The sequence below is a fragment of the Lepidochelys kempii genome, chromosome 2 (genome assembly GCF_965140265.1).
Source record: "Lepidochelys kempii isolate rLepKem1 chromosome 2, rLepKem1.hap2, whole genome shotgun sequence".
NCBI classification, from domain to species: Eukaryota; Metazoa; Chordata; order Testudines; family Cheloniidae; genus Lepidochelys; species Lepidochelys kempii.
In genome coordinates, this window is record NC_133257.1 from 158,606,140 (window position 1) to 158,750,318 (window position 144,179).

The window sequence follows — 144,179 nt, forward strand, 5'->3', positions numbered from 1 at the left end:
TGGGCAGCTATGGTCTCATTCTAGGCGTGGTGGGTGTGCCTATGCAAATGAGATCGGCCCCTGAAGTTCTTTTGCACAACTTGCCACACCTCACCACCAGATGTCAGGGTGGAGCTCATCCTGACACTGCTTACATCCTCCCCCCAGCCGAGACTTTGTCGTCCCGACAAATCACACTCCCTTTATACCAACTCATTGGTTTCCTCCAAAGGGCCTCAGGAAGCCCACTTTAGCTTCCACAAGCCTGTGTGCTAAATGTATTGGCTCCTCACTAGTCACCCCAGGTGCATCATAAGTTAACCGTTTCACTGGTCTTATCACCCTGTCTCGTCTATTGAGAATCTCTGTTGCCGAAGTAAGGGGAACATCCTCTTGAGTGACGGATGGAGAGGCTTCCCTGGAGGGTCCCTCGGCTACTGGCGTAGGCCCCTGCACTCCTAGTTCTAACGCTGGTGGGTCCAAGGTGCCCAGGACATCCTCTACCTGTCTGTCCCCATTGTCCAATAACCTGTGTGTGTCATCACAGGGGGGTCTCATCAGCAGCACCGGGGTATCAGAAAGGGGCCTAAATAGTTCCGCCATTGGGTTTAGGGCGGAAGAGGGAAAACTCTCGTTTGGTTCAGCTGATCGAGACTGAAATCTTGTCTCCATCCCAGGATACACCAGGGTTGTGTCTTCCTCCTCAGACTCACTCTCAGATGTGCAGAATAGGGGTAAGTTAGCTGCAGGGGGCCCACTGTCTGTGTTGGATGGCGGCTTTGGTCTAGCACCTCTGTTCTGCCCGGCGGCCCTGCCGTGGCCCATCTCACAAGGGGTGCTTACCAATTCCCCCACAGGGAGCAAAAGGTTTCTATGCACCGTCTTTATTTGCCCTGGACCGTCTTCAGGTTTGATCTTGTAGACCGGCAGATCTCCCAGCTTTTCCATCACCAGGTAAGGTATTGCCTTCCATCTGTCAGCTATCTTGTGTTTGCCAGCAATACCCAAATTTCGCAGCAGGACTCTGTCCCCCAGCTGGAGCTCCTGCGAACGCACTCTAGCATCATATCGATGTTTGTTGCGGTCTGCGTTCTTCCGAGCCGCAGCGGTAGCTAAGCGATAAGCATCCCGCAGCTTTTCTCTTAGTCGGGATACATATTGCTGATGAGTTTCATAGCTGTCTCCATCCTCTGATACACCAAAGCACAAGTCTATGGGTAATCTTGGTTCTCGCCCAAACATCAAGAGATATGGGGTGACTCCCGTAGCATCGTTCTTTGTGGCATTGTAGGCATGCACCAGAAATGCGACATGCTGGCTCCAGGTTGCCTTCTGCTCTGGTTGCAAAGTTCCCAACATATCTAATAGGGTTCGATTGAACCTCTCTGGCTGAGGATCACCTTGGGGGTGATAAGGCGTTGTCCTAGACTTTTTAATTCCTGCTATCCTCAGCACTTCCTTCAGAAGGTGACTCTCAAAATCCCGCCCCTGATCAGAGTGTATCCGAGCCGGGAATCCATAGACTGAGAAATATTTGTCCCACAATACTCGAGCAACGGTGGTGGCCCTCTGATCACGTGTGGGATATGCTTGTGCATACCGTGTAAAATGGTCAGTCACTACTAGAATGTTTCCAACATTCCTCTTGTCTACCTCTACAGACAAGAAATCAATGCATACCAACTCCAAAGGTTTGTTGCTGGTGATGTTCTTGAGATATGCAGCCCTCGTGGGCAGAGTTTTCCTTTGAACACATCGAGCGCAAGTCTCACATTTCCTGCGAACATCTTCAGCCATTCGGGGCCAATAGAACCTACTACGAATAAGTTCCAGGGTCCTCTCCATCCCTAAATGCCCAAAGTCATCATGCAGGGCCCTCATGGCCAGGGCTCTGTACTTTTTTTGGCAGTACTAGTTGTGCTCGTTGTTTTTGTAAAGGGTCAGTGGTCATTCGGTGTAGCACTCCCTGAATCAGTTTTAGTTTGGTCCATTCTCTCAATAGTAGTTTACCCTCCGGGTTAGGTGGGACAACCGCAGTTGGGCTTCGCCCCTCCCTTTTGGCAAGTAGTGTATCACGAATGTCAATATCTTGCCGCTGGGCTTCTTGCCAGTCAGCCGCATTGAGCATGGGCAAAGGAGATTGGTCTAATGCAATATAGTTCACCGAAGCAGAAGGCATGCATTCAGGGGGCAGGCCCAAAGCTTCTGCAACACATCCCTGAAAGTCTTCACGGGCCTCTGGCTCTCGGCGACTCACACTGCAAATAGCTCTCACTCCATCTGTGGGTATCACAGCAACTTCTGGAGCCTGCGGACGCCTGGACAATGCATCTGCATCTACATTGCTTCTCCCTGATCGGTACTGAATGCTGAACTCATAGCTAGCCAAGGCGGCCACCCATCTCTGCCCTGTAGCATCCAGCTTAGCACTTGTTAACACATAAGTCAGTGGATTGTTGTCTGTCCACACCTGGAACTGAGCACCATACAAGTAGTCTCGAAATTTCTCAGTGATGGCCCATTTCAAGGCCAAAAACTCCAGCTTGTGGGTGGGATAGCGAGTTTCACTATCAGACAATCCTCGGCTGGCAAAGGCTACAGGTTTACATTTGCCTTCCACTTCCTGGTACAGGACTGCTCCCAGACCCTCCAAACTGGCATCAGTATGCAGGATAAATGGTTTGCTTGGGTCAGCAAAAACTAGGACTGGAGCATGAGTTAGGCAAGTAATGATTTCTTGAAAAGCCCTTTCACATCTCTCATCCCACCGTGGCCCAAATGGTGCAAAGGGGCCATTGTGTCTCTGCACAGGAGGCTTTGGGGACCTCCCCTTATTCTTGGACTTAGATTTGTTCTTGCTGGACTGATGTCCCCTGGTAAGATCATTCAGAGGCTTTACAATCGTAGCATAGTTTTTCACAAATCTGCGGTAGTAGCCACTAAATCCAAGGAAGGTCTTGAGTTCTCTGTAGTTACTTGGACGTGGCCATGTAGTGAGTGCTTCTATTTTATCAGGATCAGTACTCACACCTTCTTGGGACACAATGTGACCCACATACTTCACTGAGGTTCTGCAGAACTGGCATTTGTCAATTGAAAGCTTCAGACCATAATCCTCCAACCTATCAAGCACTTTAAGAAGTCTTTCTTCATGCTCCTCTAAGGTTCTTCCAAACACAATCAGGTCATCCAAATAAACTAACACTTGCAGTAAATTCATGTCTCCCACAACTTTCTCCATGAGACGTTGAAAGGTGGCAGGTGCTCCAGAAATCCCTTGGGGCATGCGTTCGAACTGATAAAACCCTAATGGGCAGATGAAGGCTGTCTTCTCCTTATCTTCTTCTCCCAGAGGGATCTGGTAGTATCCACTTCGAAGATCCAACACAGAGAACCACTGGCTTCCCAGCAAACAGTCTAAGGCGTCTTGCACTCGAGGCATAGTGTACTGGTCGACCACCGTACGGCTGTTTAGGGTGCGGTAGTCAATACACATCCGGATTTTCCCATTCTTTTTGCGGACTACCACAATGGGTGAGGCGTATGGGCTGTGGGACTCTGTAATGATGCCATTCGCAGCCAGCTCCTGAAGATGATGTCGCACATCTTCCATCTCAGAGAGAGCAATCTTCCTAGATCTCTCCCTGAAAGGTCGAGAGTCATGTAGTCTGATATTGTGCTCTACTCCTTTTGCACATCCCACATCCCACTCATGCAGTGAGAACACCTTGGATCTTTCACAAAGTTTCTTCCTCAGGCGATCTTTCCAGTCCTCGGACACTGGTGAATCTCCAAAGTCAAACTTTGCTGGGTCTATTGCCGGAACTGGAGTTTCATACTGGGGTTTTACAATCGACTCAGGCTCAAAGAGGTCTGCTATCTTTTGTCCTTGCTTCACAAAAATATCACGACTCGTTTCATTAACAATCAGTATAGTCACCCTTTCCTGGGCTTCAGCAGGTAGGGTTATGACTCCACTGGGGACCAGCACTCCTTCAGGGAGCTCTCCTCCCATCGGCTGCTCTATCATTGCTAACGTCCCTTTACTGCCTTTCAGACAGGTACTCATGACAAGCACTTCTTGCTCCGTCCTTGCAGGCACTACTAAGGGGGTTGTGCCCGCGTACTTCAGTGCCCCAAGCGGTAGCTCAGATGTGTCCCTTTTAGCGCTCTCAATTTTCCTATAGGCTTCAGCACAAAGCGTATGGATCATCAGGGTATTCAGGTACTGGTCCCCAGCCCGCCTTCTGCAGTAATCCGCGAGTACCTTGAAGAGACTGGAGTTGGTCCCTATCAGCACAGACACATCAGAAGTCCCTTTAGGGTCAGGGCATATTAAGGCAGCTGTGTCTACCTCTTCTCTTACCCCAGCAACCTCCTCTGGGAATTCCAGGTGCACTATGACATACCCTTGATAGGGGTATTCATCCATGCTGAGGCCACATAGGCCAAGGCCAGTCAGTGGCTGTATAGGCAGGTGCCTAAGCATCTGTTGGTAGAATGACTGAAATATAATAGTCACTTGAGATCCAGTGTCAAGCACTGCTTTACACTCCACCCCTTCGATCCTCACCATGACCTCTGCTCGAGGCCCTATCAGTCCTGCAGGGATCCCAGCTGGACAGTCTTTTCTGGGGGAATCTTCAAATCCTGCAGACCTGGGGGGTCCCCGTCCCCAGACCCTCTGGCAGCTACCGGATCTCTCCCAACTGATCCTCAGCTTTCCATACACTAAGGAGGGGTTTTCTTCATTACGGCACTTGGCAGCACTGTGTCCATCCTGACCACATCGGTAGCAGAAGAATTGACCTTTCCCCCTTCGCCTGGGGGGGATGGTGGCTCTAAGTGCGGGCTTCTCAATCGCCACAGTTTGAGGCTTCTTATTCCTAGAAGTCTTAACTCGGTCAACGGTACTTTGCAGCTCAGCTATCCGTTCCGTCAGGACCTGCATTTGTTGGGCAAGTTCCTCTCTGGTGCTCACCATCAGTACACTGGCCATTTGCAGTGGTGTTGTGCTGGCTGGCTCCGATGTTTGGGCTTCCCAAAACTCACTGGCAGCCTGCCTTTCTTCCTCCTCTCGGACCTCTTTTATCAGCTGGGAGTAACTTGGGGGATGTTCCCGTCGTTCTCTTAGCCGGAGATGAAGTAGAATCGGGTTCTGATACTGAGTTCCTCTTACAATTTGAGCCAGTCTGGTCTGATCCATCTGCTCAGCAGTCACTGCTCCCCTCATGACAGCTCTCTGAAGCAGTCTCTCCAGTCTCTGTATGTAGGCTGAAGCCTTCTCGCCCTTTTGTTGTCGGGAATTAAGGAACTTACAGTAGCTGTCTTCAGGGCCTTCTACGCTCCCAAAGTTGTGTTCAAGGGCCTCTAGGCAGTCCTTCACACTGACCCCAGGGTCAATGAGCTTCAGGGTGCGAATCACATCTAATGCTGGGCCGCCAAGGCTCTCTATAAGGCATCTTCGCTTTTCTGCATCTGGTACGGCCCACTCTTGCAGCATTTCAGTGGTATGCTCTAACCAGGGTTCAAACTCCTCCTCCCCAGCAAATAATCTTAACTTACGACAAGAGTCTGGCTCAGCATGGGGCAGCACAACCTTTTCCAATATTTGCCCCAGAGCTTTTGTCCAATCATCAGCCGAGGCTGCAGCCTCCGAGCTAGAAGCTGCTGAGCCAGGGCCCAACAAACCTGACATATTAGCCATTATACAAACAGTAATTTCCTCAAAATATAAGCACAAACAAAAAAAATATAAATTGTTTCCCAATGTAGTGGATCACTCAACAGGTGCTTGCGAGGGGTACTGACCCAGGCAAATCCCGGACGAGCCCCCAAAAATGTAACCCTTCTGCCCGTCAGAGTTGGCAGCAACAAGGGCCGGGTTCAATATCTAGGGGATCCATTCCAATAACACAATGCAAACCGGCTCGAGCCCCCACCCAGTGACCTGGGACAAATATATACCACCCCCGCTGGGCGCCTCCAAGAGGCAATACTTCCCCTCTCGCAAGCACATAGTCTGAGTGTAGCAAAAGTCTTTTAATAACAGAGAGAAACAATGTGGCATTATGTTGGGGAAACACCACCAACCGGATTCATAACACAACCCATGAGCAAAAACAACCCCACCCCAGGCAAATTGGGGCATGCCCTTTTCCCTTTGGTTCTTGAGTCCAGCAACCCCAAAAGTCCAATGCCCCAAAAGTCTCTGTCCCTGGTCAGGGCAGCCCCAGAGTTCGAAAGTTTATCGGCGGAGCTTTACCTCCCAACCTGGGTGGAAATGGGACAGGGGTAAGAGGCACCTTACGTGATCTGAAGCTGACCGCCCCATAGCTCCATAGCGGCGCTCTGCTCCGCCAGCCGCCCCACAAAACTCCTTCGCGCAGCTGCACTCCGCTCCACCAGCCGCCCCACGAACTCCTTCGCTCAGCTGCGCTCCGCTCCGCCAGCCGCCCCACGAACTCCTTCGCTCAGCTGCGCCCCGCTCCGCCAGCCGCCCCACGAACTCCTTCACTCAGCTCCACGGCCCACAAGCAGCTCCTGCCATCCACACACTGCTCCATGTCGAACTGCTTCACCAGCCGTCCCGCAAACTGCTCCACAATATATCTTCAGGCTCCTCCACTACTTAACACAACACTCAGTGATTTCAGCTCTTAGGTGAATTCAGCTTATAGTAGGGGAGCCCCAGTGCTGGTGCACTGTCAGCCCAAAGTGAGCTCAGCAGCCTATAACTAGACTTCTAATGAAATCAAAATTAGCTCTGATATTTCACAGTGGAGAGAGGAGGAAGTGCAATCAGCATGTAAGACCCTCACCAAGGGGCCCATGCCACCAAGTATTAATACTTGTCCCCAGCCTCTCTCCCTTCACACAGTTTTGGAACCCATGACCCTTGCCTAGCGAGTGCTACTTAGATGATGGTGAAGCCCTCCATCGTAACAAAAGGCCACGTACAGTTCCAAGCACAGTTCCCATAATCAGGGTAATAACAATTTATTCTTCCTGCCCCAATAACAGAGACACTGGGGATCCCACAGCAGCCAAAGTGACCATTTGGGCAGCTATGGTCTCATTCTAGGCGTGGTGGGTGTGCCTATGCAAATGAGATCGGCCCCTGAAGTTCTTTTGCACAACTTGCCACACCTCACCACCAGATGTCAGGGTGGAGCTCATCCTGACACTGCTTACACTTACTTTTACCAGCTTAGGTTAAAACTTCCCCAAGGTACAAATTATTTTACCCTTTGCCCTTGGATTTCCACTGCCACCACCAAACTTTATCTGGGTTCCTAAGAAAACATAGTTTGGACACGTCTTTCCCCCCAAAATCCTCCCGACCCTTGCACCCCACTTCCTGGGGAAGGTTTGGTAAAAATCCTCACCAATTTGCATAGGTGACCACAGACCCAAACCCTTGGATCTTAGAACAATGAAAAAGCATTCAGTTTTCTTACAAGAAGACTTTTAATAGAAGTAAAAAGAAATCAGCTCTGTAAAATCAGGATGGTAGATACCTTACAGGGTAATTAGATTCAAACATAGAGAATCCCTCTAGGCAAAACCTTAAGTTACAAAAAAGACACACAGACAGGAATATTCATTCTATTCAGCACAGCTATTTTCTCAGCCATTTAAAGAAATCATAATCTAACACATACCTAGCTAGATTACTTACTAAGTTCTAAGACTCCATTCCTGTTCTGTCTCCGGCAAAAGCATCATACAGACAGACACAGACCCTTTGTTTTTCTCCCTCCTCCCAGCTTTTGAAAGTATCTTGTCTCCTCATTAGTCATTTTGGTCAGGTGCCAGCGAGGTTACCTTTAGCTTCTTAACCCTTTACAGGTGAGAGGATTTTTCCTCTGGCCAGGAGGGATTTTAAAGGGGTTTACCCTTCCCTTTATATTTATGACAAATCCCTAAATGTATGACCTTACACTTCTCACTATTACATTTCATCCTATTACTATTACTCCAGTTTACAAGATCATCCAGATCCTCCTGTATGATATCCTGGTCTCTCTCTAAATTGGCAATACCTCCCAGCTTTGTATCATCCGCAAACTTTATTAGCATACTCCCACTTTTTGTGCCGAGGTCAGTAATAAAAAGATTAAATAAGATTGGTCCCAAAACCGATCCCTGAGGAACTCCACTGGTAACCTCCCTCCAGCCTGACAGTTCACCTTTCAGTAGGACCCACTGTAGTCTCCCTGTTAACCAATTCCTTATGCACTTTTCAATTTTCATATTGATCCCCTTCTTTTCCAATTTAACTAATAATTCCCCATGTGGCACCGTATCAAATGCCTTACTGAAATCTAGGTAAATTAGATCCACTGTGTTTCCTTTGTCTAAAAAGTCTGTTACTTTCTCAAAGAAGGAGATTAGGTTGGTTTGGCACGATCTACTTTTTGTAAAACCATGTTGTATTTTGTCCCATTTACCATTGACCTCAATGTCCTCAGCTACTTTCTCCTTCAAAATTTTTTCCAAGACCTTGCATACTACAGATGTCAAACTAACAGGCCTGTAGTTACCCGGATCACTTTTTTTCCTTTCTTAAAAAATAGGAACTATGTTAGCAAGTCTCCAGTCATACAGTACAACTCCTGAGTTTACAGATTAATTAAAAATTCTTGCTAATGGGCTTGCAATTTCATGTGCCAATTCCTTTAATATTCTTGGATGAAGATTATCTGGGCCCCCCAATTTAGTCCCATTAAGCTGTTCGAGTTTCGCTTCTACCTCAGATATGGTAATATCTACCTACATATCCTCTTTCCCATTTGTCATGCTACCATTATCCCTAAGATCCTCATTAGCCTTATTAAAGACTGAGGCAAAGTATTTGTTTAGATACTGGGCCATGCCTAGATTATCCTTGACCTCCACTCCATCCTCAGTGTTTAGCGGTCCCACTTCTTTCTTTGTTTTCTTCTTATTTATATGGCTATAGAACCTTTTACTATCGGTTTTAATTCCCTTTGCAAGGTCCAACTCGACTTGACTTTTAGCATTTCTCACTTTATCCCTCCATCTTCTGACCTCAATAAGATAGCTTTCTTTGCTGATCCCGCCCATCTTCCACTCCCTATATGCTTTCTGCTTTTTCTTAATCACCTCTCTGAGATGCTTGCTCATCCAGCTTGGTCTACAACTGCTGCCTATGAATTTTTTCCCCTTTCTTGCAAGCTTCTGCAGCTTTGACTTAAAGTAATCCCAGGCCTCCTCTGCCTTTAAATGCATAAATTCTTCAGTCCAATCCACTTTCCTAACTAATTTCCTTAATTTTTGAAAGTCAGCGCTTTTGAAATCAAAAAACCCTAGTCACAGATTTACTTTTGTTTGTTCTTCCGTTCAGTTTGAACTGAATTAGCTCATGATCACTTGAACTAAGATTGTCCCTTACAATCACTTCTTCTATGAGGTCCTCACTACTCACCAAAACCAAACCTAAAATGGCATCCCCTCTAGTCGGTTCAGCAACTACTTGATGAAGGAATCCATCAGTTATCGCATCTAGGAAAATCAGAGCCCTATTACTATTACTAGTACTCGTCCTCCAGTCTATATCTGGAAAGTTAAAGTCTCCCATGATCACACAATTCCCATTATTATTTACTTCATTAAAAACATGAAAGAGGGCTCTATCCGTATCCAAATTAGATCCCGGCGGTCTACAGCACACCCCAAGCACTATCCCAGGGGAGGCTCTAATAGTTTTCTTCCCCAATGTGATTTTTGCCCAGACGGACTCTGTCTTATCCATTCCATCGCTTCTTATTTCTTTAAACTCTACCTCATCCTTGATATACAATGCTACTCCACCACCTTTGCCTCTATTTCGGTCTTTCCTAAACAGCACATACCCTTCCATACCTGTAGCCCAGTCATGACGACTATCCCACCATGTCTCTGTTATCCCTGTAATATCTGGTTTCACTTCCTGCACCAGTAGCTCTAGTTCCTCCATTTTGTTACCTAGGCTCCTCGCATTAGGGTACAAACATCTTAATTTTTGCTGTTTGGCCTCGTTCACATTCTGTACCCGATTAGGCACGGCCATTCTACAGCCAGTGTGACCTATTAGACACAAGATCACATTTTTTTAGCATGTCCTAAATCCCATATTGGGTCACCAAATTGTTACATAACCTGATTTAGCTCCAGCAAAATTTAAGCTATATGTAAACATACTTTTTCAACATAGTGGACAGCCCTGTATGTAGAAGGCCAGAAATGGCAGAGGTGTCAAATCTTCTATCCCTTGCTATTTGGCCGCTCAGTCCAGCTTATTGGCAGAAGCTCCTAAACCAACTATTTGCTATTGCAGACAAGGAGTGTTTTTTCTGCCGTTATCAAATTATTCACAAATAACTAAGCTGCAGGAAATTCTGCCTGATTTTATTAGTTCATGTCTTACTGAGAGAGCATTCCATGTTCCTTCAAAGTGTGCGCAATGGGAAACCAACCCATTAACGGTGTCTTGCATACGCAATAGAGCCGGAGGGACAGAGATGATTTCCATGAGATAACCACACGTTAGGACTGTTAAAAATATGGAACACAACCTTACATGTAGACACCGCTATGGTCTGTACTGTCAGCGTTTAGTTTGCAACTGAGCATGGCCATTGCTAAAAGACCATGATATGTCTCTTTCAAACATTCTCTGCATTTCTGTGTATTTTATTTCAGTTTTAAGGGAAAGCAAAGTTGTGTGCCTGCAGGATATTTATTTGTACAGGATATAATTATTGATGACGTCCTAGAGACAGATCATGTCTTGCCATTTATGAGTGTGCAAGCGTGCAAGGACTGCTCAGAGTTAGTGCCTACAGGACACTTGACCATGACCTTGCCCCCCAGCCCCTGGCCAACAGAGCTGGCTCCATATGGTTGGGAACTCAAACTACACTTTAAAAGGGTGCAGAGCACTGTTCTGGCTCCCCCTACTCCCTCCCAGAGGCATTGTTTCTACTGTCCGTCGGGCACTGTACCTCAGGAGCTCCCATTGAGCCCGTGTATCTCACTTCCTCCCCGTGCTGCTGAGCTGTGCCTTGAAGGCAGGTTCCAGCCATTAAAGCTTGGAAAGGGTTTCAAAGTGGCTTACTTACTGTGTGGGTGGGTTCTTAGTTTGATTTACCAGATTAAATGAATAGCTGTTCTCTGGAATTTGTGGGGGCTATCTTTTTACCTCCCCAAAAACATAACTGAATATGAGACCGCAGCTTAGAATACAAGATATTAACAAAAACAATGAGGAGTCTTTGTGGCACCTGAGAGACTAACAAATTTCCTCCTTGTTTTTGCTGATACGGACTAACATGGCTACTACTCCGAACGATATTAACAAAACATAGTCTCAGCTCATATTGGCATTGAGTCCATTTGTACTGCTGTAGGGCACTAACGTTCTAATCAGTTTCAGCCTCATTTTCACTGTAAAATTACTCTGATATAATCACTGCTTTTCTTCTCTTGCTGTTATTTTGGTTCCAAAAAAGATAAAAGTTCTGTAGCTTTCATTTTTAATAGTAGCTCTGACCTGGCCTGGCTTCCTAGGACTGAAGTGTGTCCTGACAAACCAGATTGTTGAAGTTAATTATTAAAAAGGATACTGTCAAGCTATTTTGCTGACTTTAAGAATCCATTTTCTCATACTTGGTTATTATAACCTCTTGGAAACCTGAGATTGTTTATTTCCCTTCATTGTGGGTAGGCTTGCTAATGGGTTAGGTTCGTAATGTCATGTGGGTATGTATTCCAGATAGCTATGCTGCAGCCCGTAGCCTTTGAAACTTCATGGTGACAGCAGAATGGAACTAAGATCCTTCCAACCTCCTAAAGAGGAATCTGTCAGCTGGTGAATCAGCATACAAAAGCAATCACACATTTGCACTGCTACTGCCCAGTAGAGGGCAGCAGTACACATACACATTAGTTCATTTCTATTTTATGGCGAATCAATGTCATTCCTTAGCTGAGGTGCTATAACTTCTTCTGGTAAGCGTAGATCCCGATCCTGCACATAAGGACATGCTTAGCTTTACAACTGTGAGTAGCCCTGTTGATTTCAGTGTGGTAGAAAGGTTAAGCATGTGCCTGAGTGTTTGCAGGATCTAGGGGTTTTAAAGTTATGGTGTTTTCAAAAAGTCCCTGCAGGATTATTTTGAAAAATACCTTATGTTTTGGGATTCACTGTCTCTCCACAACATCTTGGCCTACAAACTCAAGCTTATTATGTTGGCCTTGCTGAGAAGGGCCTTTTCATTTTTTTTTTTTACACGGGGAGTGTAATGGGAGATTACAAAGATGTATAATATAAAGATCTCATGGTGGGGTATAACATACTCCATGCTAAGGCTGGCACAGAAGGGACTAACTAGGGACTTACTAGAGAAATGATATAAGGGAAGTCAGGGAAGAGTCCCTAAGGGGAAGAGAAAACTCCAGTTGACTGCCCAGCCAAAAAGCAAAATCAGGAAGCATCCAGGGCAGGATTAGAAGCAGGTGTAGTTGGGCATTGATCACCTTGCTTACACTGAAACTACACCCATTAATTGCCTTTGTAAATTAAGGGCTGTTTGTTTTTCCCATGGCTAAAGAAAGTCATTGTTCATTTGCTGTTTGCTCCTTTTTCTGGCCAAGCTGAAGAACACACTGGGCCTGACTTCTTATACATTGAGCCAGTGTGGCAAGATGCCTCCACAGAACTGTGTGACCTTTAAGTGACAAGTTCAAGTATTTATTTTCTCCTGTGTTTGCAATTTTATTCTGAAACTCGTGGCTTTGGGTTCAGCCACACGCCTGCACCGCTCTTTCATATGCAGCAACACTTAAATTTAATTTTTAAACTGTTATAAATCTAAACTGACTTGCTGTTGTCTCCAGGCTGTGCCGCTGCTGTTAACCTGAGCCAGATACAGCGGGGGAGCATGGGAGGGGGCAGGAGCCTGTGGGGAAAGGCAGAAAGGTAGGCGTTTGGCCGGGGTATGCAGGGAGGCATAGGAGGATGTGGAGGACTGGAATGAAGATGAAATGAGGGGGGTAAATGGAAGAGTGGCTGCGGCAAATGTTTGTCCCCAGTGATCTCAGATTGGGAGGGGACCTGGGGAAGGCAAGAGGAGCAGGAATATAAATCACAGGAGACTTGTAGGACATAAAGAGGGACTGAGGGGATGCAGAAAATGTGCAAAGATAGAGGAGTGGCATGGAAGGGGATGCCAGGAACGGGGGGAGAGTGAAATGTGCTATAGGTGACCTGGGGAGGGAAAGTGGAGGATGCAGGGTTTCGTAGAACATGTACCGGAGGGCAGGGAAGACAGGAGAGATACTTAGACTGTAAGCTCTTTGGGGCAGAGACCATCTTTTTGTGCTGTGTTTGTACAGCACCTAGCACAATGGGGTCCTGGAACACGACTGGGGCTCTACAATACCACCACTACCAGTAATAATAATGTGGATGGGAGGTTAGGTAAAGATGAATCCTTGATGCACAGGAACACTTTGTAAATCCGTATTTTTTTTTTAATATAAAACTTGAAGCACTTAAAGAATTTGGTGTCAACAACAGCCTCCCTTCCTTCTTCCACATGCCCTTGATACTTCACGTGTATAATTCCTTCTGTAGGAGGGGAATCCCCAGTAGGGAGGCTCATATGGTAAGTCAGAGCAGCCCTCCACCAGCCTGACTTAAATTTTTGTTGTTCATTTACAAAAAAATCAAACAAAACGCTGTACGGAAATGACCAACCACAAAACCTTTTGATTTGTCAAGAAAGGGTAAAGGTTAGAAGTGTGTTTCAGTGGAGTCCAGCTAAAACTCCCCCACAGCTTTCTTTTAAAAAACGATCAATGTCTTGAAATGTACCAGTATGGAATCCAGTCAGTTTCCCACTGCTATATCCTCCTTCTCCCACTATCTCCCCACTTGACTCTCACCACTCACTCAATCTTAATTTTGCTCTCTAAACCTGGCAGAAATATATAGCAAAGGTCAAAATAACGCACTACTAGATTATAAAATTCCATTTTCATTTAAGGAAGTCATTTCTGATGTTACAGTAGAGCAACAGCTCTGCTATAATTAAGGTTCTGTACCATTAACATACCACCACATTACTCATTGCAAACAAACTGTGTCAAATTCTCTGCAAGTGGAAACTGGTGCAACCAATGTGACAGTGTACATCTGCAGAGATTTTAGCACATCAGGTTTATATCGTTGTGCAATATAACTTGAACTGCATGCTCTGTATTCACTTCTATATATCTATCCCACACTAATGTTTCAGAACATCAAACAAGTCATTCCAATTCTATTCTTCTAAGCCACTACATATAATATCATAAGAACTTCGACATAACTTAGTGTTCTCTAGAACTATGTTTCTTTTGAATTTTTTACTGTGTATTTGATAAGCATTATATAAAATCTCTGTATTTCCATTACAGTACAAAATAGGAGCGTAACTTTAAGGCTGAGTGTAAAGTGCAAGTTGTGGGTGGTAATGGTGAGTGATGAAGGCTTATATTGCTGCTGGAGTCTTTAATAGTTCATTTCTAAACTCTTTAAAGTGTGGGAGCTTTTGTTTTTTGTTTTTAATTTGGAGCATTGTCTGGACTCCAAGGCACGAAGGGGTGCACACCTGGGCCCTTATGGGGCACTGCCCACGGGACCGCCACAGAGATGTTTGGATTCGCAGGATTGAGCCAGATGTGGAAATTTCACCACACAGTGCCTGGTGTGACACCATCAGCCGTGGTTACTCTGGCTGGCACAATGGTCCTCAGTAGACTGAGAATTTGATTATGATGATTGGGACTCCACTGAAACACACTTTTAACCTTAACTCATCTTAAAGTTTATTTGGGAATATAAATATAAAATGTTATTAATTGCAATTTCTCTCTCTGAGGCCTGAGCAATTTTCCAGCTCTTGTTTCTAGTCTTGCAGACTCCTTAAATATCAGATCTTGTGTGGTAAGTTATTTTATGGCAAAGATGTTACTGAAATGCATGTTACTAATTACTGAGAACGAAGCATATTACATGAAACTAGCCGGAGAGAGCCTTGCCCAAAGGGTCCCACAGGGATACATGTGCAAGGTTAACGCTGATATTTCATGACTTACTTGTTTAACCATGCAACATTAATGGTCTCTTTATGTGTTTCGTATCGATGTATATTGTGTACTTGTGTGCACACGAGACATATACATTGAAACACTGATTTAGCAGGTTTACATGTGCAGTAGGTACCGATGCTCATCAGGGTAATTCCTCTACCCTGCCTGCTCCATTCTGGCTGGCAAGTATGGTAATGAAGAGCACAAGAATCCTGCACTTCGTTCACTTCAGAGAGCAGAAATATTTTATATTTTAATATCCCTCAGCTTAGAAGAATAGTTACAGTGATGGTACAACTCTATCACAAACACACCTAGCCCCTGCCCTTTGTGTTGTCAGCTATTGTGTTGTGTAAGCATTTTAACAATGCTGTAAACCTTGTTTTGTGAATCTTTCATGAGCTGGCAATTAAAGAATAAAAAACAAAACGGTAACTCTATGAACTCCTTCACTTTACACCAAGGAGTTCAAAGACCCTGACAAATTCTAATTCTCACAACACCCCTTTAAGATAGCTAAGTACTATACCCCTTTTATAAACAGATAAACATGGGCCCTGGCTACAGGACAGGAATATTTCAAATAGTTTTCCCGGCCGCTAACACTGTTTCAGCTCCACCAGTGTTAACCCCACTGGGACCCTGCCTGTGGATTGCCCAGTGTCTGCTGCCACTGTTTGAAGTACCATGTTATCTAATGCTGCTCACAGCAAGCCAGGATGCTTAAAACAATGGTGGCAGGTTTTTTAGTCTATGTTTATGCTACAGTGGCACAGCTGTGCCACCATAGCTCAGACACTCGCTACAGTGATGCAAGGGATTTTTCTGTCACTGTAGTTATCCACCCCTCTGAGCAGTAGTTTAGGTGATGGAATAATTCATCTATTGACCTTGTGCTGTCTACGCTGGGACTCAGGTTGGCTTAATGATGTCCCTCAGAGATGAGCGATGTAGCTAGGGCAACCTAACTTTTAGGCGTAGACGTTGCTAATACTGGTAATGGTGAACTGATGTTAGCAACTGGGAAAGCTCTGAAAAAATTTGCTTCGGCCAGGTCTACACTAAAAAGTTAAGTCAACGCAGATAGGTGATTCAGGAATGTGAAAACTCCACACCCTGGAGCAACGTAGGTAAGCCGACCTAAGCCCTTGTGTAGAGGACATTAGGTGGATGGAAGAATTCTTCTGTCAACTTAGCTGCAAGCTCTCGGGGAGATGGATTAATTACAGTAATGGGAGACTCCCTCCCATTGCTGCAGTGAGTGGCTACACTGAAGTGCTACAGTGGGGCAACTGTACCAGTGTAGCAGTTTAAATGTAAACATAGCCTGGGTATAGACAAGGTTTTGATGTTGTGACATTCCCAAAGTCACACAGTGAGTCAATGCCAGTACTGTGCTCTAAGTCGGTGGTTTTCAACTTTTTTTCTGGTGACCCAGTTTAAAAAATATTGTTGGTGCCCGTGACCCAGCGGAGCTGGGAATGAGGAGTTTAGGGTGTGAGAGGGGCTCAGGGCTGGGGTGAGGGCTGCGGGGTGGGGCCAGGAATGAGGGGTTCAGGGTATGGGAGGGGGCTCTGGGCTGGGGCAGAGGTGTGGGAGGGGGTCACGGCTCTGGGCTGGGGGTGCAGCAGGGATGCTAAGGCAGGCTTCCTGCCTGTCCTGGCACTGTGGACCATGCTACGCCCCGGAAGTGGCCAGCAAGTCCAGCTCCTAGGCAGAGGTGTGCAATTGGCTCCGCGTGGCTCTCGCCCACAGGCACTGCGCCCCCAGCTCCAATTGGCCGGTTCCCGGCCAATGGGAGTGTGGAGCCAGTGCTCAGTGCGTGGACAGCACGTGGAGCCCTGTTCTCTCCTCCCCTCCTTCCTCCTCGCCCCCCCTCCCCCGGAACCAGACCTACTGCTGGCCCCTTCCAGGGTGCAGTGCGGTATCAGAACAGGTAGGGACTAGCCTGTCTTAGCCGGGTAGCACCACCAACTGGACTATTAATGGCTCAGTCAGCAGTGCTGACCAGAGCCGCCATGAACCAGTGCCTTACATTCCACAACCCAATAATGGGTCACGACCCGTAGTTTGAAAACCACTGCTCTAAGTATGTAAACAGCCCTTTCCTTTTGTTACAAAGGCCACTGTCTAATTGACAAGGAAAATTCCTAGTGTGGGTGCATTTTATAGAGTCAGAAAGTATTTTTGCAAACAATACTTGTGCCACACCCCTTTACCATGGAATACATGTCCCAGAATGGAAGGTTCTAATCTGCATTATACTTATACTCAAATGAAATATCTATCTGCTAATGAGATTACACATATCCTGTACAGATACTGACTTCCAGCTGTATGGTTACCTCTCAAACATCCCATAGCACAAAAATATCCCTGTGCTCTGACTGGCTGGGGCCATTCAGAGCAACTCCCTGCTGGACTCGGTCTAAAAAACATCTCTCGGAGAACATTTTGAAGTTGCTGCTGGCTACATCTTCCACTAGCACATCCTTGAGCAGAGGCACATCATATAAGCTTCAGCCTTAGACTATGTCTACACTGTACTTTCGTCGGTAAAACTTTTGTCGGTCAGGGGTGTGAAAAAAACACCCCCGGCCAACAAAAGTTTTACCGAAGAAAAGCGCCAGTGTGAACAGTGCTATGTCAGTGGGAGACGCTTTCCCACCAACAAAGCCCTCCCACCCATCCGCAGGAGAGCTCTCTCCTGCCGACAAAGAGCAGCTACCTTGTACCTTACAACGGCACTGCTGTAGCGGCACAGCTGTGACGCTGTAAGGGGCGCAGTGTAGACACGGTCGTACTCTCATTTGCAGCTTCAGAATGGTCCAGCTGTGGAGAATCCTGCATAGCTACCTCACTCAGCTATTTAATGGAGAGGTGAGGAGAAATTTGTACGACTACATTTAATACAAAATGAAATTTCTCGTTTGGGGTGAGGCCCTGGGCAGCAAAAAGGTGGAAGAGCAACTTCTGCCATAATGCTAATCTGAGTGTGCCTGCTGTTTGAGGAAATACAGGCTAAATCAACCTTAGTGGCCTTTGGTCTCCAAGTTCCATAGCTCAAAATGAGATTATTATACCATAAAGAGGAGACACCCTTAAGTTATCAGCGAACTAAAAAAGCACAACTTGTACTTGCACATTTATGATTTTAAATACTCAATGCATTGATTTACAGAGCATCTTGCTGGGTTTTTCCTTATTCTCCTCAATGCCCCAGTTGAACCTTGGGTTTTTTTAAGCCTTTTGAATCATCTCACGTCTTATCTCCTGGGCATTTCCTCCCTGCTGTTTATCAGGCTAGTGTTGACCTGCTGCACGTGCATCCCATTAAGGAAATGAACTTGCAGTATTTTTCCACCCCATGCCATAAAGCTAGCGCCCTGCCCATGTTGCATCCAAATATTTCAATTGCTTCACAGTGCACCTGAAAGCCAGGAGCGGCTGGGCGGCGCGGCCGGAGCGTGGGGAGGTGGTGCACAGAGAGCCGTTTGCCCGGAACACACGCTGCTTTGGTTGCAATCCCTTTGCCAGCAGCGTGATGGTTATCCTGGCTCCGGCTGCCCAACACAGTACGCACAGTCCGGGCCCTGCAATGCAACCGAGGGAGGCACTCAAGCAAAGGTTATCGGGGGGGGGGGGGCCCAAAGGGCGCTTCACCTTGTAACCATAAAAAAAGTACAGGGAAGAAAGCAGCCAGGAGAGTTAAACAAAACCCCGCGCCCCGGACAGATCCAGGCCGACAGCCCGGTCCGGCCTGTGTGTGCTGGGGAGAGCCGCGCAAGGCTGCTCTGGGACGCTGCAGGTTTTAATGAGCCAGGCTGTAGCCCCGCGGAGTCGGGGTGTCACTGAGCGAAGCCAGAGGGGCCGCCCCCCGGCAGTCTGTGGGGGGAGGGTACGGGAGGGGGTCTCTGAGGGCTGTGACTGGCCTTTGGGGAACGATCCCTCCCCCGCCCCCAAGCTCTTCAGGGGACAAGATTATGTCCCCGGAGCGCGGGGGCTCCCTGGTCTCTTGCCCGCCCCCGCTGCTCCGGCTCCAAGTTCCAGTCACTCCAGCCCACCCAGGACCCAGTGCCCGCATCCCTGGCGCGCAGCTGCCGCCAGCCCCCAGGCTCAGGCCCGACGTGCTCAGTGCTGCCCAGAGTCCCGGCTCGGCAGAGATCCCCGGCAGCAGCCCGGCTCCGCCGTCCGCAGCAGCCTCCTCCGCGGGCTCGTAGCTCCGCCTCTGGCGGCTCGGGGACAGCCCCATAAAGGCAGCCGCCGGCGGGCAGCGGGACCCGAGCTGCAGCATCTGCCCGGGTGCACCGCGCGCGGCGCCTGGCCCGTCCCGACCCCTGCCGGCCCCCAGCGGGGAGGCAGCAGCTGCCCCGCGTGGGCAGGGGGATCGCGGCGCCTGCAGGCGCTGAGCCAGGGGCAGGGACCGCGGGGCACAGGCATTGCCGAGCGCCTGGCGCTCCCAGCCTGGGCAGTTCGGGGCGCTGGGCGGATGAGCTTGGAGATGAGACAGGTGCCCTTAGCCGAGGGGCTTCTGGCTCTTCCCGCAGCCCGGGCACAGGAGAAGAGCTCGGGGGACCACACAGCTGTCAGCGGACCTCAGTCCTTTCAGATCGTCGCTTTCAAATGGGGGCATGTGCAGGAGCCCTACATCATCGCGCTCTGGATACTTGTGGCCAGTCTGGCCAAAATCGGTGAGTCCAGAGCCCTGTGTCCATCTGCCCTGGCTGATCTCCCCCACTTTAAGTAAAAGAGGCTCGTTATCGCCTGCACTGTTCCCTTTTCTATACACGGGGGGGCTGTTTTACTGGATTCTTTGCCAGCTTCGTTTCTGAAGCGTGCCGTCCCCAGCGTTCAGCAGTGGGGTTTTGGCTATACCCGTGGATGACTCACGAGTGCATTCTCATTGGCTGGGACCATAGCGTTTGTATCTGATGCTTTATGAACGCACTCTTATTGTCATTGGTCCCGGGGAAAGTGTTATAAAACTAAACCAAGTGCGGAACAGGAAATCAAATTTGGTTGTCTATAAAACGACTGCACTTGCTTCTGATATACCTTCCACCCCTTATAACTGGCAGCAATGTTATATTAATGAAACTTCAAACAAATACTGCCAACCCACTTATCTGGAGCATTAGTATCCTCTGCTCTTGTTATTCAGTATGGTGTTACCTGCAGGAGAATGCAAAAGTTTAACCGTTTAGCCTATGTGAAATATGGGTCAATTTGTATGTTTTAACTAACCAAGAGCTATTGTTTTTCTGATCCATGTGACATTTCTAAAAGTGCAAGAGTTTCTCTTTCCATATTATTATTACTAAGGTCCAAGCAATTTTATGTTTGTTTGCTAGTGGGGTTTTTTTTGTTTGTTTTCAAGTGGTTTTTTGTTTGTTTTGTTTGGTTTTGTTTGCTTACTGGTTAGCCGAAATTGATGTTAATAGGTTGATGCTATTATCTGTGAAGGCCAATGTACCACAAACTGGATCTGGAATTTTGCTGCAATGTTAAACATCTTACATGGGTGATTCACCTCCAAAAAGAAACCGAATGCAAGTGCTATTGGCCGACTGAAGGGCCATCACATTTCACAGATGAATTTCCTTACTTGTGTTGTTAATAGTAATAATTAATAATACTTTAGATTATTAAAATTTAAAGATGTTTACTAATTTAATTCATTGTTCACTTTCAATGTAGTTTGCAGGTCGCTCAGATTGGAAATTGTAAACAGACGAGTCTCTTTCACTTTTTGGTTGGCGATACATTCTCACAATGCAGCAGTGTTTGGGTTGTAAACAGTATTTAAATCCAAACAAAATTGTTTCCATTAATATTTTAAAAATGAATGAAGGATATGAATGCCAGTTTCAGTATAACTTTTTAAAACAAAACTTAAGTTTGGGGCTTCATCTTCCTGAAAACGTATACGTAAACTTAAGATCTCTGTGAGAATAAAGTTATGAAACCTATCAAGAAAATGTACTTTGAAAGTGTAATCTCTTGATGAACAAGATACCTAAATTACCTGTAAAACGTAGAGTTTTGATTTGGTTGACTTTCATTGACAAGTTATATCAATTTGAAGAGACATAAAAACTGCGCAGTGACTGTTATTCAGTAGCCTTGGATACTTTTTTACTCTGAAAAAACAAAATCGGTGATTGGAGAAAGAGGTATAGGCAAAAGAGTAGCGCTATTGTCAGCAGATAAATTCAGAAATTACAAAAATACACCTGTTGCCAATTTGAGCCTCCTTTTCGGGGTACTCTCCTAGTAAAGTATTTTAGGGTTTGTGGTTTGTGTTGTTATGAACTGGCTTCTGTGTATGTGTACCGCTGCTCTCTACTGAATGGAATCAGTGCTGTACAGCTCTGTGTCATAAGCACTATACAGCTAACAGCTAGTGGGGATTCTCCTTTACTTTTGAAGCATGATGAGTTCTATTTCAGCCTTCACCCTGAAGTCCTGAGTAGATGGTGTTGTGCTGCATAATGGTGTCCACTAAGTCTTTGGTGTCCTTGGATTTTTTCCAGTATCATTTTAAGGCAGAGGCAAATAATTCAGGAACTGCATCTGGCTCAGTTTTTAAATGATTGGAGCTCTCTTCATTGCTACACAGATTCAGTGACCATTGGTGGTGGACAGTGACCCCAGATACTTCCCTTCTCCTCTCTGCTCGTTTTTGTAACTGTGTTTCACTTGAGGCGGTCTCTGGAGGGGCACTGAGCAATAACTGCATACTGTAAAGCACAAGTAGCACGTCTTGAGCTGGCTTAGCTGCTCCCACCAGCCACCAATCAGATGAATGAAATGCAGACGTGACCACTGCTGACTGGTGCAGACAGAGCCAGGGTGTCTGATCTGCAGACAGGAGTAAGTTTTTTTTTCAGAGAGACAAAGTGGGTGAGGTAATATCTTTTATTGGCCCAATTTCTGCTGGTGAGAGAGACAAGCGTTGGAGCCACACAGAGCTCTCCTTCAGGTCTGGAAAAGGTACTCAAGAGTGTGACAGCTAAACGCAGTGTGGAACAGATTGTTTAGCATAAGCAGTTAGCCCATATTCTAACAGACCATTCAAGGTGAAGTTTGTTTCAGTCAGATCAGCTGCAGCGCTGACTAAATGGGATGCTGGAAAAAGGGAGGTAAAAAGGAAATGAATGTTGTTGAGCAGGATTTAAGGAGGGGAATGGAAGAAAAAGACTAAGGGGGAACTCCCGTGGGTAGGCCATAGAAAGAAAGAAGACGAAATGCAAGCGGCAGACTTTCTGTCTTGCTCTGCTTCTTTTGTAGTGCCAAGGTAGCAGTGAGATTAACCTCAGCATCCTGGCTAAGGATACCGCCGAATGGTGGATTCTTGAGCAGACATGGAGCTGGCTCTTATACCTCCCTCCCTGTGGCCCCTGGTGCAGTGCCCATGGCAGAAGATGGGAGAGGCATTTTGGGGGTGAGTAGAAGTGGCTGGAGTAAAATGTGCTCCAGCAATCCCTAGATGGCGGATGGTCCCTAGGAGCTGCTCTAACCACACACCACACAACAGAACCACTAACCCAGGAACCTATCCTTGCAACAAATCCTGTTGCCAACTGTGTCCACATATCTATTCAGGGGACACCATTATAGGGCCTAATTACATCAGCCACACTATCAGAGGCTCGTTCACCTGCACATCTACCAATGTGATATATGCCATCATGTGCCAGCAATGCCCCTCTGCCATGTACGTTGGTCAAACTGGACAGTCTCTACGTAAAAGAATAAATGGACACAAATCAAACATCAAGAATTATAACATTCAAAAACCAGTTGGAGAACACTTCAATCTCTTTGGTCACTCGATTACAGACCTAAAAGTTGCAGTTCTTCAACAAAAAAACTTCAAAAACAGACTCCAAGGAGAGACTGATGCATTGGAATTAATTTGCAAACTGGATACAATTAACTTAGGCTTGAATAGAGACTGGGAATGGATGGGTCATTCCACAAAGTAAAACTATTTCCCCATGTTTATTCCCCTGCTCCACCCCCACTGTTTCTCAGACATTCTTGTCAACTGCTGGAAATGGCCCACCTTGATTATCACTACAAAAGGTTCCCCCCTCACCCCGCACCCCGCTCTCCTGCTGGTAATAGCTCACCTTAAGTGATCACTCTTGTTACAGTGTGTATGGTAACACCCATTGTTTCATGTTCTCTGTGTATATAAAATCTCCCCACTGTATTTTCCACTGAATGCATCCAATGAAGTGAGCTGTAGCTCACGAAAGCTGATGCTCAAAGAAATTGGTTAGTCTCTAAGGTGCCACAAGTCCTCCTTTTCTTTTTGCGAATACAGACTAACACGGCTGCTACTCTGAAATCTAACCAGTTTGGGGCTGGGGCTGGGCAGAGCAAGGGGGATCCTTAACAGTCCCATCTGCTGTACCCAGTAGAAAGCACAGCAGAGAATCTGTCCCATAAAATATTTTTTAAATTGCTTGATCAACTATCTGATGCCAAAATATTGCTCTAAAATATGCACCAATACGTTTGATTTTATTAAGGTGCTGCTAGTGACTCCATAGTTACTCTTCTGATGAGATCTGCAGGTATGGTGAGGATTAAATCCTTTTGTATCTATATATAAATATAATCAAATGACATGATTTTGTAGGATGAGGATTATTGGAAGTTAATGAATGGAAGGTGGGCAAGTAAGCTAAGTCTCTCTTCGCAGGTGGAAGTAACCATCAGTTTTATTTTCCCCACCAGTAGTGACACTGGCTTTATATGTATTTTGTGCATCTAATGGGCAAGCATGTGAGTGCATTTAGGACCTGGCCATTGTGATTCATATTTGTTTGCAGAACATAATGTGCCACTGACACGTTACTCTAGTGAAGAACTTTCAGAGTATTACCAAGTAAGCTTACATATATAATTGATTACAGTTTTTCTATCTGAAATGGGGTACTCTTCAAAAATGCAGAAAATTGCATGTGGTATTGCAGTTTTCTGGGAAGGATCCACTTTCCCATTTTCTTTTCTTTTCTTTTCTTTTTTTCTGCATCAGGGATACTTCTCCCTCCTGCCCAAGTTGGTACGATGGCAGGTATGGGGACAGTGTCAGCACTTGTCTGGCCTCCTTCACTGTTTCCCACGCTGCACACATTTTTCCTTGGATTGGTAGTGGCTGGGGACAGTCAGGTGGGAACAATGTGACGCAGCTGAGTGTGCTATCTCATATATCAAACTTAATGAGATTGGGTTCTATTCCTTTAAAAGGTTCCTGTTACCTGTTCTAGGATACACAGTGTTATCCTTTGGCCTATGGGATTTATTTCTTCTCATGAAAGGCTCCCTTATCAATATCCTTCGGCAGGGAGGCCAATAAACTCTTTATATGTGAGAAGTGAAACACATGAGTAGGACCATGTCTAGCCTAGAAAGGTTTCAGAGTAGCAGCCGTGTTAGCCTGTATCCGCAAAAAGAACAGGAGGACTTGTGGCACCTTAGAGACTAACAAATTTATTAGAGCATAAGCTTTCGTGAGCTACAGCTCACTTCATCGGATGCATTCAGTGGGAAATATAGTGGGGAGATTTTATATACTAGACTAGAAAGGGTTTGCTGTTATAGCTATGCTGGCAAGCCCTCCTAATGGTGATGCAGCTTATCTCAGCGAAAGGACTTCTTAGTCTGCATAACAGCTTCTACATTAGGATTCCTGAGTTATGCTGAGTAGGTGTGTGATTTTTTTCATACCCTTAATTGACATAGTTTTGTCTGAAAAATGTTTAAGTGTAGGCCAGGCTTAAAGTGAAAGACAAGAATGGACACTCACTGTGGGTTTTTTTTTTAAACACACCTTCCAGGTCTCTTTGATATCATAAAGAAACAAAATAAAGCACACAATCTTCTCCACCCCTTTAAAGGGTAGGGAATGAGAACAGAAGACACACAATGGGAGAAAAGAATATTACAAAAAAGCCAGAAGTAGGAAAGAGACCAAAAACTCATCCAAGGGAGTGAGTACAGGGAAGAGACAATAAGCTCCGGAGAAAAATGGAAGCAAATTTCTTTGTTTCAATGCAGAGATTGTATTGCCAATTTCTTTTCTGCTGCCTCTCTAACAGAGACTGTTATGTCATCACCACCAAAGAAAGGTATGTTTTTACTGCAGGATAACTAACGTGCATTAGCGAACTTGCAGTAAAATCCTAGTGGAGACAAGGTTTGGTAGTTTTTACCATGCTAGATGAGGTCAATTCTATTCTCCCGCCCATGGTTTACTTCAAGGTAAAAACTACAATGCCTCATCTTCACTAGAATTTGACAGTGGGATCACTAATGTACGTTAGTTATCCTGCAGTAAAAATCCCATAGTAAAAATCCCCTTACCTTTTTTGCGATGAAGACATAGCCAATGACAATGCAGTTGATTGCATGGTTTACCTTAACCACAAACAAGACAAGTTACCACTTTCACCTCTGCAATCTTGCACACTGATGTTCCAATTTGCAGGCCTTCTCAGGCCAGGTCTACACGAGAAAAGGTTTGCCAGTATTGCTATATCGGCAAACCCTCCCAGCATCAATGCATCTTATACCAGCAAAAAAGTGCTTTTGCTGGTATACTTATACTGGTTCCCTGAGCAAAATAAGCTACTGACCAGTGAGAGCACTCTTATGCCAGTGTAACCACGTCTACACTAAGGCTTTTGCTGGTATAGAAATGTTGCCCAAAAATCATATCCCTAACAGACATTTCTATACCAGCAAAAATTTTCTAGTGTAGAGCTGACCTCAGTCTCGCCCAATGGCAACAGGCGCAGAGCGGGAGAAAACTCACCACCACATTCCCTTCCCCAGCACCTTGGGGCTTTGCTTTCAGCTAGTGCTCTGGATGGTTTGGTGCCTAAGTGAAATTCAGAAAAAATACTTTGCTTCCAACATTTTTGAATCACTGTCATTTGAAAGAGTTTGGTAGCTCACTGTAGAGGGAAAAAATTCCATTAAAGCAAGCTCCCTCTGGGGACAAGATACAGCATTAGCCATCGTCACAGTCATAGTCGACCTGCTGTCTGAGCCTGGGACATTCCGCATCTATCAGCCGAGGAGGAGTAAGGAAAAGAGGTGTCTTTGTGAGGGGAGCATGGGTTCTTCATCATTATTTCACTGTACTAAAGTAACACCAGTGTTTTAAAGATGTCTTTTCTGAGACCCTACAAAGAGTTGTGGGGAGCTGCGGGGAAGCAGAGGTTTATACCTCTGGTCAAGCTTCACTCTTGTCCCTATAGGAGCATCACATCATCTACATGCTATTTTAACTCTATATTAGAAACTTAATTCATCCCAGAATATGCAAAAGTTCATTCACAGAGGTAGCTACATCCAAGATGTAGATTCACCTCCTGGCCTACACAGCCCTCCCTTGGGGATTCATTCATAGGAGCCCACTGGAGAAGGCTGCCTGGGTGATGTGTTGTCAAATCAATGCATCTCTCAGATGCTCTGCTCCCATGCCCTTCCCAACTGGCTGCGTCCAATTTTTTGGATGTGTCAGCCAACTCTATCTCCAGCAGAGCTTGAGCTGTGGGTATAACTGTAACTTTGTTTCAGGCAAATTTCCACTAGGGCCCTGTAGTCTGAATTCAACCAGCTTCTGCCAATGGAACCCATTTTACCTTAAACTACATCTTTAATTATTATGCATGTAAAAAAATTCCAAGTTAACTTGGAGTCTAGAATTCTGTTAAAAATAGGGAGGGGAACTTATGAAGGAAATCTTTATCAAGTTTGATTACCCCATCTTCTTAGCTTCCCTACTTAATGCCCCAGTCCTGTAAACACTTAGGTCCTGTCTACATGGGGGAGTTTAGAGAGATCTCCCACTGTGTTGCAGCTCTTCCAGTACTAGCAAAATGGACCAACCACTGATGTTTTTACTATCATGTTGTCTAGATCTACCGTGAGTGGTGGGAAAAATGCAGAGGAAGGTATTCTTAGACAGAGCAGTTAAAACTGTTAACACCTGTGTTCCTGTGGAGAATTTCAAATATGTCAAGAGGTGGGTTAGGGAAGAAGCTGTAAAATGCAAGAGTCCAACAGCTCTAACTCCAGTTTAACGCCCCAAGGCAATTTCTTGGTCACAGGAGACATTACTCCCCCCATCAATGTAAACAGTCAAAACAAAAAAACTTTTTACTCCAAGTTTCTCTTCTTGGCATTGTGGCATAGAGACTATTAGTTTTAGTGACACTAGTGAATTAGTTAACTCAAGTGATTTAGTAAATTATAAAAAAAACAAACCAAAACAAACAAATACAAGAGAATAACTGTGATGGCCATTCTCTTCCTTCTCTGTGAAGTGTTCTCATCAGGAAGAAATGCTGAAAAATAAAAAAGGAGGACATGTTAGCAGAACCATTTTATTGTTTGGGGTGTGTAGGTTAAAAAGGAGGAGAGAGACTCCTGTGAAGAGGATACTGCCAGAGGCTGCAAGGGGGAAAGATACAGTATAGCCATTGTCACAGCCATGTCAGTCCAGAGGTTGATTCATTTGGTAAAGCACTCTCTGTGAAAGTGCTAAGAAGGAATATGGTTTGCATTGTAGCAGGTAGGGTGTGACTTTGTTCCCCGTGGGCTGAATTTTTCCATCTCCCAACCAACACTAAAATCTGGGAAGAGGCTAAAGAGGAACAAATCTGGTGGTCTATTGGTCCCTCCAAAAGTGATAAGTCCCAGCAGCTCCCATTAACCTTAACAAGACCTGGGGTTGCTCATCTCTGCTGTAAATGAGGCCATAAGTGAGGTTTCGCTCAGGCAGGTTCCTCCATATCATCTCTCTAACAATAGCCACGTGGTTATCTAGAAATACTTAAACTTGGGATTTTTTTTCTTCAGTTTGGTAAGTCACTGCTAGTTTCACACGGTTTATTGTACTATTTTATCATTGTACACAGTAATAATTATTTGCATTGATATTTAGAGTAGTTGGTTTGGCCTACATGTAATAAACCTTTGGCATTTAAAGAATTATCTTTGGACATGACATGTTCTGTATTTGAACCAAACTTTCTGAACCCAAGAGTAAGTCAGTGTCAGTGTAGGTCAGTGTTTTCAGTTTGAAGAACTGTGTACACAAGACCTGTGTTAAATTTACATTCTGTAAATGGATGCCCATGATCACATTTTGTTTCTATCTGACTAATTTAATACATTCAGGAGGATGCACTAAAACAATTCTCCTTCCTTTCCCCCACTTTCCTCCTCCCTCTGTACACACCAGCCTTGCAAATTGCAAGTCTTAATTATTTACAGTGAGGAGCAGGATATCAAGGCAGTGTAGCTCTACAAGATTCAGATTACATCCAACAGATAACACAGCAAATGCACAATAGTAATTTGTGTGAATTACATAAGGAAACAATGGCATTTAAAGGAGTGCTCTGAACTGAATTCAATTCAAGCATGCGTACCTAAGACAGAATCTCTGCCATGAGTTACTTTCCAGTTCCAGTATATAAAGTGAGTTGTGTCCTTTGTGGAACAATGGAATCCTTTTTTTAATACTGTAGTTTTGGGATTACTGGAACCATAAATTTACCATCTTCAGAGCTGATGCCATTTATTATTTAGAGTAATCTGCAGGTCTTGACCACAGGTCTCTGGCACAGTAGTGCTGCAAACCACAGAACTTTGGTAACTTTTCTTCAGGTATCACTTTGGTAGCCTTGCTTTTGAGAAGTGGAGTTACAGGAATCCATGGGTTTTTTCTTTCATGGGTTCATCTACTGATTTATGTTTGAGATTTGTTTAGTAGTGGAAGCGGGTATTTGCGTTTCTAGCTTCTGTTCCTTGGATCTGATGCTTTAGACTCACGTCACCAAAACGGCAAAGGAACCAAGAATGAAAAAAGCCAGTGGGTTTCACTATAAAAAGTTATTTAATTGAATGGTCTGGATTCAAATTAACATTCTTTACTCCTATTTCTACCATAGTTTCACCTGCACTGAAATAGGAGCTGCTGATGCCTTGGTAAATGATTGCCTCGCTTTTCTGTAATCTCTGGAAATTCCTTTCTATCCTATGCTGAAGTGCTAGGCTTTAGTTTCTCAGAGGAATATTCTTTGAGTATTGAATATTCCTTTACCTCTTTCAGAACTGTGGACTTTTCCCCATCTCTTTGCTGTTGTGAAAGCAAACCAGTGTACCAAAAGACTGTGCTACATCAGGACTCTCTTTCTTTCTAGAGATACCAAGAGGCTCTGTATTTAAAGGAGACTCAGTAAAAATGATCTTCACAAATAGCAAAGTCATGGTTATCTATTAAACTGTTTCTTTACTATTTCAGATCACTTTGTAGTCCTACTTGTAAAATGTTCATCCCAGTGAAAGCTGTGACTTGATACTACAGTTGTCTGTAAGGTAAAAGCATTGTAAAGTCATAAATACTGAGACTGTGATCTCTCAAGGAGGAGCCAAGATGGAATGCAAGACATCAAGTGGAAACATGTTTAATTAAGGCCCGAATATTTAGAAAACACTCAAGGAGAAGGACAACTGGATAACTTTTTGAAGGGCAAATGCCATCAGCCAGGTTTGAAGTAGGTGGGTCTAACAGTTGAAGTGCCCACACTGCTTTCCTCCAGGGTTGTGTTGTGGTTGCCACACCTACTGATGCTATCCAATTTTTATTCACTGCTGCCATTATAAGCTGAGGCCATGTGGACAAGAGCGGGTTGGTTACACTATGATGATTATAAACAAGGCCTGAAAAATCCACTGGCCCAGAAATATTTCCTTGAGTGAGTGCCACCAAATTCCATGTTCATTTACCAAAGGAAAAAAACACCTAGTCATTATGCAGTATTCCAACCCCAAGTGTTCAAAAATCATGAGTCAGGCCTCAAAACCATAATTAAAACAATGTTTTTGAAGGGGTGGATTGTTCTTTTTGGCTGCTAGCTTCTGAGCCTTTAGGTTGTACTTTGGTCATGTTTTTTCTGCACTTTCAGAGTTGTACACATTTTAAAAATGAAAGGAGAGATTCTTGTGTAATCACTTGACTCTGGAAGCTGGGGCTTTGAGAAACCACCCATGGAAAAGAAGCCCTTGAGGAATTCCACCATGATTTCAACAATTTCCATCCCATCATCAACCTCAGCCTGGACCAGTCCACACAAGAGATCCACTTCCTGGACACTATGGTGCTAATAAGCGATGGTCACATAAACACCACCCTATACCAGAAACCTACTGACCGCTATTCCTACCTACATGCCTCCAGCTTTCATCCACACCACACGATCCATTGTCTACAGCCAAGCTCTACGATACAACCGCATTTGCTCCAACCCCTCAGACCGAGACAAACACCTACAAGATCTCTATCAAGCATTCTTACAACTACAGTACCCACCTGCTGAAGTGAAGAAACAGATTGACAGAGCCAGAAGAGTACCCAGAAGTCCCCTACTACAGGACAGGCCCAACAAAGAAAATAACAGAACGCCACTAGCCATCACCCTCAGCCCCCAACTAAAACCTCTCCAACGCATCATCAAGAATCTACAACCTATCCTGAAGGACAACCCATCACTCTCACAGATCTTGGGAGATAGGCCAGTCCTTGCTTACAGACAGCCCCCCAACCTGAAGCAAATACTTACCAGCAACCACACACCACACAACAAAACCACTAACCCAGGAACCTATCCTTGCAACAAATCCTGTTGCCAACTGTGTCCACATATCTATTCAGGGGACACCATTATAGGGCCTAATTACATCAGCCACACTATCAGAGGCTCGTTCACCTGCACATCTACCAATGTGATATATGCCATCATGTGCCAGCAATGCCCCTCTGCCATGTACGTTGGTCAAACTGGACAGTCTCTACGTAAAAGAATAAATGGACACAAATCAGACGTCAAGAATTATAACATTCAAAAACCAGTTGGAGAACACTTCAATCTCTTTGGTCACTCGATTACAGACCTAAAAGTGGCAATTCTTCAACAAAAAAACTTCAGAAACAGACTCCAAGGAGAGACTGCTGAATTGGAATTAATTTGCAAACTGGATACAATTAACTTAGGCTTGAATAGAGACTGGGAGTGGATGGGTCATTCCACAAAGTAAAACTATTTCCCCATGTTTATTCCCCTGCTCCATCCCCCACTGTTCCTCAGACATTCTTGTCAACTGTTGGAAATGGCCCACCTTGATCATCACTACAAAAGGTTCCCCGCCCCCGCATCCCGCTCTCCTGCTGGTAATAGCTCACCTTAAGTGATCACTCTTGTTACAGTGTGTATGGTAACACCCATTGTTTCATGTTCTCTATGTATATAAATCTCCCCACTGTATTTTCCACTGAATGCATCCGATGAAGTGAGCTGTAGCTCACGAAAGCTGATGCTCAAATAAATTTGTTTGTCTCTAAGGTGTCACAAGTACTCCTTTTCTTTTTGGGAATACAGACTAACACGGCTGCTACTCTGAAACCAAGCATCATGAGACTCACATAAAATCTCAGGAGTTGGCCACGCTGCATTGGTTGGGAAGAAAATCTTCCAAATGTAAACCAGCTGTAAACCAATGCAGTGCTGTCTTCCTTAGGCCTTGTTTTAGCAGAAAAGTTGTCTCACTTTAACTGTACCAATGTAGTTAAAATAGTACAGTGACAGTCCCTAGTTTGGACACAGTTAGATGGTATAAAGGTGCTTTGTATCAGTCTGGCTATTCCCATATGGGAAGGGGATCAGTGGCGTAGCCAGGTGGAGAAAACAGGGGGAGAGGAGATTTAAAAAAAGGTGCCACCGGCTTGTACTCACCCGGCGGCACTCCGGGTCTTCGGCAGCACTTCGGCGTCGAGTCCTTCACTTGCTCCGGTCTTCGGCAGCACTGAAGGACAACCACCTCCCGTCGCCACTGCAATGACGCCAAAGACCGGAGCGAGTGAAGGACCCGACACCGAAGTGCTGCAGAAGGCCCGGAGCGCCTCCTGACCCGCCGCCGAAGACGCGGAGCACCGCCGGGTGAGTAAAAATTTAAAAGGCGCCAAAGAATTAGAAAGGCGCCACTTCTGCTCGGTGGGGGAGCAGCCGCTGCTTCGCTCCCCGCCAGCTACGCGACTGAAGGGGAATAAGCTGCACTGATACTCCTGGTTTAACTGCACCCGCAGCAATATTATACTGGTACAGCTGCATCCACACTGGTGTAACTATATCATTAAAAAAATCATACCCTTTAAACGAAATACTTAAAATTCTGTGACCAGACCTAAGTCAGCAGAGCGACTGCTCCAGTGTCATCTCCGAGGCTGATGGGTGGGAGGAAGGAGCTGTCTGTCGCTGTTGGATTGAAGGCCATACAAGCCATATTGGAATGGCATGTAGGGCTCGACACATGAGGCTCTCTTCTGGGATGGCAGGGTGGCCTCCCCCAACACAGCTGCCTTGTCAGCGAGCTTGTGTTTATTTGGGTCTCCCATACAAAGGGGCCTGCTGCCACTGGTCTTCAGGCTGGCTTAGTCTGTAGGTCCCTTCCAGCAGGAGGGAAACCTCAGCACCACTTTACTGTAGCAGAGACTGTGTGAGAGAGGGCCCTCCTATCACTTCAGTGGAGGACTCCTTCTGGGGGGATGGGAGGGGCAACATACATTGATTTATTGAGCGGGAAGCTGCCCACACTTATTTACTGTGTGGAGGGAAGTATAAATTGTCTTGTTGGTAGGATGGCCCAGTATCAGGGGTTAAAGTAAGGGGAAATTGGGGGGGAACAGAGCTCCCCCTACTGTGTTAAAGCAGAAGAATCCCACCTGCTCTCCCTGGCTTGAGTAAGCTGCACTTCTTCTCCTCCTTGGCTAGTTCAGTGCAAGCTCCATCCCTTGTTTCAATCTACTTAAACCACTGCCCAGCATTACCCGATGTGTTGGGGATGGCAGGAATTGACTGGAGTGCGTAGTAAGAGGGACATTAACTGGGGGGCTCAGAATTCATGCCCAAGTGATGGATACCTGAGGAGTAGAGGCATGTGTGGTTCTGGAAGGAGTGTTGGGTAAATTTCTTAGGCCTTAGTTATGAGAAGTTAGCGGAGTGGTAAATCAAGGGACTGGGAGTCAGGAGAGCTGGGTGTAAGCTCCAACTCTCCCATTGACTTGACGAATGACTCGGCACGCCATCCCTCTGTCTCAGTTTCCCCATTTGTAATATCATTTCATCAAAAAATGGTTGTTTAAAAGCAATTTGGGGTTATTTGGATGAACGCCCCACCAGTACAGTTATGGTGACCCTTGCAGCCACTGGCCGTGGTTTCATCTTCTCATTACCTCACCTCCTTTCCTCCCTCCACTTTGCAACAGAACATACAACTTTTAACGCTGTCCAGGTGGAGCAATTGGAAATGGATGTTTCCAGCTGCTGAATTGCTATTGTGTTGAAGTAGATGGTTGGTGAGTATGGGATAGACTTTTAGTCAATGGTTATCTGTTTAAATTGACTATGCTAGATGATTATTAGTGACGGATGGATTTTTGTAAAAGTGGGACTAGTTTGTAGCACTCTTTCTTATTGTGGCAAGTTATTGCTTGTAATGCTCTGTGCACAGCCAGCCTGTGCTCCCTTGGAAAGAGGGTCATTAAGGTGTGTTTATTTCAATGTACATTTATGCAGTGCTTCATTACTACCATGACAGGTGTTATAAAAAAAACTCACCAATCGATTTATAGACTGACATGACTGTTTAAGTGACATGCACCATCTTTCAAATTCTGGGTGTCCAGATGCATAAAATATTGCACAGTCAAATAAAACCAGTTGCATTCATTTGGATGTATTGATCAACAGGAAAGAAGGTAGGGGTTGGGGAGGAGGGGGTAGAGGGAAAGAAGGGTTATATGAAAGGACGTGTTCTCTTGTCAGTGTAATGAAACATATACACTGCAATAAAAACATTGTGGTATTGGTATATCAGAGAGAAGGAAAAGAGAGGGGAGAGCAGTATTTCAATCCTAACTTCCTTAAACTCAGGATCCTTGAAAATACGTCATTTTTTTCACTAAAAGACATATTTCTTAATTTGTGCTCTTAATTTGCTAATAGAGAAGAGGTACATGTTGGCCTCAGTCATTAACATATCTATAGGTCACTAAAGGGACCTTATCATAAATCTCTGTGTGACATCTGTAAATACAGCTATGAATTCTGAACTAGTAGCATGCAGCAGCATTGCAGGATTTCTACCTTTGACTCTGTAGGGCATTAAGAAGGCAAGCCAGTTTCTACGCCCACTTGCACACCCTGGCCTCAGAGGGGCATGGACAGTACCCAAGCTTCTATGTGGTACTATGATACATGTGCTAACCAGGAGTGCTTGCTGCTACTTTTTGAAAGGAGCAGGAAAGTGTGCCTGGCATTTTGCCTCTGCCTGCAGTGGGCTATTCTCCCCTGCAGCAGCAGCAGCAGGATGGTCCCTGGACCACACAAGCAGTCAACATCTATCATTTCCTCTAATGCTATGCTCAGGATCGTTTCAAATCAGGAAGCTGCTTTCCCCAACCGTCACCTGCAGCCTTATTTTAGTTTGATATTTTTAAGGGATTATACTACTCATTGCTTTTCGTACAGTTTTGTGAACATGCAGGATCACATCACCAAGAGCAACTTTGAAGTAGCTCCTTGTTTGCCAGGAGCTGAGTTTGCAATGGGTTATTTGTTTTCATTTCTTCTGTGTATTCTGTCAAAAAGCTTTTAATGCAGATTTTAATTCTTCAGTCTTTCCTTCAGAATACACTGTGCGGTTTCCCTCTCTCAAAAGCATTGTCTTCAGGTGTGTTCTCATTCTTAATGCTTTCTGGAGTGCCATCATGAGGTCTTTCTATTTTGGACTATGATTATTTCCAAGTTTTTCAGAACTCATTTTGGCATTTACCTGTGTGTGAAACCGCTACAGCACTGAATTGAGAACTAAGACCAATTCTAAACTTTTCAGACCTGTCTTCTTCTCACTCCTGATTTCCCTTGGTGTAAGTTAGTCAGCTGTCTTTAGCAGAGTAATGCTATTTATACACCGGTGCAAGGAAAGGGAGAATCAGCCCCTTTCTGTAATAGAACTTCTGCAATTAAAAGCCTAAGGGCTGGTCTACCCTGAAAAGTTACATCGGCATAGCTGCGTCTCTCGGAGATGAGAAAAACCCATACCCCTGAGAGACCTACCCCCATGTAGACCGCTCTAAGTTGATGGTAAAACTCTTCTGTTGAACTAGCTACTGCCTCTTGGGGAGGTGGATTTACTACAGTGATGGGAGAACTCCTCCTGTCGCTGTAGTTAAGTGTCTACATGGCAGCACTGCACCTGTGCCCAGTAGCATTTAAGTACAGGCATAGCCTTATGTAACCCCAGACTTTTCAAGACAACAAGTATGAGAGATTTCCTATACAACTAGAAAGGTGCCAGCTAGCCACCCCAGTTGTCTTTGTAGTCATGGGATACACTGCCACGTAACGGATCCTAGTTCTTGTTCCCTGGTGTGCAGGAAGCTCTATTGGTGACAGGGTATAAAAGGCTGGTAGGAGAGAGTATTGATCACACTGCTTTCCTGTACTTGGAATAATAGCGACACCTGGAGAAAGGCCTACAATCCTTGCAATACTTTATTAAAAATAATTAAAATAACATGGCAAACTCCAAAACAGGCTAGTGGACATCGAAATGAACTTGACAATAGATAAATATCTGCTACCTACAGTTAAAGTGAATCATCTTTCAACCATGCTATACTTCTGTGTTCAGATGGGTACACTGTGGCCTGCTGGAAGAGGGTGTTACTTTTCAGTTCTTGCATGTATTTGTCCTAGAAAAGGGCTGCCCACATTTGCCATATCTCTTGGTTTTCATTACTACACAATAAATGAACCCTATTCGCAACCGTTGTGTTCCCAAGCCTTTCAGAAATATAAGTACACCTTGTTTTCATACCAGGAATTTTTGTACTGTAGAAAAAGGTAATTAAGTGAAAAGCTATAGCTTTCTTTCTGAGCCAAAGCTGTTCATTTTGAGCACATAAGAGCCAAGTTAAGCCATTTTAATTCTTCAGTCTTTCCTTCAGAATACACTGTGCGGTTTCCCTCTCTCAAAAGCATTGTCTTCAGGTGTGTTCTCATTCTTAATGCTTTCTGGAGTGCCATCATGAGGTCTTTCTATTTTGGACTATGATTATTTCCAAGTTTTTCAGAACTCATTTTGGCATTTACCTGTGTGTGAAACTGCTACAGCACTGAATTGAGAACTAAGACCAATTCTAAACTTTTCAGACCTGTCTTCTTCTCACTCCTGATTTCCCTTGGTGTAAGTTAGTCAGCTGTCTTTAGCAGAGTAATGCTATTTATACACCGGTGCAAGGAAAGGGAGAATCAGCCCCTTTCTGTAATAGAACTTCTGCAAATTCAAGTTGTCGTTTGTAGTAGAAGCATCATACCAAATCCTTACTACTACAAACTAAAAAAATCCTTTATCTTAATTTTTATAAGTTAAAATGAAATCCCTATATTTCCCTGAAATAGGCTGAACACACAATTCCTCTGTTTTAAGGGATGTGCCTAATATCCCTCATCCCATATCAATACAGAATCCAATTTTCCTATATTTCAGCAAAGTATGATAATGTTCTAATATTGTACGACTTTGTACTGCGTAATGATTTTTGTACTACGCATAAAGCATTGTGGGGTGCTGTCCCTTAATTAAGATAAGATGTGTCTTTCATTTCACTGAAACAGATGGTTACCCTACTCTGAATTCTATTTAGATATTTCTTTCTTGAAACTAGCCTGAGCTAGGGGGGTTGAGTTGTAAGCAGCTTCAAATCCAGCTTTAGTCAGTTTTTCTTTTTTTCTTCATGCTGGCAGATAAAACTTAAGTTTTATCTCCTTGTCTACTTCCTATTGTGTACTTTGCAAAGTTAACCGTTCTCATCTCCCAGATATATACACTAGGAAATTATAAGTACCAGAGCTCCAAGACTGTGTCTACACTACAGAGATTATACCTGCATATATATATATGTCAGAGTAGCCTGTAGTGTAGATGCAGCCAACACTGAGAGAAACGGTTTTTCCATAGGGGTAAGATTACCACTCCTCAAGTGACGGTAGCAAGGTCAATGGAAGTATTATTCCGTTGACATAACTGTGTCTGCACTGGGGATTAGATCAGCATAGCTATGTCAGAAGGGGTGTGTCAAGGTTCCTTGCACACTCTGAACTCTAGGGTACAGATGTGGGGACCTGCATGAAAACCCCCTAAGCTTATTTTTACCAGCTTAGGTTAAAACTTCCCCAAGATACGAACTATTTTACCTTTTGCCCTTGGACTTTATTGCTTCCACCACCAAGCGTCTAACAAATATATAACAGGGAAAGAGCCTGCTTGGAAACGTCTTTCCCCCCAAAATCCTCCCCAAACCCTATACCCCCTTTCCTGGGGAAGGCTTGATAAAAATCCTCACCAATTTGCATAGGTGAACACAGACCCAAACCCTTGGATCTTAAGAACAATGAAAAAGCAATCAGGTTCTTAAAAGAAGAATTTTAATTGAAGAAAAAAAATAAAAGAATCACCTCTGTAAAATCAGGACGGTAAATACCTTACAGGGTAATTAGATTCAAAACATAGAGAATCCCTCTAGGCAAAACCTTAAGTTACAAAAAGACACAAAAACAGGAATATACATTCCATTCAGCACAGCTTTTTTTATCAGCAATTTAAACAAAACAGAATCTAACGCATATCTAGCTAGATTACTTACTAAGTTCTAAGACTCCATTCCTTTTCTGTTCCCGGCAAAAGCATCACACAGACAGAGAGAGCCTTTGTTTCTCCCCCCCCTCCAGCTTTGAAAGTATCTTGTCTCCTCATTGGTCATTTTGGTCAGGTGCCAGTGAGGTTATCCTAGCTTCTTAACCCTTTACAGGTGAAAGGGTTTTTCCTCTGGCCAGGAGGGATTTTAAAGGTGTTTACCCTTTGCTTTATATTTAGGACAGGGTGTGGTTTGAAATAGCTATGGCAATCTAACTTTGAAGTGTAGACCAAACCAAAGTAAATAGCCACCTTCTGACCCCATGGCTATTTTCTATGGAGTGTACCAAATTTTGCAACATAATGCCATTGCATAATTTACTGTTCTTCCTGTTATTGTCTCTATGTTCTTCACCTTTCTGTGTAAGACAATGAAGGAGATATAAGAGTTAAGTTAATAAATTACCTCATAAGAATAGCCATAAGTAAGTAACAACAATGTTCAAGGGCGTTCAAGAATAGCATCGTCTCAGACATATGTGGAACAAGAAATTAGAAGGGCAATGTTAAGTGGGCCACACACTGCCCTGCTTCAGCCTGCAGGAAAGTAAAACATGCAACTAGATCTCTGAGTGAGAATGTGCAGCGTTCAAGCGGCATCTCTTCTTCAAGAGGGAGGATACAGCCAGTCAGAGCAGCAGATCTTCAGGGTATGCAGAGACTAGCTCCATGCTTTCCAGGTCATTGCTGCATATCATCCTCTCCTTTGCTCAGCTGCTGGCCTGCTCCCTCCTCCCTTGCATTGCAGCTGCTAAGGGAGCTATGCTGCTAGTAAGAAATGCCCTTCTCCCATATGCCTGTGCTCTGTCCCCTCCAAGAGGGGATGATATAAGGCATAGTGGGTGGATAACCGAACTGTCCACCAGCATTAACTACAAGGAGGATTTCTACCCATCCTAATAAGGCCTGTTCCCCATCTCCTGACAGAGCTGTGAACTACCAGCCTTTGCATGGAGCAACTTCCATGGTCCCTGGAGCCATGTAGGAGTGGCCTACAAAGAGTTGCGCCTCCTGTGTTTGGGGGTATTTTGTTTGTCACTCTGCACAGCATGTGGTAGAGGAAAGTGTGGGGCTTAAAACAGTTTTTAACATGATGAGATAGTTTCATCTCAACCATCAAAAGCAGATCAGTTGCACACCGTGTGTGAACACCAGCTTAGGTTTCTGAAATGGTCATTTGAAAACCTGTTCATCTGATTAAAATCAGGCCTTCTCCATGTCAGGCAACACCTTCATTATAATGGTCTCTCAGTGTTTTGAAGGCTTGTAACGTGCTTGCTAGCACTCACTTTAAGTAGAAACTAGGCACACAAGTTTTCTTTAAATCTCTTATATTAGAGTAAGCAAAATAATTTGAGTCTTAGAGCTAATGATAGGTGAGTTAGAGGGTTGGCTTGAAAGAGCATGCAAACGTTTACATGCTTATCGGAACTGTAGCTACACTTTTCAAACCTCTTGTATCTGCAAAACTGAGTTGGCTATCTCATGAGAGCAGGCTTTCTTGCAGTATTTTCTTCTTCTGCTTGGGTCAGAAATACCACGGGAACAACTGCTCTTGCAGTGTCTGCTTCACGTCAGATCTAGGATGTGTGAAAATAAAAGAATAACTGTGGGGAAAGTTATCTGAACTCTTTTAAAAACGCACAGGTTTGTTTTTAATTTTGAGCAATAGCCACTTGATGTTGGTTGGTTTCTTGTGCTCCCCCAGCTAAACTTGATAAGCCCGATGCTGATTTCACCGTCAAGGCTGTAAATCAGGCATAACTCCATTGTAGTCAATGGAATTAAACTGTTGTAAAACTGGTATTTGAATTTGGCTCATGGTTTAGAAGGCAGTTTTCTCTTATTGGTATTATGCTTTCCATGCCTTCATATGAATTACTGTGCAGGTCCTTGAGCTCTTTTGCCAGGAGTTGAGGTGATTTATAAACTAAAGTACTGTTAATATTATTAAACAACTTAATCTTTAATTATCACACGTTACCCTAGTAATCTTGGCTGACCAAATCTTCCCCAGCACCAACCAGAGGAGCTGGGTTTATCTCCGGAGCATTACACTGAGGCTGGAGTATGTAGAAATGCTGCCCCATCCCATGCCTTGGAGGAGCCTTAAGGTCAGCTGGTGACGGCTCCTGCAGCCCCTTAGACTTCTGTAGCCCCAGCTGCTCCTGCACCCTCACTCACTGTGGGCAGTGGACCTGAATAGCAGCAGATACTCACGGTCTGAGGAAGAACAGGGAGGTTCCGCACAGAGTTGTAAGATGCGGTATGCCCAGGGTGGAGGATTTTCTGCACTGTGCAGTAGGGTTTTGGGATTCTTTATTAGATTATACAACTTGTCTTTACATTAGAAAAGCTGCTTCTGTACTTGACCTAGTAACTGGTTTCCATGCAATTCCTTATTTCAATGAACAAAGCAAGGACATTTCTAAGTTAAAGCATATGTGGCGTGGGACGTCAGACACCTTTCTAAAATGTATGCAGAATGGAGTGGGTTAACTAGAATTTCTTTGCATTTCTTTATTTTAATTGGCCCCTGTAATATTATTTAAATGTAGCTGAATGTGTTTATTAAAAATAAAGCTAAACATTTGCTATTAAAAGTGATTCAGCTCAGTGTGCAATTTAGTTCTAACGATAATTTAAAGCCAAAGGGGTTGCTACGTATAACTTTAACAGAGAATAAATTCCATTTTGTCTTAATGTTCCTGAATGCCATTTTAATTTGTATTGTAAGATCAGCTGATGCATTTTTATGGAGACCTCAGGCAATCGTTTTAGTTTAAAACAGACTTGCTGCTGATGCTATTACCACTAATAATGCATAGTTACTGCAGACCTTTTAACATTAATTAGAAAGGTTTGTAATAAAATCAAAGGCTTTTGTTATCCTCTGGCACCACAAAGGAGCTGTAGCACATAATGTTATTTAGCTTTAGTTTTTTTAGTTTAGGATCTTCCTGAATACATTAAGCTTATATTAACTCTCTGGTTGTTGCTTAAACACTATTGTGAAGGACAAATATTATATATTGAGCAAAAAGATTTGGCTACATTCCTAACACCTTTGTTTTGGAACTTAAAACTGGTTGCTAATTTTTTTCCATCCTATAACCCATCCTCTGCCACCTTTCAAGGGGTTTCTAATGTGTGTTTTGCTTTTATTTCCAAACTTCTTGCTTTCTTTATTTCTTGAACACCTCTGGTCTGCTCCATGATGGCCAGATTCTGCTATACTCCAGCCTGGTCTACACTTAAAAATTAGATTGACCTAGCTATATCGCTCAGGGCTGTGAAAAATTCTGTGCCCATAGTGCCTTGATTAGGTCAGTCTAAGCCCTAGTGTAGCCGTGGTGACGTTGACGGAAGAATTCTTCCATCACCTCTAGCTATCACCTCTTTGAGAGGTGGATTACTCACATCAACAGAAAAACCCCTTCTGCAAATGCAGGCAGCATCTACACTACAGCACCATAGCAGCACAGCTGCATCACCGTTGCCATGCTGGTGTAGCGACTGTTGTGTAGACATGCCTTTACTCTGGTATATCATTACAACAGGACAACTCATTCAGTGAAGAACTACTCACTTAACAGTAACAGAATCTGTCCCAGACTGCTTAAACCTCATTATAACCTTGAACATTCATAGGGGTAATGGTTGCCTGGTCACACAATCCATTGGCATTTGACTTCGGGGTAAAATGCACACATGGCCTTCAAGACCTATCAAATGGGGACCTTGACCTGCTGATCCTAAAATGTTTGGTCACATTTTTAATTGCTAATGTATTTTGTTAATTTGTTCACCCACAGAGAAGAGTGACCCAAATCTTCAATGTAATGAGCTCATTACAATGCAGTGTGCATTTTAAATCATGATCAAAAGCGTGTGGCAAGGAATAAAGCCCTGATAAGCTGGATAAAACCAAACTCTAACCAGCTCATAGAAATGAGTCTACTGCAAAGGACTTCATGTCTAAATGCCCTAAACCCCGTGAGTGCTAAGGTAGAGGTGCTCAAGGTTGAACACTGATAGTATTACTATTTATTGTCATTTATATTATGGTAGTATCCAATGGCCAAAATCAAAAGTAGGATCCCATTGCATTGGCTGCTAGAGAAAAACATAAGGCGGCTCAATTTCTTTCCCAAAGAGACTCGAATCTAAACTTTCCATTTTTTATTACTTTTAGTAAAAGTGTAACCTATTGATTGATGCAGGAGTTTAGCTGGTACTTAAATACTATTGATTAGGATGAATGAGCAACATGATTTTTCTTCACGGATATTGGCTAAAAGCATACAGGAAGGTCAGATTAGTTCATAGAGGTGGGGAAGTAGCAACAAAAGATCGCATGGAATCTAAATGAAAAAGAATTTGAATTGAGAGGACTATAGAGTAAAATCTGTACAGATTCAGTTCATAGAAATTCATAAGATAGAAGTTATAAGAATCCAAAGAGACCAGCAGGATTATACTACCAGCCTCCTGATCAGGAAAAATGATATTGAGTGCACAATGCTGAGAAAGATTAAAGAGGCAACTAAATCTAATAAAGTAGTAATAATGGGTAACTTCAGTTACCCACATATAAATTGCTCGAATGTCTCCTGGGGACACAATGTATAGAAGCAGTTTCTCAAGACCTTAAATCTTTGCTTCTTTGAAACAGCTACTTCTAAGGCACACAAGAGGAAAAGCTGTTCTTGACTTAGTCCTAAGTATACCGCATATAAGTTGGTTCAAGGCATAACTACAGTTGAGCTATAAGAGTGAGCACAACAGAATTAAATTGGACATCCCTGGGGGAGAGACTGCACCAAACCCTAGCACTGTGACATTAAGCTACAGAAGAAAGGATTTTTAAATAATGAAGGAGCTAGTCAGAAAGGTCCTAATGTCAAAAGTGCAGAAATTAAAATCCTGCGATCCATAGGAATGTAAGACATGGTACTGAAGGAACGTTGTGGGCACTGATTCTAGTCCCCTGTTACGGCAGACAGCCCCATCTTGCAATCCCGTTCATAAACTTGTCAAACACCATCTTAAAACTAGTTAGCTTGTTTGCCCTCACTGCTGCTATTGGAAGGCTGTTCCAGAACCTCACTCCTCTGATGGTTATAACCTTCTAATTTCCAGCCTAAAATTTATTCCTGGCCATTTTATACCTATTTGTTCTTGTGCCAACACTGCCTGTTAGCTTAAATAGCTGTTCCCCTCCCTTTTGTTTACCTTCTTGGTATATTTATAGAAAGCAATCATATCTGCTCTAAGGCGTGGTCTACACTGCAAAATTAGGTCATCATAAACCGCCTTGCGTTGCCCTAGTTGTGCATATGTCTCCCAGTAATGTAAGTGCCCTGTTACAGCAACACAGTAATACCACTTCCCCAGAGACACTGAACCATGGTCTACATACTGAGGTCAGTACAGCACGAGTGTGGATACTGAGTTCCTGACGTTGACTCTCACAGTCCTCCGGCAGCTGTCCCACAATGCCCGACACTGATCGTTCTGGTCACAATTGTGAATTCCACTGCCCGGAGGTCATGGAGACTGGAAACCCGCGCCATTAAAGCCCCACAAATTTTTGAAATGTTTTTTCCTGATTCTCCAGTTTAGTGAGCACACCTAGCAGCTCTCCATTGTTGTGTGTAGCTGCCCACACTGGCTACACACTCCAGACGTGCTCCAGCTTGAAGTAGACAGATATTGGATCTCCTGGCTCCGTGGGGAGAAGAGGCTGTGCAAACACAGCTACTGACCAGCCATAGAAGCAAGGTCATCTAAAGCAGATTGCATGGGGGATGCATGAGAAGGGGCATGACAGGGACCAGCAGCAGTGTCATATGAGAGCAAAAGAACTGCATCAAGCATATCAGATGGGCAGGGAGGCCAACAGCTGATCTGGTGCTAAACCACAGACTTACCACTGTTACAAAGAGCTACGTGCCATACTTGGCGGAGACCCTACTACCAACCCGCAGATCACTGTGGATACCTCTGGGTATCCCAGGCTGAAGTATGGCTAAATAGGAAAGTGCATTCCTTCAAGACAAACAGATAATCTTCAAAAACTGGAGATCCATCCCAACTGAAGTCAATAGAAGGGATGCAACACTTTGCATGTAGGGTGGAAAATGAGACGAGCCAAGAGGGATTTAGGAAAGCAAATGGCCCAGAAGATAAAAAAAAACAAATAGGAAATTATTTAAGTATGGCAGAAGAAGGAAGCCTGTGAGAGAATCATTGGATCTGCTGGGCTACTAGGGAATAAAGGGAGCCAGGAAGAATAACAGTACTGTAGAGAAGCTGCATCAATCTTCACCAAAAAGAAAGTTAAGTAGGTACCTTCTTTTTTTCTAGGTAATTAAAATAAGGCACAATCAGAGTTTGAGATGTCAGAAGAGTTAGTGCTGGAACAAACTGATAAACTAAATAGCAGCTGATGCCTAGAACCAAATGATAAACATCTACAACTTCTAAAGGCATTTAATATTGAAGCTACGAAGCTGCTAACAAAATTACCAATTAAAACTGACTACTATACCGAAGGATTGGAGGGCAGCCAATATTAGACCCATGTAAAACAGGTGCTAAGGGGTGATTCTGGGAACTACCCAAAAAGCCTTACTTCAGTACCAAGTAAACTATTTGAAATGCGGATAAAAAAAGAGAGAGAATACGACAGAGACAGACCAGCACGGCTTCTGTAAAGGAAAACCACATCTACTATAATTCTATGACCATGTCAACAGAAGAGTGGATAAAGAAGCGCTGGCTGATATAAATGTGTTTGGACTTTCAAAAAGTCCTTCATAAGAGGTTATTAAAGAAGTTTATTAGCCACAGGATGAGATGTAAAATCCATGCATGGATTTGAAATTTTATGAGACACAGAAATCTGTGTGTGGGAGTAAATGGGTAACTTTCAATGTGGCACAGGTGAATGGTGGGTTTCTCCAAATGTTTGATACTAGATTCATTGCTGTTTAGTAAATACTCATTAATAATCTGAACAAGGGGGTGAGCAGGAAACTACAAAATTTGCAGATGACACACAATTATTTAGGTTGTTCAAGACTCGAGAAGACTGTAAGGAACTCCAAAGGGACCTAATAAAGCTAGGTGAATGGGCAGCATGCTGGCATATGAAATTCAGTGTTGACAAATGAAAAGTTTGAAGACATAATCTGAAAGGCTCATTGCTAAAATTAATCTTAGAGACTCAGGGAAAAGTAACCTATGTTGACAGCTCAATGAAAATATCTGGTCAGTGAACAGTGGCAGGTAAAAAAAAGCAAACAAAAGAGTTAGCGTGTAAAATGCTGGACAGATGTAGAAAAGAGAGGACTTGTCCCGAAGGGTATACAATTCAAAGAATATGACATGCATCCTGAAGAGAGTGCGAGGGGGAAGAATTTCTTTCAGTACTTTTTTTTTAAAGATGCTATAAAGGGTGTGAAATGGCAATATTTTGACATATGTATTTTGGCAGTGAGGAAATCTTGTTACAGTTATTTTTAGGAGAGAAAAAAGGAGAAACATCACTTTCTGTTTTTATACACAGAAAAATCTTACTTCGATCAATAAAACTTTCCAACTTGTATACAATGGATATAAGATAACAGTTTATGCACTGTTGAGCTGTATTAGGGGATTTCGTACAAGACTTCCTGATCAATGCCTTAACAGGAAAGCAAAAGATGCTATCTGAAGCAAAGCATAATCTCAGACTATTTAGGGCTTGATCCTGCACCCAGTGAAATTAATGGAAGCTTTGCCCGTGGTGTCAGCCAGAATCAATAGATATAATTATAGAACCAAATTATAGAACCAAGTCATCCAAACTTTTTTGTTTAATGAATGAAAACTATGGTATTCATTAAATACAGCTGTTAGATAAAGAGGTTATTTATGAATGAAAACCTACATTGGGAAGGTTATCCTTAAATAAACTTTTATTTGTATGTTAAGGAAGAATAATGATTGAAATGGGCAGGAGTTGCATATCAGCTCCTCTTTAGCTATTTTGTCAGGTAACTTAGTCCTCTGAGATATAATTAACCCAAAGAAAAGTGTTAACATTTTCAATTTTCATTTTAGTCAGTGAATGGAAAGAATCAAAAAATCTGTCTGTTGCATGATTTGCTGCAAAACTGTTGCAAACTATCTTAGTGAGCAGTGAACAGCTTGTTAAATGTTAAGTTCCTTTACAAGTTTCCATGTGTATAATGCATTCTTAAAGTATGCTTAAAAATAACTAGCCAAATTATCCTTAAGAACTTCTTTCTCAAATTATTTTACTTTCCTTTATGAGCCTGGAGAAGCTGGACCCACCTAGAACTTGTCGCTGTTTGTCTGATTTTTGCCAACTAATTTAAATTTCACAGTCCCTTTCCTCGGATCCCAAAGGAGGTGTAGGGAAAGCAATAACTCTACATTTACTTTGTGAGATGGTCTGTAGACTTTTCTTTCTAAAAGGCCCCTTCTTCTCTGATGCTCAACATGCACAGAAGTACAGTTTAAACACTAGCCGGTCAAACCCTGTCTAAGCTGACTTAGCCCATACTGGTTGAAAAGTGGATGTTTAACTAGTTCAGCAAATACCATTCCCAGGCAAATGTGGATAGGGCCTAAATTATCAACATTAAAATTCTAGGAAGTCTTACGAGTTCCATGTGTACTGTGGTGTCTACCAGGCAAGGGACCTGGCTACAATATTGTAGTTCTTGAGCCCCTTCTCCTGCACTCTTAAAATACGAGGGGCATAGTTCGGTGCCAGGTTTCACCATGTAAAGGCACTGCCATAGTGGACCTGGGGGTATTTTTACATTATGGGTGCTAAGGGGACACTGCCACTTTACTGCTGTAGCACCATAGTGTCGAACGCACAGGGATGAAAGGGAGTTTTCCATTGATGTGGGTAGTCTGCTTCCCTGAGCGGCAGCAGCAGCTAGGTCAACGGAAGAATTCTTTTGTTGACCTAGCAGCATTACAGCAGGGACTAGGTTGGCTTAACTGTGGCACTCAGAGAGGTGGATTTTTCACACCCCGGAGTGCTGTATCTATGTCAACCTAATTTTAAAGTGTAGATCAGGCATGGGTTCCCCAGTGTGGCAGAAGTTACGATGTAAAGGAGGCCTAAGAATGATCAGTGCTTTGAGAGGGGGAAGAAAGAGAATCAAACCTGACACGGTTCTGCAATTGCTGAAAGACAGAGAACAGAAATAGGTAGAGCAATGAGGCAGTGTAGCTTGCTAAAGCCAGGTTAGACAAATCAGTTTTCCACAAAATCATAGGTCAATGCTAGCATTTAAAGCAGTACTTCAAAACAGTTGGCTTTCATTTATGATGTTCTGCCAGTGACTTTAAATCAAATTTCTTTTTCTAATTTCTTACTAAGATTAAGGAGGTGTTATTCATTCTTCTTTAAAAATCATAAGGGTATACGTGAAAAGCAGTGCATAGGATATTAGCTTTATTGTGAATCTCATGGCTAAAGATCCATGCAACATTTTGAATATTTGCTAACTAGCGTTTACTATTTTTGTTTCTTTCACCAGAGAGTGACCTTTCTAATTTGTACAGTATACTGGAAACTAGGACTTGTTTTAAGCAGTCTTTATACAACATTATCTGTACAGAAGATTATAATTTGTGTTAATAATAAAAAGTGAAGATACTATAAAAGTAACTTTTCATCAGTTTTGGGTGACTGAGGCCTGGTTTACTCTAACAAGTTTTGTTAGCATAGTTGTCAGTTGGGAGTGTGAAAAAATCCCACCCGTAACCAATTTAGCAATTCTGGCAAAAGCCTTAGTGTAGACAGTAATATCTATAAAAGTGTTTTTTCTGGTATACCTTATTCTATTTGGGGAAACTGTATAAGCTATACCAGTATAGCTTACTGGCAAACCTTTCCAAGTGTAAACAAGGCCAGAGTTAAAGGGTCCATGAAAGTGACAGAACACAGAGGTTAACACTAAACACAAGCTAACCTACAGAGATTTGTCGATGCATCACAGTACTTGACTTTAACACAATTGTTGACCTACTGCTGAGTGTCTATGCAGAGTTTGCTTTGTGCATGAACTGAATTGTGTGTGAAGGGTTTCTGTGTACTGAAGACTTAGGCCTGGTCTACCCTAGGTTATAGTCCAAGACATGATTATTATCAGACAAAACAAAACTGCATTCTAACACAATGTGACACTGCCCCGGGATAACATACTGCCATGCAACAACTTAAGCAGGTTGTGCTTCACAGCCTCTCAAAATGGAGCTGAGCATGGTTGGGTGGAGGATGGAGAAAGAAGAGGAAAGAGGGAAGTGCCTCTGGCAGAAATCCCCCTCAACTCAGAGCAGCACCAACCCATTGTGTCTTCCTTTGACCCAAATCCCACAATTCTCGGTTGCTGCAAAGGATTGTGGGACATGTGGATTGCAGGTCATTTTTTGGTCCAAGAATACAAAGGGATTGAGAACCTCCACAGCAGACCAGAGTATGGTGAAATAATGGTGTTAACACAATTTGTAGACAGAGACAGCAGTGCTGGGGGTATTGGGATAAGCTAGCTACTGTTATTTTTACCACCATGTTGTCCAGCCTTCTCTGAAAAGTCTTGGACTGGCAAAAACACTGGAGGCCATGTACTGAAATCACCAGGCTAATTCAGATTTATACCCAGGAGTGCAGAGGTGAAAAAAATAACCTACTGTGCTACCTAGTTGTCCCCAGCCACCTGTGTACAGAATAGCTACAACAGGTGCATCATTAGAATAAGCAGAAATTATTTCACTATTAATTCCTTACAGAGTTATTTGTCTGTGTGGAACTGCACCCCATCCTCCTTGGCACCTGCAGAACTGCTGTAATTCCATCCTACCTGTAGCTTCAAATGCAAACTATTGTCCGGAATTGTTGGCTGGGAGTTCACCATTTAGGTGAATGAAAGGCAGCTTACAAAAGCTAGTTGTCAGAGCATATGGATCTCTAATTCAGTTTAAGAGCTAGATGCTGATACCTTTACTCATGGTGAATAGCACCTGATTCAGTGAGTGTTCCCATTGACTTCAGTGGAATACTTCTGGAGTAAGATGCTACTCAGTGTGAGTAAAGCTGTCAGACTGGCCCTATGAAAGGAGTGTATTCCCATTAACACAAGTTGCAGTAGATCCAGATGCATTGTTAGGGGGACATATTTCAGGATAGTGAGCTATTAAAATGGTATGACGTTTCTTGATTAAACTTTAGAGGGAGATGTGAGGCATGAGGACAACTCCGTTTTTCTAATCATCTGAAAAATGCAATATTTGTCCAGAAAGGCATAGCTTGAAGTGTGGTGTTCTCGTGACGTGGAATTTGCACCCTTGGCCAGGGAAAAAAGGCTGAGGCCTTATAGGTGTGAGTATGAGCTCAGACTTTGCAGCTAAGTTCCAGTTGTAAAGTCTAAAACCATTGCATGATATTGGAATACTCATGGCATTTTCCTCTTGCGCATTGAGACTCTCATAGAGGTTTTGACTTGACTCTGTCTGTCTTATTCATACTGAACAGTATCTTTCTATGGAAACAGTCTATGGGGTTTCTTGTGTAGTAAAGTGCTACTCTACAGGAATAAGTGTAGTACAATCTGGCCCCTTGATGGTTAAGGATTAGATTTTCTCTTGGGCTGCATGCCAGTTCAGGAAAGTAAAGGGGAGTAAGGCACTTCCCTTGCCTCTCCTTTACACCTTTGCTTTGGATAGGCAGCCCTTGGTTCTAGACGCACAATAACAAGTGGCCTGTGTGATCACTTACTTCCCACCCTCACAGATCAGGTGGAGGGGAAAGGATGAATCCTTGACTCTACCGCTTACTGTGCCATCCAGCACCGCTGAGGCAATGGGGAGGGGGTAAAAATCTACTGCTGGCATAAACCAGGTCTGGTATAGGCTAGCAGTTAATCACTATTTTAAGAGCCTGGAGGGAAATGTGGCTCTGTGAGCCTGATTCCTTCACTGCCGTGCTTTTGGGGCACTGCAGCAATGTACCACCAGGACTCACCTTTAGAGAGGGGTCAATGTTCATAGCAAAAACAGCGTGCAATTGGAGATAAACTTTTCCAAGTGCAAAGGAAAGTTTCAGCTGATATAAAATATTCTGTTCACTGGGGGGAAACTGTTCCTTTATTATATCTATCAGAATTCTATAGAATAGTGAGGATTTAGCAGGAAGTCCAGTGGCTATTTCACAATATCAGGTTTTCAGATGTCTTCAAAATTCTTGTTCCATACTTTTAATTCAGGGCATTTCTCAGTCATGTCTCTGTCTGAAAACATAGCAAAAGGGAATCCTGACCCAAGTAAGTCTGGCTCAGCAAAATTTATTTTCAGGGATAAAGAATGTAATCCTTTCTCCTTAATGTAATAAATTGATTGATAATTTACTGACTGGAGATGCAAGGAATGGAGGGAATGACCACCACCAAAAAAAAAAAATCCTTTGAAAACCTGAATGCCATGATTTGTAAACATAGAGCAATGGTTTTCAGGGACTCTCAACAATCTGTGAGGCAGTGCAGCCTTCATAACAAAGAGAAGATGCTAACTGGGAGGGACACTGGTTTTCTTTATTGGATTACTCAGGTTGTGGAAGCTACGTTCCAGCTGTTGAATTAATGGCCCAGATGCTCCTCAAAACTGACTGTTTCAGCATGTTTATTGAGCACAGTTTGCCTCCTTCTCCCAGTGTTGTCACCTTAATCCAGTTTTAACCTGGTTTGGGGTCATCCACATAGGCAGGAGCAAAATGTTTACAACTTGGTCTATTTCACAGGTCTTGTCTACCCTGGAAACTTTAGGGACCTCTGCCATTGTTACACTCATCCTGGTGCATCTACACTGGCGCTAGCCGTGGTGTGAGCACTGGTATAGGCTGGCTGCTGTCACTGTTACAATCATGTCACCAATCGTTGCATACCTCTGCAAGGTGATGGGGGAAGATTTTTCAATACATCTTAAAACATGGAGTCCTGACTGTTTTTTGTACTAATTTTCAGCAAACTTGGGCCCAGTTGTGTGCTAGTTGAGCAGAGTTATAGGTTGATATTAACACCATGAGAAACTCCGTGGTTTTGATTGAGTTTCAGATGAAAGTGAAAAGCTATATATGAGCTCAGCTGTATTCAGCATGGGTTAGGATCACAAGTAGTCCTTGAATCAGGGGTGCACATCTACCGTTAAGCCAAACTGAAGCAAAGGTTCACATCAACTCCTCCAAAATTGATTTGCTGAGATTCCCTCAACAGTACTTCATTGCCAAACATCTCTAGTACCTCCCATTTATCTTGCTCCATCCTAGCTCAGAGATCTGGTCTCATTCTCCTCTCCTCTGTTCCTTTCTTATCTAGAACCAGCCCTACTAACAACAGCTGAAATATCAATCAAATTATGTTTGCATTTTGATTCTTTCACATTTTTTCTCTTTCTTTGCAGTTTTCCACTTGTCCCACAAAGTCACCCGCGTGGTTCCAGAGAGTGCTCTGCTGATTGTCCTTGGCCTCTTCCTGGGCGGTATCGTGTGGGCTGCAGACCACATTGCCTCCTTCACCCTTACACCAAATGTATTTTTCTTCTACCTGCTGCCACCCATTGTCTTAGATGCTGGATACTTCATGCCAAACAAATTGTTTTTTGGAAACCTTGGTACCATCCTTCTGTATGCTGTAATCGGGACTGTGTGGAATGCCGCCACAACAGGCTTGTCTCTCTATGGTGTCTACCTGAGCGGAATAATGGGTAAGCCTGATTCTCAAAAGAGTCACTGCTAATTAAAATGGGTGCTGGCTGGTACATTAGTGGTGCATTATAGATAACAACTCTTTCCCGCAGAAAAACACCAAGTATTAACTTGGACCATTTTCAGGTAAATGAAACTTCAGAGTGGACAGAGTAGGTACTTGAACTTGGGTCTCCAACTTTGCAGGAGACACACACCACCCTACTTACCTACACATGTCCCTGGACTAAAGAGCTAGGGTTTCAAGCCAAAAAAAACACATGTTTTGACACAATCCCATGTTAAAAAAAATATTCCAAAAGGATTTTTTTTGTTCCAGTGCAGAACGAATCTCAAAAGTTGCTGCAAAACAGAAAATTGTCCTCCACTCAGATCTAGTATTAATTAAACAAGGGCCCTCTAAGTGTATTCATATAATAGGTCATTGTTTCAACATTTAAAGCTAGAAACCACCCTGCTAGGGTAAGATTGAAGACCTGTAATACCAAGTGGCATTTGCAAGGGGCATTTTGCCCATGTAGTACTGATGAATGTGTAACGTCTCTGAGGTGATATGAGAAGTATACATAGCAACAGCTGTTACATCTTTTTGTGGAGGTGTAGTAGCACCAGGTTTGGACCACTAGCAACTCAACACCAGCAAATCAGAAGACCACAAGGGGGAGTGGAGATGTGGCTGCACTGCTGTTCAGATGTGTCTCCTCCAGGGTGTGTAGCACATCTACCTGTTAGTACCTCTTACTCATGGAGCTCAGGCACCATGAATCTGGAAGCTTTCTGCTCAGGTGCAGAAGGGGTGGTGCAGGAGGTTTCCTAATGCACCCACAGAGGAGCAAACAGAGGTAGTCTGACCCAATATTGTTACTCCACTAAATAACTTCTAAAGTGAACTCTGATTCTATAGAGGGGAAAATGTACCACGAAGGAGCACGATTAAACATAAAGGGTCAGAAATAGCCTCAAAGGTTGTTCCCACCATCCATGACAGATGAAATAACAGAATTTTTGGGTTCAGATTTTGAAAGTAGTGCCTGGGATTTAGCTACTTATTTTCCATTAAATGTGACGGAAAACATGTGGCTTCATTCCCTGCATTGCTTTGAAAACTCTATCTAGAGGTCTAACAGAGTAGAACCACAAATTATGTAGCTAGATGTTTCTTTCTTTTTTTTTTTTTTACGTTTATAGGCACAATTGATTAAATCAACAATTTTGCACCAGCAAAATTTGAGATTTTGGTTGTTTTTTTAATTTCGCTCAGATATAATTTGCCTTACCATTTTTAATCAAATATAAAATCTGTGTACCTTTCAAGGCTTTTGAAGTTGGTCAGGATCTGTTTTGTCTAATTTCTCTGTACTTTATTTAATCTAGTGTGTCTCTGGTGCGTATCACTATGGTGTCTGAGTGCCAAAAGTGATAGATTTCTGCAGCAAGAACGTCCTTCTATAAGAACAGGTTCATAGTTTTAATTGTTTGTTTGGAAGAATGTACTTTTGCTCACCCCAGTGCCTTAACTTTGTAAAGCAGAGATAAGCAGAGGGCAAACGAACACAAGAAAACTTCCATTGTCTTAGCTACAAGAAAGAAAAATGCGAAAGCAGTTCCACATGATGCATGCCTGTATGGTGATCTGGCAACCTCTGCGAAAAAAATATTCCTTGCAAAGGAGAGCTGGAAGGAAGGAAGGAATTTGTTGCCTCTAAGGATCTGATTCCATGTATTTATCGAAAACTTGGATTAGCATTCTGACAGGTTTACACTGGCTTCTGAGGTTACAGCAAAGCTAGGCAGCCATGTTGCTAGGATTGTAAGCCTGATGGCCATTTCTCACTTGCCTACTATTGTTCTGGGTGTTTGTGCTAGGGTTTAATGCTGCTGCTTAAAAAAAAGGCATTATTGTGAAGTTAAATGGATGAGATTGCCTTACCTTGTTTTGCAGTAGACCTACACTCCCATGTAAACAAAATTGGTTTATTTTTTGCACCTGAAGATAGCTGTGGGGGTGGCTGTAACATACTGGCTAGCATGTGAGATACCTTATACCTGTACTGGATAGAATGTGACTTGATCACATCCTGTAATTATTTGTGATAGGATTACCCTTTAGGGGCTGGAGGCCTACAAATAGAATATATATCAAGCAGTGTTGTCAGACCTCTGGCCCATAGATCAGATCTGGCCCACTTAATGTATTTGTGTGTCTCATATGTCCTATGTTCACATGCTAAAGAATCATAGCTTATTTTTCTCTTTTTCAAGAATAGAAAGTTTCTAAACCCTCGTGATTGTGCTTGATTCCAACGTGAACAGAGCATCACCCAGGCAGTGTTGTCTTTCTGAGTTTGAAACAATGATCAAGAGCTGTGAACTGCCCTGTTTCTCTCCATTAGCCTCAATGAGGTGTAACTATCTATAAAACGTAATGACGATACTTTAAATGTCATAATTAATTTTTTAATTGATGCTCATTATAGGTGCTGGGATGGTGAAAGGGTTGGGATTTAAGTCCACACCAAGATGGGAATGGGGAACTGCTTCAGGGAAGGAAATGCGGAGGGAAGAACAGAAGAGACACCCAAAGACAGTAGAGGGAGAAAAAAAAGCAAAAGAAGGATGGGAAAGGAAGTGAAAAAATGGGCAGAAATGGTTGTAGTCTTACTTATCAGAATATTTTCCCAGTGAGTGATGCTGAATGGCACAATAAGATGATGACTAAATAAAAATACGATTGATAACTAGAACATGTAATTTTTTACAAATCATCAAAACATTTTGAAATTTCAAAATTGTTTCCATTTTGCAGGGCTTGTAACAGACCAGTTAAAAGGAGTTCTGACATTTTTAATCAAAATTTGTCTTGAAAATGTCATAAAAATGACTTTGTTAATGAAAAATTCGGGTAAATGTTCTGCAAATGCAATTAAAAATATGGAGAATTTTGGGGAAAAGGAAACACTTAAGACAAAAGTTTGTTTTAAATAAAAGGCCATTTTCAGCACCCTTCCTCCCCCACTCCCCCCAAAAAAGAAGTGTTCAAAAATTTTAACTAGCTACAATAACTGAAACTGAGTTACAATATAAAGGCCATATTTCCCCCTTTATCTTTGTGCAAACTCTCATTGACATCAATGGGAATTCCACTGTGGACTGAGGGTAGGTTGTATAGTCATAAATGTCTTCCACATTTAAATCACAACTTAAATCACAGTTAAAAATGGGACTCAGCTCTTTCTATTGAATAGGTTTGACACTCCTACAGCCTGCAACAGCATAAGCATCACAGTCATCTGTAAACGGATGGGCCTGATTGTTTAAACCATTTAAAATGAGACTGCACAAAGAACTAGATAATATACTGTATGCACCATATTTAACTGACAGGATGATGTATTATGACCTATAGATCTTTTTTCGGTTCTAATCTCAATTATGGAAAAGGCCAGAGAAGCCTGTCCCTGAGTCAAACTATGTCACTCGCAAATAGAGATAAGTAGGACTTGAATAGCTTACGTGAAACCAGCTAACCGAAGGATTAAACCTAATAGCCACATGCTGATATATAAGAAGGGAGAGAAGTCTGGGTATGGTACCTGCAGAGAAACCCAGCTCTCCCACTCCAGCTGCTGGGGAAGGAAGGGTACTGGGATTCTTCTTAGTTCTTGGAGCTAGTTTGTGGATTTTACTTCTCATGTTATCCTCTGTAGAGTAAGTGCCTGGGAGTATTTTGGGGTTGTTATTTTTTTTTGTTTGTTTTTACTTCAAATATTATTATTCAGGCAAACAAAGGTGAAAGTTTAATATCACTGAATGTATGGATGTATATCCATTGAAAACATAGTTTTGATAAAAGCAACAACAGAAAACAGATTATATGTTTCTTCCAACTCCCTTGACAGATGGAACTAGTAATTGATTAACTCTGATCTATTCCCCAATATGAGAGCATTTCACCTAAACTGGATTACACAGATTTCAATTTAAATGAGTGGAAACACCTGTTAAATATGATATTCAGTGTCCTTAGTTAGAACTTGTACTATGTGCAGAAGACAAGTACAGAACAGGCAAGAAGATCAAAACAACAATGAAAAGGAAATGCTACTTTAAAAGTACATTTGGAAGAAATATAACTTAAATGTTAAACTAGTGCCCACTGTCACCCTTGCACATTCACATGAAGGAAAAAAGGAAAACCAATCGCAAGTCATGCTGACTGTTTCCCCCCCAATCATAAAACCAGCACTCACACTGTTGCTATTACTGGTGGAACTACATGGACAGTGAATTCCCACTTAATGAATTCTAATTATGAAGTTTAGCAATGTAGACAAGGTCTTAGTTTCCTGGTGACTTCCAGAGTGAAAATTGTTCTATAATTCTTTAGTGACAGTGCATTGAATTAGAGGGGATGGGTGGTAGGTTTGGTAGCCTAAGTAAAACTCAGGTTTAGCAATCCCACCTCTCTTGACACTATTTTGTAATAGTTACAGATGTGCCCTAACCTTCCCATCAGTATTTGCTCACTAGCTTTTGGAAGTTCTTAAAGAATGTAGTAGCAATCAGAATTGGTAACATATAAAACAGATAAGAGATGTAGGTGAGCCAATTCATTGTAAAGGCATTTGTTTTACAGTGTCCTAATATCCATAGTTATTGCCATTGAGCTATCTCTTCCTTAACCACAGCAAGCAGGGTAAGAATGTTACTGAATCTTTATTTGGAGTCAGGTGCAGGGCCAGCTTCAGAATTTTCTGCCAGGCCTGAAAGTATTTTGCCACTGACACCACCCTGCTACCCAATCACACAAGCCCCTCCCCCCCACCTCAAAAAAAAAAAAAAACCAGACTGTGACCCGCCCCTGCTCACTGCCAGTCTGTATAAATGTGAATGAAGACAACTGTCTCCATTTTATAAATAAATAGAATAACTATGTGCTTCTGAAAACCAGGCAGGTCTCCGTTCCCGTAATCCTTGTCAGCTTTACAGAAAATGATATTTTCCTGCTTCTTGGTGATGGGATAGAGAGATGGTGTCTATTCCTTTCCCATCTTCTTTGCTGCTGCCAGTGGGGGGTGGGTTGTGTCTGGTACTCTACCCAGCCTCCAATTTTGGGTCCTCCTCCTGGGTGAATAGCTCCATGCATTTTGTAACAAACAATCGAAAGTCAGTTTCTCATTCACTTACCTGCCAGTCCCTAAATACTCTGGACTTGAAGACACATGCTCACCAGAAGGAGAGACCCTGTGAGCCTGGGTGAAGTGTGCCCACACTGCCATGCTACAAGCAATACCACAGCAAAGCCACAGCTCTTCAATGTTCATTACCAAATTGTTACTCCCAAACTAATACGTCAGTTCTGTCCCCCTCGCCCCAAAGCAAACAACTTCTGGTGCACATGTACACCAATTACTAAAATGGGCCTCTGCACCATCCCTTTCAATAAATGGATTCTGGGCTCTGCCATGCTTCCCCCACCCTTCTTGAATTTTGGACTCCCTGCAGTTAATAAATACACCCCCACCCCGACTCCCATTAATTAATTCAGGTGCCTTCCTCTGCCCATTAATGAATTCTGAGCCCCAGATAAATGAATGAGACTCCATACCCATTTGTACAACTTCTCTGGAGCTGCATGGTTCTAGGATGTGCCAGGAGACCCTTATCAGGAATGTCAGCTTCTCTGCATCTCTCCCTTCCTCTTTAAGGAAAAGTGCGAGTGCCACACTTTTTTCTTGCTCCTCTCCTGCCATTTGCAAAGAGCAGAGGTTGGCTCTGCCATGCCACACTCTGCCTCTCCCTCCCCTCCTGAGGCTCTTCAGGAGGCTCCTCTGCTTCCTGGCCACCCCCTTACCTCCTATGAAGGACCAGGGTTGCTCTGCTCCTTTGGTCTTCCCTGCAGAGCAACCAATTGCTTGTCAGTCCACTTGCCTGGGCAACATTTCCAGTCTCTCTAGGCTAGCAGGTGACTTGGCTTTTTAAACACCGAGTCATCAAACACAACAGATTAGGGACTTGGCTGGCTCCCTGCATGGATGAGGTGCTAGTGACATTAACAATAAAACTCTGGCCTCACAGTTTGGCAAGTAAGTGAAGGAGGAAATTGTTTTTAAATATTTCATTTTAAAATGCATTTATTTGTAATTTCTAAGGATCTTCTATATTCTGCTGACCTTCCAGTTTGAGATGCTTGCATTACTGTTCCCTGTCCTACGGATACACTCAGAGGCTATCTGCTTCCAGGGCTATCAATCTGGAACCTTTGTTCAGCATGAAATTACTGTGCTTTTATAGAAGAACTAAATGAAGTTAATTTCCTAGGTGAGAACAAAAACACTGAAATAAATGTTGAGTTAGTCTGATACCATAATCAATTTTCTTGAGGGTGCCCAACCGTGTGCTGCTTACTCACATAAAACTCACTTTGGCTTCAGTAGGAGTTTTGTCTGAATAAGAAGTCCAGAAATGTGCTTTGAGGACAAATTCTGCATTTAATTACATAGAATCAGGTCAAGGGAGTTGCACCGAAGTAAGTGAGAGCAGAATTTGGCCTGTGTCAAGGTTCCTTCCCCACTCTGAACTCTAGGGGACAGATGTGGGGACCCGCATGAAAGATCCCCTAAACTTAGTTCTACCAGCTTAGGTTAAAACTTCACCAAGGCACAGTCTTTGCCCTTGGATTAGGTAAAACGCTGCCACCACCAAGTGATTTAACAAACAGTCAGGGAAAGGACTACTTGGAGTTCCTATTTCCCCAAAATATCCACCCAAGCCTTTACACCCCCTTTCCTGGGGAGGCTTGAGAATAAACAAGATGAGCACAAGCCAGCCTTGGATTTTTAAGACCCCAAAAAACCCAATCAGATTCTTAAAAAACAGAACTTTATTAGAAGAACAAAAAAAGGTAAGAGAATAACTCTGTAAGATTAGAATGGAAGATAATCTTACAGGCAGTCAGATTCAAAACATAGAGAATCCCTCTAGGCAAAACCTTAAGTTACAAAAAGACACAAAAACAAGAATACACATTTCCTCCAGCACAACGAATTTACAAGCCAAAACAAAGAAAACCTAATGCATTTTATAGCTAGATTACTTAGTAACTTTACAGGAGTTGGAGAGCTTGCATCCTTGAGCTGTTCCCGGGAAAGGTATCACACAGACAGACAAAAGCCTTTTTCCCCCCCTCCAGATTTGAAAGTATCTTGTCCCCTCATTGGTCATTTTGGGTCAGGTGCCAGCGAGGTTACCTTAGCTTCTTAACCCTTTACAGGTGAAAGGATTTTGCCTCTGGCCAGGAGGGATTTTATAGCACTATATACAGAAAAGTGGTTACCCTTCCCTTTATATTTATGACAGCCTGTAATGTAAAGAGTGTGCTACTAATTTGGGGCTGATTGCTTCAGCACCATAAGGAGATTCATTTTGCTGGTGGTTTTATATATCTGTAAGTTTTTTGTTTTGTTTTCATAGGCCAACTCAAGATTGGGCTGCTGGACTTCCTTCTGTTTGGCAGTCTGATAGCTGCGGTGGACCCTGTGGCTGTACTGGCTGTGTTTGAAGAAGTTCATGTCAATGAAGTTCTGTTTATTATCGTTTTTGGAGAATCGCTGCTGAACGATGCAGTAACTGTGGTAAGAGGATTTCATATCCAAGAGTCACCCCAGTTCTGGAGGGTTTATTCTGAACTAATATGTCCACCATGGAATAAAGTGGCATATTGTCTGTGGCTCTCTGCTCATGTGTCAGCTACCACACGAAAGTTCTACTGGCATTGCTTGTCCTCCTTGTTTGCAGACATTTTGTTGCAAGTATTAATTATCTGAATATGAAGAGGGCATGTAGGTCACATATTATGTTCCTGTTCCCTGGTTGGATAAATATAACTCTTAAAATCAGGTTTCTGGTGCAAATACTTTATTTGCCATTTCTAGTCATCATGACTATCGTGATTTACTAAATTTATTTCCTGAGGTTTTGGGGTACCTTCTGACAGTTCTTCGAACTGCTTGAATTTATTCCCAAAGGAATCTCTACTTTCATTTTTTAAAAAGTTTCCAGACCTGATGGTTTCAGGGAAAAGTTTTAAAATGTGACCCCAGTGCATTGTAAAGGCCCAGAAACCAAAAAGCATATAAACAGAACTTAAAATGCACTGGTTTTAAAAATCTCATGATTTTTGAATATTTGGGGTTGGCAATACTGTGGTCAGCAGTTGGATATCTATAAATATCTGTGAGGACTACAATGTAGAGTAAGAAGAGACTTACAATACAGCCTAGCTAACTCAAGTTATTTCTGTAACATCTCATCACTAGCCCTGTTTCTGTAGTAATGAAAGTGTTATAATAATGCCCCAAATAGTATCCTCAATTTCCAAAGCACGTTGTTTAATTTTTGCCCAGAGTCCCATTTGGTGCTTACCAAATTAGAATTCTCTTTGCTCCAGCCTACATTTTAATTAAATAAACACTATATCAAAGAGATGTTTTGATAACCAAATTATTTTGCTTTTAATTTCTTGGTGCTTTATTTTGCCTATCCACTCCCTTTTGGATGCACAAAATCTAAAATATATATTTTTTAACCCACAAATCACCCTCTGTGCTAAAATGATAATTATAATCCATTAAACTGCAGAATTTATCATGATTCTCACTTTTCTTCATCTTTCTTTACTGTCCACGCCTTCTTTAAAAAAAACTTCCATCAAGCACTTAGCTGCTACAGTGATAGGCTCTATGGAAGACCCTTGGACACACAGGCAGACAAAACAGCCAGTTCTTTGGATAGATATATTCTACAGATTTCGTTTTTATCATATTTTGGCCTCATGTTATTTGATTATGTATTCTCCAAACAGTTTTCCGCTTCAAAATAAATGGATTTTTTTTTACCTCAGTCTAACAAAATTTCAGGATTTCCCAGACCCATGCATGTGATGATTTGAATTTGCTTGATTCAGGAACAAATGCTAAGAGAAGCTACTTTTCTTTCTAGGTGCTGTATAATGTGTTTGACTCTTTCGTTGCAATGGGAGCTGATAACGTGACTGGGGTGGACTGCGTAAAAGGCATTGGTGCGTAGAATTTAATTATATGTTAATCGTTGATAAGTCTGCAGGACTGTAATAATAAATCATTGTAACCCTGTCAGCTTATGGCCTTTTGTAGCAGTGTGGGATTGACCACAGCAGCACCTCCTGCTGGCCATTCTGGAATTAGCTCAAGTCCTTCCATAGGGCGCCTTCCTCCGGTGGTGTCTCCCCTGCTTTCGGAGGAACCAGCAGTCTATAGTCCAGCCACTCGCCTTGGTGGCCTGCTGCAGTCACCAGTCTAGTCCCTTGCTCCAGAGGCAAACTGCAGTCTGTGTTGGCCACTTCCCTCAGGGCAAGTGAGGGCAGCCCTAGCACCTTATCTGCCCTTCCTCCAGGGCCTCAGTCTGGCAGCAGTCAGCCAGCCAGAAGCTCCTTCTGGTCATGGTCATGGTCATGGTCATGGTCATGGTCATGGTGCTCCTAGGCAGCCAGTCCTTCTCCCTAGGAGGCCAGGGAGAGACTCCCTCTGCTTTGTTGAGCAGCCCTTTATATATGGCCCCTGCTGGCCCTGATTGGCCACTGCAACAAGTCACGTCCCAATTGGCTCACTCAGTGAGCCCTCCTCTAATTGGAGGGTTCTGCGCAGGCTCCCTCTGACCTGTTTTAACCCTTCCTCTTCCTGGTGTGGGGCAAGTGCCCCACAACACCTTTACACACCCTTTTCCTTCCATCTCTAACTCTGAGGTTCTGTGGCACACCCCAGAAGAAGAAACCCACAATTGTACCTCCTCAATATTTGAGAACTGTAGCAGAAGAATTTTCCTCCTGAGTAGCAGCTCTGGGTGTTGGGCTTGGCCTCTGAAATCTAAGCAGTAGTTGGGTTAGATGGTTAAGACTACCTGACTTGACAACTATGCATATTTTGTTCATGATTCTGCCCTACCAGCCCTACCCTTTTGGAGCCCTTCCAGCAGAATAGCTCCTTTCCTGTAGTAGGAGGGCTTTTGTAGCCACAGCATGGTAGTGAAAGGGTTATATAGATATATATTCCCCATCTGTTTTAAATAATCAGGATTTGACAATGGTTACCAAGCAATGTTGTCCAAGATGTTGCAGTTCTTTCTCATTCTAAGCATAGGGAAACACTGTATCATTTTATATACCACTCTGTCAATGGTAACCCATGCATATAATTTTGTATGTGGTTTGGGGGAAATTTGTTTTTGTGGCTTAATGGGGAAATTTGTTTGGGGCAAACTCTTGGATTTTGAGCAATCTCACTGTGGTGACCTCTAACAATAAATAACCTTGTGTTTCCCTGAAAATGCTGAGAATTCCACATTCATACAAAGCACTCAAAAGTGATAAATATGTGTTTAGGGTTTTTTTTCAGGTAGCTGAATTATGTCTCAGAATGATGGGGATCTAGCACCATCCCTCTACATCATTAACCAATTGTTAGGAAAGCCAGTAATAATTAAGACAGTTAGATGGTATTGATTTTTTTAAAAATCAGTTTAATTTGCATTTGTCCTTGTTTCAGTGTCTTTCTTTGTGGTGAGCCTGGGAGGAACATTTGTTGGCATTGTCTTTGCGTTCTTGCTCTCGCTGGTCACTCGCTTCACCAAGCATGTCCGAATCATTGAACCTGGATTTGTGTTTGTGATCTCATACCTGTCCTACCTCACAGCAGAGATGCTTTCTCTTTCTGCCATCCTTGCGTAAGTCTTTTATTTTATTGTTCTCCCTGGCAGTACTGGAGACGGAGTGTGGTTTTCAAAATCAATGAAATGTTAGACTTAAAGCACAGAGGCAAACTAGAGAATATTACACGTGAAAAAACAAAGACCTGGTCTGAAAATCATGATAATAAGTAAGCAATGGGTTACAGATCTAAAATACAGCCTTGAAAAGGGGTGAGGTTTCCAGGGTCCGGTTTGCAGTGTGAGGGCCCTTATTGTAGAATATACTTATTTGTTGGTCCCATATATGAATGCTAGTGCTTTGATCGTAACTGTTGGTATCGATTCAAATTTTCATTCTGCCACAGAATTTGTGATTAACACAAACATTTTCAAAAGCATGAGTCAAAGGAGAGTGTTGCTCTGACACGCTGTGCTCTCCGCTTACAAATTTTAAACTGCCAAATTTTATATTATTCTTTTAAACTTTCTCCACATGGCCAATTCTCCAGCAATCAGCTAACTAGATGTCAGGACAGGCAGAGTAAATTTGCCTGCCCTGTATTGAATCCCAGTGTGATTTTTGCCCGCTGCTGTACATTGGTTCTGAGCATACCTTCCATCTCAGTTTTGTCTATCCACTTTCAGTTGTTATTAGCCGCTACTGTTTCACAGGCTCTCAACCAGAGCAATACCTTAGCCAGTATTTTCAAGATCTGAAAAATCTACTGCAAATGTCAACTTAGGTTTATATCTAATGTAAGCTTTAAAGTATTGACTGTGAAATAGTATGGAAAGTTGAAAGGCAGAAGAAGCTGGAGTTTTTTTATGATCTAATGAAACATTATTTTAGGGGGTGGGTGTTTATGGTATGTTTTCTTCATAGTTCAGACTCTACAGTATTCATTTAGATGCATTTATTTATTTCAAGAATACCAATTGGAAGCTTTTTTTCCCTGTCTGGCAACTGAAGTAGAGAGAGAAATACATTGCAACAAATATTATTATTCAAAGAACTGATGGGCTTCTTTTCAGGATAACTTTCTGTGGTGTCTGCTGTCAAAAATACGTCAAGGCTAATATTTGTGATCAGTCTTCTACCACCGTGAGGTACACCATGAAAATGTTGGCAGGTGGATCTGAAACTATTATATTCATGTTCCTGGGAATTTCAGCTGTAAATCCAGACATCTGGACTTGGAACACAGCTTTTATACTATTGACTTTGGTCTTCATCTCAGTGTACAGAGTCATTGGTAAGAAAAACTGTCATTCAGTTTTTGTAGTGTTGATGCAAAACATATTTTCATGCTATATGGGATCATGGCATTTAGAGGCTTGTGTTTTTTGATATGCACCCATAGTTCTCAGTAATCTCAGTTGAAGTTATTACTACCAATAGTGGGTAGGAGAATAGATTCTTTAGTAAGCTTCATCACTTGCTGAAATCATAGACAGTTTTAATAAGATGTTTCAGGTAGCGCACCTGAGTTGCCCAAGGATTAATTTCCTGACTTTGGTGGCACTGGCAAATCTCTGGATCAAACGGACCTCATGCTACAACTTCTACCTAAACAAAAGACTTGCACTTTTTGTCAACCATCTCTTTACTCCTCCCTCTTCCCTTAGCTCTTTTAATTCTATAATTAAGAGATTATATTAAGCTAATTTTATGTTTGGCTTCAAGCTTGAGACATGGTGATGTAAGGCCCTAAACAATCATAGCTCATATTCACTGGTATATGGTGCAAGAGATTTCCAATGGCTGGTGAGAAACAAAGAATGAGAGCCGGTGCTACTGCACCCATTTGGTGTACTGCAAAGGAACAGGGATTAGCTGTTGTTTTATTGGCACGACATAAAGGGTTCACTTTCAAATACATCAAATTCCAAATGATGAATAAGAATTTGCTAGGGTGTAGCTTATGTTCAAGTCTGTACTATTTAATCATTGTGTTATTAAGTGGCAAAAAAAGACAGCCATGTAATATGATAAAGTACTCCTTGAGCAGAATGTACACACGCACATTCACATACACTGACACCCAGGAAAGCATTAAACAAAACTTGGCTCGTGAAGGTTCAAATACCTCCAGTTCAAAGAAAATACAAATAAAACCCTATAACTAGATGGTTGCTCTTGCCTTTTTGGTTGGAGCCTCCTGGCACATGAGTGGAGGGTCTAACCCTTTGTCCTTCCAGATAGCATTTCTGCATAGCAAACTGATATAGTCTAATCAACCACCGGGGTTGTGTGCTGCTTCAATAAACTGTTGCATCCTTGACTGTTAGCGTTTTTGATATAATCCTGGGTAACTAATGGTGTTGCTGTATTGCTGGAATATACACAGGGGCTCTCAGTAAGAGTCATCATCAGTAACCAAAATAAAATTTAAAAATATCAACAATGACAATAAGTGTCAGTGAAGTAATTAAACTAAATGGTTGATTAAAAACACTGGAGATATGGTGATGTCAGGCATTACATAATTACAGCTCATGTTCTTCTGGAGGAACCACAGTGGTGACCTGAATTTCTTTAGAAAGATCCCTCCCTCCAGCAGGCGTGGGTCACAATCTGCACTCCTGAGCACAGGGACTACTCCTGGTGAGAAGTGCACAGAAGGGGAGGGATGCCTTCCTCTGCTGCCCTACCACAGAGGGGAGCACACAGTGGGTGCACCCCTGTATGGGATGATGAAGCAGTTACTTCCTCTGCACAGCTGGAAGCTCCATGAGGCATTGTACCTTCTTGAGCTTCAAGACCCCACCAGGCTCTTGCAGAGGGATACACCTCTGCAAGGACACTAATGTAGTGCGTTGGTGTAATGCCACAGTTTAGACCCCAAGACACAATGGTATGCAATCAAAAAATCTGCAGTATGACATGTTAATGGTATCACATTGCCTCCCAAAATCAACCCCGTTATAGCATCACTGTCTTCTTGAAAATAACAGGGTAAAATGTTATAAATCATTTCTTACTGCACTGCAGATTCTCCTCTACTCGTCTTCCTCTGTTAAATTTCAAGTACCGCCACCCAGGAAGCCAGCCTGATGATATAATAGTGCATTGTGTTGCCATCAAGGGATGTGAAATGGGGTCCTTATGGACTATGGCAGTGGAGAGCTTAAGAGATATAGGGTGAAATCGTGGCCTCACTGAAGTCACTGGGAGTTTCACTGGTCATGGGGGGTGGGTGGGAGGATCCCAGAGCTCAGGCTCCAGCCAGAGCCCTGAAGTCTACCCAGCAATGAAACAGCCCCGCAGCCCCAGCCCTGTGAGCCCAAGTCAGCTGCGGTTTTTCTTTGCTGTGTAGACATTCCCAGTGGGGCCAGAATTTTGCCCAGTGTTCCCAAACTGCAGGAATATCACTCCTGAATTAACCCTTCTGGCCAACGCTCAGAGCAGGGATGCTGATTGCTGGAGAGTGCTGCATCCTTTTCCTTTGGTTGGAAGTGAGGGGGATGGTCACAAGGATGCAGGACCTTAGAACCTACTGAAAGGAAGAGAGTAATAAATGTAACAGAGAGTTTGTTTTTAAAGGAAGATGGTTAATCTATTTCTGTTACACTTCAGTGAGCCTGTGACTTTTGTTTTTATAGGTGTAGTGATACAGACATGGGTTCTAAACCACTACAGAGTGGTCCAGCTGGAAATAATAGACCAAGTCGTAATGTCGTATGGTGGACTACGGGGAGCTGTTGCTTTTGCTCTAGTCGCACTTCTGAATGAGAATAAAGTGAAGGAAAAAAACCTATTTGTCAGCACAACTATCATTGTTGTGTTCTTTACCGTTATATTCCAGGTAATTCAATTACTTGATTCTGCTTCTTAAAAAGAGGAGGAGGAGGTCCAAAAGGTATGGACGTGCCCCTCCATTTAAAGCAGTTCTCAGCTGCAGGTGAGGTACTGTTTCAGTGAGCCAAAAACATAATTGGCTCTGTAATTTTAGTAGCAAAGATCCCATTTTATGTTTTCACGTGGCCCCACAGGGGACAAAACACAATTTGCTGTGTGCTAAAAACTGTTCAGCCTTAACAACTGCAGTGTATTAATAGAGCTCAGGTGACTATTTGAACGAGTACCCGCTGAATACCCAAGGGAAGCCGCCTTTTTACTGGGAGTTCCAAATAGTAAACTGCTTTACCATACGCACATATGCATGTTTTTAAAAGGCATAAAAAATAAATGGAAAAAACATAATCCTCCATGAAATCACAATTTCTGACGAAATAAATCAACATTTGCTTACGTGGAACTAAGCTGACTGACACCGGCTAAGGATCTGGCTCAGATAGATTATAATGTTCTTAACATGTCAGAATTTCAGAACAGATTGAGAGTAGATTTATATTCTCGTAAGATGATTTTGAAATTTTTATTAATGTCTTGTTATCTAGGGTTTGACAATCAAGCCTTTGGTACAGTGGCTAAAAGTGAAGAGAAGTGAGCAACGAGAGCCCAAACTGAATGAGAAACTCCATGGCAGAGTAAGATTGTAACAGCAATATTATGGGGGTTTGTGATTGCAGTAGAGATGGTCAAAAACCAGGAAAGAAAAAACGATTTTCCCTTTTGACAAAAACTAATTTCAAGATCAAAATAATTGCTACCAGCTCTATAATTAACTGGCTTGCCCAGTTGTTTTCTGGTCACTCTTTGCATTGCTTGGGGGGATGCCCAACAGGCCAAGTTTTTACTTCCTAAACCCTCAGGGGATGGGAGACAACTTGCTCAGCCTTGTGAGGCAATGGTGCCCATGATCCTTCATCTGGAAAAATTAGTGGTTGGAACATAGGGGCTTGACTTTGAGCAGGTCGATTGAAGCATATGAAAATAAGTTTACTGTAGGACAAAACTTAAACTCTAAATATTGGTTTATCTGTGTATGGGACAATTACCGGGTAGGCAATTATGAGAACATATAACTTGCATGTTACATAAACAGTAGTGTATAGTCTAGTGTAAGTGCTAATTTACAAATTAGCACAGACCGATTTCTAATCAAGACTGAATGCTGTTCACACCCCATATGTCTTGCACCTTTGCAGTCCTAGAATTTGAAGGACTCTTCATCTTCAGATCTCTTGAAATTCACCTTTAGGAGAAGGTCCTAATACACTTTTTATATAACTTCTTCCTGTACTGAATATTTTCATAGCGTTCAAGACCAGAAGGGACCATTAGATCATCTAGTCTGACCTCCTGTATATCACAGGCCATACATTTCACCCAGTTACCCCGGTATTGAACCCAATAATGTCGTCTGCATCATTCTGATAGTTTTAAAACTAGAAGTTACCTAGTGTGAATTAGTAAGTTATACTATGGATAAGTTATACATGAGGGAAAGGCAACCAATTAAGCATGTTAACAGTTCAACTCATGAACTCAGTACTTACCTGTGTCTGAAAATTTAGTGAAAACAAGAACTCCTGATGTGGCCTTAAGTTTTTCCATTAGACAGAGTGCCAAGTCTGACAGGTGTGTCCCATCTACCTCTTCCTCTTTGGAAACCTTAGTCTGGTCCTGTGAATACTACTGTGGCCCCCTGCTGGATCCTTAAGTTTCAGTGGACTCCAGTTCTAATGCTACTGAATACATCTGATCTTGAGCACACTTTTGCTTGTCAGCTGAGATGGTGTTTGTCTTCAAGAGAGATGAGAGGAAAGCTTACAAAATACTCATAACAAAGGCAAAGAAGGAAAAGAACACAAAACACCCAGAAGTAGCCTATATATTTTGTTCTTTCCAAGTTTTCCGCCACATAAAATAATACCTTCCAGGTGTGTATCTGTGAAGTACCTTTGGTGTGTGAGTAACAAGTTGAGGGCTATGTTATGGCATTAGCCATAGCCCTTCTTTAGATGCAGTGCAATGCTGCACTACTACAATGTGAGTTCCAGGAGGGATTGTGTCTCAGGGAAGCACAATACCTCCAGGAGCACCTAAGAAGGGCACTCAATACACCACCCCTCAAGATAGCATAGTATACATTCCCAACCAGTGGTAATGACGTACCTGACTTATCATATCTTATTCTGTACATCCCTAACTCTCTGCTATATATATCTGGTGAGGTGATATTGAGCGTCATGCATATATTATATTCAGCAGTAATGCTCATCAAGTGCACCAGTCATGGTGTGCACTAATCTAAACCTATCGTGCTGTAGATCTCCAAGAAATCAGTCAGATGTTCAGAGTAAAGATTGAGAAGGCATAGAAACAAAAAGTCAAATTCTGCTCTCAATTACACTGATGTAAATATGAGTCAGAGTAATTCCGCAGAGTGGAGTTATGCCAGTGTAAATAAGGAACAACTGAGGACAAAGATTTGCCCAAGATGTTGAGTGTTTTACAATGAGAATAAAAGAGAGTTGGTACTCACACTACACTGAGGGAAATATTCATTCTCAAAGAGTATGGCAAGGAGCTAGAAGCAACAAGAAAGAAACCTTCAGCTGATTTAGAAGAGGCACATGTCGTGCACTTCTGACAGCAAAAAGGAAGGAGATGCAAAAGTGGGATTAGGATGAAGGAGCAATAAAAGTGAGAGTTAACAAAATAGGATCTGATTCTCCTCTTACTTAGATTCGGGTAAATCAGGAGTAATCAGTGAATAGCACTATTGTAGAACTGGATCTGTAGGAAATTGAGATGCTAATCTCAGCACACTCATGTAAACAGGAAGTAATTCCACTCTATTCATAACATTGTTCTGGATAGACAGCAAATCTGACCCATATGAATTAAGCTATTTTATAGCAATGCCCTTAACTTCCACACCATATTAATTTTATGTTCCTTTTCATAGGCTTTTGATCATATTCTTTCTGCTGTTGAAGACATATCTGGACAAATAGGACATAATTATCTGCGAGACAAGTAAGTGGTGTTAGCTTCCCTTATTTTACTGACCTGGGATAGTTAAGGAAATGGGAATGTATTAACATAGTGATAGCTTTGCTTACATCTGTCTGATGAGCGAAATGGGTATTTAGGGAATAACTGAATGGAGACAGCTTGGGTAACACTGGTACTCTCCGCCCCTCCCCCCCCCCACTTCCCACTCCCTGAATTTCTGGAGTTAATCACACTAGCTAAAAACCACATTGTTGCAAAAATGTGCATTATCTGTGCAGTCAGTAACCATTTAGATTATTCAACAGGAAGATTTTTTAAAATTCTAATATACTTCTCAACATTGATCCAGTTTGTTTACATTTTTGCATTCCATTCATCTTGGAAAATGAAACAACACTAGCTATTTTCATTGATTTCATCACTGTGAGAAAGACTCTAAGGGCAATTCACAGATTAAACAACATTGCCCTCCTCTGCTTCAATAATCATTTCCTGGAGAACCAATGTTGTCTATTTTGGATAGGAAATCCCTTTTGTAAACGATGACTTTTAAGTTTTTAGGCTATCCAAGTGAAAGGTCTGGGATGTTACCACCATCTTTTCAGTTTATAACAGTAACTGGTTGATAATCCCCAGTGGATTTTGGGGACTGTCCATCTCCCACCAATGGAACCTTTTCAGTGTCACAACTAAGGCCCTGGATTAGGCCTTTGCAAATGTCATCATCCATATCTAGGGATCTATGCCTGTGTAGAATTACTTGAGAGATGGCCATTTGCACAGGATTTGAACTGAACACACAATTTTAGCCCTGCTGATACCAACTTTAGGAACCATTTTTGTGTGTGTGGGAGAGGATGTTAATCTGTTCCAAGTTGAAACACACAAATGTTACCTCCTTGTTGTTGCCTTGGACAACAGGTTCTTCAGCTTTCAAATATTTTCACAATTTCATTTCAATTATATATAATGGATTATAATGAAGATGCTCTGCAACCATGGTGATGGGCAGACTTTGAGAACTAGAACAGGGAAGGAAAATAAAAGGAAAGACTATTATAACCTGGAAATGTAGTTTCTTAGCCCTGGTCTACACTAGGACTTTAGGTCGAATTTAGCAGCGTTAAATCGATGTAAACCTGCACCGGTCCACACAATGAAGCCCTTTATTTCGACTTAAAGGGCTCTTAAAATCGATTTCCTTACTCCACCCCTGACAAGTGGATTAGCGCTTAAATCGACGTTGCCGGCTCGAATTTGGGGTACTGTGGACACAATTCGATGGTATTGGCCTCCGGGAGCTATCCCAGAGTGCTCCATTATGACCGCTCTGGACAGCACTCTCAACTCAGATGCACTGGCCAGGTAGACAGGAAAAGAACCGCGAACTTTTGAATCTCATTTCCTGTTTGGCCAGCGTGGCAAGCTGCAGGTGACCATGCAGAGCTCATCAGCACAGGTGACCATGATGGAGTCCCAGAATCGCAAAAGAGCTCCAGCATGGACCGAACGGGAGGTACGGGATCTGATCGCTGTTTGGGGAGAGGAATCCGTGCTATCAGAACTCCATTCCAGTTTTCGAAATGCCAAAACCTTTGTCAAAATCTCCCAGGGCATGAAGGACAGAGGCCATAACAGGGACCCGAAGCAGTGCCGCGTGAAACTGAAGGAGCTGAGGCAAGCCTATCAGAAAACCAGAGAGGCGAACAGCCGCTCTGGGTCAGAGCCCCAAACATGCCGCTTCTATGATGAGCTGCATGCCATTTTAGGGGGTTCAGCCACCACTACCCCAGCCGTGTTGTTTGACTTCTTCAATGGAGATGGAGGCAATACGGAAGCAGGTTTTGGGGATGAAGAAGATGATGAGGAGGAGGAGGTTGTAGATAGCTCACAGCAAGCAAGCGGAGAAACCGGTTTTCCAGACAGCCAGGAACTGTTTCTCACCCTAGACCTGGAGCCAGTACCTCCCGAACCCACCCAAGGCTGCCTCCTGGACCCAGCAGGCGGAGAAGGGACCTCTGGTGAGTGTACCTTTTAAAATACTATACATGGTTTAAAAGCAAACATGTGAAAGGATTACTTTGCCCTGGCATTTGCGGTTCTCCTAGATGTAGTCCTAAAGCCTTTGCAAAAGGTTTCTGGGGAGGGCAGCCTTATTGCGTCCTTCATGGTAGGACACTTTACCACTCCAGGCCAGTAACACGTACTCGGAAATCATTGTACAACAAAGCATTGCAGTGTATGTTTGCTGGCATTCAAACAACATCCATTCTTTATCTCTCTGTGTTATCCTCAGGAGAGTGAGATATAATTCATGGTCACCTGGTTGAAATAGAGTGCTTTTCTTCAGGGGACACTCAGAGGAGCCCATTCCTGCTGGGCTGTTTGCCTGTAGCTAAACAGAAATGTTCCCCGCTGTTAGCCACAGGGAGGGGGGAAGGTTGAGGGGGTAGTCACGCGGTGGGAGGAGGCAAAATGCGACCTTGTAACGAAAGCACATGTGCTATGTATGTAATGTTAACAGCAAGGTTTACCCTGAAAGAGTGTAGCCACTGTTTTATAAAATGTGTCTTTTTAAATACCGCTGTCCCTTTTTTTTTCTCCACCAGCTGAATGTGTTTCAATGATCACAGGATCTTCTCCTTCCCAGAGGCTAGTGAAGCTTAGAAAGAAAAAAAAATGCACTCGCGATGAAATGTTCTCCGAGCTCATGCTGTCCTCCCACACTGACAGAGCACAGATGAATGCGTGGAGGCAAATAATGTCAGAGTGCAGGAAAGCACAAAATGACCGGGAGGAGAGGTGGTGGGCTGAAGAGAGTAAGTGGCGGGCTGAAGAGAGTAAGTGGCAGGCTGAAGACAGGGCTGAAGCTCAAATGTGGCGGCAGCGTGATGAGAGGAGACAGGATTCAATGCTGAGGCTGCTGCAGGACCAAACCAGTATGCTCCAGTGTATGGTTGAGCTGCAGCAAAGGCAGCTGGAGCACAGACTGCCACTGCAGCCCCTCTGTAACCAACCGCCCTCCTCCCCAAGTTCCATAGCCTCCACACCCAGACGCCCAAGAACGCGGTGGGGGGGCCTCCGGCCAACCAGCCACTCCACCACAGAGGATTGCCCCAAAAAAAGAAGGCTGTCATTCAATAAATTTTAAAGTTGTAAACTTTTAAAGTGCTGTGCTTAAAGTGCTGTGTGGCATTTTCCTTCCCTCCTCCACCACCCCTCCTGGGCTACCTTGGTAGTCATCCCCCTATTTGTGTGATGAATGAATAAAGAATGCATGAATGTGAAGCAACAATGACTTTATTGCCTCTGCAAGCGGTGATTGAAGGGAGGAGGGGCGGGTGGTTAGTTTACAGGGAAGTAGAGTGAACCAAGGGGCGGGGGGTTTCATCAAGGAGAAACAAACAGAACTTTCACACCGTAGCCTGGCCAGTCATGAAATTGGTTTTCAAAGCTTCTCTGATGCGTACCGCACCCTCCTGTGCTCTTCTAACCGCCCTGGTGTCTGGCTGCGCGTAACCAGCAGCCAGGCGATTTGCCTCAACCTCCCACCCCGCCATAAACGTCTCCCCCTTACTCTCACAGATATTGTGGAGCACACAGCAAGCAGTAATAACAGTGGGAATATTGGTTTCGCTGAGGTCTAAGCGAGTCAGTAAACTGCGCCAGCGCGCTTTTAAACGTCCAAATGCACATTCTACCACCATTCTGCACTTGCTCAGCCTGTAGTTGAACAGCTCCTGACTACTGTCCAGGCTGCCTGTGTACAGCTTCATGAGCCATGGCATTAAGGGGTAGGCTGGGTCCCCAAGGATACATATAGGCATTTCAACATCCCCAACAGTTATTTTCTGGTCTGGGAATAAAGTCCCTTCCTGCAGCTTTTGAAACAGACCAGAGTTCCTGAAGATGCGAGCGTCATGTACCTTTCCCGGCCATCCCACGTTGATGTTGGTGAAACGTCCCTTGTGATCCACCAGAGCTTGCAGCACTATCGAAAAGTACCCCTTGCGGTTTATGTACTCGCCGGCTTGGTGCTCCGGTGCCAAGATAGGGATATGGGTTCCGTCTATAGCCCCACCACAGTTAGGGAATCCCATTGCAGCAAAGCCATCCACTATGACCTGCACATTTCCCAGGGTCACTACCCTTGATATCAGCAGATCTTTGATTGCGTGGGCTACATGCATCACAGCAGCCCCCACAGTAGATTTGCCCACTCCAAATTGATTCCCAACTGACCGGTAGCTGTCTGGCGTTGCAAGCTTCCACAGGGCTATCGCCACTCGCTTCTCAACTGTGAGGGCTGCTCTCATCTTGGTATTCATGCGCCTCAGGGCAGGGGAAAGCAAGTCACAAAGTTCCATGAAAGTGCCCTTACGCATGCGAAAGTTTCGCAGCCACTGGGAATCGTCCCAGACCTGCAATACTATGCGGTCCCACCAGTCTGTGCTTGTTTCCCGAGCCCAGAATCGGCGTTCCACAGCATGAACCTGCCCCATTAGCACCATGATGCATGCATTGGCAGGGCCCATGCTTTCAGAGAAATCTGTGTCCATGTCCTGATCACTCACGTGACCGCGCTGACGTCGCCTCCTCGCCCGGTATCGCTTTGCCAGGTTCTGGTGCTGCATATACTGCTGGATAATGCGTGTGGTGTTTAATGTACTCCTAATTGCCAAAGTGAGCTGAGCCGCCTCCATGCTTGCCTTGGTATGGCGTCCGCACAGAAAAAAGGCGCGGAACGATTGTCTGCCGTTGCTCTGACGGAGGGAGGGGCGACTGACGACACGGCTTACAGGGTTGGCTTCAGGGAGCTAAAATCAACAAAGGGGGTGTCTTTACATCAAGGAGTATTTCAGGCAGGACTTCACGGAGGGTTCCAATAAGAAATGGTGCACCTAAGTTATCGTTCTTATTGGAACAAGAAGGTTAGCCTGGCCTCTGATTGATACATGGCTAGATTTACCTCGCTGCACCTTCTCTGTGAGTGACTGCAGTGTGACCTAGAAGAATGAGTCCCCTAGACAGGGGAGGGGGGGAAGCAAATGAGTACAAAACAAATCTGGTCTATTTCTTGTTTTGACCCACTCCATCTATCTTTTACATCTTTGGCTGGCAGCAGACGGTGCAGAAGGACTGCATGCCATCCACATCTCATGGCTGCTCGGCAGAAGATGGTACAATGTTTTAGCCCCATCAGGCATTGGGATCTCAACCCAGAATTCCAATGGGCAGCGGAGACTGCGGGAACTGTGGGATAGCTACCCACAGTGCAATGCTCCGGAAGTCGACTCTAGCCTCGGTACTGTGGAAGCACTCCGCCGAGTTAATGCACTTAATGCACTTAGAGCATTTTCTGTGGGGACACACACACTCGAATATATAAAACCGATTTCTAAAAAACCGACTTCTATAAATTCGACCTTATTCCGTAGTGTAGACATACCCTTATAGTGCTACTTGAGGATGGAAAATCCTTTCAGCCATGGCCTTAAAGCAAACTCTCTCTTTCCCCTCTGTTCAGTTTAGCACTGCTGCAGTAGGACTGAAATAGAGAGCATGGAGAGACCAGAAGTTTGAGCAGAGCATTGTCCAAACCAGCTTTGAGGGAATCTGGAAACTCGGGAATCTGTACAAATGTCATGTGTTAGGGTTTGTTCCATCATAATAGATTACATTTGTACACCTAAGATAATATTTAACGCTCCTTAACGTAGCAGAGTAAAGAGAGATTTCTGTTTGTTCATACAATGACGTTTTTAGGAGGGGTCTCATATAGAGAATACCCATTTTCCCTTGGGTAACAAGGAATCCTGTCCTGGGTTTGGGTATTGGGAATGAATTTCTGACGATGAGAAAATAAGAGAACATTTCCTCAGACATGGCGTGTTGGCTGTGATGGTGATGAAGTTGAAGCTTTCTAAAGTTGCAGGCCAGACAGAACCTGACCACTTTGATTAGGAGGGGGGGGTCTCCCTGAAAAAGGAGGAAAGGCCCGACCTAACCTAGATACTTGGCTAACTGTTAGCTTTGGTGACCAAGATCTCCTGAATAAGTGCAATCTCAAAGTTACTGAGAACAGGCACCACCTCAATATCTGAGAATAATTCACCGGGGGGCATGCAGTGTCTTCTCAGTGGGGCCAACCTACAAGACATTGGGTAAAAAATCACCCATTACTGAAGATAAACTCTTTTACGTAGAAAGAAAGAGATTTTTAACTTTTACTGTGAGGTTTCCTAAAGGCTCTTAAAGATACAATCGAAGAGTCATAAGTAGAAAATTAAAATGGCATTATTCCCTGATGCATGGCATATCCTATTTATTTGGAAACTAGAACCATTTTGTATATTCTAATCACAAACCTCTTACTGCAGTAGCTGTGCCTGGTAGTTGCAACTCTCAAAAGTTTGTTGTGAATTGTGTAACTCCATATAAGGCTTTTCCAAATGTGCTTTAAATAAAGCAACAAAACATATTTCCCTGTGTTTATTATCCGATAAGGTGTATAACAATGCTTAACTCAAAGGAACAGCTGTTCAAGCAAAACTAAAAATGCTAATTATCATTTAAATTGATTGCTGCCGTTAAAAATGTTTGTTTAAATCACTAGGTGGTCCAATTTTGATCGGAAAATCCTCAGTAAAGTACTGATGAGAAGGTCTGCTCAAAAATCAAGAGACCAGATTCTTAATATTTTCCATGAGCTCAACCTGAAGGATGCTATTAGCTATGTGGCTGAGGTACTTTTAAACATCTTATCTTACACACTGTAACATCATATTTCTTTGTTTTAAATATTGCAACATTTCTCAACTTCCATGTATTAGGAGCGCTGAATCAAAAGCAAATCTACTTTTATGGTGAAATGGTATTTGAAGTGCATTGTGTCCCATTCTTACCTATTTATGTGATTGTGGTTCGTTGTATTACCTCTAAATTCCTCAGTGCCACTGGGTCCTGTATATGTCAAAGTTCTCTTCTGGTAGGTGTCATTTAGGAGTTTGGCTTCTGCCTCGGCATGCGTTGCGTAGTACCATGGTTTCATGGGAATTATGCAAGTGAGCATGTGCTAGTCAGCATGTGTAAAGGTGGCAGAATCTGGCTCCCTGTGAATAATTAAACAAGCTGTGGCTGAAGCAATAGTGTGCTTTCCAATGATGACTTGTTCAGAAATTAGCATTAGAGTAAGCAGTGCAGATGGCAGCTGCAGACTGAGAGCATCTGGGGGCTAGCCTCAAGGTGGAGCTTATTTTTGTAGCCAAATGAACTACAAGGTTGAAAAAGAGCTGGTTTTTTGTTTGGTTGGTTGGTTGGTTTTTTGGTTCATTAGCTTTCCAAAAAACTAACACCAAAACACAAAACGTTTTTGCTCCACCAGCAAATTCAGTGTTACTCGTGGGCAAAATCCAAAATCTTTTGGAATGGTTCCCAAGCTTTTTCATTTTGTGAGCCATGTCACAAGACAACAGTCTTTTTTTTTGGACCAGCTCTTCCTGCTCTACTATGTATTTGTTGGTTCTCTAATTGTTTAATTCTGCGGAACACCAGGAAGGAATCCAGACACCACAGTCTGAGAACAGCTGGCCTCTCAAATTCCTACCAATCTCTGGATACCAGCAGGCCAGAAAATTTCCTTGTTGTTCTCCCCAGCCTACCCCGTTAGTCTCGATATTGAGCAAGAAGGCTTTGTTGATCCGCACTCCTATGGCACATAGGCAGTCTTCAACTAATAGCTAGAACCTCATCTAGACTAAGAGCTTAGGTCAAAGTGTCTTGTTCTAGTTATCACACACAGAAAGGTTTCAGAATAGCAGCCGTGTTAGTCTGTATCCGCAAAAAGAAAAGGAGGACTTGTGGCACCTTAGAGACTAAAAAATGTATTTGAGCATAAGCTTTCATGAGCTACAGCTCTCTTCATCGGATGCATTCAGTGGAAAATACAGTGGGGAGATTTATAAACACAGAGAACATGAAACAATGGGTGTTACCATACACACTGTAACGAGAGTGATCAGGTGGGAGTGGGGGGGGACCTTTTGTAGAGATAATCAAGGTGGGCCATTTCCAGCAGTTGACAAGAATGTTTGAAGAACAGCGCGGCAGGGGGTGGGGGGGAGGAATAAACATGGGGAAATAGTTTTACTTTGTGTAATGACCCATCCACTCCCAGTCTTTATTCAAGCCTAAGTTAATTGTATCCAGTTTGCAAATTAATTCCAATTCTTGTCAACTGCTGGAAATGGCCCACCTTGATTATCACTAGAAAAAGGTTCCCCCCGCCCCGCTTTCCTGCTGGTAATAGCTCACCTTACCTCATCACTCATGTTACAGTGTGTATGGTAACACCCATTGTTTCGTGTTCTCTGTGTATATAAATCTCCCCACTGTATTTTCCACTGAATGCATCCGATGAAGTGAGCTGTAGCTCACGAAAGCTTGTGCTCAAATATATTTGTTAGTCTCTAAGGTGCCACAAGTCCTCCTTTTCTTTTTACACACAGAAAGGCCTCCAGAAGTATAACTGCAGATGAATATCCACAAAAGGACATTTCTACCTGTGACCAGAAATATCTGTAGCCTCATTTCATGCATTTAAGTGTCATGGGTATCATTTAAAAAACATTTCATGCTTCAATCAGTAATAGTTCTAGCAGTAATATAATTATGAACCTCATAGTCAGGTACCTTAAATATCTGATTTCCTTTTCACTGTAATATTTATGTAGGTGTTTCTATTTTCAGATGTCACAGTGATTTTTCTAATGCCATGGAACGGTTCCAAATTGCTTAGAACACAGATTACTATAAATTATGCATAGGTGATTGTACAGCACGGAACATAGGTTTTCTTCACCGTTGTCACAGGTCTCCTGAGTGTCCTTTCCAGCCTCAGTAACTGACCGCAGCCACTCCAGGTCTTCTTAACCACCACTGTGCTCTATTATATATTACATTTACAATCAATAGCCAGCTTCCCCACTTGCTTTCTGGGGAAAGGTACACTAGTAGTTTGAACAGCACCCAGTCCTGCCTAGTTGTTCCTTCCTTCAGGCACCCTACTCTCTCCAAGGCTTCCCTCCTGTCTGCCTAACTGCTGGGAATACTTCCACCCTATTAGCCTCTCAGCTGTATTGCCACTCAGTTAATTGGCCTCCTCTGCCAACTGCTTGTTTTTCAATCAGAGCTCAATTAATATAAACTGGCAGGGAGATGAGTGACAGGGTGTTAAGTGAGCTTCTGGCTCAGCACGCCGTGTTACAACCGTGTTTAAGCTTTCTTGATTCCTTTTCTGTGCATGGACATGTAAAATGGTCATGATAGAGCTATAGCTGACAAAATCACAATACATTAGCTTTGATCTTAAGAATAATGTACTTCTGTCAGTGGGAGAACTATTTTTCCACAGGTGTTCTGTTCACCGCTCATTGAAACATAGAATCAAGTCCAAGATCTCTGTGCTGCAATTTAAAGCCATATGTGGGATTGCCCCTCACTACCAGAGAAATTTTTCTCCTTCTGGGAGCATGACTTCACTCACTAGCTACAGTCCACCAGAACAATGAAAATGTCAAGTAGCAGGGGACACTGGCGAACACGGGAGACCAAAGTTTCACAGGAATTCACTTTTGTATCACCATGCAAAAGTGAAAGCAAAGCTTTTCAATTTAGCTTTAGTTCCTCGTGCATGCATACATTTAATGACTAATCAAACATTTGGTTCTTTCTTTCTGGGAAGAAAGAAAGAATTACTGCTGTCATATCTTGGAAGGTGTTCAGCTAGCACAGATATGGGTGCCAATATAAGAACCTAAATAGGTAGATGTTTGCAGGTGACTGACAAGGTGTTAGATGAAAAATGTTGTCCATTCTTGAAAGTAACCCTTTATATAGTGGAAAGAGGAATTCAAACTTTTTGTGACTCTCACTGAGGGCTTTTAGAGGTGCAGGGTACAATTTGCAGAAGATAAGGAGAAAGTGTATAACGTCCCTTTAAGTCTTCAAATTAGGGCCGTTAAGTGTGATTTAAGTGGAGTGGCTTTGGGCTGGCCCTCTGTACAAGGTTGACTTTTGCCCCAGGGAAATAAACCACGTGAAAAAAAAGAGACCTTATTTCTGTTACAAAAGAACCAGGAGAAAGTTGTATTTATGTGCCATTTGCCTACAGAAGCTTCAAAAATGATGCCATCTTTTTTTATGTTATGCAGTTTAGTCCTGGGTATAGCTGTGTTAACATCATATACCCTTTGACTGAAAGCCCTACCATTAAGCTGTCATGCACCTTATTTGTTTCTGTGAACAGGGAGAGCGTAGAGGTTCCCTGGCTTTTATTCGTTCTTCAAGTACTGACAACATGGTCAACGTGGACTTCAGCACTCCTCGACCAAGTACTGTAGAAAACTCTGTCTCCTGTTTACTGTAAGTAACTTTTTTTAGGGACTATTTTTGTTTAATTTTTGAGTTATATATGATTAAATACAAAAATTGGTGTTTACCCCAGTACAAAATGAGTGTCACATACTCCCCTGCTGACTTGGTTGCTTTCTCTTCTGATACTGATAACAGAGTGATTTTCAACAGTGACGGGTACGCCACACTGTTCTTTCTGTGCAAGCCCATTTTATTCTTTAGGTAAAAAGCATTACAGAGGAAACATATTAAAAACAAATAAAGAACCTACACGCATGCTAATAAGGGTTCACCCCGGCCCTAACATGGACTCTGGCAGGAGCAGTCCTTCAAACCCCCACCCAAGGGGATTCCTTGTGGTTACAACTCACCACAGCTTCAGCTCAGAACAGGCCCCCAGTCTTATGGGGCTGCAGTAGGCCTACTTCTTCCAACTCCTTCCCAAAAGGCTAGGGCTCTCCATGGACCAGGGGTTCTGTCCATTTGCTGGATCAGGAAGAAGGCCCTGAGCCAGTTTACAACCAGGCTATTTATCCAAAAATCCTTTCTTTGTCTTTCTTGGTTAGGGTGACCAGACAGCAACTGTGAAAAATCAGGACAGCAGGTGGGGGGTAATAGGCACCTATATAAGACAAAGCCCCAAATATCAGGACAGTCCCTATAAAATCAGGACATCTGGTCACTCTCTTCTTGGTTCATGAAGAATCCAGTTTGAACTAGTATATACACCTCTCTCCACGGAGTGGCTTCAATGGCTGATAACAAAGGAAGTATATTAGCATCCTCCTCACAGGTGCCAACTTTCTAAAGTGCCGGGGGGTGCTTGACCCCCAGCTCTGCCCCAAGGCCCCACCCCCACCTTGTCACTTCCCACCACCGTTCCACCCTAACCCCGCCTCTTCCAACCCAGTTCTGCTCCCTCCCCCAAGCATGCTGCATCCTTACTCCTCCCTCTTCCCCGCAGCGCCTCCTGCCTTCCGCGAAACAGCTGATCGCAGTGGGCAGGAGATGTGGGGAGGGGGGAACGCACTGATCTGCGGGGCCCACCAGCGGGTAGGAGGCGCTAGGAGCGTGGGGAGAGCTGATAGGGGAGCTGCCGGTGGGTGCTCACCATTTTTTCTCTGGAGCTAACCATGGAGCACCCATAGAGTCGATGCCTATATTCCTCCTCCTACTGGAGATTACATATATAGTCATTTTTTCACCTTTGCGGAAATCAGAAGCAGCTAAATGATTTTACACAAACCTTCCAAACTAAAATCTCCTTTGGTCAGAGACCGAGCATGAAAATTTTATCCCTATGGGTGAATTTTTCAGAAAGTTCCAGTGTGTAAGAACAGGGGATTATCATTCATAGAGTTTTGTATCCCTCCCTGTAGCCAGAGCCTTGTGTGTTACGTGATACCAGAGCCACAGAATCCACCCTTTACCATAGAATTGTTGTTCAGAATTCATTTTTTAAATGTTGTAAACTTTCTTTCTTTTTCTTTTTTTTTGTAAATTATGAGACATATTTCCTGGTATGCTTCAGCAGTTTGTGTCACTTCCATTATGTAAAGCAGCTGTAAACTGGGTACAACCTGCCAGTTAAACCAGATTTATGGCTGCTTTGAATTGCAGAGTGGTGAATTAGTTGCAATGTATCGATAAAGCTGGCCCTATACTTTTAGCAGCCGGCTATTGGTGAAACTAAGGCTTTGTCTACACTAGTACTTTTTGTCGGCAAAACTTTTGTCAGTCAGGTGTGTGAAAAAAACATAAGTGTCACCAACAAAAGCGCCAGTGTGGACAGCACTATTCCCGCAGAAACATGCTGCTTATAGTGCTGGTTGAAAAAAGGTACGCCCATTTGCTGAAAAATGTTAGTGGAAGAAAGTATGGGGGAGGGGGAGGATTCTTTTTAAACGAGAAAGTGGTATTTTCCCTAAAATTTAAAAACAGACATTTTTGCAAAATTTCATAATTGTTGAAAATTTTCATTTTGGGAAAAAAATGATGAAAATGAAGTTTCCACACAAAAAATCACAGATATTGAAATCCCATGTTTCAATTCAAAACTTTCATTGAAAAAATGCAAATTGTCTCTAGCTATTAATGTGCTTATCCCTTAATACCAAACTGCTTCCCATACCTTGGGCCAGATGCTTCCACAGTGTCACAGTTTCAGAGTTTAACTGCACCTTTGACACACACGCACCATGCTCTTATTCGAAGGCTCCCACATAAGGTTTCAGGCTCCCAGCCATCATATCTCAAGGGTGGAGCTCTGCATCTCTCTCACTCCAGATGAGGGGTTTAGGTTCATGGTCCTCTGCACTGCAGTTTGATTTCCCCAGCAGGTCTGACTGGGGTCCAGCACCTGTTGTTAACCTTTCTCCAGGGGCTACAACACAGTGACCAACTAGCCTTCATAAAACAAAATACATTTATTGTTAGGGTAAAGGCATTACAGGGAAAACATAAAAACAATAAACGTTCCTATATGCATGCTAACACCTTACCAGAGGTCACCCATCAGTCTTATGGGCCCCAGTAAGCCAAAGCCCTAGTAAGCCAAGGGTTGCTCTGCCCCACCCCTCCCTTGGACAGATGATAGTGTCCGTTTGCTGAATGAAAATAAGGCTCTGTGTTAGTTCAAATTCAGCCTTTTTATATCCAAAGCCCTTTCTTTGTTTGGGTCTCTGGGAAACCTAGTTTGAACCAGTATATGCAAACACCTCAGAGGACGGTGTACGGTGTTTCTCTGGAGTTGTTTACAATCCCCAGGGTGATCACCCCATTGTGTTTTTTAGTTCCTGGAGGAGCTGTGCTAACTCTCCCCCATGGAGCAGAACACAATCAGATGTAAATATTTAATAGATTTAATACATTGGTCCCCAAAGATGCTGCAAAATCTGTCACAAGTAGGACCTTACTTCTTGAGTAGACCCACTGATTTCAGTGGATCTACTCGAGGAGTACTGGGGCTGAATAAGGATGGTAGAACTTGGCCTCTTCTGTCCCCTCAGCTGCTGCCGAAACCTCCAGCTTCTCCTCTGATAGCTTCTGCCCTGCAGTTATGCATTGTCAATACAAACATCTGTGGCATATGAAAAACATAGGGGCAGAGTAAAAAAAAGAAAAAGCATGCAATACTAACATAAACAACACAGAAGAGACTATACCAATTGTATTATCATTTGCATATTTAATTCAACAAAAATCTCCTTGTTTGAATATTCCTGCAGTTGACACCAAATTTCCCATCTGGTACACAGGCATGCCACAAAAACTATAGAGATATGCAGGACAATATTGGTCCAACTTTCTGCAGCGTACATGGGTCTTGCCTACAGTATTCACTACTGGGCAAATTCAAGAGGTTTAGTCTCAAGTCACCTTTTCACCCTTTAGGAAAGAAAAATTCACACATTTGTGAGAAACAAATGGCACATAACATTTATTGGCATAAATTTAACTGTGATGTAAACAGTGGCATCGGCTACTCATGAGATGCAAATTGGTCTGACCACAGATGTAAGCGGTCAAGTACTACTGAATTAGGTATTCCCCGGGTATAGAAAACGAGTGTGACTAATAGCATAAGGATGGATGACCTAGCTCAGCGGTTCCCAAAGTTCTTTCTGCCAAGGATCTCTTTGGCACCTGACTAAATGTCCCAGACCCCTTTCATTATTTATACATAAGTTTCATGTCATTATTACTCTATTAGTTCGGTTCGTTTTGGCACCTCCAAAAATACACACACAAAGTTTAGTTCACTGGTCTCAGTTATTTCAGGGGCTCAGTTCTCAGCTTCGCCATAGAGTCCTGAAACCCTATACACGTACCTTTATCTGAATTTCTGTTTCCCCTAAATGTGGGTATTAATTGTGAGTGTTGTGAGTCTTGACATCTGTGGCAGAAAAAGTACTACTAAACCCTCACAGGGAGCGTGTAGTCCTGAATGGGCAAGTACTGGCATGACCAGGACGCCCCCACCAGCATGACCTCCCATGCACAGTGTGTGAGAAAAACGGTGTCCTCCATGCAGCAAAAGTGCCAGAAAGCTGTTCTGGCAGGTTCTGGCCCTGTCTCAAGGAACAGACCCCCGCATAACCCATAGCAGACCACCCAAAGGTCTGGGGACCCCACAGTGTGGGAACCACTTAGCTAGATTAATAGACCTTCCATCCTGCAGGTGCACAAGGATGGGATGTAAGAGTAAAAGAAGCAAACAGGCATAAGTTTATCAGATAAAGCAGATGATCAATCAATGCTAAATTGTTGCAAGTTGCACTAATTTGTCATTTACCTGCTTTTCCTGACCAAATTACATGATCACTGATGTTGTTGCTGAATCTGCCCGGAGGCTACCACCAGAGTTGTGCCCACTCACTCTAGACTACACTTGACCCATGATGATGTTTACTTGTTTTTATCCCATCCACACTTACCTTCATGTTTAAATATATTGTAGTGCATACTTTTTTCCCTCCAGTTAGTGATCTAGAAAAATGTTGTATGTATTTTAATATTCTGCTTCAGGAGAGAAAACGCCAGCTCGGTTTGTCTTGATATGCAAGCCTTAGAGCAGAGGAGAAAAAGCATACGAGATACAGAGGATACCGTCACTCACCACACGCTGCAGCAGTACCTTTACAAACCCAGACAAGAGGTAAGAGCACAGCTGCAGTGATCACCAGGTTTTCATTTGGCAGCCAGAAGAAACAAAATGCAGAAAATTGGTGGGAAACTCAAAATCAAAGGACAAATCTGCAAAATCAATCATTGACTGAAGATGGGCTCTGATCCTGCATACCTTTAATCATGTGAGCAGTCCCTATAACTGATTTCAATGGCACTGCTCAAATGAGAGAAGATTGCAGAATTGGGCCCCAGATCTGTTCTGCTGGTGGGTTGTTGATGGCCTGAAAGCTAAGTGGGTGGGTGAGGGTGAAATGAAGCATGTGAACTGAAGGAAGTCGGAGCGGTTTGATCCAGACCTGTTCTAGCCAGTGTGATTAATCTGAATGACTTTCAATCAATATTTTTCAAATTACCATACTTCTATGTAAGAAGGAAATAATTAACTACCTGGGATCCTGTTAGTGTGTTGACTTGTAATTAATTGTTTTTTGGAATCAGTTGTTTTTGACAGTTGCCTTGGTGCTGAGCCCCAGTTTGCATTTCTATATAAATAAATGTTCTCTTATCTTCCTGGCTACAGCACATACATCTGTACAGTCGGCATGAGATCATTCAGAATGAAGACGAAAAACAAGACAAGGAGATTTTCCACAGGACAATGAGGAAGCGCTTAGAGTCTTTCAAGAGTACCAAACTAGGAATAAACCACCCCAAAAAGCTCAACAAAAACCACAAGAGGGACCGGGGCCAAAAAAGGGTAAGGGGAATGCACTTAGGGCCAGGTCTCACCTGCCATTTACCCAGACAAAAGGCCTGGTGCTCTAGAGGAAGCATAGGGTAGTTTCAGCTCCCAGCATCAATCTCTTCCCCGTGGAAGCTCCTCAGAGGGAGTACTGGCGATTAAGACCCAAGCCAGGGGAGAGATCAAAATGTGGGATGAGTTGAGGGGCAGCACTGGGAGGTGGCATTATACCCTCACCAATCTTGCGGAACGTACCCGCCATTTCCCTCTGCACTGTGGGACCCTTCTTTTGGACGTGAGGGGATTCCAGGTCCAACAAGCACGGTGCCAGAAGGGTTGGCTCGGGTCTCCATGGAAGTTGCTGGAACTCAAGGGAGCTGATGGTTTGAGGCAATGAAACTCCAGCTTCTCCTGCATGGAGGAAGGAGGGACAAATCCAACCTGACTAATTGCAAAAGGATTAGGAAACGCTGCCACGTACCACTAATAGAGTTGTGTGTCTGCACTAACGTCAATGGGAGTTCTATGCAAAAACAAAATAAAGGCTTAAAATATCTAGGCATGGTCACCACTGCATTATTCCAGTATTATGTTGGTGAACTCCATTTCATTGGCAGAAAGCTGGGAAATCAGGCTCTCTGTATCTACAATATGTCCTGCATGGCGATCGCTGTCTGAGGTAACTTGAAATGTTTTACTTTTTCAGAGAACTAGTAATGCCATACCAAATGGAAAAATACCTTCCGAAAATCCAGTGCAAGATTTTACTTTGAAGGAAAAAGGTAATTGCACTGTCAAACAGTAGTTAACCAGATTTTTTTTAATCAGCTTGTATTTTGTTGGAAGAAGAGTGTTCTTGTGAAATTTCATGGCAGGAAAAAAAACTAAGTTGACATTAACAAATGTACTACTACCCATGTCACATTTCCCCCTCTCCGTGCCTAAAACAGATGCGTTTGGAAGGAAGTAATCAACATTTAAAAAATAAATATATTTTCATAGACAACTTGGTGACAAGCTGAAATTTAACCTACTTTATAACTAACTAACATTAACAAAACCAATGTTTAAAATCTTGAAATCCTAAAAATAATTGGAGGCCATCATAAAGAAGGCCACAACATAGATAAAATGTCAGCTACTGACTCATGACATGCTACAGCTAACTATGGCAATGGCTTTCTTTGTGATCCCACGGGTACGTACATGCGCCCATCATGACTTGCCCAGGCATCTTGTAAATATCAGTACTTTCTCTGAAAGCAGAGCAAGCAGGCTGGAACAGGAAGCCAGCATAACATGTACATGAATGGAAAGACAGTATAGCCAAATATTGTGCTGACCCTAAATGCAACCCCAGTGACTACAGCACAGAATTTGGCCTTGCAAATCTAACTTTGGGCTTACTAGCGTTGGGAGTGTCCCTAACAAAAAAAGGAAAGAAAAAAACTTGCACTTTCAATTTTGCATTTAAAGAAAAAGATCCTTTGATCTGAGTTTCAGCTGTCTCTTTGCAGGTGCTGTTGCACTTGCTGGAGTCCATCACAGTAAGTTGCATCTGATGCCACCTGCCATGGCAAGTTATTATAAGGCATTGAGTTAAATTCTTTCCTCAGTTACCCATGCAACCCTGCTGATTTTAAAGAGGGCTGTGAAGTAGTGAGGGAGGGGTGTCAGAATTTTCCTCCTAGCTTTCAAAAAGGAATCGTGTGGGTGTGGGAGGTAGAAACTACGGTCTGCAGAAACTCTGAGCTCAGGTATTTGCTCTCTATCAGTTTATTAGCATTTATTTTTATTGCCAGCAGCAATATATTGGCTGAATAATATTTATACTTTTATAGCTCCTTTGATCTTAAAGTGTTTCCCAAACATTAACTAATTAGGCCTTCCATCACTCCTGTGTTAAGGCATTTTCCATAGAGGGGTTGATAAGGGATTTAATGTAGGGGGATCATTTCACCTGCCACTGATATGGAGCTGCCTCTGGGGGGAAAACACAGCAGGTGTTTAACCACATACAGCAGCACTACATAGTGGTTTGGGTTGAGAGGTGGGAAAGAACATCATAGCCACTGCAGGGGGGAGTGTAGATTGGCAGGAATTAATTAACCAAGTTTGAAATGATCCAGGACACTGGTATTAACCCCTTTATGAAAATGCAGTGGGATCTTCAATTACCACAAGTTGTCAGGACCTCCATTTTGTATCCCATTTGAAAGAGAGCGCCTCGAGCAGCACAGAGACCCCTGACGCTATGCTCCAGCTTCCTTTCAGCACTGGGGTAAGCAGGAAAAGGGCCACTTTCTGAATCAGCACTTGCTGCAGTTTGTAAGCTTTTCCTGCAGCTCTCCTATCCAAGTACTCATCTAGCCCAATCCCCTTTAGTTTGGAAAAGTAAACATAATTACAGCACAAGATACTGATGCAGGAGTGAACCAGGAATCAAATATTAGTGACCTGATAAACTGGAAATTAGATGTGTACAGAATTTAGTTCTAAAGGTACAATGATTGCTTTCAAAACGTACGTTTACCCAGATTTACATTGAAGATTTACTATACAAATCTTTAATACTCACACTAGCATCAAGAAGCTACCAAATAACACTTTGGGTCAAATCTTTTAGGAATCTCTAGTGCACACTGATTTTTTTTATATTTTCTTCCAGATGTGGAATTTTCTGATCCAGAAGAAAATTATGAATCTCTGCATACGGGCAAAGGAGTTGACTTTTTAGCTAATGTCACTAAGCAGAATTGCACAGATGCTACCTCTGGTAAGAAAATAGATTATAAATGCAGAATTTTCTTCAATTACAAAGCAGTTTATTGGATTTTTTGTTAATAGCTTTCTACTGATGATATTGACAAAGGTTGTGGTCATGACTGCATAACCTGGCTGTGAAATGACTGATCACTTCTAGAGACAGGAAAAAATTATTCTAGAGTTGTCCTGATTTTCCAAGTCAGCCAGTATTCAGCCATTTTGAATTGATTTCTGCTTTGTCAGGAATATATACGTCAACTTGACTCAAATATGTTTTCTTCGTTTCCTCTTGATGAGGAATGTCTCTCCCCAAAATTACTGTGTCCTGGGGCCCAGAACTGGCAATAGTTAGTCCAGTATAAATTTAAATTCCAATATTATTCTAGTGACCCTGCAGAGCTAGAAGCAGGGTCTTTCCATCACTGGAGATTGCCAGCTTTCCAGTGGGACACGCAGCTCTTGCTTCCAGCCTTGGAAAGTTCAAAGACATCAGATTTTAAAACAGTGACATGTTCATGTCTAGAAGAAGCTATTTTAGATAATGTTTACGGTTTTAAAATGTGTTAATTTTCCCTCTCTCTAATCCCGGTCCAATAGGACTCACAACATAGTAGTTTGTTTTCTGTAACACGTGGCACGTGCAGGCTATGTGAAGGTGCAGTGTAGTATAATACTTCTGTTGGATTCATTTGAATATAACCAAACTCATTCTGATAGAACTGTTCTAATACACCGCAACCCGAGGGATACTGTGTTTAGGGTGCATATAAAGTAGCTATTAATGCTCCAGAAAAGAATGAGGTTTCAAACAGGACCTAGACTGTGATTTTTAAAATGTTATTTTACGGTTCACCACGTGCAGATTTGATATTTGTTTTAAAAGGGCTTTGTTACCTGTTTCCACACATACAAAAATGGTACTTTTGACTGTTTTGGCCTGTTTCTCCTCTTGCACACATTTTACACTACTGTAAATCCACTGACTTCAGTGGAATTATTGATTGTCAGAGGAGAATCAGACCCCCATCCTGTTATATACTCTTACTATGTGGGTTTACACTATAAGTTCTAGGAGACTGGGGAGCCAAATTTACCAGTATCCTCTGACTTCGTTGTGCTGCTGTAGTGATGCCAAAAAGCCATAAACCTGTCTTAATGGGCTAGTTAATCCAGGCGTGAATCTCCTTTGCATTACTGGGGTGATGCAAAACAGCTGGTCAGTCTAGCCCTAGGTATCAATCTTTCAAATATGTTTAATTTTTAAATTGGTACATTTTACAACAAACTAGAACTGAGCATATTTGGTATGATTGATTTAAATCCAATCAATTTGTTTGGATAAACTGTGCATTTAGGTTTTTCTGTCGGCAGAGCCTTCAGCCATAACTGCCAATGATAGGTCTTTTGTCGGTTTGTTTGATTTGTTTTTTAATCAACTGAGACTTTTAAAATAGCAAAATGACCAGCAGTAACCAGGCATGTGATCAGAAAGTTGAAAAACTATATTTGTTTATGTTTTATTACATTATGGCCATATTCCTGGGCTAAAGATCCTATTTGCTGCCAGTTATGTTATTTTCCAACTGAATTTATCACTCATAAACTTTTGTAGGAATTGATAATCCAGTATTTTCAGCTGATGATGATCAAAGTATCTACATGAAGTTCCCTCCATGGTTATCTGATGAAGATTCTGTAGTACCATCACAAAGGGCCCGAGTACAGTTACCGTATTCTCCAAACAACTTCAGACGACTCACCCCATTTCGCCTCAGCAATAAATCTGTAGATTCCTTTTTGCTAGCAGATGGCCCAGAAGAGCGACCCAGAGCTTTCCTCCCAGAAACAACGCATATGTAATATTTTAAAATTGACCTTCATTTTTATTTTTAATCAGTCTCTCTGTCGGTTCTGGCCTCCTGACAGCTTTCCTTGTCTTTTTTTGTCTTTTTCAAGTATCTTTCTCTTCCTTGATTTTTCTGCATCTGAACATCTGCTATTCGGCTCCAGTTTGAAACTCGTACTTTTAAAGAAAATTGGTTATCTTTATATGTTTAGGGCCAGATCCCTTGCTGGTGTAAATCATCACAGCTGCTTGGTCTACACCAGACCTTTGTCTGGGTTTCAACATTTCTTGTGCTATTTTAAAACCAAAAACATTTCACGCACTTGTAGGTTATGTACTATTTGTTTTTCCTGGTTTTATTCTGTTGTATGGCTTAATCAAACTATTTATATTGTGGGACCAATTCTGCCCATTGCTATAGGGATGAAACTCCCGCTGAAGTCACATCACATGAGACTGAATTCAGATTTAACCTAATATCTCCTAAAGTGATAAACTCTTGTCTTCAGTAACTTCAAGTGGGCCTCATCTTTATGTGTTTGTACAGTGCCTAGCCTAATGAAGCTGGAGCATTTAGCCACAACTAATAAATAATACTAATAGCCACAGCAATACATTACTTAAGATAAAGTTTAAAAATCAGGTACAGCTTGCTATAAACATTGCATTTACTTTGTATAGGTGGTGATGACTACATAAGGGGCAACACCTTGGGGAAGTTAGACCCCCCCCATTTTTATTAGAGCACTGACATTCATTTCACCATAAGAATGGCCATACTGGGTCGTATCAATGGTCCACCTAGCCCAATATCCTCTCTTAGGACGGTGGTCAATGCCAAGTGTTTCAGAGGGAATGAACAGAACAGGCAATTATTGACTGAGCCATCCCCTGTTGTCCACTCCCAGCTTCTGGCAGTCAGAGGCTAGGGACACTCAGAGCATGGGGTTGCATCCCTGACCATCTTGGCTAATAGCCAGTGATGGACCAATTCTCCGTGAACTAACTTACTTGTTTTTTGAATCCAGTTATAGTTTTGGCTTTCACAACATCCCCTGGCAGTGAGTTCCACAGGTTGACTGTGCATTGTGTGAAGAATACATCCTTAGGGTTTTGAGTTGAGTTTTAAGTTGTGTATTTATAGAAAGCTTTACCTTATTTTTAAACTTTAAGTAATATTTTAATGTAGTTGCTCAAGACAGTAAGTTGTCACCTCTACAGGTTATCAGTTCAAATCTGAATTCAGCCACATGTGAAATGAATATTTTAGTTTCACTTTAATCCCCCAACACAAAATCAGCCCACAGTTTGAGACATTTCTATAACCGGCACAGTCATTGCTGTAAATGGGATGGCTTAGGTCACAATTCAGTCATTATAACACAAAACCTAGGCAATGCAGAGATTTAGCAACAAAACACAATAAACATGGGCATGGTCTATGGTGGAATAATTAAACACAAAGACAAGGCCTAGTGTCATCTCTGAACCAGCAACTGAATTATTTAGATAACTTGAGGGTGCTTCCAGCTGAGAAGGAGAGAACCATATTCGAATAAATGAGCCGGAAACACCCTCCTATTAATATTGTCCTAAAAAATATATGTACGTATTTAGAGCCTGACTGGCATGTGCATTTACTCTAGCTTCATGCCTTTGGAAGAGATCGTTAGCCACCTGAGTTCAAAGGAAACACAGAACGCAAACTTTCCTTGGCTCTGAGCAGTGCAGAAACCTGACTGCAATGGAGTTTCGTCGTCATCTGAAATGGAGTAAAAAGAGAAAGTTACATTTCCCTTTTATCATGGCTCATATCTGATGAGCAGCAGTGATGCCTTTAGCTCGGTCCAGGTAGTGAAGTATGATGTGTCCTCTTCACCAGTGGAGTGGAGTTCAGCTGTCTTTTGGTCTTATGTTTTGTTTAGCCAATTTGCAATTATAAGTCTTCTTATTATTTAAAAAAATAGCCATTTGGAGTTACTGCTAGATAAATGAAATAGTATTGGAATACTGTGTGGATTAAACATATAAAAAACGCTATCCCAGACTTTAAACGTATCTCTGACACTCACATCACTTGTTCACATGGAAACTATCTGACACTTTCTTTTTCATTGGAAATATTTACATATATTGCACAATATTGACTTCTGTCTCTTATGACCTGCTAAACTTCTATTAACCTTTGTCCTTTATTCCATTCTATTGCCTTGATTGTTACTGAGTTTATAATTTAGAATAATACAATGGTATGTAATGGCTTTTTGTGCAGATAAATTTGTGGGGTATATTTACAGTCACTGCACTTTGACTGTGGTTTCCCTCAAGGTTGCAACTGGGAGTGAGTTTGCTGGATAAAAGTAACTTGTCACATGGGTTAAAACAAGTTTAAAAAAGAGTAAGGTCCAAGCAGCCTCAGCTTTATTGAAAAGACCTTACAATGATCCCTTTAAATGCATCTTATATGGTAAAACATTCCAGTGTAAAAATAGCATTGGAACCCAAATTATTTAGAATTCCGTAGCTGATCCTTACAATTCAATACTCAAGGCAACATTGCTTATAAAAAGAAATACATTTAAATGGCCACATGATGGCACTGTCCCCTAAGAATCTGGAACAGGCTGATGATGCACTTGACAAACACTGGGCTAAATTCTTTCTTGACTTCCACCCTGGGCAATTCCATTAGCTTCACTAAGGTTGTACAGGGTGGGAGTTGGGGGCAGAGTTTAACCCACTGGCTCTGAGAACAGATTTACGTTCCTAAAGAGACATTACCTTCAGCAAAATAGCAACAGCAAAGGGATGGATCTGAAATCAATATTTCAAATGAAAATCAAGCTTGTACAAGAAGTCAATATTTACATACTTCTGTGTTTAATTTTACCAATGTAGGTGACACGAGCCATAGTGCTGCAGTGACAGGATACTCTTTCTCAGATGAGAAACTGCTGCCTTGGAAACCTGACCAAGCAAAACAAAATGCCTCTGTTTCAGAGAAACCCCTCCACTTCATTCCATCTTGCCTTCAAAGGCCCTGGGCACAAAGCTGTTCTTCACTGGAAAACCGAGGAAATACAACTCTTTCTACTATCTCAGAGCACATGACTTCTTATGACCCAAACCTAACAGAAGTCTATTGGAAAGCAGTCTCAGATACGAATAACAAACCACCTGTCAATTCAGGATATTGTTCTGAAACTAGTTATGAGCCAGTGAATTCACAACAAGACAATTCTGTAGCTATGCAAGAGAGGCTAGAGGAATCTAACCCTAAGGAAAACCAAGAGAAGAAAACTTTGCTTAACGCACAAGCCCACTACAGATCTGCCGCAGCCAGGCGTGTACAAAGCCGACGCTCTTTTCATAGACCAAAACCTTTGCAACATCCCAAACTTCAAAAGTTAGCATCTCTTCCATCATCTTGTCACATCCCTCCACATTCTCTGGAACAAGAAGAAACACAGCTTTGAGCCTGGACTTACCTAACAGAAGACAAGTGTAGCGAAAATGGACAAAGTCTCTGGAAAAAGAGAGAGAGAGTGAGAGAGAGAAACTCAAAGCATTGAGACTTTTTCTTGTACCATTTAAAGAAAGAGAAAGAAAGAAACACTGGGGTCTACTTTTCTGCTGGACATACACTAGTAATTCCTCATTCACATTAAAGGGACTTATGTGGTTGAATCAAGTTGATAACGATGCCTCCATTTTTCATCTAAACTGTTACAAAGATAAATTCTGAGGGCTATAATGAGAATCTTTTCAAAAGGGAAACCGATGTTGGTTTTCAAATTAAAAATAGTTTTAATTATGCCATATATTTCCATAAAACATCATTAAGGCAATACATTGCATCTGTAACATTAATAATGCAGATCAATATTCATGCTGTGTGAAATTGCTATATATGAGGCCAATGGTTAAATCTCTTGCTTGCTAAATCTATTCCGGTTGAAATAGATTAGTGCCTCTTTATTAAATGTGAAAGCTGAAGAAGAAATATTATCCTACTGTTGAATTTTTGTATCATTGTGAAAAGCTAATTTAATTGTAGATTTTTTGATTCTCTATTGTAAATTCTTGGGGTGAAATCTTGGCCCCACTGAAGTGAATGGGAATTTTGCTGTGGATTTCAATGCGGCCAGGATTTCACCCTTGTTATCTGTTTTAAGTGGTGCTGGGAATTAAAGAATGTACAGAGATAGAATAGAATTATAATTTACATGGTCCTAAACATCTCATTTATATTCTTAATTAAGCTGCTCTTGTTCAAATAGCCTCAGTCCCACAAAAGTGAAGACATAGGTGATTTATCTGGCGACTTAGGTGTCTTCCAAATTATCTGTTAAGTCTTCCTATTTATACATAACCCTCTCTGGATATTTTTTGGGAACAGTGATTTTCCCCTATACTGTCATCTTCTGTGTCCTTTGACACATTGCATAGGTGCCATGATGACTCAGGATGTTGCTATTTTGTAAGTACTGTATACCGACATTTTGGCTATACTGTATATATATATTTGTAGATATTCGGAATTAGAGTTTTTATTTTCCATTTTTTTTGCTAAATGACGATCATTGAGATTCTACCAGATCTCCTCTCCTTACAAGCCTGATCCAACCCTCAGTGAAGCCAGGGAAAGTTGTATTAGTCCCTGTATGAAAATAAAGTACAAGTGAAAGGCTCTAAGGACTTTATATTTCCATGCAAGACTTGAACTAACCGTGCATGTCAGATGGCTCCAGGCTTAGTTTAGCAGCTTCATATACAATTTCTTCCTCTGTGGTGACATTATATTCAGTATAGCCCCAATCCCAAGACTGTGAGGCAGATCCTCAGGCGGTGTAAATAGTCATAGTCCCCATAGGTGCTTTTAAAAATCCTATTAGGCACCTATCTGCACCTTTAGGCACCTACATTCTTTTAAAAATCTGGCCCTACATGCCTAATTAGCTCATAAAAAGGGGACTTACTCGCCTAAATCACTTAGGCACTTTTAAAAGTTTTAACCCTATAGCTAGAACTCAGATGTTACTTCAGATTCTATGGCCCAGATTTTCAAAAGTGGCTTCTAATTCTGGCTGCCTCCATGCTTGGGTGTCCAACTTTAGACACACTGGACACCCAAAAAATAAAACAAGTGGCAGCTTGCGGAAATGCTGGCCCTATACCTTTTTTCTGTCTGTGGCCTCTTAGCTGCTAGTGGTGATGCTCAGATACCATGAGAATGGACATTATGTAGAAAACTAGGTAGATAAATAACCTACTCCATAGGGACTGGATTCAAATTACCAGCTCATTGTACACAAACCATCTAGTAGTTCTGTTTTCTTTCAGTCCTCCTGTAGCCCAACATTGACCACCTAGCCAGCCATTCTTACTCTGAATGGGGAATATCATCTTGCTTGGAATAAAGTCCTTAGAAACCATAGCAGGTCTAGCACCTAGGTGTATGATTTGATGTCAGTGTAATTCTTTGTGAACTGAGTAAATTATGATGTATTTTTATTATTGTTTTGGTGCAGGGAAAATATTTTGTAACCATAGTTCTGGGTATTATTAATAGGCGTGATTACTGGAATTTTACTCATCCCTGTGATGAGGCATGTGGATCCTTTCTGAACGCCACACTTAGACTGACCCATTATACAGCAAGAGAAACACTTTGGGCCACATTCTCCAATGCCTTGCACCTAGAAGAATCAATTACACCCACAAAATCTTCTCCCCAGTTAACCAAGTGGCGAATTTTGATTTCATAGCATTTTATACCTATTGTGCCCAGGTGTAAGTGACTATACAAGATGCTAGGCAGTGGAGAATCCGTTCTTTATTCTGAATGTTTTTGAGCCACATTCACCAATAGGCTCTGGCTGCTTAGCACTGCTCTGCTGATGCAAGAGCAACCTAACTGGCCAACTCAGCCAGCATGGTGGCTGTTTGCATCGCTAGAATGGCACAAAGCAGCCAAGGCATTCTGGTGAATCTGGCTCAATATTTTTAGGGTATTTTTCATAGTCCCAGAAAGGCAGCAATTGTTCTGTCGTATCCCAGCATAATGCCTAAGAATGAACAACAGAATAAGTCAGATTCCATTTCCAGATGCTGGTTTTCTATTAAAAACATTCTTTTCCTATTACTTTTGTGCAAATTTCCTTGCTATGTTGTAGCAGTAAGGAATGGAGCATCACACATTGACACTGTAAGGAGGCCTGGACTCTAAGCTACATTTTCAAAAGTGCTCACAAACTATCTGTACACATGCAAACGTCCGTGTATACCTGCAAACCCTGATTTGCCTGTTTGTGCTTATGCAAGGATGGGGACTCTTGAATATGTAGTCTTATAAATTCATGGTGTCACATCCTGTTCTAGCAAATTGATATAGCACACAGGATGGGTAAACAAAACCATCTATACAAATACAACAGGAACTGGAAAAAATAGGAGTTTGTAAGCTTTGGTGTGTGTTGCAGGCTGTAGCCCCAATATCAGGGGTTCTCAACCTGAGGGTCAGGACCCCTCAGGGGGTCGTGAGGTTATTACATGGGGGGTCGTGAGCTGTCAGCCTCCACCCCAAGCCCTGCTTTGCCTCCAGCATTTATAATGGTGTTAAATATATTAAAAGGTGTTTTTAATTTATCTGGGGGGTCGCACTCAGAGGCTTGCTATGTGAAAGGGGTCACCAGTACAAAAGTTTGAGAACCACTGCCCAATATAGTTTGCTGAGATATTAAAAAACAAACAAACAAATGTTAACAGAATTTTACCAACAGAAATCACAGAAAGACATTTATACAAAAAGCATCTAATTCTCCTTGTGTGTACTAATGAAGGTTTGCCAGCGTAGCTATAGCTGTACAGGCAAACCCTCTTAGTGTAAGATACAGCTTATATCAGTTCCCTGAACAAAATAAGCTACAAAAACAGGGCCTTTTTTGCAGGTGTAACTGTCTGTACAAAGATCTTTTTCACATGTGTAATGGACATTGCTGTGAAGAAAAAACTTCAAGTGTAGACAAGGCCCTACTCTACTGTAACTTCATTGACTTTCATGGATTTACTCCTGATTTACACCAATATTGATGACAGGAGAAATAGGCCCAAAGAGTGTATAGTCTGCCTCATTTCAGCTCCATAACCTTTCTTGTGCACTTTCGAGTTGCAAAATATATCCATTTGGTGCAGATATTGAGCAAGATCCTCAGCAGCTATCAATTGGTGTAGTGTCATTAACTTCAATGCAGCTACCCAAAGGTATACCAGCTGCAGATGTGGCTCTATTCATTACGAGTGGTATTTTCCTAGCTCTTTTCACTTTAATTTCATAATGTAACCTTCATGATTTAAGCAAATAGTTAAACCATAAAGTATAAATAATAGGTCTGATTCCTTGCACCTTGTCTAGTCAGTTTCATCTGAGAAAAATGAGTGTGAAATGCTACCAAGTCAGGATGGATTTTGTATGGTAATAGTGACTTCCCAAAGTGCAAAGCAGTGAAGAATCAGGCTGTAAGGACCAGCTTTTCAGCTGGTAAATCCGCATAGCTCTGTTCAGGCTAGTGGAGCTGCTGCTGGTCTACACCAGCTGATAATACGGCCCTTCTGAATGTGTTCTCTCGTAGAAAGAAATATACTTTGTAGTCTGTGAGGAATTCCACGGACACTATTTATTGAGTGTGTATCTATGGCCTACTCTTTTGTACAAAGATCAAATCCATAAATATTTGAGATCTTTTCTACAAATTTCGCTCCAGAGAGGATTTTTTATGTTTATTATGCTGCACTATTAACCTACTAATGTTAAAAAAAAAAAAAAATAGGAAGAGTGTAGTCTGCATTAGGAGGTAGTTGGCCTCTCTGAGCGGTGAAGATACTTGTATGAAATGCTATTTTACAAATGTATGTGATCTAATCATTTTATGTAATACAAGTTGGAAAATGATGTGCCTTAAAATGTCATTCTCTGGACAGCTTCTGTTTGGAGATTTCGTGTGCACTTTCCAAACCGTGTTAGTTTCCTTCTTATATTTTTAAACAGTAAATTTGCTCAACTAAAATGCCTTTATAAAAATGTTTTAAAAGCACATTACGATGAGAACTTCGGCAATAAACTGTATGACTTTGGTTTAATCATGCTACAGTTGAAAAACTGGTTTATGTAGCAAGTCCATCTCTGATAAATCTTTACAAAAACACTCCAGCATTAAAAATAATTCACTGAAACACAGCTTCATTGTTCTGGCTATTTTAAAGCTTATACTTTGCATGCACTACTGGTGAGAAGAATGCGGCTACTGTTATGTAGGCAGGTATAATGTATCTGATTCTGCTTGAACCTCTTGATCAAATGCATGAGAATTAACTGAGTCACAGATCTAAAAATTGTCTATTCAGTTTGAGAAAGGCTGGGCATGTGAAAGCCACTTAAACTTGGGGACACTGTTTGCACTTTCCTAAAGGCTGTGCTGAGACTCTTTCTACACCTACTAGCCTCCTCTATGGTTTCTTTAAAATTAAAGTATGATAAAGTGATCATTAATTTCTATCCCCAATCCGAAATATTTTACAACTGTGAAATGGAGAAAACTGACTAGGCAATAGTACTGTAGAAAAGGACTTGGAGTTATAGTGGATAAGAAAGAGAATGTGAGTCAACAGTGTGATGCAGTTGCAAAAAAAAAGCTAACAACACTCTGGCCTGTATCAGCAGGAATGTCATATGTAAAACGCAGGAGGAAATTGTTCTGCTCTAAGTTAGCACTGGTAAGGCCTCAGCTGGAGTACTGTGTCCAGTTCTGGGCGCCACACTTGCTGAAAAAAGTGAACAAAGTGGAGGGAGTCCAGAGGAGAACAACTAAAATGATAAAAGATTTAGAAATCCTGACTTATCTGGAAAGGTTAAAAAAAACTGGGTATATTGTCTTGAGAAAAGAGGACTGACAACGGTCTTCCAATGTGTTAAGGGCTATTATAAAGAGGGTGATGATCAATTGTTCTCCATGTCTACTGAAGGTAGAGCAAGAAGCAATGGGTTTAATCTGCAGCAAGGGAGATTGAGATTAGCTATTAGGAAAAACTGTCTATTATCAGGGTAGTTGAACTCTGGAATAGGCTTCCAAGGGAGGTTGTGGAATCTCCATCATTGGTAGTTTTTAAGAACATGTGCGATAAATACCTGTCAGGGATGGTCTAGGTTTACTGGGGGCTGGACTAGGTGACCTGCCAATGTCCCTTGCAGCTCTACATGTCTATGATTCTAAGTGACAACACTGTGCTACTTATCAAAGATATCATTTATAAAAACCAGGGCTTGTCAATTAATCACAGTGAACGCCTGCAATTAACTGAAAACAAAATTACCACTTTTTTTTTTAATGTGTTAATTGCATACCTCTGGGTGGGGAGGAAGGCATCGGTGGCTGGCGACGGAAGCCCCAGCCCACAGCTCCACAGGCGATGGTGGAGAGGGCGGCCTGAAGCCCCGCACCGGGCTGGAGCCCTGAGGGCTGATCTATGTTGTGCTAGCCACAGTGGTCCAGTAGAGATCATGTGGAGTTTCATGCACTCCTCTCCCTCCTCCTGGCACCTTAAGGTCTCCTGGGGCCCTGGGCCAGATAGGGTTGCCAACTTTCTAATTGCACAAAACCAAATACACTTGCCCTGCCCCCCGCCTTGCCCCTTCCCTGAGGCCCCACCCTGCCCTACCCCTTATCTGAGGCTGCGCCCCCACTCCATCCCCCCTCCCTCTATTGCTCACTCTCTCCCACCCTCAGGCACTTTCACTGAGTTGGGCAGGAGGTTGGGGTGCAGGCTCTGGGGTGAGGCAAAGGATGAGGGGCTTGGGGTACAGGAGTGGGCTCTGGGCTAGAGCCAAGGGGTTTGGAGTGCAGGAGCAGGCTCGGGGCTGGGGCAGGGCAGTTGGGGTGCAGGGGGGGGTTCTGGGTCCAGCTGGGAGTGTGGGCTCTGGGGTGGGGCCAGGGATGAGGGGTTTGGGTGCAGGAGATTGCTCTAGACTGTAGCCAAGGGGTTCGGAATGCAGGAGTGGGCTTAGGGCTGGGGCAGGAGGTTGGGGTGTAGACGGAGGTGCTGGCTCCAGCTGGGAGTGTGGGCTCTGGGGTGGGGCTGGGGATGAGGAGTTTGAGGTGCAGGAGGGGGCTCAGGGCTGGGTCAGATGGTTGGGTTGCAGGAGGGGGTGTGGGGTGTGGGCACCAGGAGTTTTGGTGCGGGAGGGGGCTCAGAGCTGGGGCATGGGGTTGGGGTGTGGGAGCGGGTTCGGGGTGCGGGCTCCAGCCTGGTGGCACTTACCTCAAGCAGCTCCCGGTTGGCAGCACGACAGGGCTAAAGCAGGCTCCCTTCCTGCTGTGGCTCCACGCTGCTCCTGGAAGCGGCTGGCATGTCTGGCTTCTAGGCACAGGGGCAGCCAGGAAGGCTCTACACGCTTCCTGTGCCCACAGGCACTGCCCCGCAGCTCCCATTGGCTGCGGTTCCCAGCCAATGGGAACTGTGGAGCCAGGGCACGGGCAACATGTGGAGCTTCCCTGATCACCCCTGTGCCTTGGGGCTGCAGGGACAAGTCAGCCACTACACAGGAGCTGCACAGAGCCAGGGCAGGCAGGAAGCCTGCCTTAGCCCACTTTGCTACCAACCAGATTTTAACAGCCTGGTCAGCAGTGCTGACTGGAGCCGCCAGGGTCCCTTTTCGACTGGGTGTTCTGGTCGAAAACTGGACACCTGGCAACCCTAGGGCCAGAGCAAGTGCGGGGGCCTCAGCTCCAGAACCATCACCCCACCCCGACCCTTAAGTCTACTGTCCTCCCGTTCCATTCCTTCTGCCTGTGGCCCCACCCCTGTTCCGCCCACGATCCCACCCCATTCCACCCCTTCCCCCATGGCCCTGCCCCTGTTTTACCCATGGTTCTGCCCCATTCTACCTCTCCCACTGCAGTCCTTCCCCCCCCCCCCATTCACTCCTTTCTGCCCCCACTGCACCCCAAGACCAGAGAAGCTCTGTCCCACTGCCACAGCCCTGGGGCCACAGCAGGGAGTGAGAGCTTCTCCAGTCCGGGGACCACAACCGGGGTCCAGTGCTGGGGCTTTCTCCACAACCTCGTGCTTCTGCCAGGGACCGGGGTCAGGGCACTGGGGCTTCCCCTGCCCCACCTGCCCCACCTGCCCAGCACTTCTGCTGGGGACCAGGGTCAGAATGCTGGGGCTTCCCCTGCCTGTTCCGCGGCTTCTGCCAGGGGTTTAGGCTTCTGCCACCCTGCAGCGGATTTCTGCGGTGGCACCCATTTTTCTGGGGGCCCCCAACTGACCAGGTCCCCTGGGCATGGGCCCCATAGGCCCATTGGCTAGTCTGCCACTGCCTCCCTGCCCTTTATGTGGAGTGGGCATGCCAGCTTTACACAACCTCACCTGATGTGTCAGAGGAATCTTGACTTCATGTTCAAAGCAACTTTTGTGCTTGTGAAGGAAGGCGTGTCCTGCCCCTTTAAGGGACAGGCTGGAATCTACAGCAAAACAGCATGGATGTAATCAAGGAAGCCCCTTGCCCAACCCTGGGGCTGGGCTATTTAAACAAGAAAAGGCAACTGAGTATGAGAGAGGGGGCTAGAAAACAGGCAGGTGGTGGGCTCTTATCTCTCCTGGGTTTGAGTAGTCTGACTGGACTCAGACACTTCAGCTGTTGATTTTAAGGTTGGGAGCTCTGAACCAGGGCCCTAAGGTAAGGCCTTATGAACTTGTAAGACTTCTTCTTCCCTGAGGGTTTCTTAAAGACAGCATATTGGATTTGTTAGTCTGTTTTGGCTTCTCCTTATCTGGATTTGATTCCTTACAGTACTAATTCCTGGTCAAGTCACTTAATTTCTCTCTGTTTAATCTGCCCCCCTATGAAACTCTGGCTAATAGCAATTCTTTGCCAGGCTGTAACATTTTCCCCTGTAGCCCTTGAAGCACTTTATAAAGCTGGGTTAGCATTATTTGCCTGACTTTACAGTTGGCAAAGTGCAATGGGAGCACTCCTGGCCCCAGTGATGTCTATGCTACAAACTTCCTGTCAGGCCTCTGGCAAAGCCACTTGCCTGTTACCATCTCTGGAAATGGAACCTGTGCCTATATTCCCTGCCCCTTAATGGGAATGCAGCAGGATGTGTCACTTTACCAGATTGCCTTTTGCTTTTGAAAAGTAGCTTGGGGCAGCTTGATGATTAGTTAAAATATTCTTGGATTTTTTTTTTCCATTGGCTTCAGTGACAGAAATTCATATCCAGTATTCAAGTGGTGTAAATCTCTGGAATGCGTTAGTATTCCTGGTCTTGACAATGAGGGCCAAACCCTTCCTGGTTTGAATACTGTGCTATAACATGACTTTGCAGAGCTGAAAGAGGGAAACAAAGAAAAATGAGCTACTTAAAAAAAAATTATAAAAAGCCATTTTAAAGTCTCAAAACCCCAGTCTGGATTATTCTTCTTGTCCAGAGTTACAGCAGGCGATTAAAATCAGCCTTAAAGTTCCGAGCAAGTTTCTGTTATATCTGTGAAGAGTCTACTACCATCCTCCCCCCAAGCTGGGGGTGTGCAACAAGAACCCTGGCCCGCTAGCTCCAAAAACTACAGGTATCTACCAGACAAAGGCCTGCCTTTATTAACAGGTTCCAGAGACGCAGCCGTGTTAGTCTGTATTTGCAAAAAGAAAAGGAGTACTAGTGGCACCTTAGAGACTAAATTGGTTAGTCTCTAAGGTGCCACACCAATTTAGTCTCTAAGGTGCCACTAGTACTCCTTTTCTCTATTAACAGTCACTTCTAAAAGGCGCTATGTCTTTCCTGAGATGCAGTGCACTGCTAGAGAAAAGCCTGCTCACTCTGATATATTGGGCATGATCCTGCAAGGCACTGAGTACTCAGGCTCTGATCCAGAGCACAGCACGTAAAGTACTTTAGTAATACTACGTACTCATTGGATCAGGACCACAGTGCTCGGCGTGTCAAGGCCCATTGTGTCGTATCCTGTTTCTGGCAAGTCAATGGCAAAATCTCAGGTTGACACTGAGCCTGAAACTACCACCCCTAAAAAATAATAACTTTGCTTAGTTATTGATACTTAGGGTTATTATTTCACCCTAGCAACATGTCCTAAGAGAAACCAGGACAGTGTGTGAATCACCCCCCAGTTATGAAAAGTGGCTATGCCAGAAGATGGTGCTGCAAGACTAATCTAGCCAGCATATACATTTTTGCAATACCTAGCATTCAAATCCACTTGCAAACTCTGGTATTCTATAATCTATTGTGGCTTGATTTCTGATGCTTTATCACTAAGAAGTCTCCAAGATATTTGTCAATGTTTGTTTAAAAAAAAAGCCTAATTTAAATTAATATTTTTAAAATATACAAAAATGTAAGTAATCACTTACCACTAGAGCTTGGAATCCTTTGCTTCTCCGAATTGAAGACTCTAACATCTTAAAATATTTTTCTGGGATAATGTCAATAAACAGTTACCATGGTGGTTCCTAGTAACCACCTTAGGCTCAGCTCTGTTACCAAGTTCAAAGTTTCTCAGTAGCCAAGTCAAATATTACATTAGCTCATTTTGATCCAAATCCTATTGAAATCACGTGGAGTCTGTCTGTATATTGACTTCAATGGGATTTGGGCTTAGAATCAGGCTCTGCATCATTTTAGATGTCCCTTTCAAAAATCACAATGTGATTCTGCCCCTAAGTGCTTTCTTTATGTATATATTTTAGTGCTAAGTGTTTGCTAAAACCTTTACAGGAGATGTGAATAGAATGTTTCTGTTCCAAAGATTTGTCAGTCTGTACTGATAACTTTCAGAGATGGGATGGAAAATGGGACACAACAAAGAAGCAAAGTAGTTGAATAGCAGAGTTTCACACCCATCTAGTGTCTTTTATTTATTAGCATTTCTTTGAGGGAAGAACTTCTTTTAGGCCTTTTGACTTAGGGAGGTACTTGAAGGTATGGACTAGTGGAAGCATTGCAGATCATGGAAACAAGCTCTGACGTAGCTGCAGAATGCCAGGCATATACAGGCATGTTAAAACCTCTTGGATATTATGTCTTCATATCAGGTGGTGGAGAGGGGAAGAGAATAAGAATAATGAAAAAAAAAAAAAAAAGCTTAAGATAATAAAAGCTGTGGAGAACTGGACTTCTGCATTCTTGCTTCTGGTTAGTGCTAGTCATGAAAAATACCAACTGCATGGATGTAGAATCATAGAACATCAGGGTTGGAAGGGACCTCAGGAGTTCATCTAGTCCAACCCCCTGCTCAAAGCAGGACCAATCCCCAATTTTTGCCCCAGATCCCTAAATGGCCTCCTCAAGAATTGAACTCACAACCCTGGGTTTAGCAGGCCAACACTCAAACCACTGAGCTATCCCTCCCCCCTGATATATGGGATATATGTACTTCTATCCCTTGTGACTCAGATTTCAAAAATGGACTCCAACTTTGAGTCTGCAGTCAACTACAGGTACAATTCTGTGCTCTAGTGATGTAATTTTGACATTCAAATACTTGTTTAGGCCTTTGGCATGAGAAGGTAGACACTGAAGCCAAATCTGTATGTGCAGAATTTGCATGTGAAACACTGCCAGACCCCAGGTGGCAGCGGGCGGGATTGAACCTGGGACTTCTGGAGCTAAATGCATGAGCCTCTATGGCAGTGGTCTTCAACCTTTTTACGCACAAGATCACTTTTTGAATTTAAGCTCAATCCGGGATCTACCCTGCCCTTTCCCCGAGGCCCCACCCTACTCACTCCGTTCCCCCACCCTTACTCACTTTCACTGGGCTGGGGGAGAGAGTTTGGGTATGGGGGGTGGGTACAGGCTCTGGGCTGGGGCCAAAGGGTTTGGAGTGGGGGGGGACTCTGGGCTGAGCCTGGGGTAAGGGATTGGGGTGCAGGAGTGAGGGGTGCAAGCTCTGGGAAGGAGTTTGGGTGCAGGGGTCATGTGCACCTAATTAGGTGCACCTAATTTCATAGAATCCACTGGAGATTTCATGAGTTTTACTTTTTATTAGTGTCATTTATAGTTTATAGATCCAAAACCCTTCAGGGATTGTCACAAAGCAGTGTAACATTCTTAACTGTGGGGTGTGCATTGGCGGAGCCTGGGTGCAGGAGTGAGGGGTGCAAGCTCTGGGAGGGAGTTTGGATGCAGGAGGGGCTCCGGCCTGGGGCAGAGTGTTGGGGTGCGTGAGTGGTGCAGGCTCTGGGAGGGAGTTTGGTACAGGAGGGGGCTCTGGGCTGGGGGTTGGGGTTCAAGAGGGGGTGTGAAGTGTAGGCTCTGGCCGGGAGGCACTTAACACAGGTGGCTCCTGGTGCGCAGCGGGGTTCAAGCAGGCTGCCTGCCCACCTGCTGTGGCCCCACGCTGCTCCCGGAAGCTGCTGGCATGTCCTGGAGGGGAGAGGGGGCAGCGGGTCTCCATGTACTGCCTGCACCTGCAAGTGCTGCTGGCCAGTGGGAGCTGCAGAGACAGGGCTGGGGCAGTGCGCAGAGCTGCCTCGCCCCACCCCACTCCACCCCTCCCAGGGGCCACAGAGACTTGCCAGCAGCCAGCCGCTTCCAGGAGCAGCATGGGGCCGCCGCAGGCAGGCATCCTGCCTGAGCCCCACTGCGCCGCTGGACTTCTAGCAGCCTGGAAATCGCAATCGACTGGCAGAGGCTCCAGAATTGACCAGTTGATCACGATAGACAGGCTGGTGATCACTGCTCTATGGCATGAGCTAAAAGCCATATGGCCCTTAGCTAAGGCTGTAGAGCAGACTCCTTCATCTCTTTCTGAGGTCTGGGTGCCACTAGATGGGACAGAGCACCACATCCCCAGAGGTGTGTGGGTTACATATGCAGGTACTACAATGTTGTGCTCAGTGTTATGCGTGCATTGTTATGTGCGCACAGTTAATTGTGCCCTCAATTTGGCATCTGTGGTTGATTGCTGGCACAGAGTTAGAAGCCAAGGTGAAGCCAGATTGAAAATATAGCCTTACATCAGTACACTGGACACATAATCACTGGGTGATTTTTGTGGCTAGAATATGAAAAAGAATACGTTTGGAAGGCAATCAAATGCCCATTGATTTGGGCTGGATAAGACCCTTAAATATAATGTGTGATTGCACTGGATAAGCTTGAATACTAGTTTTCGAGTTAGGTAATTGTTCATTAAATGTGTGGACTTCGACTTAAATGAAGGTGACAATACTGAGCCTTTATTCATCAGCCACATGGTGGCAGCATCAATGAGTAAGGCGATTAATTTCACCAGTTCCAGCTGTATTCTTCTCACAAGCCTCTTTATCATTCGTCATCACTTATCTTGGTATCTGCACAATCATGTTGCAGTTGGCCTTCACCAGCACAACCCCAGAATCTGTCAACTTTGCTGATTATATCTTGGTTTAGATTATAAACCGTTAAGAGCTGTGACACATAAGGCCTGATTACCCTACAGTAGTGGAACACCAACTTCAGTGGAGTAATTCGTGAGTTACTTTAATGTTGGAGGAGACCTGAGCTCTGTGCTTTAGTTGTATGCAAAGCACCGTGCAAGCTTATGGTGCTGTGAGAATAAATAAACAATAGCTATCTACTGTGGATGGTACACTAGAGAATAGTATCCGGTTGCTTGTATTTTTACTCCCCACCAGGAAAGTGCTAATGCCTGGTTCAAGCTGGCAAGGAGTCTTTTTAACTTTAAATTCTGTTCTCATACCCTGGTGTAAATCTGGACTAGCACAATTGATTTGGAGTAGTTACATCAGTGTAACTAAAAGCAGGGTTTGGCCCATGGTGTGTGTGCGTGATGATTTATTTAAGGATTAATCATGTGTCAGCTTCTAATCTCCCAAATAATATTTGACATTTTTATGTCTTACTGGCATAATCTACAGTTTCTCCTTCAAGTCCACAATGATTTAAAGCAGTTGCTGGTATCCCAGCTTGCTTTCATCTCAGTAGTGGATTTGTGCTGTGAATTCTTTTGCGTATCGTCTAAGTTCTAGTGCATACAGCTTTTAAAACTATATGATGTTTTCCTGCCCTACTTGGTCTTCAGCCTTCCCCCCCTCCCCCTCTTTTCCTTTAACCTCATTGTGTTACCTAGCAGGATGTAGTACAAAGTTTCCTTGGCTGCTGCATACATTACTACAGAATGTGCATGAAAAGAAGAAACTTGGGCTCGGCATTCCAAACCCAAAGTTACCATTCTGCTATTCTTGCTGTTAAGAAGTCAACATGCTTGAGACTACTATGTAGATGCACAACCAGAGCTGAGGGGAGCCGTGCATCAACAAGGTGACTGGTACTGAAACCACTGTTAGTCTAATGGATTAAAAAAGAGATCACCTTCCCCTCACTTGAACACTGGTTTCTAATATGGATCTGATTTCACAGAAAGGGGTATTGCACAGAACAAACTAAGGTAAATCTATATGCCAAGAAATACAATTCTGGAAGGGGTGGGAGGGGGACAGAAAAGCCTGTTTTGAGGGACTGCACAATGAGGCTGATAGAACCTGTGGCCAGGAGCCTCCAAGGAATTGTACTGATTTCACAACAGCCCACCCCACAGAAGGCCTGGTGGGATTAAATACAGCAAAAAACTGACAACTGTAGGCTGTTGCTCTTATTGTTAAGTGGTGACATTCCAGGGGACTTCATCTCTAGAAACCTCCCACGCCCCCACTGGCCATTTCCTTGGCCCTGCAATGTCAGTCTTCCAGGGCCAGGTCACTCAGAGGTTTGATTTCCCCCTTCCAGGGTAACAAGGTCCAACTGTGAGGCCAAATAAATATCTAAACTAGTCATTCTTCTGTTTCTCTTGAGATGCACTGAAGTTCTCTGCTTCTTAGCCCTTACTCCTTGATCCTGCAGAACATCTCTTAGCCTGCTTCCTCCTAGCAGATCTTCCCACTACCTACCCTTCCCAGGGACTCTGGCAGCTTCCTTCAGGTATCTCCCTGCTCCCTAGAAGCCCAGTTTCAGCCTCCTCCCCCTAAGCCTAACCTACTGGGTGGGGGGTCTCTTTCAGTACTGACTTTCCCAGGCCCTTGTTTCAGTCTCCTCCCCAGATTGAAGTCACAGTTCTATTTAAGTAGCCCTCTCTCTGCTCCCCCATAACTGGGGTCAGTTATTATAATTAAAACACAGTTAGCTGGGAAATTGCTGTCCGGTCACAAGCAAGGCTGACAGGGGCTTGCCTTATAGGGCCAGCCAGTCTGTGGCACTAGTCACCGTTAACACTGAAAAATTAAGCTTGTTTCATATACTGGGCACAACAATGAGTCTGTACGGAAAAGCCACGCTAGTATATCTGTATAAAGACAAACACTGCTTAGTAGAGTTTGGAATAGTGAGACAGGAAGTCTCATGTGGAGTTGCAGAACAGTCTGCAAATGCAGAGGATCGAGTGTGCAACCTTTACGCAGAACAAGATGCAAAAGGTATTCTTAAAGTTGCAGAGTTGAATTGAATACATCAGTGATACAGCTCCCAGCGTACTGCCAAATTGTATACATGATGTAAAGTCCCGTTAGCACCAAGAAGTAACATTTGAGCTGAACTTAACCAGATGAGAAAATGAAATGTTGAGTGCCTACAGACGCTGATTGGGTTCGCAGTACAATCAGTGTAATTAAACCAACTGAGTTAGGGATTTGAATAGATCAAAAGAAAGTTGAAACACACCATCAAATCTGAGCCCTACCCACTTATGACACTTTCTTGATGTGCCCAGAAGTTGGAGTCACTTTGTTACCTTTCTGCTTTAGCAAAAGAGACACTTACTGATGTTAAACTGCATGCCAGTTCTCTGACACTCATGTCTGTTAGCAACCCAGACAATCTCCTCCAAAGCTCCACCCGCCTTTTCTTTGCCTTGCCGATAACACTTGGTGCACCCCTGTTCCTGAGAGCCCTGGAAGAGCATTTCCCCTGGAATATCCAGCCCCTGCCACTAGATGCTCTCAGAGATTACCAATTTAGCTTTCTGCTGAGAGAGACTACCTTGTTTGATTCAATTAAGAATTCACATTTTGCTTAATATTCCAGAACTGAGATGGACTTATAAAACAAGAAGCTTATTAACAAAAAGAAATGTAAATGATATAAAGCAAGGATACTGGAAATGGATATGGTTATAAATAAAACCACAGTATAACACGCTTCTAAGAGACTAAACATAATAAATACTGTAAGCTTTTGAACCCAGGCATAGGAGTCCCCAGACAGCTGCTGCAGCCTGGCCTCCACAAAGTTAGTAGGACTACAGCCTTAGCCAAGGCACCACCCATGAGAGCCCTGATTAGAGGATCACTGGCCTCCACTGATTGGTCCAATGATGCTATTTAAGCCAGAAGGAGAAAGAGGAAGCTTGTCTGAGCAACATGGTGATTTTCTGTTGTGGCTGTGTTGGATCCTGTTTGTGTCTGTATCCAACCCGGTGTATGATCCCTACTCTGCTCCTGCACCCACCATGCTCCAGCCTTGTGCTTAATCATTGCCTCTCCTCCTGCCTTTATGCTTCACGTCTGATCTTTAATTACCGGTCCTGCTTCTGACCCTGACTCTGGCGTTTGGTATCTGACCTCGGCTCTGACCCTCAGCTTTGATGCCTCGTTCTGGCTCTGGTAATTGGCAGTTGATTCTGGCGCTGATACTTGGCTTCATTCCCCAACCTGGATGGCTGCTCTGCCGACTAGTCCTGACTCCTGCTCTGACTACTAGACCAGACTGCCTACATTCTAGGCCATAACCGCAAGCTTCTCAACGTCACTATCCCCAGGGTCTAGCTTTCATGGATGCACAGAGCGCTGTCCTTTTTGGTCCCTCAGTGGTGGAGAACAAAGGGGTTCTCCCCCCCCCCCTTCTTACAATCCTGAAAACCCTTGAAATGTATCCTTTTGAAGTGTACAGTGCCAGACAAGATCCTTCTTCCCCACTGCTTGTGCCCCCATGTACTGATGCCATGCTGTTTTCTCATCATCTTGCTAACTTGTTCTTCCTGTTTACCTCAGATGCAAATGACTTCCAATTGTATTTTTTTTGTCCTGCTTTATTTACATCAGCCATCTAGGCAGACAAACAAATCTTTGCCAGACAAAGGAATATTGATTTACCTATCAACCCTACCTGAATACATGGTTCAAATATTTCTAATACATACAATTTTTGAATGACACCCATGTATACATCTCACAGTTCTTATGATATGATATAAGCTTTTATTTAATGTCTCCTACCCTTCTTTACTGATACATTTACCACACCCAATACATTTCTGTCATAGTGTATCAGTCCTGATAAGAGCTGCTTTTACAGAATAGTGAACCCTTTGCCTGTTAGCAGTTAGGGTCACACCAATGAGAACCATTGAGATCTTAACTAGACTTCCAAATGCAAGGGTGAGTTCAGTTTTAGTAGGCCCAACGCTACAGAAAGTACAAAATTATTTATCTTCACTGTATCATGATCAGTGAAACTAGAGTCAGAGGGCCCACGTTCCCGGGAGGGACTCTTATTGAAGGGACACCAGGGGAACGTGGGGAGTTAGACATGTGGACAGAGCAGTCCACAGGGTTTAATAAAGTTCCACTTGTTCAACTTAAGCTGCAGTCAGCATCACACTTTGTGAATGAAACTTTGTCTTCTCCTTTTGGTAGATACAGGTTTAAGTAACTTCCCTTCAGGATTGCCTCAACACCTGAACCATACCAAACCCCCAGATTCTTAATCCTTGAAGATTTGGATGTGGTGAAAGTAACTGTTAATGACTTGTTGAAGACATCTAAACAAAACCAAGCAGGACACTAATTATCTCTTTCTTGAGACCATCTAGAATGCTCCTATTGTGTTCATGTATTGACAGAAGTAACCCAAGCCCACCTAGTCACTAACAATTAAGAGGAGCAGTAAACCACAGGCTCCAGGCAGTGGATCCACCTCAGCAGTTGAACACGACACAACAGAAGGGACTGCTTTGGGAATGTTAAGTGCTTCTATGATCAGAACGCGACTGCTATATAGTTGCTTACAGGTGTCCAATGTTCTGCATTAGTTTGTGGTGGTTATTCTTGACTGATCTTATTTTATTTGCATTTTATTTTCAAATAAAAAATGGAAGATGTAACATTAGCCACTAGTCAGTTAAGCATAACTTCTGCTATGTAACAGGTAAAGGCTTTTGTGAACATGACCAATATCATGTAAAAGCTACCAAGAAATAGGAATTCTGATACAAGACTTTTTTTTTTTAATAATGTGTGGAACTCTTATTATATCAGCTTTTCATAGATCTGTTTTAAAACTGTTGTCCTGTTATACTAGACTAGAAAAACCCTGGATTTACACATGTGGTGGTTTCACTTTGCAAGAGTGTGCGAGCCTTTCATTTCACACGGCTTCAAACACATTGAATTTCAAATTCAAAACAAAATTTAAAGTGGAAACTCAATAAAAATTACTGACTTTTGCCTGACTGGAGTCAAAATCCTGCAATACCAATGAGTCTCACATATTGCACCTTTATGCTGAAATCCCAGCCTGGTCTGAGGTTTGAGTTCCATTGAGAATGTTGTACCTAGCTGAAAGGAGGGGAAGAGATTAGGTTTTCAGTGACTTTAATTTGACACTGTAATGGAAGCACAGCTGGGTAACATAAGTAGCCACACCGAATACAAGGTATAGCAGTCAATTGAGTCAGTTGTTTCTATACTAATTAATGTGTACATAGAGAGGCTGGGTCTCTTGGAGCTGCAGATAGGAGAATTTTGGCTTACATAGTACACTCTTGGCTTTAATAGAGGTCTGACTCATAGGAAAGTTGGTACAAGACTGATATTTACTTATTGGCCCAGTTATAGACATAAATCAGGGTTACAAAAGGTTATACGTGTCATTTGGCAGGAATCAGTATCCACTGACTCTATGGGCTACTGTTGCATCTTTGTTTGTCTGCGGGATTTAGGTTGTCGGGTTTTTTTTCCTTTGACCAAATGCATCTAAAACCATAAACCAAAAATAACACACAATTAATAATAAATACAGAACTCTGGAACAGAGGTATATTAAACATCAGTCAGTAAGCGCTGTCTCTGAAACGATTCAGTACGTTGAACTATGCTGCAGATGCATATTTTGGGTAGCAAATTATTACCCCACCTAGCAGTGATAATGCGAATTTTCAATCCTTTTTTATCCTGGCTTCTCATTCATTCCTCGGAAAGCGACTTTAGATGATGCTTCGTGCAGCAGTGGAATGGTGTTCTTGGTTCCAGTTCACAATGGTTGGAGGGTGGTGTTTGTGACAGGGCCAGTGAGCAAAATTACAAATAGGGTTTTGTTCCCAACTATTGACAGTTTTGTGTGTCTGAGAGAGAGATTCTCTAACCCCTGTGCAAGAGACATACCACTGTCTCCAAAACCAGTGAGGTGGCAGAGTGCATACTGGTTTATGCCATATACTGCACCTTTTCTGGCCAGCCTTGAACTCTCCAATTCCCTGGTGAATGTTCTTTTGACACTTAAGACCTTTTATATTTTTGCCATAGCGATTATTCAGACGCTCAGCCAAATCAGCCAGATCCCACTCCCACGTGGTACCTAACTTTCCCCCTATCTGAAGTGGGGAGAATCCTGACCCACATTCAGAAAGTTTTTGATCCGCTGCTCTTGCTTCCCAAGTCCCTGCCCTCCTTGCCCAACCCCAGCCTCTGCCCTATTCCCCAAACTTCCACGCCCATGTTAGTGCCTGTCTCACCACCCAGTGTGAGGTTTGTATTCCCCATCAAAAGCCCAAAAAGAGGGGGAAAAAACCTTGAAATTACAGCTTTCCTCACTGCTAATGGCTAACAAACCTAGCAGGCCTGAGGGCCTATTTTTGCAAGTGGAGCTTGTGAGTTGGAGTCTCTTCCTGGCTTACATGACCTGTGCATCCCTATAGTGAGGGTGGGGACGCAGAATGAGGGCAGCTGGCTTCAGCGGTGTTATGGAGCATGCTCAGTCCATGTGAGCATGCTGAGTACAAGCCAAGTAGCAACTTTGTGGCGGAGGGTGCGCAGGCAGGTGACCCCACATGCCCCCTGCACATGTCACCTCTGCAGAGAACTCTCCTCCAAGTGTGGACTCAAGGGAATGCTGTGCTGCGGTGTATGTGCCCTGCAAGATACTGGGCAATAAGGAAGAGGAGTTGGAAATTCTCATTGAGGAGGGGAAAGTGGGTAGAACTGGGAAACCTGAGGGGACCATGTGTCTGACTGGAATGTTAGTGACGCTGGTGACAACCCATATAGGGAGGGGAGAGAGGATTAAAGTGCTGGGCTTGGTGGCTCTGGCATTATACACATCACTACCTGTTTAAAGTTCTTGGTTATTGAGAACCTCAGGACCTCGAACAGACAGGGATCAATCTGCTAACTCACACAGCCCAGCAGGGGAACTAGTGCGGGGCTGGTAGAGTTCACTGAATCCAACCCAGGGAGCAGGTTCAGTTTCTCCTTTAGCACCTGTCTGTGACTTGTGGGAAGACAATTGGGTTAGCATGGAGGACCTCCTATTGGGAGACAGACCGGGGGAGAGGGGAAGGTCTCACATAACCAGTAGTAAATCATCCTTGGAGATTTAAAAAATTATAGATACTTTTCTAACACTAAGTTTTGAACCCAGCTAGGGGTGACTCTATCGTGGACCTCATCGCGGTGAAGAAAAATGAAAAGATCACTGGACTGGATGTCAGCAGTTGCCCTGGGGCCAGTAATCAGGACTTGACAGTAATCAGTAAGGACCAATATAGGACAGCCCTAACCAGCCATATTTACATTTGGTGCATTGAAAGGGCTCAATTTCCAAAGCAGCTCTCTTCCCTCCTAGGGTGGCAGTTGCCCCATCTCAGGACTTGGCACTCCAGCCAGGCCAGTTCCAAACTTCTCCCCTTCCAGGGTAGTCCATAAACAAAAGCCAGGGAATCAACACCCAACAACTGGTTTAGCCATGAGGGGGAAATGCCTCCCTCTCTGGGTATAATAGAAGGAGGTCATCCCCCCACCTTCCCTCAGGGAGGGACCTTCAGGCAGTTGCTGAGGGAGCGCTCCTACTTTCCCTCAGGACCTGCAAGGTAGAGGTCCTTCCTCTTGCCTGGTCTACCCACAAGTGAGCTGTTCTGCTCCCTTTTAAATCCTCCCCCAGTCTGTGTATCCCCTGCAGGTGTGTTGGGGTGGAGCTGGCTGAGGCCATGGCAGCTCCTTAACCCCTTCTTGCCCCTGTGTGGTTTGTATTCCCCATCACAAGCCCAAACAGAGGGGAAAAAACCTTGAAGTTACAGCTTTCCACACTGTTAATGGCTAACAAATGTAGCAGGCCTGAGGGCCTATTTTTGCAAGTGGAGCTTTTTATTATATTGGCTACATTGATCTAATGTTGCAGATGCATGTTTTGGGTCACAAATTATTACCCACCGAGCAGCGACAATGTGAATTTTGAATCCTTTTTTTATCCTGGTTTCTCCTTAACTCCTTGGAAGGCGACTTTAGATGATGCTTCATGCAGCAGGCATTCTTTTGCCCTGTGTGGTCCTGGCTTTTCAGTTGCCGGGTTTGGGAGGAGAGCTGGGGAGAATCCACTCTGCTGCCTGCAGAAGGCTGCATTCTAATCCAAAAGTTTGTTAATTTTCCTCCTGATTTCTTTCGCCTTCCAGGAGGGGATGGTCAGATGTTTTTCATGGAGCATGAATTCTAGATGACTTTTTCAGATTTCTGGGTAGAGAGAATTTTTATAGACCACCCTCCTCCTGTCCCCGGTAGCTTAATAAACCTTTGCACTCATTGATGTGCTGTTCAAACACAATTTCCCTGAATAGCTCCTCTGCATACTTTGATGGGATCCCACCATTTGCCTAGAAAATTACTAGGTTTTCCAATATTTCTAAAATATTAAGGGCTTCCCCTGCCACAAACAAAGTCAGAGCCAGTATTGGTAAATGTCCTCAAAATGTATCTTCAGCCTACCCTGTATCAGCCAGATCTAGCATCTTAAATTTTTTGTATTGATTTAAAGTAAAATCAACAGATTGACGCACAGTCAACCTGTGGAACTCTTTGCCAGAAGATATTGTGAAAATCAAGACTATAACAGGGTTCAAAAATAACTAGATAGCCATTGATGAACCTATTAGCCAGGATGGGCAGGGATGGGGTCCTTAGTCTCTGTATACCAGAAGCTGGGAATGAGCGACAGGGGATGGATCACTTGATTATTACCTGTTCTATTCATTCCGTCTTGGTCACCTGGCATTGGCCACCATCAGAAGACCAGATACTGGGCTAGATGGACCTTTGGTCTGACCCAGTACGGCCATTCTTCTGTCCTTATATAAAATCAGTGTTACTCATACACCTGTATCAGTTGGGCTTGTGCATGTGTGAATCTTCCAAGGGCAGAAGTGAGATGGAGTGTACATGAGAGTTTATGGAAGAGTGATAGAGAAGCATTCCACAATGTTGCAAATCATGGCCTTGTGGACAGACAGAAAGCAAAGTGGGGGATTCTTTCTCTCCTCTCCCTCCTCCCCCATGGCAATACAATGAATCTGTTTCATTCCAGCAGTGGTCCAGAAGTAGAAGGACCATGTAGGAGCTTTTGGAGATAGGGGCAAGGAGGAGCACAGAGCACCTTGCTTTCAAAAGAGCCAAGGAGGAGAGGGACACGGTCCATGAAGAGAGACTGCTCCAGGGGCTCCTGGATGAAGAGAGGAGGAACAGGGAGCAGGACTGATTGCTCAGGGAGAGAATGCTGGATATGGGAGCCAGCAGGGTGGTTCATCCACCTCCTATCACAGCGCTAGCACCTGTGCATGGGCCAGCTGCAATGTCTGCAGGTGCGCAGGTCCATGTAGACATGACAGTGGAATGGTGTTCCTGGTCCTGGCTCACAATGGGTGGAGTTTCTAGCAGGGCAAGTGAGCAAAATAACAAATAAGGTTTGTGTTCCCAACTATTGACAGTTGTGTATCTGAGAGAAAGATCCTCTAACCCCTGTCCAAAAGATGTACCCCTGTCTCCAAGACCAGTGAGGTTGCAAAGCGCATACTGGTTTATGCCATACATGGCTCCTTTTCTGGCCAGCCTTGAACTCTCTCATTCCCTGATGAATCATCTTCTGGCACTTAACAGCTTTTATATTTTCACTGTAGCGATTATTCAGATGCTCAACCAAATAGGCCAGGTCCCCTTTCCATGTGGTGCCTCACTTTCCCCCTCTCTGAAGTAGGCAGAATCCTGACCCACATGCAGAAAGCGTTTGATCCTCTGCTCTCATTTTCCAAGTCTATGCCCTCCATGCCCATGTTAGTGCCTGTCTCACCCCCCAACCTGCAAGGGCTCATACACAGTCTCCTGCCAGCAAACAGAAGCTGCCCCTGGCTCTGGAGCTGCAATCACATGTCCTGAGCCCTGGTCTGCACCATGTTCACCATCTCTGTCCCAGGTGCAGGATGGCCTCTGGTCCCTGCTCCCTCAGGCAGCTGGGGCTGCTGAGATACGGGAGGGGTTGGCAGAGCGTTAGAACAGCCTATAAGGTTAAGAAATGGCAGGGAGAGTCTTTTCCCTGCATGGGACATTATATTGTCTCTCTGTGTGCAATCCTTTCTTTCCTCATCCTGTACTTTGGTTCCTGGACTCTGCCCAGAACCCCAGCTCCCATCCCTAGCAGCTTGGCTGTTTCATACCCTGCTGTGCACCTAAACTTCCCTGTCATTCTCTCCCAGGGCCTTGTCCGATGTGCTCTGCCTGGCCCCTTCCTGGCTTGTCCCTGACCTTTAAAGGACTATCCAACCCCCTCCCAGGCCTGCTCCACTTGGGGTCTCTCGCCTGGCTGAGCACAGCATGCCCTTATGTCTCCCAACAGGCCTGGATCCTAGTCACATGCTGCTTCTTGTCACGTGACCCCCACACTTATTCCCTTCACCTGGGGAGTTGCAAAACCTGAGCTAGGTGCAGTTGAGCTCCAATTCCTTTAATGGCCATTTCACCCTGGGACAGGTTGAAACTGGGACAGGTTGAAACTGGAAACCTGTGGGCTAACAGTAACTGTTTGCTATGAAAGGTGCTGAAGACACAATGGCAGAGGAAATCCTTTGGAATAGATTTAAATTATTCCAGCTGAAAGTGAATGAAGGAAAATAGGCCCAGAGTTATCTGCCTAGCAGCAGAAAAATGTTAAGGTCCGAAAGGACCATTATGTCCATCTCGTCGCCCCTCCTGTATAACTCAGGCCCTAGATGTCACCAAGTGGTTCCTCCAGCAAACCCATGATATGTGGCTGAGCCAGAGCACATCTTTTGGAATGACCTCCACATGCATTAGAGCCAGCTGGCTGACAGAAAATCTTTCTTCTGCAGTGACATGAAGTTAAAGGAACATGGAGAAGAAGAAAACGTCTACTTGGGCAGTGACTGAAGTTGGAGCAGAGAGGCCAGGATAACCAGGGCTAGTACCCAGGACTGGCTATCAGCAGACCTGCCATTTTCTATTCTCTGTGACCATGAGCAAATCTCTTTGCCGCTGTGTGCCTCAGTTTCCCCAACTATAAAATAGAGTTAATCAAGGTTTCATTTATTCTCCCCATTTTACAGGATGGGAGGCTGAGAGACAGTTGGGGTGTGTCTACGCTATCGGTCTATAGTGTATTTGTAAGCCGCTGATCCCCATGTGTTGTTCAGAGTATATGGAGAACACAACTCCTAAGCGTGTGTGTGTTCTGTGCTTAGCCACTATGGAACAATGGGGCTGGACGGCCTTCTCTCACTGTGCAGTGGGGAGCAGGTACTGGGCATCTGAAGAGGCTCTCAAGGACTAATTCTTCAAAAATAATTGTTATCCGTGAACTGGAAGCTAATACAAAATCACTGCTGATAACATTGGTAGGTCACAAAATACTGGCAGAGTGGTAATTAATGATGAGGAGAGGGCAGTGATCCAGAGTGATCCAGATCTCTTGGTAAGATGGACCCATTCAAACAAAACAAGTCTGCTAATTTATGAAAAACTGAGTGTAGCATGGGGAGCAGCCTCAGATATTTTACTGTGTAGCCAACTTGCTTCCCAGAACGAACACTCATTGAGTGGGGTGATCCACAGGGGGTAGCTCAAACATCCAGTATGGCTGGCCAGGGGCAGGACATTAGTCCTGAAGGGGAGGGATGGGTGTGGCAGTGACATCACAAGGGACTTTGGCAGGACCCCAGCCTATTGGTCAAAGGTGGTGGGGAGGTGGTGACCTCACAGAGATGCTGACATCAGCCAGGCAGGACAGGGGCACAGGACGGGGGGCAACCTCAGAGACCCTTGTGGCTTTGCCTCAGCAAGTCTCCTTTTCAAGGTCTCCCCTTGAGGATTGAGAGAGAACTCTGGTTCACGTACATGAACACTAGGAGGACCCTCTTTGGAGTTTTCTCCTTTCCTTTTTCTGATTCTGCTAGAAAACAGACGTCTCTGTTTAGAAGGTAAGAGCTTTTGAGAGGTTTGGAACCTATTGGGTGTCATCCACCTGATGCCAGCTGAATTCTAGGCATGGAAAACACTAGCTTAAGGTGGCAGAATTTTATTCCCCACATAGGATTTTCTCCCTTAGAATCACTGGGGACATTGGGGTTTCTCCTTTTTGGTTTCCCTTTTCCTCCATTCCTCCCTCCTTTCTCTTCTTCTCTTGCATCCTTTGTCCTTTTCCCCTGTTCCCTTCCCACCACTAGGAGCGGGGGTGTGTGTGTGTGTTTGGAGTGGGGGGAGGGGAGTTGCTCTCCAACCTCTCATTGTGGGAGGCCCTCACAAAGGGGTGGGGCTGGAATAGAGCTCTGAGAGCAATCCCCTCTGGTGGTGACCTGGGCCATCTTTGGGCCATCTGGCGAGAACTCTGAACCTCCTGCCTCTCAGAGTCTCAGCACTGTTTGGGTAAGCACGGGATTATTGAGAGGGAGGAGACTCAGGTCCTTTTGTTCTCTATTAAGACCAAGCAAACAAGTCCTAACAGATCATGTATTTGATTACTCTTGCTACTTCTCTCCATTCGTTGTCTGTGAACGGGTTCATGATTCTATCTCTCATGGTCTAATTCTTCCAAAATACTTACTGAATAATAAGGTTTAATAAAGTCATATGCAAACCCATACTTCTAGGAACAAAGGAGTCAGGCCGCACTGTCAGGGACTGTCCCCTGGAAAGCAGTGACTCTGAAAAGGATTTAGGGGCCTTAGTGGGCAAGCCGCTCAACATGATCTGTCAATGTGAAGCTGCAGTAAAAAAGGTTAAAGCCATCCTTGGATGGATAGAGTAGTGAGTATGGAAAGAGAGGTGATCCAGTGAGACTTATGTTGGAATATTGAAGCCAGTTCTTGTGTCCACATTTTGAAAATTATGTTAAACTGGAGAGGATGCAGAAAAGATTCATATTTGAGTGATTGAGACAATGGCTTATAGTGAGACATTGAAAAAGCTCAATCTGTTTAGTTTATACAAATGAAGATTGAGAGGTGAGTTGCTTGACTCCCTGGAGAGAAAATGCTGTGTATGAAAGGGCTCTTTTGTCTAGCAGAGAAAGGCATAACAAGACCCTGTGGCTGGAAGCAGAAATCAGAAAAATTCTCATTAGAATAAGACCCAGATTTGTAAGAGGGTGATTTATCATTGAAACAAACCACCAAGAGAATGGATGCATTCTCCATCTCTTGGTGTCTTCTAATTAAGACAAGATACCCTTCTGGAAGATGCTTTCATCAAAAAAAAACCCCAAACCCAGCTCTTCTGACATACAAGAGATCTAGAATAAGCAGGGGGGTAGATTAGATGCTCTAATTGTCCCTTCTGGCCATACAGTCTACTAATTTATGAAAACCTGAGTGTCTCATGGAGAGCAGCCTCTGATGTTTTACTGTGTAGCCTGCTTGATCCCCAGAATGAAGAGTCATTGAGTGGGGTGATCCAGGAGAAGCAGCTCAAACATCCAAAGGGGCTGGCCAGGGAAGGACATCAGTGCTGCAGGGAAAGGATGGATTTGGCAGTGACATCACAAGAGCCTTTGGCAGAGCCTCAGGGTATTGGCAAAGGTGGTGGGGAGGTGATGACCTCACATGAGACCCTGACATCAGCCAGGCAGGACAGGGATGCAGGGCAGGGGCAACCTCGGACATTCTGTGGTTTTTCTGTAGCAAGTCTTCTTCTCAAGGCCTCTCCTTGAGGACTGAGAGAGAGTTCAGTTACACATACACAAGCGTGAGGAGGACCCTCTTTGGAGATTTCTCCTTTCCTTTTACTGATTTAGCTAGAAAACAGATGCCTCTGTTTAGAAGGTAAGGGCCTCTGAGAAGTTTGGAACCTGCTGGGTGTGATCAGCCTGGTGCCGGCTGAATTCTAGGCACGGAGAACGCTAACTAGATTGAGGTGGCAGAATTGTATTCCCCTTCTGTGGTGACCTGTGCCATTCTTTGGTCTATTTAATGAGACCCCTCAGCCTCCCACCAAAGTTTCAACACTAGTTAGCTGAGCAGGGGGATATTGGCAGGGAGGCGACTCAGGTCCTTGTTGTTCTCTTTTAAGACCAAACAAATAAGTCATAACCAATTATATGTTTGACAAATTTTGATGCTTCTCTCCGTTAATTATCTCTGAGCAGTACATGATTCTCCTAACATTCTAGTTCTTCTAAATTACTTGCCGAAGAATTACTATGAATAATTGTTGGTTTACAGCTCATTTCAGAGCACTTTATTTCTGATCATTCAGTGTATGAAATTCAAGATGTGATGGTTAGTTTGAAAGGCAGGACTCCTGGGTCCTATTCCCAACTCTGCCACTGACTGGCTGTGTAACACTTCTCCTTTCTCAGCCTTAGTTTCTCCTCTGTCAAGTAAGGATAACAATCCGCTCCTACCTACCTCACGGTGAGTGGAGGATGGGGCTCCATTGGAGAGTGTCATTAGGAGCAGTGCAGAATATGAGGTGTTCGATCATGTTTAGTTACACCAGATTATGAGATAATATAATAGCTGGAAGGTTCTATTTTATTATTAGCTCAGACTGAAGCATCTCGCCTAATTTTCTAGATCAGTGTCTCCTCTTTGTGTGCAACGAGACAATTTAACACACTGTGACAAACAGGAGATGCTTTTGTTTTGCAACAAAATATTTTTGCAAAGAATTTTCATCCAACTTATGATTTCAAGAAACAAACTGGTTTAGTCTGAATGGGATTTCCTGAGAGAAAATGGTTTCCATGAGAATGTTCTCACCATCTGGATTCCTGGGCTGTATCCCTGCCTCTGGGGGGTTTCTTGTCTGTTAGTTGGAACAGGAGTCAGAACTGGTGTCTGGCTCTGGCTCTGCCACCACCTGGCTGTGTGGGACCTTGGGTAGGTCGCGTCCCTTCTCTGTAGCTTAGGATCCCCATCTGTCCCATGGGAATAAGGACAGTTCTCTAACTTGGTGCAGCAGTGAGCCTGGGTGAGATAAGGGGCGTTAAAGCCCTCTGTGAAGGAGAAAGGGGTGTTTCCAGGTACTGAGTGCCAAGGAATTCTAAATTCTGCTAAAATGGCTGGTCTACAGAAACAAGAAATAGTTTGGGCCAAATTATAATCATTGTCTCTTTTAGCACCCATTCAGGAATTTGACTCCCACTGAGCCATAGAGAGGTGGAGCAATTTGCCCAAAGTCCCACAGGTCAATAGGAAAACCAGCAATGGAACCCAGGAGTCCTGACTCCCAATCCCCTGGTCCTGTCACTACAGCAGAGCACGCTCCCTCTCAAAGGCAGGGGGACTGGACATGAGGGTCTGGTTGTAATGGCCAGCTGTGGGAGGGAGTGTGCAGCAGTGGTTTGTGAAGGCACCTGGAAATAAGGACAGCTGGGTCCCATCCATGGCTCTGACACTTGATGTGACCCTGAGCCAGTAGCTTCCCCTTCCCAGGCCTGTTTCTCATCAGTAGGGTTGGGGTATGTAAAGTGCCAGGATGTCAAGAGCCAGGAGGCGCTGTCACCCCCGCACTAGGGAAGTGTCCTGCACCCCCTGCTGCTGGCTAAGTTTCTCCGTCCCTTGGCAATAAGACAGACTCTTGTTTTCACAGTCAGTTGATCACCCAGTGTCATCACCCTGCCTGCTGGCAGGGCAGGGTAACTCCTCAGGTCACCACCCTCTCCAGCCTGCCTTGTGCTTGGAGAGTGAGGAGGAGGGTGAGGGACAGTTGGCAACCCTGAACATCCACCATCCATCGCGCCATCACCTAATGTAAGTGAGTGGCATTAGGGTTCCTCTGTGGCGTCCCCTGTCTGTCTGGGGAGAGGCAGAAAGAGGGGGAGAGAATCTCTCCTATAGGAGATTGGATTTGGAAACCACCCCCAGGAGCCCCTCACTCTCAGACCGGGGAGGGGCTTCTCCAGAGCCGTCTCTAGTGCGTTTGGAAAGGTCCCAGCAATGGGACTCCCAGCCCTTCACTTGTGGGACACTGTTCCCCAGGCTGAGAGTCTCTGTGCTGGGCCAGACCCTGTGAGCTGCTGAGCATGGAAATCAATGGGAAACGAGGGGGCCCTGGGCTTGCTATGCCTAGGGACTTTGATGTGGGGAATGCTTTCCCAGGAGAAGTCCAGACTCCTGGGTTCTGTTCCTTCTCTAGCCTGGGGGTAGGGAGTGTGGCCTGGGATAGCAGGAGGCAGCTGCTTGACCAAAGTGACAGATGGTCTTTGTGACTGACCCCAGTGCTCAAAAAGGAGGATACTCCCCGGGTATTGCAGCACCAGGGATGACGAGGGGGAATGTTGGGAGCAGAACATGCAATGAACTCCTGCCAGTGTGTGAAGCTTGCACTCCCTGCATCTCTGTCGGGGGCGGAGGAGCTGCTCTGGCTGGGGCAGGGATGGGGAGGGACTAAAAAGGCTGGTTAGTGAGAGGCTGCCTTGACCCAAAACTCACACCTGCTCCCCACTCGGTTCCAGGATGGCCAGGCTCCTGAGGATGTTCAGGAAGCAGGCTCTGCAGGTGGTCCCAGAGCCTGAGGGAAGAAGCTGCCATCTTCCCAAGGAACAGAGTGGCCTCTCCGTCCCCGCTGGTGGGGAAGGAGCTCCCAGCCGGGCCAGGAGGTGGAAGTGCCCAGCCTTATGGCGGAGGAAACCCGCTCCTGGCGCAGGCGCCGATGTGGAAGAGGCCCCAGCCAGGCTGAAATGGAGCCAGCCCGAAATGGAGCCAGCCCAGGGTACGGCTGGACAGGCAGGACCCAGCCCAGGAGGGGAGCCGCGCAGGGTGGCTCTGGGGCTTGCTGTGTGGGCAGCACCTGCCCCAGGAGCCCAGCCCTCATTCCCAGCAGGAGGCATCGCCCTGCCCGGTCACTGGGGACCTTTCAGCCTCCCCAGGGCAGAAGGTGAAGGATCCCTATCCCAGCACCAGCAGCTTGGCCCACTTCCCATTGGACAGCAGCAGCGCCTGGGACTCAGGCAGCAGCAAGGCCAATGGGTGCCGCTGCCTTGTTCCAGGTGAGGAGCCAGGCTGGGCTCAGGGAGGGGTGAGCAGGGGGCTGTGAACACCCTGGGCCCAGGCCCTCGACCAGTGCTAGGGGAGTGGATCCCCAGCCCAGGTGTCTGGCCTGAGCCACGTGAACCCCACTGACACTAGATGCTGCCACTTTGGTCCTTGGTGCTCACAGGGAATCCAGGACAGTGTGTGTGTGTGGGGGGGGTCTCTTTGCTATGGGCTCCTGAAGGAGTTGGGGGCTGAAGGCATCACTGAGAGGGGGGGGAGTGTGGGGCCTGATCTGCCCTAGATCCCAGAGGTGGGAAGGGGGGCACATTGCTCCACCATGCCCCTGTCCTTCCCCCGAGTGGCAGCAGGAGTCACCCTGTCCCCTTCTCTCCCTGGTGCAGGGACCCCCAGGGACTCCGAGGAGGAATGGGTGGACGTGGCCACAGAGGAGGCTGCTCTCGAAAACATCCGAACAGCTCCAGGGCTGAGAAAAGGTATAAACATTCCCCATCTGGGCTGGAACTGAGATTGTCCTGTCCCTTCCCAGCATCCCCACCCCCTGCAGAGGGTCTTGTCCCTCATGATCCACCACCCCTAACGAGGACCTTTCTCCTCCATAATCTGGGACCCCCAAGATGGGGGTGTTTGTCACACACCAGCTGGGGTCTCCTCCCCCGACAGGCACTGTCCCAGTTCCTGACCCTGCTTGTGTAGGAGTTGTGGGTGATTTGGACAATGGGCTGGTCCCCACTTTCCCCCATTCAGGCCTGAGTCCTGCAGCTGGTGTGGGTAGGGCAGGGAAGTCCCTGGCTAACTGGTTCTCTCTCCCCTAACCCCAGTACTGGTGGGTGCAGGATGAGGCCCAGCAGCTCATGTTCCTGCACGCCATCCACCCTGCGTGTCTCGCTGCACAGCAGAGAGGGCAGGACACATTGGAGCCGCAGTGCTGCAAGGCGGCTGTGGTGGAGAGGATTGTGGTGAGCGAGACATGGTGGCCGGCAGCTGGAGGGAGGACAGAGACATGGGAGGGGCAGCGGTCTCCCCAGGCCAATGAATGGGGCATGGCTGGTGCTGGAGGGGCAGCTGAGGACAGGGATTGCTGGGGCTGAAGATTGGGGAGAAGAGATGGGAGAAATTCTGAGATTGGTCACTAGTGGGCAGGAATGGGAGGAGTGGGAGGCAGGTGGGGGGATCCAGCTGGCTGTGTAATCTCCTCACTGGGAAGTATCACACGCTCCTTTGTCTCCTTTGGGTCTCACAGGAGCCCATATCACCTGCCTGATAATTCTCCACCAGGCGCCGTCCTCGCTAACTCCCTGATTGCTGTGGGCAACCTCAGGTACCGAGACCCTTTTGCCCGGTTCCCCTAACCCCGGTGCTGCTCAGGCCCAGGGCTGGGAGTCACTGCCCCTCCCACTCCCAGGTCACCTCCCAAGCGTGGCTCCTCCAGCAGAGGTGATGGGAAGGTTCCCTCTCTCTTGCTGCACGGTACTTTTCACTCCAGTAACATTGCAATGGCTTTGGGGAGAGGCTCACTCCCAGGATCAGGAGTGGGCAGCAGGGTCCAGGGAACAGGCGCTATTCCTGCCCTGCCACTGTCTGTTTGGGAAACCTTGGCCTTATCATTCCCTGGCTCGGTGCCTCAGTTTCTATTCTTGCCACCCTCTGCCTATTTCCCTGCAGTTTCACCTCCGTGTTGGTGCCAGTCCCACCCCTGCATCCGCACTGCACAGTCTAATACCGGCTCCTCTCTCTTGTCAGCACCATGAAACTTGCCCTGGAACCAGAGCTAGAGACCCACCTCCTGCGAGCTGCCCTGCATGCCATCGTCACCCTGGGCACGGAGAAGGACACCACCCAAGTCCAGGTAGATCATGCTAAAATCATGGATTGAAGAGCCAGCTGTCATCCTGCCACAAATCTTTGCTAATTGCTAATTGTGAATGAGAGAGGCCAGGATATGCGTTTGGGGGTCTCACCAGTGCTTCCCAGAGACCCCTCTTCCCATCCTGTGGCAGGTGTAGCCCCAGTTTCCCTAACTCTGACCCATGGCTCGCCGTTGCTTTGCAGGATCTCCATACCGTCTTGCCAGACCTCCTGGATGCCACGGTGGCAGAGGCCCCAGACACAGTCAGGCTCCACTACATCTTGGAGGTGAGTCCCGTAATAGGGGTGAGGGCAATTTTACCTTAACTCTTAGATCCATTTTCCAGTCTGTCCTCCTAGCTGGGCCCCCAGTGGGCCGTCCTTGATCAGGGCAGTCAGTGCAATGCAGTGTCAGGCCCTTCCTCCTTGAAGGACAGAGGAAGAAGCTGGGACTTCAAGCCAGAGCTCTACCTGGTTCTGCTGAGCACGAACCACAGGGCCCCTGGCTGGCCTGGGGAGTGAGAGTCTGAACCCCCAACCCTGTGAGCGACATGAGATGGCCCTCAGAGGCTCATTCCTAGAGAAACAGGAGGACCCCAGAGAATCAGCCCTTCTCTCCAACGAGCCCTGAGATTCCTGGGGGGATTGTGCTCACACTCAGACCCTTCACCCAATCAAGGACTTGATAGCCAGGGAGGGGTGAGGGGTCTGTCTCCTTCCTGGTGAGCTGTTCAGGAATCAGGAGTTCAGAGAGGATGCGACCAGCCCTGACACTGAGAGTTGTCCCAATCTAGAGAGAGAATGCAATTTGTGACCTGCAGAATACAAGCATCATCCTGGGGCAACAATCCCCATCTAAAGTTCTGCAATCAATGAATCAGATATTCCACCCCGCACACAATGCCCCAGCCCCCTGGAGATGGGGAGGGGCTCATTAGCACAACACATGCCCCTGCCCATTCATCCTGAGCTGCCTCCTTTCCCCACAGCACATTAACTACTGGATTGTGTCCAGGGTGCTGCAAGAGAGAGCCAGGGCCATTAGGAGCAGCACGGCCCTGCTCAGATCCACCAGCACCCTCCCTGAGTTTGACGTAAGTGGCCTCTGATCCCAGCTTCCTGACTCCAGGCGTGGGTGGGCTGGCTCCAAGGGGCTGTAGGATCTGCTGCTGCAGGGGCTGTGGGTTAGGAGTGTTCCTCTTGGCGGGGCAGAGTCAGAGCAGAGAATGAGCTTGGCTTGAGTCAAATTCTTCTTGTCCTGGTTAAGTGGTGACTCTGGGCTTTGAAGGGGACCATGCTCCAGGTTCATGCCTTCCTGTCATCCTGGAGCAGCAAATCCTCATGGAGGGCCCTGCTCACATCCCTGCGCTCCAGGCTCCCTTGCAGGCAGAGAAAATTAAGGGTCTAGCTCTAGCTCCTATCCTCTAGCATCTCCTGCAGAGGGGCTATGGGGAAGGGGAGTCCTGGCCTAGGGGGGACTGGGAACTCTAGTAAAATGCTGATGGAGTCCCCTCTCTCTCTCCCTTCCATTAGAGCTCAGCAGAATTCCCCAGGATGGGCCACCATGTGGCACAGCTGGCTGTGTTCATCGGTGACCCAGCCAAGGACATCAGCCAGCAGGCTAGGGAGGGGGTTTATCAGCTCTACCAGCTGCTCCTGCATCAGAGGGGTAAGGAACCCAGCTGGGAAATGGCACCCGATAGAAGAGTGAGACTGGGACCCCCGCCAGTTTCTCTCAGACTGACCCTGGCTGGAGGCTGAGTCTCTCTCTATCTCTTTCTGTGTTCTACACCTGCAATTGTCTTGGGCCAGGCACGCAGCGAGGACTCTGCCCACTGTGCAGCCACCAATGGGATTGGAAGGACACAAGCGCTGCAACCAGAATGACACGTGTGCGTGTGTGTCTCTTTCCCAGGGCTGACCATTCATGAGGCAAAAGACTTGTGCTGGGACTGGCACCAGGACAGCAGGCTCCTGGGCTACAGGAACACAGCCAGGGTGGGGGAGGTAAGGACACTCTGCCAGGGCAAGAGACCGCTCAGGAAGTAGGGTGGCTGGGTCCGCTGCAGTGGCTGCCTCCTGGGGCCACTAGATGGAGATACTGTTCGAGCCCCAGGATTTGGAGCCTGGTTCTGGGCAATGTGCTAATGACTCACGTCCTGTTGGTTTGAGGTCTTTGGAAAGTTCTTCTCAGAGAGGCAGAAGATCCTTCCTCCAGACGGCAGTGCTGGCCATCCATGACCCCCTGCTGCGTGTCTGCCAGGCTGGGCTGCTTCTCACCTACTCCCTCCTGGGGGAAGCCCAGCATCTGGTGGGGGACAAGGTAAGCAGCTGCATTAGACTCAGGAGATTGGGGCGGGGCCCAGGCCTCATTCCCATCCTATGGCCATTGGCTGGCCTGGCAGCAAGGAGCCTGGTGTGGAATGAGAGTCAGAGCAGGTGCTACTGGGAAGGGATTTGAATTCCCCTCCATAAGCAGGAGGGAGCCAACTTCTCCCTGGAGCAGGTCCAACTCAGCTCTTTAGCAAGGCTAATTAATGGCAAGTGTTACCTCCTCATGGACTTATGTTATTAGGACACGGTGCTATCGCTCTTGGGGAAGGGCAACAGAGTCCCCTAAGTGCCCTCTGCGGGGCTCTCCTGTCCCACAGGGTTGCACCCAGTTCCCAGTGGCCTAGTGTCCATGTCACCCAAGCCACCACCCAGAGTTGCTCCCATCACTGGCAGCCTGGGAGGCCAAGGACTGACGGGTGATGGCAACTGACCAGCCAGGGCTGAAGTACATGGGCGAGGGAAGCTTGTCCTGCTGCTGGCAGGGCAGGACCCACTCTGGAGAGAACGGGAGGATTCAGTGAGCAGGGGCTGTTGATCTGTCCCATTCACCAGGGCTGCCATCCTCTGGTTTCAGCATTAGTGGCTGGGATGAATTGGGAAGAGGTCTCAACCACCCCACGTCCCACTTCACTGCTGCCAGAATCCCTCCTGCTCCCCCGGCTAGAGCCCCCTCCCTGCCCAACTGGGGTGGGGGTGGAGGAGAGGGTTCTGAGAACTTGAGCTGTGGATTGGAGGTGGAACAGCTGTCAGGGGCACTGAGGGGGAGGTGGCAGGAGCTCACCCTACAAGGAGGGGGGTTGGCACCAGAGATCACTAGAAAGGACAACAAGACTCCATTCTGGGGGTCAGGAGGGTGAATCCATCCCTCAGAGGTGGGCAGGTGCTGGGTGGAAATGCTGCTGGTTCCAGGTGCTCTTAATTCCCCCTGATTCCTCGGGAGCATCTGAGTCTCTGACAAGTTCTCCTCCCTTGCAGCAGGAGGACATCACGGCCAATGTGATGCGCCAGCTCCGCATCATCCGTCACTTGTGCCAGGTGCCTGAGGCGCTGCCAGGGCTGTGCCTCTGAAGACACCAGCAACTCCCGCTCCCTGCTGCAGGTACTGCTCTGGCTCACTGTACATGGGGAGCTGGTGGAAGTGGAAATGGAGCCCCCTAGCACTCACAGAATCTCTCTCTCCTCTCTGTGGAGCAGGGTCCTTCCCTCTGCCCCCCAAATTCCTTCATCTGGGGCAGGAGCTCTTTCCCTCACACCCATTGCCCTCCCCCTTTCATGGTCTTCCCCCATCCCCATTCCCCCTGCCTCCATATGGTGCAGAAGGGCCGTTGTCAGGGCCACAGCCCCTAGCCCCACTGAAGCTTGGAAAGCTCCACTTTTGAGGAGCTGGGGGTGGGACAGAGGCTCAGGGCTAGCTTCACCTCCTGCCCTTTATTCTCCCCTTGGGTGTGAAATGAATAGGAGCCTCCTTCCCAGCTGTCTTCCAGGCCCTGGGATCTGGCCCAGCCTCCCAGACAGGCACATCCTGCAGCTGAACCACCTCAGGGAGCAGTGGGGACAGGTCACCTCGTCCCATCAAAGCAAGCCATGCTGGCTCTCAAAGAGGCTGAGATGGAAGACCACACCCTCTCCTGGAGGTAAGAGCCATTTACTCCTTGGGGCGTGAGAGTCTCTTGGGGGAGAAATGGGATCCCCGATGCATAGCCTGGCTGGGAGCTTCCCCTGTCCCTGGCTCCCAGCTCTGGGACAGAGACGTCTCCATCATTATACCACCTTGGTTTTGTTCCTAGGAAGGGGCTCCCCAGAGACGTCCTCGAACCTGGACTCCTGAGAGCATTTCCGGCAGGGTGCTCAAGCCCCTCAGGCATGAAGAGAGCATCAGGTAATCTCGTTCACATGGCATCTCTGGTCTCCAGCGCCACTTCCCACAGCAGGGCAAACGAACCCATCAGCTCCCAAAAAGAAAAGGAGTACTTGTGACACCTTAGAGACTAACAAACTTATTTGAGCATAAGCTTTCATGAGCTACAGCTCACTTCATTGGCTCCCAGAATCCCAACTCTTTCACCTCCTTCTGCTCAGTGGTGGGGTTTCTCCAGCCCCCTCACCACACCTGTCAGCCTCTGAATGATGAAGGGCCTGAATGTCAGAGTCACCAGAACAAGCAAACTCCAGTTCCAGGCAGTGGGGCCTGTGTGTACTCAGTCCCTCTGGAAACCAGGTCTGAAATAGGGAGCAAGGACCCCAGCCCAGTAACAGCAGGTGCTGTCCCTTGGGGCTTAGCCAAGCTGATTACAGAATGAGCCCTATCTGAGAGGCACTATGTACCTCCCCCTAAAGAGCCAGACTTCAGTGGTGATCCAGCCCAGCTGGGGTATCAACAGGAATGAGAACAAGGTAGGAAGTTCTGAGCAGCAAGGAAAGCCTAGAGGGGAACTTGAGAAGAGAGGCAGGAAGTGCCCAGGGAAAACTGCAGCAAAGAGAAAGGAGCAGACCTAGCTGTTACCAACGTCAGGTTGGGACTGGGTTTCCCTACTGGCTCCAAAGAAGGGGGTGTACATGCACCCAGAGAGGGTTACCGAGCCCAGGAGGGGTCTGCTGGCTGAGCAAGAGCCCCAGTGATGGCAGAAGGACTTCTTTCTGTGGAAAGACCTCTTTGGACTTTTAATGTGAGACAAGCTGGGCCCCAGAAGGGTGGACTAAAGGTGGTGACCTGGCCGGAGGGCTGAGTTACTAGGCAGAGAACCTGCCATGGTGCTGGAGCGACCATGGATGGGGGATGCTAGCCCAGCGAGAGGGCTGTGATGCCATGCCTGGCCGCCAGGGGGACACGTAATGATGAGTGGATTCGTTTATGATTGGCATAGTCAGGAGGATTGAATTCCCCCTGTGGTCCGTGAGGGCTGATGGAAGTCTTGGTTGCTGAAGGAAGGTCTGCTCTCCCAAGCGGGTGTAACAAGGGACTGAGCCGGTCACTGGATTTCCCACTTCAGTTCCAGGGACTGGTTCAGCAGCTCTAGGGGTTTCTCCAGCAGCTCCTAGAAAACCAACAGAAGCAGAGGGAAGTGCAGGCGGAGCTACAGACGCGGCAGCAGCAATACCCCTGTCAGAGATCCTGCAAAGGGAAATCAACCCAGGGTCTGCCTTGCCCACGGTCAAAAAGAGCAGACACGGAGAGCATGCCTGGGCTGTGCTGAGAAGGTTAGCCCAGGAGAGCAGGACATGAGAAAGTGTACCAGCGTGGCCTAATGCCAAGATGGGGACAAGAGTTCTTTGTTTTGGGTGCAGAGAAGCTGGCCATATCAAAAGATACGGCCTGCTTAGGAAATTGCTAAGTGGCAAAAAGAGGGGCCAGGGCCCCAAGAAGTTAGAAAGAAAGGAGGTGTCCTCTAACAGAAACCCACATGAGGCAGGCAAAGTGGAGGTGGCAGTGATGGCCGTGGACCATGCAGACCCTCCACCAACACACCCTGTCGGGTGCTGCAGGGAGGTGAAGGATGAAATGGTTGGCCCAGAGATGAAGCAGACTGAAGCAGGGACAAACACAAGGGTGGAGCAGTCCATGGTGGGTTCTCAGACCCTGATGGAAAAGGTTTTGGGGGGATGTAGCAGTGGCAGCAAAAAGGCTACAGAAGAAGCTAATGGCTTCAGAACAGGCTGTGCAGGCAGCTGTTAATGAGAATGAGTGGCCGCAGAAAGAGCGCTGGGATACTGCAGAAGAGAAGGATTGCCTCTTCATTCTGGTGAGCCAGCTGGCAGGGGAGCAGGAGACACTGTGTGCGCAGGCTGTACAACCGCGCAGCCAGTGACAGCGACGAGATGACGAGGGATGAAGCTTGGACAAGAATAGAACTTGCCCCCCCGTGTGGGCCAGGTTCTAAGGAGGAGGGTATATAATGGGAGCCTTGGCCTGTGGGCTATAAAGCCTGGAGCTAGGTCAAATGGATTACAGAGTGAGCTCCACCTGAGGGGAAAACCACAGCAAAGGTACAGGAGCAGGCCTAGTTGTTCAGTACAGGGCCTTGGGGCAGAACCTAGAATCCAGAGTAGGACTGGTTCTCCCATGGTTTCTAAGGAAGGGGATGTACAAGGCCATAGAAAGGGCTATCAAGGCCAGTAAGGACAGGCTGAGCCAAAGTCAGGCTGAGGAAGAGCCCCCAAAGGGACAGAAGACCTTGTTTCTGTTAAAGACATTTTTGGGCTTTTAGTTTGGGATGAGCATGACCCAGGAAGGAGTGGACTAAAAGACGGTCACCTGGCTGAAGGGCTGAGTTCCCAGCCGAAAAAACTGCCAGAGTGCCCTAGCGACCATCGGCGGGGTGCTAGCCCAGCAAGAAAGCTGTGACACCAGGCCTGGCCAGGAAGGGGCACCTCTCGGTGAGTGAACTCTGTTACAAACCTGCTTCCATTATGGAAACAGCCTGGTATTGGAGAGAGGTGGGGGTGGCCTATGGGAGAGGATGGCTGGAGTGGTCATACAGAAGGGGCAGCAGGGTCCAGTGATGAGAGCAAGGAACAGGTTGTACTGCAGCCCTGCCACTGAGTGGTAACGTGGTCCTGGCCAGGTCACTCTCCCACCTGGTGCCTCACTTTCTCTATATTTGAAATGGGGATCATCCTGACCCACATTATGAAAGTGTTTGATCCTCTGCTCTTGCTTCCCAAATCCCTGCCCTCCTTGCCCCACACAGGCCTCTGCCCTGTTCCTCAAACTTCCACGCCCATGTTAGTGCCTGTGTCGCTCCCCACACCCCCAACTGCAAGGTCTCATGTACAGAGTCCCCTGCCAGCAAACTGAAGCTGCCCCTAGATCCAGAACAGGAATCGCAGTTGCTGTGCACTTCCCTGAATGGATTCAGGGACCAGGGGCATGGGAAAGGCCAACACTCACATCCAGGTAGATCATCAACCTACTCCTCTGTCCCAGGAGCAGGAAGGCCCCTGGTTCTCGCTGTCTTCGGTAGCTGGAGCTGCTAAGTTGGGGGTGCAGTGAGCAGAGATGGGAACAGGCCATAGGATTAATCAAGTGTCAGGGGGAGACTCCCCCTCCATAGGAGTTGATGTTACCCCTCTGTGGGAGATCCCTTCCTTGCAGATGCTGTGCTTTGGTTCCTGGACTCTGCCACGAAGCCCAGCTCCCATCCCTAGCAGATTGCCTGTTCCCTACCCTGCTGTGCACCAGGCCCTCTGCAGAGAGCTGCTCTGGGCAAGGACTGCAGAGCCAGCTGTCATCCTGGCAGGTGTAGCCCCAGGTTCCATAACCCTGACCCCTGGTCTCCCTCCTCTGACAGACTCTGAAGAAGGCCTGCCCAGAGACATGGATGCCATGCTGAAGAGCTCGCTGGCAGCAACCCCCAGCACAGACAAACTCCAGCACATCTTGGAGGTGAGCAGAATGGGCAAGGGCAGCAGGAATTCTACCTTAACCCTGGGGAGGCCTGGAAATGAGAGGCTGGATGATCCACGTTTCCACTGTGTCCTGCTACCTGAGAGCCATTGGGCCGCCCGTGGTCAGGGCAGTCAGTGCAGAGCAGTGTTTAACCAATTACCAGTCCATGAAAGGACCTTATGATGTACCTGTATGGCACAATAATTCTGCACTGAATCAGTTGATTCAATTTGCTTATTCGCTGGGGTTCAGACCCTCTGTTCTCCCCCTGGGATGCCAGAATTCTGTCTTTCAGGTTGTGTCCTAGCCTCTCACAGATATATCCTGCGGCCAGGCCCGCTCAGGGAGCAGTGGGGACAGATGATCTCATCCTGTCAAACCAAACAACTTGGGTCTCATTGAGGCTCAGATGGAAGATTCCATGCATCTCCTGGAGGTAAGAACCGTTCACTCTTCCTGCCACTTGGGGCTCTTACAACAAACAGGGGGCTCCTGCTAAATATCCTGGTTGGGAGCTTTCCCTATTCTCTGGATCCCAGCCCTGGTACAGAGACCTAGTTCATGGGAGCAGCCACTCTCCAGCCCTCCACCTGGAAGTCTGCTGAAATTGTTTACCTAGGACCCATGAAGTTCAGCCCCAGTTTGAGGCTCTACTCCTGAGGTCCTGTTGGAGGAGTCCCAGAGAAGCTAATTGGCCCCCTGACCCTGCTTAAGATAGCAGCAGGAACAGAAAGCTGACTGAACACACCAGGGCTGCTCCCTGTTTTGGACCGTGTGCTGCCTCTTTCTGCTGCCGCTCCCCTGGCTTGATTTCCTGGCATCTGATTTGTGGTTGTGATCACAAGTTTGTCTTTTGCTTCTGATCTTCCAGGATCCTGACCCAGCTGACTCGTGACTCCTGTCATGTGAGTGTGGACTCTGGCTCTGACCAGTAGGTCTGGCTGCCCTTGATCCAGCCGTGACGTGACTTTTATACAATTTCTCCAATGCCTTTTTCTGCCCTCCAGCAAGATACACCAGTACCTTGACTCCCAAAGTCCTAGTTGCCTCCTATTCATGGGCTAAGGGGTAGTACTTGTCTTGCCCCCACCTCCACCCCAGCTGCTTCTCCTCTGCTCTAGGGAGATTCCCAAAGGAAAACTCTGCTCTTCTCTTAGGATCAGTCCCAGCAGTAATTCCACCCACCCTGGCCTCAGCTCAGCTACTTTGTTTACCTGGGATCAGGGACCACTTTTGAAGCCCTTAGCATGGGGGTGGAGGTGGGAGCAGAGGCTGAAGCTCCATCAGTTTCCACCAAAAAACACCACCCTGTCTTTATATGGTCTGACTAGGGCTCACCATCCATCCTAGAGCTGAACACCAGGTGGGAGCTGATAGATTGTCCTTGGTGGGCCAGGTTCTTGTGTGTGATGGAGCTGTGTGCCAGAGAGAGCCAGGAGCAGATTCACCACGCAGGACCAGGCTAAACAGCCTGTAATGCTAGGTGAGTACAACTATGGCCATATATAGACACCTTGGCCATCTGTGGGGACTGAATCTGGGCACTTCAGTGCCAAAGGCACAACTCACTCCAACTTGAGTCATTACAGTAGTGACCCCTGCCAGCCCCTCTGAGGGGGGTCAGTATTATCTCTGTTTGCTGGTGCACAGGGATGGAAAGCAACTGGCTGCAAGGTCACACACCACGTCACTGACAGAGGCAGGAAGGAAGCATGGTACTGATACCAGTCCAGCTCCAACCACTAGAATCCACCCACTTTCAAAGCCAGAGAACCCAGGAGCCCTGACTCTGACAGCTAGGCCTTAAATGTCAAGACCAACCTCCTTCCCACTCAAGAAGCCATAGAAGGGACCATCTGATGAGCTCCCCTTTGGAATGCCACTGTCAGAGACCATTGGTAGTGGGTGCCAAGTGATTGAGCAGGGAACTCCTTGAGAGACTCCGAGAGACTCGCAGATGTTTCACTGTGACCCTCTGGTAGCCATGGACAGTGTGCTGCATTGAAGACTCTCCTGGTCTCACAAAGGATTTCTTTTCTCCTAGATAGTAGGTCAACCAGTGAGGCCAGTTTGCAGAATGTGGAAGAGCTGTTTGGAGATGGGTTGGAGGATTCACCGTGTAGGTGGCAGCAGCTTCAGTGCCTGGGGTCCACATGGGCCAAGCTTCCACTCCTGACACTCCAGGCTAATCTCCCACTGCTCTCAGTGAGGCTTTGGCTTCAGCTGCTGGGCCTGCGTCCCTAGGTAGAGGACGCAGGTATTTCCATCAGGCTGCTCAATGGCAAATGCAGCCATCCAAAGAAGGGAAGAAGAATGGAAGTGAAAGAGCAAAGCTGGACCATCCGCTGAGCTGCTGCAATCAAGTGAGCGGAGCAGGGGAGAGAAGAGGGAGAACACGAAGGTGGCTGGTGGCAGTAGGGAGGAGAAGCAGTTTGGGAGCCAGGAGAGTAAATATAAATAGTTGATGAATACTGCAGGCTTTGTCTTGTGTCGTGAATGGCTGGAAATGGGTCTCTTCACTATCACCCTAAACTTTAAAATAGCTGTGTATGATGAAAGGGCAGGTCTATAAAGGTAAGAGGTCACTCTAGAGGCTTCAAGTCCCAGATTCTGTCGCTGTTGCATGCTTCTACCAGCTGATCTCAACCCAACAAATCCCTCAGGTGGTAGCAGTAGTGAGCTCTTGTCCTCTTTTTCTGGACTAGCCACCAGGAAAAGAACACGATACATGTGGCCAAGGAAATAGAGAAGCACGGGATTTGAGGACTTGAGCTGCAATAGATCCTCCTGTGCACGGGCTGAGTGGGCAACCTCTCTACTGCCCTATCTGGTTTCCAGCCCACATGCACTATGGAGGAGGTGATGGACTTAACCCAAAGGTGGGGGTGGGAAGAAGTAGAGTGAAGAGGTGATCAGAGAGCCATCCCATAGCATTCCTCCTAGAGTCACTCCAACAACCACCTGGCTCCTTCCTGCCGTAGGCCGCAGCCCCTAGGTTCCATCAGGAATTTCTGAATTAACCCTCTAGAAAGCAGCCTCTGGCTCTCTACAAGCTCTCACACAGCCCTGTCATGAGAGGTAAGGAATAAGGTCCTGCCTCCCCCAACTGCTCGGAGGAATCCTCTCAGAGAAATCAGTGCAGGGCATTATGCATCTCTACAAACAGATCATTTCGCATGGTGTCGTCAAGAAGCTGGACACCCCTTGGCAGCTCTTTTTAGAGCAACATTAACTCCCACAGGGATTTCTGCTCTAAATGCTCCGGGCCTGAGGGAAGGATTCTGTGGGAAACAGGCCTTTCCCTTGCTCCAATCCAGGCTCTGCTGTTCTGATGCTGCAGAGCTGATAGGGAAGGCTTGACGGTTCCTGGAGAACATGCTGCAATGCCAGCAGTCCCATTCTGCCTCAGCCCTGGGGACACGTTCTCTTTCTCCCCTGGCACCTTGCAATGGAGGGAAGAGGGGGACACGTGAGCTGGAGTCTCTCCCTGGTTTACAGATAACCGATCCCGCAGTAACACAAATGTGGACTCAGGGGAATGCTGTGCTCCGGTGTCTGTGCCCTGCAAGATACTCACTCATGAAGGGAAGCAACACTGGTCTTGGCAGTGGAATCTGGGCAATAAGGAAGAGGAGTTGGAAATTCTCCATGGGGAGGGGAAATGGGGAAACCCGGTGGGACGATGTGTATGACTGGAACGTTAGTGTCGCTAGTTACAACTCATTGAGGTAGGGGAGAGAGGGTAAAAAAAAAAGTGGTGGGCAGGGTGGCACTTTACATTAAACCAGCAGTTCTCAAACTGTGGGTCAGGACCCCAAAGTGGGTTGCAACCCCATTTTAATGGGGTCACCAGGACCGGCTTAGACTTGCTGGGGCCTGGGGCCAAAGCTGAAGCCCGAACCCCACTGCCTGAGGCTGAAGCCAAAGCCTGAGGGCTTCAGTCCTGGGCAGTCAAGCTCAGGTTGCAAGCCCCCTGTCTGGGGCTGAAGCCCTTGGGCTTTGATTCTAGCCTCCCCATGCAGGTGGTGGGACTCAGGCTTTCGCTTTCCCCTCGCACTTGGAGTGGTGGGGCTCAGGAGGTCTCAGGCTTCGATTTCCTCCCCTCCTGGGGTCATGTAGTAATTTTTGTTGGCAGAAGGGGGTCGGAGTGAAACAAAGTTTGAGAACCCCTGCGTTAGACACATTACTTGTTTTATGTTCTTGGTTACTGAGAACCCCAGGACCTCGAATGGACAGGGATCAATCTGCTAACTCACACAGCCCAGCAGATGAACCGGTGGGGGGCTGGCACAGTTCACTGAATCCAAACCAGGGAGCAGGAAATGTTTCTCCTTGTGTTGGGCCAGGCACGCAGCGAGGACTCTGCCCACTGTGCAGCCACCAATGGGATTGGAAGGACACAAGCACTGCAACCAGAATGACAAATGTGCATGTGTCTCTTTCCCAGGGCTGACCATCCATGAGGCTGAAGACTTGTGGTGCTGGGACTGGCACCAGGACAGCAGGCTCCTGGGCTACAGGAACACAGCCACGGTGGGGGAGGTAAGGACACTCTGCCAGGGCATGACACGGCTCAGGGAGTGGGGGTGGCTGGGTCCCCTGCAGTGGCTGCCTCCTGGGGCCACTAGACGGAGATACCGTTCTAGCCCCAGGATTTGGAGCCTGGTTCTGGGCAATCTGCTAATGCCTCACATCCTGTTGGTTTGAGGTCTTCTGCCCCCCTCTTCCTCCTGATGGAAGGAGCAGGGAGGGGCTCACTCGAGGAACTTTTGTTTTTTGGACTTAGGAACCGAGATGGAGGCCTGTGACGGTCTTTGCTCATGGGGAGCAAAGCCTAGTGGTCAGGGTTTTGGCCCTTCAACATGCAGGGGTAGGGGGCTTGATAGGGGAGCCCAGGGTCTCCCACTTCACCAGGCTCTGGCCCAGGTCCCCTAAGAGCAACACAAGGGTCTGACACAAAGGAGCACCTTAAGGCTGCCTTCCCGGGCCACTTCCTACCACACCACTATTGTCCAAAGTACGCAGTCTATCACAGGAATCTCTGAAGGGAGTCAGCTCACTCCTTGGCACCTCTTCACTTCTGGGCAACTCTCTCCCTCTTGGGGTAGCAGCTGCCTCCTCTCATGACTTGGCACTCCAGCCAGGCCAATTCCTAGCTTCTCCCCTTCCAGGGTAGTCCATAAACAAAAGCCAGGAAATCAACACCCAAAAAACTGTTTAGGAGGTGTGAAAGGGAAATGCCTCCCTCTCTGTGTATAACAGAGGCAGGTCTCTTCCCTCAGGGAGGGGCCTTCAGGTAGCTGCTGAGGGAGAGATCCTGCCTTCCCTCAGGACCTGCAAGATTGAGGTCCCTCCTCTTCCCTGTTTTGCTCCCATTTAAATCCTCCCCCAGTCTGTGCATCCCCTGCAGGTGTGTTGGGGTGGGGCTGGTTGAAGCCAGAGCAGCTCCTTAATCCCTTCTTGCTCAGTGTGAGGTTTGTATTCCCCATCACAAGTTCAAACAGAGGAGAAAAAACCTTGAAGTTACAGCTTTCCATACTGTTAATGGCTAACAAGCCTTGCAGGCCTGAGAGCCTATTTTTGAAAGTAGAGCTTTTTATTATAGACTTTCAGATGACATGGTCACTTCTGGTTTTCGAAGCAGTTCCTTCTGTTTTAGCCTGTTTGGCTGCTTAAGTGGCTCCACCACCTGGAGTCGGTTTTGGTTTTTTTCTCCTGGTGTTTGCCATATCAGTGACTGGGTGGGCACATGATGCTTCTGGCAGTGCACAAGCACAGTCCGCTCCAGTTACAGGCCCTCAAAAGACAGTGTCCTGCTTCTTTTTGTTGAGATGTCTTCTCTTCCTCTTGGAGAGCAGGGGGTGGTTATGAGAGCTTGATCAGAAATGGCTTTCCCGTCCTGCAAAACTTTGAGATTTGCCATTCTGCATGGATTTTCCCATTCCGCATCAGGATGAAACTGAGATTTTTCCAACTTTTGTATGGAAAAGGGAGGAGGGAGGGAGAGAGAGCAAGAGAGACCCCAGCACGAGAATAGCCAACAGTGAGACTGCTCACCTAGTATGTGTGACAGAGGTTCAAATTCCAGGTCTGAAACATGACTGCTATGGCAATTCCTTTGGGAGTAGTTAGTGTCCACCAGCTCCACTAGCCCCTGATACAAATAGATTGTGCAAAGAGAAAGCAGAGTTCAAATGCATTACTTTTCAAACAAAATACTGGAATCTGCCATCATCATCTTCTAAGGTATTACAGTTAGGAGCCTGTCTACCTTAGATTTGGTGGGGTTGGAGCATAGGTGCTGGAACTAGGGTGGCTTGAAGAGGTTACATCACATACATGCTTTACAGTTCGATTCAATGGCTCTCAGCATTTCTTCTGCCCCCACATTGTACAAATTTTTCCAGCAGCCCTGGGAGATGCTTAAAAGGAAACAAAAAAAGACAACTGGATACATATTTTGGAAAAAAAAGCATTTGTCAAAAGTAGGGCTGTCAATTAATCACAGTTAACTCACGCAATTTACTCAAAAAAATTAATCATGAGTAATCGCACTGTTAAACAATAGAATACCAACTGAAATTTATTAAACATTTTTGGATGTTTTTCTACATTTTCAAATATATTTATTTCTATTCAACACAAAATACAAAGTGCACACTTTATATTATTTATTTTTATTACGAATATTTGCATTGTAAAAATGAACAAAGTATAACGTACAAATGTAGATATTTTTGTTTTGTTACATAACTGCACTTAATGTCACCTGAAAGTGAGAACAAGCGTTCGCATGGCACTTTTGTAGCTGGTGTTGCCAGGTATTTACGTGCCAGATATGCTAAACATTCGTATGCCTCTTCATGCTTCGGCCACCATTCCAGAGGATATGCTTCCATGCTGATGATGCTCGTTAAAAATATGTGTTAATTAAATTTGTGACTGAACTCCTTCGGGGAGAATTGTATGTCTCCTGTTCTGTTTTACCCACATTCTGCTATATATATCATGTTATAGCAGTCTCAGATGATGACCTAGCACATCTTCGTTTGAAAAACTTTCACAGCAGATTTGACAAAACGCGAAGAACGTACCAATGTGAGATTTTTGAGGATAGATACAGCACTAGACCCAACGTTTAAGAATCTGAAGTGCCTTCCAAAATCTGAGAAGGACGAGGTGTGGAGCATGCTTTCAGAAGTCTTAAAAGAGCAACACTCCGAAGCGGAAACTAAAAAAACCCGAACCACCAAAAAAGAAAATCAACCTCCTTCTGGTGGCATCTGACTCAGATGATGAAAATGAACATGTATTGGTCCACTCTGCTTTGGATCATTATCGTGTAGAACCCATCATCAACGTGGACACATGTGTAAGCGGGGGAATAGTCCCGCTCTTGTGGGGAACTTTCCTGGCTTCTGCACTACCCCGGTGAAGTGGGCTAATGAAAAGATCTGAGTCCTCACTCCCACTTCCTTTACCAGTGGCCTCCCTGCCCTTGAGGACTCCCCTTCCACTCTCCTGTCTGGCAGAGTCCTTGTAACCCCAACAAGGCTGGGCCCAGGATTCCTGGGGGGCTCAACCCCCAACCCTGCTGTGGCACCTAGGACAGGGGCTAGGGTGTCCCCACTCCGGGGTACTCTCTCTGCGCTGGGCACTTCTCTGACCCACTGACCATTACATCCAAGTTAAAGCAAATGCAAGTTATTTAATCAACAATTAATTTTAAAAAGAATAAGGAAAAATGGGAAAGGTTAAAGGAAACACATCACCCCGCTCCGTGGCAGGGAACATCACAAACAGTGTCTCTGGAACGTCCGGGCAGTTCAGTCTGTTCCTTGTAAGTCCCAGGCCTTCTTCTCCGACCCTGGCTGTGCTGCAGGGATACTGCGGGTTGGACACTTGCTCTGGTGGTGGCCACACGCTCTCAGGCTCTAAGTGATAGGACCCTTCTTCCCAGTGTCGCCTCCGCCCTCTTGGGGTTACTATCCAAGCCTGGCCTGCAGAGCCCCTTGGCTGAGGCGTCTCCCTGTGCTGGGCCTGCTGCCCAGGGTCCCCCTCGCTCTCCCCAGCTGCTCACCGCACCCAGCTCCGGACTGCTCCAGCCACAGCTCCACCACTCGGTCTCCGCTGCTCTGCCTCCAGCTCCCTGGGCTGCTTCTTTGGCCCCTCTGGCTCTGGTTGCTGCAGCTCTGCTCCCAGGACAGGTCTGCTCTGCAGGCTGCTTCTGTGACTCTGCTCCCAGCACTGACCTGCTTCATGGGCTGCTTTTCTGGCCCCTCTGGCTCTGGTTGCTGCAGCTCTGCTCCCAGGGCAAGTCTGCTCTCTCTGGGCTGTGCCTCTGGCTTTGGCGCTGCAGCTCTGCTCCCAGCACAGGGTCTGTTCTCTCTGGCCTGCTTTTCTGGTCCCTCCGGATCTGGCTCAGCTCTGCTCCCCAGCTTAGTTTGGGCCCCTGCTTTCTCCTTAGGTTGGCCCCGCTCTGTCCAACCCAGGCAAATCCAGCTCACATGGAGGACGGGACCTCCCTGGCCTCCTGACTCCCTGATTAGCCTGCTCGCCCTGTCATTCAGGCTGACCTAGAGCATTGGCCTCTCCCCATTGTTCCTGGCTGTCAGTCTCAGGGTCCTGATTCCCCATTGACCCTTCCCCCTTTTTAGTACTGGGAGCCAACACCCCCACTGAATGTTAGTAAGGGGACAGCAGTCCCCTTACATAATAATAAATTCCTATTTACTTCAGTGAGTGCTGGATCAGGCCCATAAAGCTCATCCTCAAAAACCTGGAGCTTCTGTTTCCAACTTTCTGGAAGTAATTAACATTTTTGCTCTATTCTCAGGGTTTAAAATTAACTGGAAAAGTTGAGGGTTATGCTGCTCTCTCAATATTGTCTCAGAACTACTTTTTCCAACTGGGAGTTTTAGTGCCAAAAATAAACAAAATATTTGGTTATCTAGATCAATGCTGATGCAAAGGACATGATTTTCAGAAACTTATCAGCCTACAATAATGAGTGGTATCAGAAATGATTTAGAGAGGTGAAACAATAATTTTCCCCCACAGTGAAACAAGTAACTCCTGTAAAATAATTTACGCTTCTTGAGTTAATTTATTGGTGTCTGTGATACCACAGAATGTACACAATGCTTTTTTAAAAACACAATGGTAGGGCCAGATCATTTACAATGGTTGGTACCTTACTCCTTCAGGAGTCTCTTGAAATCAATAGACCCAATTGTGAGTTAAGTACCACTCAACATGGGTAAAGGTACCACAAGTTGACCATCTGTCTGTGCTCTTGAATAAAGCATTGTGTATATGTTTCCACAAATTAAAGAAAATAAAAATTTAGTGCAAATGAATAAACATGCTCCTATGGTGTGTGGAACCCAAGCATTATGGTCACAGTTCTAGAATTGGATCTGTTCATCTGCACATTCGTGTGCACAGAGAGCCCGCTGGGTTTTCTGGGGTTCTGCATAGGCACATGGGTATCTGCTCCTTGCATATATCCAGTTGCAGGGTTGGGGCCTAAGTTGGGGACAGGGCAGAGGCATCGCTGGGAAGAAGGGTCCTACCACTTAGAGCCTGAGAGCGTGTGGCCACCACCAGAGCAAGCGTCCAACCCGCAGCATCCCTGCAGCACAGCCAGGGCCGGAGAAGAAGGCCTGGGACTTACAAGGAACAGACTGAACTGCCCGGACGTTCCAGAGACACTGTTTGTGATGTTCCCTGCCACGGAGCGGGGTGATGTGTTTCCTTTAACCTCTCCCATTTTTCCTTATTCTTTTTAAAATTAATTGTTGATTAAATAACTTGCATTTGCTTTAACTTGGATGTAATGGTCAGTGGGTCAGAGAAGTGCCCGGTGCAGAGAGAGTACCCCGGAGTGGGGACATCCTAGCCCCTGTCCTAGGTGACCACGGCAGGGTTGGGGGTCGAGCCCCCCAGGAATCCTGGGCCCAGCCTTGTTGGGATTACGAGGACTCTGCCAGACAGGAGAGTGGAAGGGGAGTCCTCAAGGGCAGGGAGGCCACTGGGTAAAGGAAGTGGGAGCGAGGACTCAGGTCCTTTCGCTAGCCCACTTCACTGGGGTAGTGCAGAAGCCAGGAAAGTTCCCCACAAGAGCGGGACTATTCCCCCACTTACACTTAGTGTTTATTATTTGTATTATAGCACCAATAGCCCCAATCATGGACCAGGATCCATTGTACTAGGTGCTGTACAAATATAGAACCGAATTGTTCTATTGATTTCAATGGGCATTGGATCAGACCCTATGTCAGGGATGGCCAACCTGAGCCTGAGAAGGAGCCAGAATTTACCAACGTACATTGCCAAAGAGCCACAGTAATATGTCAGCAGCCCTGCCGATCAGCGCCCCCCTTTCTCTCCTCACTTCCTGATCAGCTATTCTGTAGCGTGCAGAAGACTCTGGGGGTGTGGGGGAGGAGCGAGGGCATGGCAGGCTATTGGGAGAGGGTGGGAAGGGGTTGAGTGGGGACAGGGCTTGTGGCAGAGCCAGGGGTTGAGCAGTGAGTACCCCCGGCCCACTGGAAAGTTGGCACCTGTAGCTCCAGCCCCGGAGTCGGTGCCTATACAAAGAGCCGCACATTAACTTCTGAAGAGCCGCATGTGGTTCCGGAGCCACAGGTTGGCCACCCCTGCCCCATGTTATCTACACAGATGGATGCCTTATGGGGCCAGATCACAGCTAGTTCTGCATGCTGGCACAAGAGAGTAGAGGAGACATAAGATTCTCCTTTATTCCCTTGCGCTGCTGCTCTATACCACCACTTCCTGTGTATAGGGAAAGCAGACTCCACAGATTCACTACAACCCTGCCCGCCTCCGCCATGCATATTGGCGGGAAGGGGCAGGATGGGCAGCATAGTTATGCCAGCACTTGGAGAGCACACACTGTGACATATATAGACCTCTCTGACTTTACTCCCGCCCCAGAGTAATGGGAAGGATACTGGGAGGATATTGGAGTACCAAGTCACAATCACCCAGCAGGGCAGCACAATGCTGTGTTGCTCCTGAAACATGGGCCAGAGTGCAAACTACCCAGCTAGCTCTTGGTAAGCATGAATTTTGCCAGCAAGTGTCTCTATTGCATGCAAAAGCAAGAGCAGAGATAGTGGATAACTCTGGTGGGTATGTCTAGCAAGTCGTACCTTTGGCAAACACGTTCCATTTGTTAATAGAGAAGCCATTGGGCAAGTGTACAGAAACCTCCTTTGTGCCAGGAAGCAACCACCGAATTTAAATATTTTTATTACAGCAAACATGCTCAGTCAAATTGAGAGCTTCCTCAGAATCTAGGCA

General features: G+C 45.1%; 2 protein-coding genes across 3 annotated transcripts; both read left to right on the forward strand.

Moving 5' to 3' along the window:
• Positions 1-19,304: 19,304 nt before the first annotated feature.
• Positions 19,305-97,966, forward strand: SLC9A3 (solute carrier family 9 member A3). 2 transcript variants are annotated; one of them, XM_073332595.1, is made up of 17 exons: positions 19,305-19,811; positions 51,445-51,747; positions 59,222-59,382; positions 60,749-60,827; positions 62,329-62,506; positions 63,503-63,723; positions 66,074-66,276; positions 66,872-66,961; positions 69,289-69,359; positions 75,955-76,084; positions 79,645-79,760; positions 84,279-84,408; positions 84,961-85,137; positions 85,829-85,904; positions 87,791-87,898; positions 89,501-89,744; positions 92,633-97,966. In XM_073332595.1, the coding sequence occupies exons 1-17, from the start codon at positions 19,610-19,612 to the stop codon at positions 92,634-92,636; spliced, it is 2,493 nt and encodes an 830-aa protein (XP_073188696.1). In that variant the 5' UTR covers positions 19,305-19,609; the 3' UTR covers positions 92,637-97,966. The 2 variants fall into 2 exon arrangements, with proteins under 2 accessions (XP_073188696.1, XP_073188697.1); XM_073332596.1 differs by lacking the exon at positions 92,633-97,966 and having other exon boundaries at positions 19,351-19,811; positions 89,501-89,748.
• Positions 70,839-72,581, forward strand: LOC140905985 (uncharacterized). The gene is made up of 2 exons (XM_073329474.1): positions 70,839-71,359; positions 71,948-72,581. The coding sequence occupies exons 1-2, from the start codon at positions 70,954-70,956 to the stop codon at positions 72,487-72,489; spliced, it is 948 nt and encodes a 315-aa protein (XP_073185575.1). The 5' UTR covers positions 70,839-70,953; the 3' UTR covers positions 72,490-72,581.
• Positions 97,967-144,179: the final 46,213 nt, after the last annotated feature.

Excerpts from the sequence above, each read along its gene's own strand:
- LOC140905985 (XM_073329474.1), top strand. The coding sequence starts at position 70,954 with ATGAAGGACAGAGGCCATAACAGGGACCCGAAGCAGTGCCGCGTGAAA. Across the intron at positions 71,360-71,947 it reads AGGCGGAGAAGGGACCTCTG|CTGAATGTGTTTCAATGATC; the intron begins GTGAGTGTACCT and ends TTTCTCCACCAG.
- SLC9A3 (XM_073332595.1), top strand. The coding sequence starts at position 19,610 with ATGAGCTTGGAGATGAGACAGGTGCCCTTAGCCGAGGGGCTTCTGGCT. Across the intron at positions 59,383-60,748 it reads TGAACGATGCAGTAACTGTG|GTGCTGTATAATGTGTTTGA; the intron begins GTAAGAGGATTT and ends TTTTCTTTCTAG. Across the intron at positions 76,085-79,644 it reads CTATTAGCTATGTGGCTGAG|GGAGAGCGTAGAGGTTCCCT; the intron begins GTACTTTTAAAC and ends TTCTGTGAACAG.